The 144,179-nt window shown below is 45.6% G+C and overlaps 2 protein-coding genes and 1 long non-coding RNA gene across 5 annotated transcripts; 2 read left to right on the forward strand and 1 right to left on the reverse strand.

The window, feature by feature from the left end:
- The first annotated feature begins 12,946 nt into the window (after positions 1–12,946).
- LOC115132538 (guanine nucleotide-binding protein G(i) subunit alpha-3-like) lies at positions 12,947–112,055 on the forward strand. 2 transcript variants are annotated; one of them, XM_029665284.2, is made up of 9 exons: positions 12,955–13,520; positions 30,183–30,225; positions 38,380–38,521; positions 72,504–72,661; positions 97,746–97,874; positions 101,378–101,507; positions 102,151–102,304; positions 108,759–108,967; positions 111,123–112,055. In XM_029665284.2, the coding sequence occupies exons 1-8, from the start codon at positions 13,403–13,405 to the stop codon at positions 108,947–108,949; spliced, it is 1,065 nt and encodes a 354-aa protein (XP_029521144.1). In that variant the 5' UTR covers positions 12,955–13,402; the 3' UTR covers positions 108,950–108,967; positions 111,123–112,055. The 2 variants fall into 2 exon arrangements, with proteins under 2 accessions (XP_064877021.1, XP_029521144.1); XM_065020949.1 differs by lacking the exons at positions 108,759–108,967; positions 111,123–112,055 and adding an exon at positions 108,500–108,750 and having other exon boundaries at positions 12,947–13,520.
- A 1,907-nt stretch (positions 112,056–113,962) lies between these two features.
- LOC135572600 (uncharacterized) lies at positions 113,963–115,576 on the forward strand. The gene is made up of 2 exons (XR_010464441.1): positions 113,963–114,443; positions 114,973–115,576. It is a non-coding gene; the product is annotated as an uncharacterized LOC135572600 (long non-coding RNA).
- Positions 115,577–115,824: 248 nt separating this feature from the next.
- Positions 115,825–132,910, reverse strand: LOC115132540 (guanine nucleotide-binding protein G(t) subunit alpha-2-like). Of its 2 annotated transcripts, XM_029665286.2 has the most exons (9): positions 129,623–132,906; positions 122,151–122,193; positions 121,825–121,966; positions 121,531–121,691; positions 121,134–121,262; positions 119,833–119,962; positions 119,259–119,412; positions 117,081–117,286; positions 115,825–116,408 (listed from the first exon to the last, which is right to left on the reverse strand). In XM_029665286.2, the coding sequence occupies exons 1-8, from the start codon at positions 129,732–129,734 to the stop codon at positions 117,099–117,101; spliced, it is 1,059 nt and encodes a 352-aa protein (XP_029521146.1). In that variant the 5' UTR covers positions 129,735–132,906; the 3' UTR covers positions 115,825–116,408; positions 117,081–117,098. The 2 variants fall into 2 exon arrangements, with proteins under 2 accessions (XP_029521146.1, XP_064877022.1); XM_065020950.1 differs by lacking the exons at positions 115,825–116,408; positions 117,081–117,286 and adding an exon at positions 117,305–117,560 and having other exon boundaries at positions 129,623–132,910.
- Positions 132,911–144,179: the final 11,269 nt, after the last annotated feature.

A 144,179-nucleotide genomic window follows, 5' to 3' on the forward strand; every position in this document is an offset into this window, starting at 1 on the left:
CCAGGTCATCTACAAGTCCATGCTAGGTAAAGCTCCACCTTATCTCAGTTCACTGGTCACGATGGCAACACCCATCCGTAGCACGCGCTCCAGCAGGTGTATCTCACTGATCATCCCTAAAGCCAACACCTCATTTGGCCGCCTTTCGTTCCAGTACTCTGCTGCCTGTGACTGGAACGAACTGCAAAAATCGCTGAAGTTGGAGACTTTTATCTCCCTCACCAACTTCAAACATCAGCTATCCGAGCAGCTAACCGATCGCTGCAGCTGTACATAGTCTATTGGTAAATAGCCCACCCATTTTCACCTACCTCATTCCCATACTGTTTTTATACTGTTTTTTAAATTTTTTATTTATTTACTTTTCTGCTCTTTTGCACACCAATATCTCTACCTGTACATGACCATCTGATCATTTATCACTCCAGTGTTAATCTGCAAAATTGTATTATTCGCCTACCTCATGCCTTTTGCACATATTGTATATAGACTGCCCATTTTTTTTCTACTGTGTTATTGACTTGTTAATTGTTTACTCCATGTGTAACTCTGTGTTGTCTGTTCACACTGCTATGCTTTATCTTGGCCAGGTCGCAGTTGCAAATGAGAACTTGTTCTCAACTAGCCTACCTGGTTAAATAAAGGTGAAATAAAAAATAAAAAAATAAATATCTGTCTCTCCCCTTGGTTCTTTCCTCAGGTGTTATTGACTCTGTCTCATGACACTCACCTGGACTCCATCACCTCCTTGATGATCTTCCCTATATCTGTCCCTCCCCTTGGTTCTTTCCTCAGGTGTTATTGACTCTGTCTCATGACACTCACCTGGGCTCCATCACCTCCTTGATTATCTTCCCTATATCTGTCTCTCCCCTTGGTTCTTTCCTCAGGTGTTATTGACTCTGTCTCATGACACTCACCTGGACTCCATCACCTCCTTGATGATCTTCCCTATATCTGTCTCTCCCCTTGGTTCTTTCCTCAGGTGTTATTGACTCTGTCTCATGACACTCACCTGGACTCCATCACTTCCTTGATGATCTTCCCTATATCTGTCTCTCCCCTTGGTTCTTTCCTCAGGTGTTATTGACTCTGTCTCATGACACTCACCTGGACTCCATCACCTCCTTGATGATCTTCCCTATATCTGTCTCTCCCCTTGGTTCTTTCCTCAGGTGTTATTGACTCTGTCTCATGACACTCACCTGGACTCCATCACCTCCTTGATTATCTTCCCTATATCTGTCACTCCCCTTGGTTCTTTCCTCAGGTGTTATTGACTCTGTCTCATGACACTCACCTGGACTCCATCACCTCCTTGATTATCTTCCCTAAATCTGTCTCTCCCCTTGGTTCTTTCCTCAGGTGTTATTGACTCTGTCTCATGACACTCACCTGGGCTCCATCACCTCCTTGATTATCTTCCCTATATCTGTCTCTCCCCTTGGTTCTTTCCTCAGGTGTTATTGACTCTGTTTTCATGTCGGTGCGTTGTTGTTGTTTGTGTTTCTTGTTTTGTTTATTTTATTAAAACACTCACTGCCTGTACTTGCTTCCCGACTCTCAGCGCACATCGTTACAAAAGCAGTATTTAAACAGTATTTAAACATTATTAAAGTGACCAGTGTTCCATTATTAAAGTGGCCAGTGACTCCAAGTCGATGTATATAGGGCAGCAGCCTCTAAGGTGCAGGGTTGCGTAACTGGGTGGAAGCCGGCAAATGATGGCTATTTAACAGTCTGATGGCCTTGAGATAGAAGTTGTTTTTCAGTCTCTCAGTCCCCGCTTTGATGCACCTGTACTGAACTCGCCTTCTGGATAATAGCGTGGTGAACAGGCAGTGGCTCGGGTGGTTGATGTTCTTGATGATCTTTTTAGCCTTCCTGTGACATCGGGTGCGGTAGGTGTCCTGGAGGGCAGGTAGTTTGACCCCGGTGATGCATTGGGAAAACCGCACCACCCTCTGGAGAGCCCTGTTGTTGAGGGCAGTGCAGTTGCCGTACCAGGCAGTGATACAGCCCGACAGGATATTCTCAATTTTACATTTGTAAAAGTTTGTGAGGGTTTTAGGGGACAAGACAAATTTCTTCAGCCTCCTGAGGTTGAAGAGGCTCTGTTACGCCTTCTTCACCACACTGTCTATGAGGATGGACCACTTCAGATCGTCAGTGATGTGTACGCCGAGGAACTTGAAGCACAAAAAAAAATTCTGGGCTAATAATGGAAGAAATAACACACACAACAACAACAAAAAAATACTGCAAAGTTGATCTAGAAGCATATCTGTCGGCCCCATCTTTTTGGGGGCTCCCGAGTGGCGCAGCAATCTCAGTGCCCTGGTTTGATTCCAGGTTGTATCACAACCGTCTGTGATTGGGAGTCCCAAGGGGTGGCGCTCAATTGACCCAGCGTCATCTGGGTTAGGGTTTGGCCGGGGTAGGCCGTCATTGTAAATAAGAATTTGTTTTTAAACCTTTTTTTTTTTACCCAACCCCTCTGCATCAGAGGACAAATACTTCAAAACCTTTCCACTTCTAATTTAAAAAAGTGACTCTCTCTTTTGCCATTTATGAATGTGTTATTCACTGCATTTCTATGGCCTATATTCAATATTTTAACATGTAAAGGGGTCCTAAAGTCCAAATAAATTACCTAAATGATCCATGGCATGACCATCTTAAAACAATTCCATGTGTTAGCCTAGTATCCTCCCCCCCTCCCCAAATGGACATGGAAGAAAAAAAAACTATATTTTTGCTATTCAAATGATAACAAATGATAACGGTGACCGCAGTCATTTGGCTGACCAATAGCCATCATCCAAAATTCCATGACCGTCACAGCCCAAACTCTGACCAATGGCTGATCGCTCGCTCGGAACCTATAGGAACCCAGTTGACTACTTTAAATGGTGGAAGCCCTCAATGGCATTGTCCGTGTTAAAAACGGGTTATATCTATCTAGAACCCTCTCTCTACCTCTATGAACCTATAACCTTCACCCTCACTGACCTTAACCATTTGGTCCTGTCAACATACAGCGGTTGTATCTCTTAGGTGTAGTTCTCCTCTCCCTTTTTCCCTGTCTAGTTTCTCTCTCTCTCTCTTGTGCTGCAGCTTAATAAAAGGGCCAATCTGTGACATGTACAGCTGTTTTTGATCGTCAGCTTCATAGCAAACCAAGTTGGGCGGCTGCCGTTTTGTGTTCCTTTCAAATTATGGATGGATTCTTTATCAACAAGTGACTCAGTGCTTTAATGTTGGGCTGGAGGGAGGGAGGGAGAGAGAGAGAGAGAGAGAGAGAGAGAGAGAGCCTCCTGAAGGTTGGTGCAGCAGTTCAAACGCTCTCTGACCTTTCAACTGCAGTGGGATCAAAAAGCTGTGAAGTGACTTCTGTCTCCATTTAGGGGTCTGTTGAATAGAAGGAGGCGGAGTCCCATTATACCTGGTTATCAGGTAAGGAATGATGTCAGTGTGGCTGATACCTGGTTATCAGGTAAGGAATGATGTCAGTATGGCTGATACCTGGTTATCAGGTAAGGAATGATGTCAGTGTGGCTGATACCTGGTTATCAGGTAAGGAATGATGTCAGTATGGCTTATACCTGGTTATCAGGTAAGGAATGATGTCAGTGTGGCTGATACCTGGTTGTCAGGTAAGGAAGTATATCAGTATGGCTGATACCTGGTTATCAGGTAAGGAATGATGTCAGTGTGGCTGATACCTGGTTATCAGGTAAGGAATGATGTCAGTATGGCTTATACCTGGTTTCCAGGTAAGTATTTGCAAGCAATACAAATGTTTCCTATTGTAGTTGCTTGTGAGACCCAAGGTCCAAACGAGGTCATGATCTGCAGAAGGTTCTATTTCAAGTTCTAGGATGGAGGAGGGACATTTACCTGACCTCTGACTGTCTTACTCTGTATATAACTGACCTCTGACTGTCTTTCTCTGTATATAACTGACCTCTGACTGTCTTACTCTGTATATAACTGACCTCTGACTGTCTTACTCTGTATATAACTGACCTCTGACTGTCTTTCTCTGTATATAACTGACCTCTGACTGTCTTACTCTGTACATAACTGACCTCTGACTGTCTTACTCTGTATGTGCATAGTAGTAGGACAATGTTGTATCTTGTACTGTAGGCTGAGTTTACCTCACTGGTTGGGTGAATCCAGTCCTCACTGACTGGGGTGAATCCAGTCCTCACTGGCTGGGGTGAATCTAGTCCTCACTGGTTGGGTGAATCCAGTCCTCACTGGCTGGGGTGAATCCAGTCCTCACTGGCTGGGGTGAATCTTGTCCTCACTGGTTGGGTGAATCCAGTCCTCACTGGCTGGGGTGAATCTAGTCCTCACTGGTTGGGTGAATCCAGTCCTCACTGGCTGGGGTGAATCCAGTCCTCACTGGCTGGGGTGAATCTAGTCCTCACTGGTTGGGTGAATCCAGTCCTCACTGGCTGGGGTGAATCCAGTCCTCACTGGCTGGGGTGAATCCAGTCCTCACTGGCTGGGGTGAATCTAGTCCTCACTGGTTGGGTGAATCCAGTCCTCACTGGTTGGGTGAATCCAGTCCTCACTGGCTGGGGTGAATCCAGTCCTCACTGGCTGGGGTGAATCTAGTCCTCACTGGCTGGGTGAATCCAGTCCTCACTGGTTGGGTGAATCCGGTCCTCACTGGCTGGGGTGAATCCAGTCCTCACTGGCTGGGGTGAATCTAGTCCTCACTGGTTGGGTGAATCCAGTCCTCACTGGTTGGGTGAATCCAGTCCTCACTGGCTGGAGTGAATCCAGTCCTCACTGGCTGGGGTGAATCTAGTCCTCACTGGTTGGGTGAATCCAGTCCTCACTGGCTGGGGTGAATCCAGTCCTCACTGGCTGGGGTGAATCTCACTGGTTGGGTGAATCCAGTCCTCACTGGCTGGGGTGAATCCAGTCCTCACTGGTTGGGGTGAATCTAGTCCTCACTGGTTGGGGTGAATCTAGTCCTCACTGGCTGGGGTGAATCCAGTCCTCACTGGTTGGGGTGAATCTAGTCCTCACTGGTTGGGGTGAATCTAGTCCTCACTGGCTGGGGTGAATCTCGTCCTCACTGGCTGGGGTGAATCCAGTCAACATGGGCTTCCTCACTTAATTTTTGACTTCTTTGCACATATCCACCCACTGTTTCCATGGCAACCTGTCACCAATGACAGCTCAGAGGGAGCGGGTAGGAGGAGCAAGAGGACGAGAGGACGAGAGGATCCTGATATGCTCTCTCTCTCCTCTCTCATCCCATCAGTTCATCCCACCACCCCACTCTACAGAGGATCAATTGAGTCAGCCTCTCTTATTCTCAATAGACATCTACAGCTCATCTACAGTCTTTGTAGATAGGTTATAACATCTACAGCTCATCTACAGTCTATGTAGACATGTTATAACATCTACAGCTCAGGTCTGTGTAGACATGATATAACATCTTCTAAAAAATGACAATACATAGGAATTAATTTCTTATTTTTGTAAGGACATAGTAATTTTTGTTCATTTCAAATTAAATGTTTATTTTTATGTTTTATTTTAGAAGGGAGCCCTGCACACAATCGTACGAATTCACAATATTTAAAATTCAAACGGAATAAAAACATACAATATTTACAAGGAATTTAAGAAAAATGTAAGAAAAAGTAACTTATAGTACAAAACACAATCATGAAAAACAAACAGATTATTTTTGTTCTGGAGATAATTCCACAAGTAAGGTGCAAATAAACTAAACACAGATGTAGCTATCTCTAGGTGCCCTTCTCTGTGTGTTACACCCTGATCTGTTTCACCTGTCTTTCTGATTGTCTCCACCCCCCTCCAGGTGTCGCACGTCTTCCCCATTATCCCCTGTGTATTTATACCTATGTTCTCTGTTTGTCTGTTTTCAGTTTGTCAGATGACGCAATCTCAATCGCACTCCACACTGCCCTTTCTGACCTGGACAAAAGGAACACCTATGTGAGAATGCTGTTCATTGACTACAGCTCAGCATTCAACACCATAGTGCCCACAAAGCACACCACTAAGCTAAGGACTCTGGGACTAAACACTTCCCTCTGCAACAGGATCCTGGACTTCCTGACGGGCCACCCCAGGTGGTAAGAGTAGGTAACAACACATCTGCCACGCTGATCCTTAACACTGGGGACCCTCAGGTGTGTGTACTTAGTCCTCTCTTGTATTTCCTGTTCACCCACGACTGCGTGGCCAAACACGACTCCAACACAATCATTAAGTTTGCTGACGAAACAACAGTGGTAGGCCTGATCACTGACAATGATGAGACGGCATACAGGGAGGAGGTCAGAGAACTAGCAGTGTGGTGCCAGGACAACAACCTCTCCCTCAATGTGAGCAAGACAAAGGAGCTGATCGTGGACTACAGGAAAAGGTGGGCAGAACAGGTCCCCATTAACCTCGACGGGGCTGTAGTGGAGCGGTTCGAGAGTTTCAAGTTCCTTGGTGTCCACATCACCAACGAACTATCATGGTCCAAACATACCAAGACAGTCGCGAAGAGGGCACAACAACACCTTTTCCCCCTCAGGAGACTGAAAAGATTTGACATGGGTCCCCAGATCCTCAAAAGGTTCTACAGCTGCACCATCGAGAACATCCTGACTGGTTGCATCACCACCTGGTATGGCAAGTGCTCGGCATCTGACTGTAAGGTTCTACAGAGGGCAGTGCGAATGGCCCAGTACATCACTGAGGCCAAGCTTCCTGCAATCCAGGGCCTCTATACCAGGCGGTGTTAGAGGAAAGCCCATACAATTGTCAGAGACTCTGTCTAGTCTATGACCAAAAGGCTCCTCAACAGCTTCTACCCCCCAAGCCATAAGACTGCTGAACAATTCATCAAATGGCCACCGGACTATTTACATTGACCCCCCTCCCTTTTGTACACTGCTGCTACTCGCTGTTTGTTACCTATGCATAGTCCCTTCGCCCCCACCTACATGTACAGATTACCTCAACTAGCCTGTACACTGCTGCTACTCGCTGTTTGTTACCTATGCATAGTCACTTCGCCCCCACCTACATGTACAGATTACCTCAACTAGCCTGTACACTGCTGCTACTCGCTGTTTGTTACCTATGCATAGTCCCTTCGCCCCCACCTACATGTACAGATTACCTCAACTAGCCTGTACACTGCTGCTACTCGCTGTTTGTTACCTAGGCATAGTCACTTCGCCCCCACCTACATGTACAGATTACCTCAACTAGCCTGTACACTGCTGCTACTCGCTGTTTGTTACCTATGCATAGTCCCTTCGCCCCCACCTACATGTACAGATTACCTCAACTAGCCTGTACACTGCTGCTACTCGCTGTTTGTTACCTATGCATAGTCCCTTCGCCCCCACCTACATGTACAGATTACCTCAACTAGCCTGTACCCCTGCACACTGACTCGGTACCGGTGCTCACTGTATGAAGCCTCGTTATTGTTATTCTTATTGTGTTACTTTATATTATTACTTTTTATTTTAGTCTACTTAGTAAATATTTTCTTCTTATTGAACTGCACTGTTGGTTAAGGGCTTGTAAGAAGCATTTCACTGTGAGGTCTACACTGTTGGTTAAGGGCTTGTAAGAAGCATTTCACGGTAAAGTCTACACTGTTGGTTAAGGGCCTGTAAGAAGCATTTCACGGTAAAGTCTACACTTGTATTCGGAACATGCAACAAATACATTTTTATTTGATTTGATTTGTTTGTTCAAGTCAACCAGCGTTTTGTGTCTCAGCTCTTGCTTTTTCCAGTCTCTCTTTTCTCGCCCTACCGGTTTTGACCCTTTCCTGTCCTGACTCCGAGCCTGCCTGCCTAACCACTCTGCCTGCCCCTGACCCTGCCTGCCTGCCTAACCACTCTGCCTGCCCCTGACCCTGAGCCTGCCTGCCTGCCTGACCACTCTGCCTGCCCCTGACCCTGCCTGCCTACTCTGCCTGCCCCTGAGCCTGCCTGCCTGCCTGACCAATCTGCCTGCCCCTGAGCCTGCCTGCCTGACCACTCTGCCTGCCCCTGACCCTGCCTGCCTACTCTGCCTGCCCCTGACCCTGAGCCTGCCTGCCTGCCTAACCACTCTGCCTGCCCCTGACCCTGAGCATGCCTGACTGCCTGACCACTCTGCCTGCCCCTGACCCTGAGCCTTGCTGCCAACCTGTACCTTTGCCCTACCTCTGGTTTACTGACCCCTGCCTGCCTTGACCTGTCTATTGCCTGCCCCTGTTTTAATATTAAACTATTGTTTATTTAACGTGGTCTGCATCTGGGTCTTACCTTCAAACCTGATACTGTGAGTCTTTGGAAAACCTCGCTGGTCTTTGTGGTTGAATCTGTATTTGAAATGTACTGCTTGACTGAGGGACATTACAGATAATTGAATGTGTGGGGTACAGAGTTGCTGCCTAAGTATGATTCCCAATCCGAGACAACGATAGACAGCTGTCCCTGATTGAGAACCATACCCGGCCAAAACATAGAAACACAAAACATAGAAATCAGAACATAGAATGCCCACCCAAATCACACCCTGACCAAACCCAGACATAAAAAGACTCTAAGGTCAGGGTGTGACAATTATTAAGATTCGACATTTCTACAAATTAATTTTCAGCTTTTCATTTATAATTCATTTGTAAAAAAAATAAAATAAATAAAAAACATAATTCCACGTTGCATTTTACAATGTCATTTAATACCAAAAAAGCACAGGGGCAGCCTTCCAGACCCTGGGGATGGCACCCCAGTTAATTGTCAGGTTAAAAATATGTGTCAGTGATTCCACAATTAGGATAGCAGAAAGCTGAAGCAAGAGAGGATCAAGCAAATCAGTCCCAGTGGACTTTTTTCTACATCAATCTTAAGCAGGGCATCTAGCACATCACAAGTAGAAAGTTGTTGAAGTGAAAACAAAGATTCACTAGAAATTGACTGATCAGTAGTGCTGAGCGATTAATCATCATTTTGTTATTTCCTCGGTTGCACCTTGTCTATTCTACTATTCTAACTTGCAACAGTAAGTTGAGACCCCGACTGAGTAAAAAAACAACATAATAATTAACAACAATTACTCATCCATGCTCGAGAAATCAAGTCAGGAACTATGTGGGACTCTGGGCTGAAGGGAGTTGTAGTTTTCATTCAGCAAATATTCCACCTAGTTCAGCGCAGAAACGTGGTAAATAACTGAAAGAAAGAATGTGTGGTATCGGTGGAGAGGGTTGTGTGTGTTGTGGGGATGATCATGGGGCTGTAGATGGGAGGTGTCTGGTGAGAGAAAGGCAGATTGAGGTTGCCGGGGTTACAGTAGTACAGAAAGCGTTGTATGCCGAAGCAGTGAAGAGAGTGATAGAGGAAGATGGGTACAGGGTGAGGGATCCTGAGAGGATTCCTGTGAGTAGCAGAGACCAAGAGAGAGTGATGGGAAGAATGTGTGCTTCAGTAAGGCGGACTTTGTAACATTCATAGCCATGGTTGTCAATTGTACTGTAGAAATGGATAGAAAGTCACAGAAACTAGAGGTTGTGGAGGCAGCGGCAGAGAAATACTTGGAATTGCGAGGCTTTACTGCAGAACAGCCTCAGGTGGTGTTGAGTGGTAATGATATGTCCTCTCAGAATGTTGATCTGGAATAGGACTAGGTAGGGTTAAATAGTGGACTGGGTGGAGGTTTATAGAGGGCTAATAGGTGGTAGGGTTAAATAGTGGACTGGGTGGAGGTTTATAGAGGGCTAATAGGTGGTAGGGTTAAATAGTGGACTGGGTGGAGGTTTATAGAGGGCTAATGGGTGGTTGGGTTAAATAGTGGAATGGGTGGAGGTTTATAGAGGGCTAATAGGTGGTAGGGTTAAATCGTGGGCTGGGTGGAGGTTTATAGAGGGCTAATAGGTGGTAGGGTTAAATTGTGGACTGGGTGGAGGTTTATAGAGGGCTAATGGGTGGTAGGGTTAAATAGTGGAATGGGTGGAGGTTTATAGAGGGCTAGTAGGTGGTTGGGTTAAATAGTGGAATGGGTGGTGGGTTTATAGAAGGCTAATAGGTCGTAGGGTTAAATAGTGGAATGGGTGGAGGTTTATAGAGGGCTAGTAGGTGGTTGGGTTAAATAGTGGAATGGGTGGTGGGTTTATAGAGGGCTAATATGTGGTAAATTTAAGTAAGGGAATGAAGAAGATTTTCTCGGCTCAGACCCAGATCTCTGGACAGATACACCTGCTATCTTCGATTAGATACACATACACAGACCGCATGAGAGAGGAATGTGCACATCACAACGACAAGAGGGACAGAGACAGTTCGTGAAAGTTTGCCTTATCTATTTTGAAGAACTAGTAAAATGATTTAGTCAAACAGCTCTGCAGCATATTCAGGCAGGCTAGTATCATGACTCTCCTGGTCGAGGATCCAAGGGCCTCAAATCAGCTTGGCAAATGGCTGACAGATATCCAGACCCCCCTCTCTAACCACAGGAGAAGAGAGTGGGGCCTTGGCTGGTTTTATGACACCTCACGCCTATCGTAAATATTATGCAGCAGAGAACCCTCTCTTCCTCTTCAGTACCAACCAAAGGAATGCCTTTGTCCTCCAGGAAACCTTTGCCGCCAAAACTATAACGTTCAAAAAAGTGAATATTGGAACAATATTTGTAAGATAGGAATGGTCAGTGGGGATCTAAAGAATAATCATGTCATATTGCTTTCAATTTTGTGATATTAGAATCTGTATGAACAAAAACTGTAACTTGTTAAGTTTCCATCCAATACAATGTTAATACAATATGAAGAACAATGAAACTATTTTTGTTAAGATAAGAATATATTTTTTGTTTTCTAACAAGATCATAGTTTTCATGTCCTTTGCACATTAACTAAGTGCGATGGACCCACCCTTTTTTTTACCAGAGTGCTTAAAAGGACTTGCTAAGAATGACCATGCAGATCAGCAGACGTGAAGCCGTGGCTACACATCGAAATGGTTGGAAACTCTGAAACTCAACATGAAGTGAAGAAAAACTCACTAGACCAAAACATTGACAGTCTGCAGCCGTGCATGTAAAGGGATCTAGAACTTTGACTAAAGACACAAGGTGGGAAGGAAGGAATTCCCATCTCAGACATTCACAGAGTATCTGTTCTATTTGAACAATCCACTACAAGACCAAAATTAAGAAGGACATTGTGACCTCTGGTGGACAACTAGAGCCTTACACCCATCGAGACATTCCCCAGAGAAGGATCGATTGGTTTCAACAGAGACACGACAGATACAGAAATGGCATTTCTTTCCCCACCCCCTTCTCCATCTCTATCTCTGTGTAATAAGCCGTCAGTCCACTAGGGACTTTTGTCTCACGTAAGTGTGTATGTATGTTAGGTGTAATTATTTAGTTAGTTGGTAAATAATTCAATACATTTGTGTAAATGACCAGAAAAGGCTGGGGTTCTTGCGGATTCAAGAGGTCTGCAATGTTCAGAATGAGACTGATATGCAGTAATGATTAGTAAGGGAAAGGGGGATGCACACTTGGCATTTTATGGTAGAAATTGATTGCAGTGTCTTTCAGTGCTAAACCACACTTGGTTTGTTGGCATGAGTTTACCAGCATCCCTGTCTGTTTGTTGTCGAGACAAGAGGAGCGCCAACGCCTTTTTCTGTCTTTCTGCCTGGGCGAAAATGATCTTGAAAGCACCCGAACGTTTTTTCCCCCCCAATTTGGACTCATCAGACCAAAGGAAAAATGTCCACCTGTCTAACGTCCATTGCTTGTGTTTCTTCTTCTTATTGGTGTTTTTTAGTAGTGGTTTAGTAGTACATTTCTGCACTGACTGACCTTCATGTCTTAAAGTAATGATGGACTGTCGTTTCTCTTTGCTTATTTGAGCTGTTCTTGTCATAATATGGACTTGGTCTTTTACCAAATAGGGCTATCTTCTGTATACCAACCCTACCTTGACACAACACAACTGATTGGCTCAAATGTAACAGTATAACTTTAGACCGTCCCCTCGCCCATACCCGGGCGCGAACCAGGGACCCTCTGCACACATCAACAACAGTCACCCACGAAGCGTCGTTACCCATCGCTCCACAAAAGCCACGGTCCTTGCAGAGCAAGGGGAACTACTACTTCAAGATCTCAGAGCAAGTGACGTCACCGATTGTAACGCTATTTAGCGCGCATCGCTAACTAAGCTAGCCGTTTCACATCCGTTACACAAACGCATTAAGAAATTCCACAAATGACCTTTTATCAAGGCACACCTGTTAATTGACATCCATTCCAGGTGGATACATCATGAAGCTGGTTGAGAAAATGCCAAGTGTGCAAAACTGTGGCTGCTTTGAAGAATCTCATGTGTAAAATATATTTTGATTTGTTTAACACTTTTTGGTTACTACATGATTCCAAATGTGTTATTTCATAGTTTTGATGTCTTCACTATTATTCTACAATGTAGATAATAGTACAAATAAAGAAAACCCCCGGATTGAGTCGGTGTGTCCAAACTTTTGACTGGTAACGTATGTATGAAAATACCTGTCATCATGTTTACGGCATGCAGATGTGATCTCTCATAAATCTGAGCTGCCTCTGATATAATTCCACTGGTGGGCGCTCATTCCAAAGAAAAAGTTCCTCTGACCCCCAAAACTAAATTATTTTTAGTATTCTCTCAAATAGAGGCTTCCGGATTGCTGCAAAAAATATTTGTCAAAAGTGAGCATTAAGCTCTTCTGAGCATATGCTAATGGGGGTTGAACAATTTAGGCCGATGTTATTTACATTTCAGAGAAGCAAGAGCAAATGTACTGTGCGTTTAGACTACATTTCCCATCCATCCACAAAATATAGATTTCATTTTTTCTTTGCGTTCCAGCGTGTGGTGACGTGAATGACAGTTCAGATGCGTATTTTACACGTGTCTTCATGCAACAACAAGCAAAATCAAGACGAATTGCCCCAATTCCTCGGTAGCTTTGAGTTTTAATAAGAGATAGTGAATTGCTTTTTTTTTTTTTTTTTTTTTTTAATTGGAGGACTGCGACAACATTTATAATAGAAAAGTAATATTGTGTAGCTACTTTCTTTGCAAGCTAGCCTAGCTCGACTCGAGTTTTTTTTGGGGGGGTAGAAATTGATTGCAGTGTCTTTCAGTGCTAAACCACACTTGGTTTGTTGGCGTGAGTTTACCAGCATCTCTGTCTGTTTGTTGTCGAGACAAGAGGAGTGCCAACGCCTTTTTCTGTCTTTCTGCCTGGGCGAAAATTATCTTGAAAGCACCCCCCCCCCCCAAACAACTTATGAACGGTAGCTGCCATTCAAACCAGATCTTGAAGAAACCTCAAGTAAGTGGTTAAAAATGGGTTGCACGATCAGCCAAGAGGACAAAGCGGCGATGGAAAGGAGTAAAATGATTGATCGGAACCTACGAGAAGACAGAGACAAAGCGTCCAGGGAAGTGAAACTTCTGCTACTTGGTAAGTCATAGCTGTTGTTACATTATTGGAAAACTTTTATTTTCTCCTACTAAAAAGGAGTGACAATATAGCATCAGAATCTACAGGGAGAAAATGCTTTGTTTGCTCTTTCACAAGTGTTGCAATTGTAACTAGACATCACTTGTTGCTACGTTGGTTAATTTGATCTTTCTTTGCTTGCTTTTGTTTGATCGGATCTCTGTTGATTACTTCCTACAACATTATTTATTTTAGGTAACATCTGAATTAGATGTAGCTGAGGATATTTATCCACTTGTTCAATAAACTCTCTTATGTAGCCCTATATTAACTTGTTTTCTATTGATTAGGCATTAGTCTTTATTGGCATTGCTAATCCTATAACTAACACACACACTGTTAAATACAGATGTTGTATTATGATCATTGCCTAAGCTTAGACATGCTGCTGTGTTTGTATCAATCGTAAAATAACGCTCTTGGCAGTTTCCGTTGGCACAACGTGTGGGTCTTTGCGTGTCAAAAAAATATACACTTAAAACAAAAAAACATTATTTGACCCGTTAAATAAGCTTGTAATTTGACGCGTCAAATAACACAATTATATTAAAGAATGGTGTGTGTGCTGGATTTAAATGTCCAAGCCAAGCGCCACCACTACGACCAATAGCACTGTCAAAGTTGTACAACAAAAATAAAGCGCAAACACTGGCCATAATCTGTTTACAATACTGCGTTGGTAATAAGGTATTATTTGTTCGACCGAATGGGAAAACGTCTATGTGAGGATTTGAAATAAAAGCAGGATCAAAAATGTTTGCAAATATCGTTGATACAGATGTTTATTAGAAACTTCTGGGGTATCTAGCGTGGTACGGTCCTAGCACCAAAGCAAGCAGCCTGAAAACAAATACCAGTATTAACTGCAGGCATTTTCAATATTCTTAGTAAATATTTAGGAATACATGTGAGTAAGTATTAGCTAGGTAGCCACTTGTTGTTCTCCTATGGAAATCGAACTTAAGTTTAATGAAAATACCTATTTAGCCACCATTTAGCTACTAAAACCCTGTTGCCCAAAGCTAACGTTATAAGCAGCCAGATGGCTTCAGTGACGCTTGACCGGACCGGGTTATGTGCTGTGAAGGCAGCCACAAGAGTATCATTTCCTGTTCGCCTTCAAAATAGAGGTCCTTATTTGAAAGTGACGAAAATGGTTACTATTGGTGGAATCAAATCAAATGTTATTTGTCACATGCGCCGAATTCAACCGGGGTAGACCTTACCGTGAAATGCTTACAAGCCCTTAACCAACATTGCAGTTCAAGAAACAAGAGTTTAAAAAACATTGACTAAATAAACGGAAGTAAAAAGTAACAATAAAATAACAATACCGCAGCTTTATACAGGGGGGTCCTGGTACTGAGTCAATGTGTGGGGGTACAGGTTAGTTGAGGTAATTTGTACATGTAGGTAGGGGTGAAGGTACTATGCATAGATAATAAACAGCGGGTAGCAGCAGTGTAAAAACAAAGGGCGGGGTCAATGTAAATAGTCTGGGTGGCCATTTGATTAATTGTTCAGCAGTCTTATGGCTTGAGGATAGAAGCTGTTAAGGAGCCTTTTGGACCTAGACTTGGCGCTCCGGTACTGCTTGCCGTACGGTAGCAGAGAGAACAGTCTATGACTTGGTTGTCTTTGACAATTTTTTGGGTCCTTCGCCTGATATAGAGGTCCTGGATGTCAGGAAGCTTTACCCCAGTGATGTACTGGGCCATACGCACTACCCTCTGTAGCGCCTTACGGTCGGATGCCGAGCAGTTGCCATGCCAGGTGGTTATGCAACCTGTCAGGATGCTCTCGATGGTGCATCTGTATAACTTTTTTAGGATCTGGACACCCATGCCAGTCTCCTGAGGGGGAAAAGGTGTTGCCGTGCCCTGTTCACGATTGTCTTGGTGTGTATGGACTATGATAGTTGTTGGTGATGTGGACAACAAGGAACTTGAAACTTTTGATCCGCGCCACTACAGCCCCGTCAATGTGAATGGGAGTGTGTTTGGCCCTCCTTTTCCTGTAGTCCACGATCGGCTCCTTTGTCTTGCTCACTTTGAGGGAGAGGTTGTTGTCCTGGCACCACACTGCCAGGTCTCTGACCTCCTCCCTATAAGCTATCTCATCGTTGTCGGTGATCAGGCCTACCACTCTTGTATCGTCAACAAACTTAATGATGGTGTTGGCGTTGTACTTGGCCATGGAGTCGTGGGTGAACAGAGAGTACAGGAGGGGACTGAGCACGCACAGCGGCCCCTGTGTTGAGGATCAGCGTGGCAGATGTGTTGTTTCCTACCCTTACCACCTGGGAAAGTGGAGATACCTACTCAGTTGTACAACGGAATGCCTTCAACTAAAAGGTGTCTTCCACATTTAACCCAACCCCTCTGAATCAGAGGCAGAAGGACATATGTTTACCTTGTCAGCTGGGCTACCTGCCGCCCCTCCTGACAGGGGCGACCCCGTATCCAGTTGCAGAGGGAGGTATTTAGTCCCAGGGTCCTTAGCTTAGTGATGAGCTTTGTGGGCACTAAGATATTGAACGTTGAGCAGTATTCAGTGAACAGCATTCTCACATAGGTGTTCCTTTTGTCCAGGTGGAAAAGGGCAGTGTGGAGTGTTATTGCGTCGTCTGTGGATCTGTTGGGGTGGTATGCAAATTGGAGTGGGTTTAGGGTTTCCGGGAGGATGGTGTTGTTGTGACCAGCCTTTCAAAGCACTTCATGGCTACCCACGTGAGAGCTACGGGGCGGTAGTCATTTAGGCAGGTTACCTTCGCTTTCTTGGGCACAGGGACTACGGTGGTCTGCTTGAAACATGTAGATATTACGGACTCGGTCAGGGAGAGGTAAAAAATCTCAATGAAGAAACTTTTTTTTATTTTATTTTATTTTTATTTCACCTTTATTTAACCAGGTAGGCTAGTTGAGAACAGGTTCTCATTTGCAACTGCGACCTGGCCAAGATAAAGCATAGCAGTGTGAACAGACAACACAGAGTTACACATGGAGTAAACAATTAACAAGTCAATAACACAGTAGAGAAAAAAGGGGAGTCTATATACAATGTGTGCAAAAGGCATGAGGAGGTAGGCGAATAATTACAATATTGCAGATTAACACTGGAGTGATAAATGATCAGATGGTCATGTACAGGTAGAGATATTGGTGTGCAAAAGAGCAGAAAAGTAAATAAATAAAAACTGTGGGGATGAGGTAGGTGAAAATGGGTGGGCTATTTACCAATAGATTATGTACAGCTGCAGCGATCGGTTAGCTGCTCAGATAGCTGATGTTTGAAGTTGATGAGGGAGATAATAGTCTCCAACTTCAGCGATTTTTGCAATTCGTTCCAGTCACAGGCAGCAGAGTACTGGAACGAAAGGCGGCCGAATGAGGTGTTGGCTTTAGGGATGATCAATGAGATACACCTGCTGGAGCGCGTGCTACGGATGGGTGTTGCCATCGTGACCAGTGAGCTGAGATAAGGCGGAGCTTTGCCTAGCATGGCCTTGTAGATGACCTGGAGCCAGTGGGTCTGGCGACGAATATGTAGCGAGGGCCAGCCGACTAGAGCATACAAGTCGCAGTGGTGGGTAGTATAAGGTGCTTTAGTGACAAAACGGATGGCACTGTGATAAACTGCATCCAGTTTGCTGAGAAGAGTGTTGGAAGCAATTTTGTAGATGACATCGCCGAAGTCGAGGATCGGTAGGATAGTCAGTTTTACTAGGTAAGCTTGGCAGCGTGAGTGAAGGAGGCTTTGTTGCGGAATAGAAAGCCGACTCTTGATTTGATTTTCGATTGGAGATGTTTGATATGGGTCTGGAAGGAGAGTTTGCAGTCTAGCCAGACACCTAGGTACTTATAGGTGTCCACATATTCAAGGTCGGAACCATCCAGTGTGGTGATGCTAGTCGGGCAAGCGGGTGCAGGCAGCGATCGGTTGAAAAGCATGCATTTGGTTTTACTAGCGTTTAAGAGCAGTTGGAGGCCACGGAAGGAGTGTTGTATGGCATTGAAGCTCGATTGAGGTTAGATAGCACAGTGTCCAATGACGGGCCGAAAGTGTATAGAATGGTGTCGTCTGCGTAGAGGTGGATCAGGGAATCGCCCACAGCAAGAGCAACATCATTGATATACACAGAGAAAAGAGTCGGCCCGAGAATTGAACCCTGTGGCACCCCCATAGAGACTGCCAGAGGACCGGACAACATGCCCTCCGATTTGACACACTGAACTCTGTCTGCAAAGTAATTGGTGAACCAGGCAAGGCAGTCATCCGAAAAACCGAGGCTACTGAGTCTGCCGATAAGAATATGGTGATTGACAGAGTCGAAAGCCTTGGCAATGTCGATGAAGACGGCTGCACAGTACTGTCTTTTATCGATGGCGGTTATGATGTCGTTTAGTACCTTGAGTGTGGCTGAGGTGCACCCGTGACCGGCTCGGAAACCAGATTGCATAGCGGAGAAGGTACGGTGGGATTCGAGATGGTCAGTGACCTGTTTGTTGACTTGGCTTTCGAAGACCTTAGATAGGCAGGGCAGAATGGATATAGGTCTGTAACAGTTTGGGTCCAGGGTGTTTGGGTCCAGGGTGTCCAGGGTGTCTCCCCCTTTGAAGAGGGGGATGACTGCGGCAGCTTTCCAATCCTTGGGGATTTCAGACGATATTTCAGACGATATGAAAGAGAGGTTGAACAGGCTGACCAACTTGCCAGTTGGTCAGCGCATGCTCGGAGTACACATCCTGGTAATCCGTCTGGCCCTGCGGCCTTGTGAATGTTGACCTATTTAAAGGTCTTACTCACATCGGCTGTGGAGAGCATGATCACACAGTCATCCGGAACAGTTGGTGTTCTCATGCGTGTTTCAGTGTTACTTGCCTCGAAGCGAGCATAGAAGTTATTTAGCTCATCTGGTAGGCTTGTGTCATTGGGCAGCTCTTGGCTGTGCTTCCCTTTGTAGTCTATAATAGTTTGCAAGCACTGCCACATCCGACGAGCATCAGAGCCGGTGTAGTACGATTCAATCTTAACCTTGGATTGACACTTTGCCTATTTGATGGTTCGTCGGAGGGCATAGCGGGATTTCTTATAAGCTTCCGGGTTCGCTCCTTGAAAGCGGCATCTCTACCCTTTAGCTCAGTGCAAATTATGCCTGTAATCCATGGCTTCTGGTTGAGGTATGTACGTACAGTCACTGTGGGGACGACGTCGTCTATGCACTTATTGACGAAGCCAGTGACTGATGTGGTGTACTCCTCAATACCATTGGAATAATCCCGGAACATGTTCCAGTCTGTGCTAGTAAACAGTCCTGTAGTTTAGCATCTGTTTCATCTGACCACATTTTTATAGACCGAGTCACTGGAGCTTCCTGCTTTAATTTTAGCTTGTAAGCAGGAATCAGGAGGACAGAGTTAAGGTCAGATTTGCCAAATGGAGGGCGAGGGAGAGCATTGTACGCGTCTCTGTGTGTGGAGTAAAGGTGGTCTAGAGGTTTTTCCCCCTCTGGTTGCACATTTAACATGTTGATAGAAATTTGGTAAAACTGATTTAAGTTTCCCTGCACTAAAGTCCCTGGCCACTAGGAGCGCCGCCTCTGGATGAGCGTTTTCCTGTTTGCTTACAGCTCATTGAGTGCGGTTTTAGTTCCAACCTCGCTCTGTGGTGGTATATAGACAGCTACAAAAAATACAGATCATCTCTCCGGGTAAATATTGTGGTCTACAGCTTATCATAAGATACTCAACCTCAGGCGAGCAAAACTTTGAGACTTCCTTAGATATCTTGCACCAGCTGTTGTCTACATAAATGCATAGGCCCCGCCCCGTGTCTTACCAGAGGCTGCTGTTCTGTCTTGCCGATAGAGCTGGCGGGTTATACACTATGTTCTTAATGTCGTTGTTCATCCATGACTCGGTGAAGCATAAAATATGACAGTTTTTAATGTCCCGTTGGTTGAAAAATACGCGCTTTCAGTTCGTCCTATTTATTTTCTGGCGATTGAGCATTAGCTAGCAGAACGGAGGGCAATGGCAGATTAGCCACTCATCGCCTGGTCCTCACAAGGCACCCTGATCTCTTGCCTTGAAATCACAGTTTCCTTCTCCAGCGAATCACGGGGATCGGGGCCTGGATATCCCTCGTGTCCGACTCATAGAAGAAAATCTCTTCGTCCAGTTTGAGGTGAGCAATCCCAGTTCTGATGTTTAGAAGCTCCTTTTCGGGTCGTAGGAGATATTAACATTATTTACAAAACAAGTTACAAACAACGCGACAAAACAAACAAAATAGCATGATTGGTGAAGGGCCAATAAAACGGCAGCACAGCTGAACGGCTGTACAGTGAAAATAAGTATGCCCCCATTGCAATTATAAAGTCTAATATGTCAATTTAACATTGTCTTTTTAAAATTTCTATAACAACATCCCAAACTCGTTTAGCGTGATCTATTCCCATCGTGGCACTATTTGTATTAATTTGCATCACGTTCAATGAGACTTTTATTTTGAAGGCGAACCGCAAATTCCGCTATTGTGGCTAATCCTTATTGTGTCTAGCTTCACATAGGTGAGTCCGATTCATGAAATAAGAACTGTTTTTATAAATTAGGGGTATTTTAGATTATAGTTAACTATAACAGATTATGTCGTTTTGCTATGTTTTTTGGGAAGAACATTATTTGCATGCATCAGCTCACCATTTTGAATTTTATTTTACTAGGCAAGTCAGTTAAGAACAAATTCTTATTTTCAATGACGGCCTAGGAACAGTGGGTTAACTGCCTGTTCAGGGGCAGAACGACAGATTTGTACCTTGTCAGCTCGGGGATTTGAACTTGCAACCTTCCGGTTACTAGTCCAACGCTCTAACCACTAGGCTACCCTGCCGCCTCTACACTCTATCCACTAGGATACCCTGCCGCCTCTACACTCTAACCACTAGGCCACCCTGCCGCCATCCCAGAGTTTGGGGAAGTGTGGTAGGTGAGCGAGACAACTCTATCAGCATCGTAGCATACATATCGGTGAATCACTGTGACCAATGAAATACGAGTGATGTGGTAAACACTACGTACAAAATGTATGAACGTGTTTAAATTATTATGCGATGTACTGTCATATTCGGGTGGTCAACAAGTTTATTTGACACACATCAAATAACCCTGTTTGAAGCATCTTTCTTTTTGACACGCAAATGATCGAAATGGCGTCCCGTAGTTTCATCCCCTGACTCCCCTCACTGCTGTTGAACCTCTTAGCGATACCACTTGAGAATGTAAACAAACACCTCCACTCAATGGAAGTGGATTAATGTAGTAGACTACAGGGTGTACAATATGGTGACAGATTAAAGACAACTCCATTCATTGTGATGGAGTTGTGGTAAGGATAAACAAATTCCTACCATGAATCAGGTGTTTCATTGTTTTGCGGTCGAGTGAGATTTTGAATTGAATGTGTCAGGACAGTGTGGGGAGAGGGGGAGCAGTTATGTTATACCTTTACGGTCTGCCGTGGATCAGGTAAACAGATGACAGGTTTTTACTTTAATCTTCAAAACATAATACCTGCTAAGGAAGACATGATGTCAAGAAGAAACATGTTGTTGCCAATTGGAGCCATTATAGTAGAAATACAGCTAGGATATCACACTAGATCCCATATGAGAGAACGAGTTGCCAATTGGAGCCATTATAGTAGAAATACAGCTAGGATATCACACTAGATCCCATATGAGAGAACGAGTTGCCAATTGGAGCCATTATAGTAGAAATACAGCTAGGATATCACACTAGATCCCATATGAGAGAACGAGTTGCCAATTGGAGCCATTATAGTAGAAATACAGCTAGGATATCACACTAGATCCCATATGAGAGAACGAGTTGCCAATTGGAGCCATTATAGTAGAAATACAGCTAGGATATCACACTAGATCCCATATGAGAGAACGACTTCTCTGTTTATTAACTAGTGTGAAACGTTATACAGTACAGTCTATGGTTACAGTCTAGGCACAATGCAGTTAGGGGTTAAATAGGCCTGCTACACATCTAGTGTAAAGGTTTAGCATTTTATTTGGAGCTCTTTCTACTGACCAACCACACAGCTACTCTCTACCAACCAACCGCACAGCTCTCTCTACTGACCAACCACACAGCTCTCTCTACTGACCAACCACACAGCTCTCTCTACTGACCAACCACACAGCTCTCTCTACTGACCAACCACACAGCTCTCTCTACTGACCAACCACACAGCTCTCTCTACTGACCAACCACACAGCTACTCTCTACTAACCAACCGCACAGCTCTCTCTACTAACCAACCGCACAGCTCTCTCTACTAACCAACCACACAGCTCTCTCTACTGACCAACCACACAGCTCTCTCTACTGACCAACCACACAGCTCTCTCTACTGACCAACCACACAGCTCTCTCTACTGACCAACCACACAGCTCTCTCTACTGACCAACCACACAGCTCTCTCTACTGACCAACCACACAGCTCTCTCTACTGACCAACCACACAGCTCTCTCTACTGACCAACCACACAGCTCTCTCTACTGACCAACCACACAGCTCTCTCTGCCGACCAACCACACAGAAAAGTGGTTGTCCATGTCCAGACTCAGCCCTCATTTCTCTCTCCCAGGCCTGGAATGGAACAAAGGGAATTGTTAGGCTGTTAGAATTTATAGCCTGGTCCCAGATCTGTTTGTGCTATCTTGCCAAACGACCATGGAAGTTGGCTATACAGTATTAGGCCTTGGCTAATAACTGATCTGGGACCAGGCAATTAGGATTATAGTGCACTGCATCCCTAGGGTGCCATTTTGGTGTCCAGTTAAATTCATTCTTGTATATACCACATGAATGTGAGTCATGCATAACTTCCTCCGTTCAAAAGTCCTACTAACTGAGTCTCAGGCCTACAAGTGAAATGATGTTGCATGTGAAAAGTCTCTTAGATTCTGTAGGTTTGGATGTAGTGCACTGCATCCCTAGGGAGCCATTTTGGTTTGGATTGTGAAGGCTACAACTTCTCTGCGTTGGAACCCTTTTTTATTTTTTTATTTTTTTTAATGTCATCTTGTTATTGCACGTTGAAAACTCCTAACTGAGGCTTGTTCTGAGACTGAGGTTTTACTTGGGAACATGTGAAAGGTCCCCTAGAGACTGTGTAAGTATAGATGGTGAAGTCTGAAATGCACTGGAGAATCCATACATTTTAATGTGATCACGTAGTCCTGACAGCGGAAGCACTTTGCAGTCCAAATAGAATTCTGTCAAACACACACACGCACACGCGCGCACACACACACACATACACACACACACACGCCATGTCTAATCTGGCGAATGTTGCTATTTCAAGGGAAGCCATTTTGTTTGGAGGCAAAATTTGTTATACTATTAGAAGGTTAGTGAATGAGAAAGTTTCGGAAAAGAGGATTCATCAAAACCAAGCGTCCATCTTTTCCTGTCTAATAATCTCCGTGACTAAAATGGTTTTTCTGTGTTGGTTTACATCCACCGTCAGTTGTCCTGACAACCTGACTCGCATCAAAGATGTCCTCAGTAGCTGGTATAAGACCTTCATTCTTTAAACTGTTTTGGAAGGAAACATAAACAGATTATTTAGATGTTGATTCCTCAGCTGAAAGACAAGCGGTTGTTATTATTATTATTATATTGATTTCCCAGTCCCAACCTTTTTTAAATGGTAGCCAGTCTAACCACTGTAGTTCTGTCTACTTCCATTGTGCCGTGCCTCCCTGTCTAAGGAAAGCTACTCTAATTAGTGTCGTTCTCTAGTAGAAACGCTTTCAAACTATGCTGTACCCGCACTGATTTAACCCTCCATGCATGTTTATGGAAATTAATGTCTCCCTGTGGTGATTTGTGCTCTGTTTAGGAGTCGCGTGTGGTCATGTTCTTCTATCCTCATGGGAACCTAAAACTTATTTCCATTCAAAATCCTATTTTCCCTAACCCCTAAACCTAATCTTAACACTAACCCTAACCCCTAAACCTAATCTTAACACTAACCATAAACCGAACCACTAATGCTAACCCTAATTCTAACCCTAACCACTAAGCTTAAAATAGCCTTTTTTCGTTAACCCGTAACCCTAACACACCACCTAAACCCTAACCCACCACCCGAACCCTAACCCACCACCCGAACCCTAACCCACCACCCGAACCCTAACCCACCACCCGAACCCTAACCTTTAACCCTGACACACAACCTGTATCCCTAACCCTAATTTTAACCCAAAACCCTAAGATTAAAATAGCCTTTGTCCTCGTGGGGACAAGTGAAATGTCCCCACCATGGATAATTTCTTATTTGACTATCCTTGAAGGGATTCTGGGGGATTTTAGGTCCTTAAGAGCATCGAAGAACAAGATCATACACACAAGCGCTCACACGCAACACACACACGTTTTGTTAACAATATAGTTAGTTCTACAGTAGTGGGCTCGGACAGCTAATCCTCGTGTCAGTATAGTTCTACAGTAGTGGGCTCGGACAGCTAATCCTCGTGTCAGTATAGTTCTACAGTAGTGGGCTCGGACAGCTAATCCTCGTGTCAGTATAGTTCTACAGTAGTGGGCTCGGACAGCTAATCCTCATTTCAATATAGTTAGTTCTGCGGTAAGAGACTCGGACAGCTAATCCTCATGTCAATATAGTTAGTTCTACAGTAGTGGCCTCGGACAGTTAATCCTCATGTCAATATAGTTAGTTCTACAGTAGTGGCCTCGGACAGCTAATCCTCGTGTCAATATAGTTCTACAGTAGTGGGACGGACAGCTAATCCTCGTATCAATATAGTTCTACAGTAGTGGGCTCGGACAGCTAATCCTCGTGTCAATATAGTTAGTTCTACAGTAGTGGGCTCGGACAGCTAATCCTCGTGTCAATATAGTTAGTTCTACAGTAGTGGACTCGGACAGCTAATCCTCGTGTCAATATAGTTCTACAGTATTGGACTCGGACAGCTAATCCTCATGTCAGTATAGTTCTACAGTAGTGGGCTCGGACAGCTAATCCTCGTGTCAATATAGTTAGTTCTACAGTAGTGAACTCGGACAGCTAATCCTCGTGTCAATGTAGTTCTACAGTAGTGGCCTCGGACAGCTAATCCTCGTGTCAACATAGTTAGTTCTACAGTAGTGGCCTCGGACAGCTAATCCTCGTGTCAACATAGTTAGTTCTACAGTAGTGGCCTCGGACAGCTAATCCTCATGTCAATATAGTTAGTTCTACAGTAGTGGACTCGGACAGCTAATCCTCGTGTCAATATAGTTCTACAGTAGTGGCCTCGGACAGCTAATCCTCGTGTCAATATAGTTAGTTCTACAGTAGTGGACTCGGACAGCTAATCCTCGTGTCAATATAGTTAGTTCTACAGTAGGAGACTTGGACAGCTAAATCCTCGTGTCAATATAGTTCTACTGTATGTTTCCTCTATCAGGGTTTGTTTACATTTCAAACAGATCAATAATATGGTCGAGTTGTTTTTGTGTCCTCTGTACTTTGTAATTCCCATACAGTACAACATGACATCTGGGATTGTCTCTTGTGTGGCAATGAATGGAGAAAAAAAATCATTTCCTTTTCATAAATAATATTCTTGGCTAGTTATTTTACTGTTGTTCATGGAAGGAATAAAATATTGGAGTACTCAACTAATGTTGTTTTTCTTGTCGTGATGTGTGTTTTGTTCTGTATTTTTAATTAATTATTTTAAATGTTTTAATCCCAGCCCCCGTCCCTCCAAATAGGCCTTTTGGTAGGCCGTCATTGTAAATAAGAATTTGTTCTTAACGGACTTGCCTAGTTTTTAAATAAAGGTTCAATAAAATAAACCTGACATGTACAGTATTGTTATGTCCTATGGCAAAAATGAAAACACAAAGCAGACCAAACTCTTTGGTCCTTTTTCAAAACCTGCTGTGTGTAAAACATTGCTTATAGCTTGGAAAATAAATACGTGACTCTGAATGACAACATAATGATGGGTTGTTTCCAACATTAAGGTTGTATTCTTAAAGAAGTTAAATCATCTTTGTGTTTTGTTTCCTTGCTGCGATACTGGTATGGTCCTTGCCCTAGTGTACAGAAAGGCTCCCCTTCTGACTCCTCTTTTAAGGGATGTTTCCGTTGATATCTGACTGACACTACCCAACCTTTCCCTTAGTGCCTGGCAACTTTTACTGCAGTGTCCCATCCCAGGCTGCATCATACTATAGTACTGTCTATGAGGATTCTTCCATATGATACTTAGTAGCCCGTGTCTTTTCTTATAGCCCACACACACTGCGCTATAAATATGGGCCAATGAGAGAGAGTCTGATTTCACAGGCAGAATATAGCTAGCTACCTTCTCCTCCTAGCAGCACACATCTCTGCCCAGCTGGTGGCATCAAATACACCATCCGTATCTCTGCTAGATGATACACCCTCATTCTGCTTTAACACAAACAACTGCAAAAATACATTTCACGGGCCTCCCGGGTGGCGTAGTGGTCTACGGCACTGCATCGCAGTGCTAGCTGTGCCACCAGAGACTCTGGGCTCTGTCGCAGTCGGCCGCGACCGGGAGGTCCATGGGGCGACGCACAATTGGCCTAGCGTCGTCCGGGTTAGGGAGGGTTTGGCCGGTAGGAAATCCTTGTCTCATCGCGCGCTAGCGACTCCTGTGGCGGGTCGGGCGCTGGGTAGTTTACGGTATTTCCTCCGACACATTTGGTGTGGCTGCCTTCCGGGTTGGATGCGCGCTGTGTTAAGAAGCAGTGCGGCTTGGTTGGGTTGTGTTTCGGAGGACGCATGGCTCTCGACCTTCGTCTCTCCCGAGCCTGTACGGGATTTATAGCGATGAGACAAGATAGTAACTACTAAAAACAATTGGATACTACGAAATCTGGGCAAAATAAATAAATAAAAAATTTCACCATCAAGCAGTTGTTTAATATACATTTCTTTGTCATATAAACACCAGCTCAGTGTCCAGATATGAAAATGTAGATTAGCCTAAAACATTATTCTTGGACTATTGCTATTTTTCTGTCCAATAGAAAGTTTGACTATGCTAAAACATCATCACATTGAGCTCATTGGCTGTGCTTCACAAGACCCTCCCTCCTCCCATTCACCATCACCTTGGCTGTGCAGAACCATATAATTAAGAATTAGAATGTCATTTTAATAGGATCTCCATGTACAGAGCACCCAGACAGGTTGATGACAGCATCATCTTTCATTTGTATTTAATCTCTCTTCAGAAGTCTTAAAATAGACACACAGCACGCTCCAATCAGAGATGGAGAGAATCACTCCCTCCTATCAGAGAGGCAGACAGACAGCACGCTCCAATCAGAGATGGAGAGAATCACTCCCTCCTATCAGAGAGGCAGACAGACAGACAGACAGACAGCACGCTCCAATCAGAGATGGAGAGAATCACTCCCTCCTATCAGAGGCAGACACAGACAGACAGCACGCTCCAATCAGAGATGGAGAGAATCACTCCCTCCTATCAGAGAGACAGACAGACAGACAGCACGCTCCAATCAGAGATGGAGAGAATCACTCCCTCCTATCAGAGAGGCAGACAGACAGACAGACAGCACGCTCCAATCAGAGATGGAGAGAATCACTCCCTCCTATCAGAGAGGCAGACAGACAGACAGCACGCTCCAATCAGAGATGGAGAGAATCACTCCCTCCTATCAGAGAGACAGACAGACAGACAGACAGACAGCACACTCCAATCAGAGATGGAGAGAATCACTCCCTCCTATCAGAGGCAGACAGACAGACAGCACGCTCCAATCAGAGATGGAGAGAATCACTCCCTCCTATCAGAGAGGCAGACAGACAGACAGCACTCTCCAATCAGAGATGGAGAGAATCACTCCCTCCTATCAGAGAGGCAGACAGACAGCACGCTCCAATCAGAGATGGAGAGAATCACTCCCTCCTATCAGAGAGGCAGACAGACAGACAGCACGCTCCAATCAGAGATGGAGAGAATCACTCCCTCCTATCAGAGAGGCAGACAGACAGACAGCACGCTCTTGTCAGAGATGGAGAGAATCACTCCCTCCTATCAGAGAGACAGACAGACAGACAGACAGCACACTCCAATCAGAGATGGAGAGAATCACTCCCTCCTATCAGAGAGGCAGACAGACAGACAGCACACTCTTGTCAGAGATGGAGAGAATCACTCCCTCCTATCAGAGAGACAGACAGACAGACAGCACGCTCCAATCAGAGATGGAGAGAATCACTCCCTCCTATCAGAGAGGCAGACAGACAGACAGCACGCTCTTGTCAGAGAGAGCGAGAGACATGAGGTGGAAACTGAGCTGTACTTCCTAACCTCCTGCCAAATGTATGACCATATAAGAGACACATATTTACCTCAGATTACACAGATCCACAAAGAATTCGAAAACAAAAAAACTCCCATATCTACTGGGTGAAATACCAGTGTGGCGTCACAGCAGCAAGATGTGTGACCTGTTGCCACAAGAAAAGGGCAACCAGTGAAGAACAAACACCATTGTAAATATAACCCATATTTGTTTATTTATTTTTGTACATATGACATTTGAAATGTCTTTATTCTTTTGGAACTTTTGTGAGTGTAATGTTTAACGTTCATTTTTATTGTTTAGTTCTCTTTTGTTTATTATCTACGTCACTTGCAAATTTAACACATGTTTGCCATGCCAAGAATCAAATCAAGTTGTATTGGTCACATACACGTGATTAGCAGATGTTATTGCGGGTGTAGCGAAATGCTTGTGTTTCTAGCTCCGACAGTGCAGTAATATCTAACAAATTACACAACATATACCCAGGGTTGCACATTTTGGGGAATATTTAAGAGGTGGAAACTTTCCGTGGGAATATATGGGAATTAACGGGAATATATGGGAATTAACGGGAATATATGGGAATTAACTGGAATATATGGGAATTAACGGGAATATATGGGAATTAACTGGAATATATGGGAATTAACGGGAATATATGGGAATTAACTGGAATATATGGGAATTAACTGGAATATATGGGAATTAACCGGAATATATGGGAATTAACTGGAATATATGGGAATTAACGGGAATATATGGGAATTAACTGGAATATATGGGAATTAACGGAATATATGGGAATTAACGGAATATATGGGAATTAACTGGAATATATGGGAATTAACTGGAATATATGGGAATTAACTGGAATATATGGGAATTAACTGGAATATATGGGAATTAACTGGAATATATGGGAATTAACGGGAATATATGGGAATTTTTATGGAAATATATGCAAATGAATAATAATACCATTTAAATGTAATGTTTTTTGCATTGGATATATTTACCACATCATATGGAGACAGAAACATAAACCTTTTTACCTTATCATAAGTAGACATATTTACAAATGATTAAATCCTTCCAATAGAAATACAAAATAAAACATTTTAGTTACGAATTGACTCTCCACATGGGAGGATTTCACTGAAAAACAAAATAAATTAAATGATCCTCAATGATCCATCGCATCTCCCAAAAACATTTTCAACATACATCTGTAAAATGATAGTCTAGAAACTAAAGCTTTGGTTGTCTTCCTCTCAGGCTTCCATGTCTTCTCCCTGGACCTCCTCAATGTCCACCTCTTGAACATCAGACTCTGAGGCCTCATCTTCACTGTCACTTTCCAACCTTGTTGAGGATGGCTTTGTTTGGCTCAAAAAGCCTCAAATTTTCCCGGATGGCCACCAATGTTTCAACCTTTTGTATTGGTCAGCCTGTTGCGTGCTTTGGTGTGTGTGTTCCCAAACAAGGACCAGTTGCGTTCTGAGGCAGCTGATGTTGATGGGATTTGGAGGATGATTTAGGCAACAAGGGAAAGAGCTTCCACAAAGTCCCTTCCACCAGATGGCTGATGAGATATGTTGGCACGACTGCCTTATTGCATCTTCATCCCAATGCCCTCGCCTTTAGCTCTTGAAGTTGAAGAGGCGCCAGAAGTCCACATTCATCTCCTTTGTTTTGTTGACGTTGAGTGAGAGGTTGTTTTCCAGGCACCACACTCCCAGAGCCCTCACCTCCTCCATGTAGGCTGTCTCGTCATTGTTGGTAATCAAGCCTACTACTGTTGTATCGTCTGCAAAGTTGATGATTGAGTTGGAGGCGTGCTTGGCCACGCAGTCATAGGTGAACAGGGAGTACAGGAGGGGGCTGAGAGTGAGTGAGAGAGAGAACCAACTGTTGTAGGCGTGCTTGGCCACGCAGTCATAGGTGAACAGGGAGTACAGGAGGGGGCTGAGAGTGAGTGAGAGAGAGAACCAACTGTTGTAGGCGTGCTTGGCCACGCAGTCATAGGTGAACAGGGAGTACAGGAGGGGGCTGAGAGTGAGTGAGAGAGAACCAACTGTTGTAGGCGTGCTTGGCCACGCAGTCATAGGTGAACAGGGAGTACAGCTGAGAGTGAGTGAGAGAGAGAACCAACTGTTGTAGGCTAACAAATATAGGCCTAGTTCTCCTGTAATTGATGTCTCTTTTCCTCTTTTCAGGTGCTGGGGAGTCTGGGAAAAGTACAATAGTGAAGCAGATGAAGTAAGTTCAACCACTTCACGATGTGAGCACTTTGCAGTCCAAACTGCATTCTATGAAACGCTCACTCTCTTTGATGGAAGCAGCACAGAACTAGAATGAGATGGTGATGAGATTCCAAGCCTGTTCTATTCATTATGTTTTCATGGGTAGAATGTTGTAGCGATTAGTGCTTAGCGATTTAAAAAAAAAAACAATTTTGTTTAATGATCACGTTTTATTTTACTAGATGGGCGTTAGGAAATATGACCTTGAAATTATTTTAGAGCTTTTTAATTGAGATCCCAAAGCCAAATATTGCTAACAATCAGCTGGCAAAACATTGAAAACATTCCATTGTCTCTATCCACAAAGAATAAAGAGCCCCATGACGGTAGTGACTGCTCATTACTGGTTATCACTTATTAACCATCATTTATTCGCTTTACTTTGCTTAAATAAAATATTTCAGTTGTGTGTGTGTGTGTGTGTGTGTGTGTATACACTGGCCAGTTTATTAGGTACACCACCCCTTTCATGAAAATGGATTGCTCTTAGAGACAGTGAGTCATGTGGCCGTGTCTTGCCACAGTTGAAGTCGGAAGTTTACAAACACTTAGGTTGGAGTCATTAAAACTCGTTTTTCAACCACTTCACAAATTTCTTGTTAACAAACTATAGTTAGTGGCAAGTCGGTTAGGACATCTACTTTGTGCATGACACAAGTAATTTTTCCAACAATTGTTTACAGACAGATTATTTCACTTATAATTCACTGTATCACAATTCCAGTGGGTCAGAAGTTTGCATACACTAAGTTGACTGCCTTTAAACAGATTGGAAAATTCCAGAAAATGATGTCATGGCTTTAGAAGTTTCTGATAGGCTAATTAACATAAATTGGAGGTGTACCTGTGGATGTATTTCAAGGCCTACCTTCAAACTCCCTGCCTCTTTGCTTAACATCCTGGGAAAATCAAAAGAAATCAGCGAAGACCTCAGGAAAAGAATTGTAGACCTCCACAAGTCTGGTTCATCCTTGGGAGCAATTCCCACATGCCTGAAGGTACCACGTTCTGAAGGTACCACGTTCTGAAGGTACCACGTTCTGAAGGTACCACGTTCATCTGTGCAAACAAAAGTACCCAAGTATAAACACCATGGGACCACGCAGTTGTCATACCGCTCAGGAAGGAGGATGCTGCAAGCTGAAGAACACCATCCCAAACGTGAAGCACGGGGGTGCCAGCATCATGTTGTGGGGGTGCTTTGCTGCAGGAGGGACTGGTGCACTTCACAAAATAGATGGCATCATGAGGAGGGAAAATTATGTGGATATATTGAAGCAACATCTCAAGACATCAGTCAGGAAGTTAAAGCTTGGTCGGAAATGGGTCTTCCAAATGGACAATGACCCCAAGCATACTTCTAAAGTTGTGGCAAAATGGCTTAAGGACAAGAAAGTCAAGGTATTGGAGTGGCCATCACAGCCCTGACCTCAATCCTGTCAAATTTGTGGGCAGAACCGAAGAAGTGTGTGCGAGCAAGGAGGCCTACAAACCTGACTCAGATACACCAGCTCTGTCAGGAGGAATAGGCCAAAATTCACCCAACTTCTTGTGGGAAGCTTATGGAAGGCTACACGAAACGTTTGACCCAAGTTAAACAATTTAAAGGCAATGCTACCAAATATTAATTGAGTGTATATAAACTTCTGACCCACTGGGAATGTGATGATAGAAATTAAAGCCTAAATAAATCATTCTCTCTACTATTATTCAGACATTTCACATTCTTAAAATAGTGGTGATCCTAACTGACCTGAGACAGGGAATTTTTATTTAGATTAAATGTCAGGAATTGTGAAAAATGTAATTGAAATGTTTTTTGGCTACGCTGTATGTAAACTTCCGACTTCAACTGTATATAAATCAGGCAGACAGGCATCGAGGCATTCAGTTACTGTTCGTTTGAACATTAGAATGGGCAAAACTAGTGACCTAAGCGTCTTTGAGCGTGGAATGATCGTTGGTGGCAGTATTTTAGATATATCCGGCCTCCTGGGCTCTTCATGCATGACTGTGTCTAGGGTGAATGTGTGAATGGTGCAACAAACAAAAAAACATCCATTCAGCGGCAGTCCTGTGGGCGAAAACAGCTCGTTGATTGGAGGTCGAAGGAGAATGGCAAGAATCGTACAAGCTAACAGGCGGGCCCACAAATAACGGCGCAGTGCCACAGTGGTGTGCAGAACGGCATTTCGGAAGCCACAACTAGTCGATCCTTGTCATGGATGGGCTTTTGCAGCAGACGGCCACACCGGGTTCCACTCCTATCAGCTAAAAACAAGAAGAAGAAGAAGCAGCAGTTCCAGTGGGCACACGAGTGGGAAAAACATTGCCTTGTTTGATGAATTCCAGTTCCTGTTGTGTCATGCTGATGATAGGATTTGGAATAAACAGCATGAGTCCATGGCCCCATCCTGTCTAGTGTCTGCGGTACAGGCTGTTTGTGTAATGGTGTGGGGAATGTTTTCCTGGCACACGAGCGGTCCCTTGATTCAAATTGAGCAACGTTTCCATGCTGTTCTGGAGGTTAAAGTTGGGGTCCGACCTGTTACTGGATGGATGTACCTAATATATTCGCCACTGAGTGTGTATATTTTGTTTGACTTTATTATTCAATATCTTAGACAACCATCTAATACAGTGGTATTCAAACATTTTCAGCGATGACCCCATTTATTTTTCCCGCCAGAATTTCTTGGGACCCCATTTTGTTTCTACCCCTTAAATGTCTTGCGATCCCATCCCAAATCTAATGACACAAACCTTAAAATTGCTACATTTTAAGATATTTACATAAACAAATGAACTTTAATTCATCAGTTTCTCAACAGAATGTTATGTTTAAAAATATCTTTCTCAAAAACGTTTGTGCGCTAGGAACATCTCTGTCCTACTGTATAGTGAACAAAAATATAAATATAAACACAACATGCAACAATTTCAAATATGAATTTAAATACATTCATTAGGTGTAATCTATGGATTTCACATGACTGGGAATACAGATATGTGTCTGTTGGTCACAGATACCTGTTAAAAAAAAGTAGGGGATTGGATCAGAAAACCAGTCCGTATCTGGTGTGGATCAGAAAACCAGTCCGTATCTGGTGTGGATCTTGAAAACCAGTCAGTATCTGGTGTGGATCTTGAAAACCAGTCAGTATCTGGTGTGGATCAGAAAACCAGTCAGTATCTGGTGTGGATCAGAAAACCAGTCCGTATCTGGTGTGGATCTTGAAAACCAGTCAGTATCTGGTGTGGATCAGAAAACCAGTCCGTATCTGGTGTGGATCTTGAAAACCAGTCAGTATCTGGTGTGGATCAGAAAACCAGTCAGTATCTGGTGTGGATCAGAAAACCAGTCAGTATCTGGTGTGGATCAGAAAACCAGTCAGTATCTGGTGTGGATCAGAAAACCAGTCAGTATCTGGTGTGGATCAGAAAACCAGTCAGTATCTGGTGTGGATCAGAAAACCAGTCAGTATCTGGTGTGGATCAGAAAACCAGTCAGTATCTGGTGTGACCACCATTTGCCTCGTGTCACGCTGCATATCTCCTTCACATAGAGTTGATCAGCCTGTTGATTTGTGGCCTGTGGAATGTTGCCCCACTCCTCACATGTCTGGTGAGTATGCAGGCCATGGAAGAACTGTGACATTTTCAGCTTCCAGGAATTGGGGCTGTGCATTATCATGCTGAAACATGAGGTGATGGCGGCGTATGAATGGCACGACAATGGGCCTCAGGATCTTGTCACTGCATATCTGTGCATTCAAATAGCCATCGATAAAATTCAATTGTGTTTGTTGTTCGTAGCTTATGCCTGCCCATACCATAACCCCACCACCACCATGGGGCACTCTGTTCACAACGTTAACATTAGCAAACCGTTCACCCACACGACATCATACATGCCATCTGCCCGGTACAGTTGAAACCCAGATTCATCCATGAAGAGCACACTTCTACAGCGTGCCAGCCAGTGGCCATCTAAGGTGAGCATTTGCCCACTGAAGTCGGTTAAGCCCTTGCGAGGACGACGAGCATGCAGATGAGCTTCCCTTAGACTGTTTCTAATAGTTTGCAGCAATTATTCAGTTGTGCAAACCCACAGTTTCATCAGCTGTCCAGGTGGTTTCAGACGATCCCGAAGGTGAAGAAACCGGATGTGGAGGTCCTGGGCTGGTGTTGTTACACGTGGTCTGTGGTTGTGGAGGTTCTGGGCTGGTGTTGTACACGTGGTCTGTGGTTGTGGAGGTTCTGGGCTGGTGTTGTTACACGTGGTCTGTGGTTGTGGAGGTCCTGGGCTGGTGTTGTTACACGTGGTCTGTGGTTGTGGAGGTCCTGGGCTGGTGTGGTTACACGTGGTCTGTGGTTGTGGAGGTCCTGGGCTGGTGTGGTTACACGTGGTCTGTGTGGTCTGTGGTGTCCAGGGCACAGCTGTGGGCTGAAGGGGGTCTATAACAAGCGGCAACAGTGAGAGACTTGTTTCTGGAAAGTAGTTTTAAAAAAGTAGAAGCTCGAATTGTTTGGGCACAAAACTGGATAGTGTGACAGAACTCTGCACGCTATCTCTGCAGTAGATTGCAACTCCGCCCCCTTTGGCAGTTCTATCTTGTCGAAGAAGTTGTATTTGGGGATGGACTTAGGGAGGAGGCTTCTGATGTTGACATGCATGAAACCAAGGCTTTTATGGTTACAGAAGTCAACAAATGAGAGCGTCTGGGGAATGGGAGTGGTGCTGGGGGCTGCAAGGCCTGGATTCACCTCTACATCACCAGAGGAACAGAGGAGGAGTAGGGTAAGGGTATGGCTAAAGGCTATAAGAACTGGTCGTCTTGTGCGTTCGGAACAGAGTAAAGGAGCAGATTTCTGGGCGCGGAAGAATAGATTCAAGGCATAATGTACAAACAAGGGTATGGTAGGATGTGAGTACAGTGGAGGTAAACCTAGGCATTGAGTGACGATGAGAAGTTTTGTCTCTAGAGGCACCGGTTAAGCCAGGTGAGGTCACCGTGTAGGTGTGTCCACATTTTTGACTGGTACTGTACTTTGGGTGGTAAACCATTCTTGATACATTCTTGATACACACAGGAATCTGTTGAGTGTGAAAAAACCCAGTAGCGTTGCAGTTCTTGACTCAAACCCCTGTGCCTGGCACCTACATACTACCATTCCCCATTCAAAGGCAACTTAAAAAAAAATTTGTCTTGCCCATTTACTCTCTTAATAGTATTTACCTGGATTCACCTGGTCAGTCTGTCACGGAAGTAGTAGATGATGGTCAGTCTGTCATGGAAGTAGTAGATGATGGTCAGTCTGTCATGGAAGTAGTAGATAATGGCCAGTCTGTCACGGAAGTAGTAGATGATGGTCAGTCTGTCACGGAAGTAGTAGATGATGGTCCGTCTGTCACGGAAGTAGTAGATGATGGTCAGTCTGTCACGGAAGTAGTAGATGATGGTCAGTCTGTCACGGAAGTAGTAGATGATGGTCAGTCTGTCACGGAAGTAGTAGATGATGGTCCGTCTGTCACGGAAGTAGTAGATGATGGCCAGTCTGTCACGGAAGTAGTAGATGATGGTCCGTCTGTCACGGAAGTGTTCTTAATGTTTTTCCCCATTCAATAATCTGTTCTCATAATGTTTAATACTGGTCTAACTTTCTCTGTGGTCCCCAACTATTCAAGCTCATCTTGGCTAGTGAAAAGGCTGGGCCTGTGATCATTGGGTTGTCACGGCTGCACGTGATCATTGGGTTGTCACGGCTGCACGTGATCATTGGGTTGTAAGTCGCTCTGGATAAGAGCGTCTGCTAAATGACTTAAATGTAATGTAAATGTCACGGCGGCCCGTGCTGCAGACCTGTTTGATAAAATCACCATTTTAATAGTTCTTCAAAGTAGGTAAGACATGGTTTCAAGACTGCTACAACTATCAATCGGTTAGTAGAGCTATACCTCCTGAATGGTCTCTATCCCTCTCGTTTGCTGGGTTGTGTACATTCCTCTCTCATGTGGTCTTTGTGCTCTGCCGGGAAGAATAAGCGCAATGGATCCTGCTCATTGTTGTTAATTACAATGTTTTCTGCGCTGAACTAGGTTTGAGTATTTTGCCTATTGAAAACTACAACTCCCTACAGCGTCCCACAGTTCATTCTTGATGTGATGTCTCTCGTGCTTGATAGGATTTGCCTTTAGAGAAACGGTGCGTTGAGCTCACACAAAAATGAACTAAACGGAATTCAACTAATTGAATCGGTCACTTAGTTGTTTAATTATCAGAGGGGGGGGGGTGTATAAATATCAGGGGGGGGGTTGTTAATCGTTCAGCTCTAGTTGCAGCCCAAATGGAATTCTATCAAACTCACATACACCAGGATGGATGGTGGCATGTTTCAGTCCAAACTGGATTCTGACAAACTCACATACACCAGGATGGATGGTGGCATGTTTCAGTCCAAACTGGATTCTGACAAACTCACATACACCAGGATGGATGGTGGCATGTTTCAGTCCAAATGGAATTCTATCAAACTCACATACACCAGGATGGATGGTGGCATTTTCAGTCAGGTGGCATGTTTCAAAATGGAATTCTATCAAACTCACATACACCAGGATGGATGGTGGCATGTTTCAGTCCAAATGGAATTCTATCAAACTCACATACACCAGGATGGATGGTGGCATGTTTCAGTCCAAATGGAATTCTATCAAACTCACATACACCAGGATGGATGGTGGCATGTTTCAGTCCAAATGGAATTCTATCAAACTCACATACACCAGGATGGATGGTGGCATGTTTCAGTCCAAATGGAATTCTATCAAACTCACATACACCAGGATGGATGGTGGCATGTTTCAGTCCAAATGGAATTCTATCAAACTCACATACACCAGGATGGATGGTGGCATGTTTCAGTCCAAACTGGATTCTGACAAACTTCTATGAACAAAATCAAAGGTTACTGTTACCATTTCTGGTGATGACATTTTAATAAGTTGTGTAACTGATCATTTTAACTTATCAAACAGTTGACTGATTAAAAAAATGGCATTCGGAATATGTACAGTATTTTCTGAGGGCTTAATGGTTCAGGGAGAATCGGTATCGACAGCTGAGTTCAGCTCTGTCAGTCTGTGTGTGTCTTCTGTGTGTGCGTGTTTGTGCGTGCGTGTGACCGTGTTCTGTGTATGCATATAGAGACGCTAGCCTCATTTAGCATGGCACTGCTCAGGCAGAGCGAGGATGGAGGAAGCACCCATTACATAACAAACTGAACAATGGCCACAGATGCTGGCCTGGAATGGCCTGAATAGACTCCCAACCCTGGATTCCCACATTAAGAAAGCCCACGCCTCGTCACTCATGCACAATTCACCATGCTATTAAAAGATGATTGGTTTTTGAAATGTCTTGTCCTACATGTCCACACATCCAGGAGCATTTCAGTCAGCCCTTAGACTAGAGACTTCTGTGAAGCCAAATCATGTAACTTTATTTCCAGAAACCTTCCCTAAAATGACTAGGTTTATTTCCAGAAACCTTCCCTAAAATGACTAGGTTTATTTCCAGAAACCTTCCCTAAAATGACTAGCTTTATTTCCAGAAACCTTCCTTAAAACGACTAGGTTTATTTCCAGAAACATTCCCCAAAATGACTAGGTTTATTTCCAGAAACCTTCCTAAAATGACTAGGTTTATTTCCAGAAACCTTTCCTAAAATGACTAGGTTTATTTCCAGAAACCTTCTCTAAAATGACTAGGTTTATTTGCAGAAACCTTCCCTAAAATGACTAGGTTTATTTCCAGAAACCTTCCCTAAAATGACTAGGTTTACTTCCAGAAACCTTCCCTAAAATGACTAGGTTTACTTCCAGAAACCTTCCCTAAAATGACTAGGTTTATTTCCAGATATCCCAGTTGAAGAATTACTGGAATAAGAAGAGAATTCACCAACCAAGATTTCCGCAAACCAGGAACTTTGTAAAAGTCGCTACCCTACTTGGGGGAGTATTTAAAAAAATATATATATTTCATGTTTTAGAAACCCGGGTCTGATCTGAAAATGTAAAAAAGATCAACCTCTATGTCCTCCCATTCAGGATCATCCATGAGGCCGGCTACTCTGAGGAGGAGTGTAAACAGTACAGAGTGGTGGTGTACAGCAACACAATCCAGTCTATCATCGCCATCATCAGAGCCATGGGACGCCTAAAGATAGACTTTGGGGACGCCACACGAGCGGTAGGCATATTGTTCTATGTTCTATGTATTCTAGACTAGCTGATAGAACTAATCAAGGGGTTGGGTTGTTCACTGGACATGGGTGAGCTGGTGCTAGCATAAGAACTGGGCAGGTCTGCGTCTGAGCTCGTGCTAGGCAGGGCTGGAATGGTGCCGGTGCCTGGCAGGGCTGGAATGGTGCTGGAGCCTGGCAGGGTTGGAATGGTGCTGGCAGGGTTGGAATGGTGCTGGCAGGGTTGGAATGGTGCTGGCAGGGTTGGAATGGTGCTGGCAGGGTTGGAATGGTGCCTGGCAGGGTTGGAATGGTGCTGGAGCCTGGCAGGGTTGGAATGGTGCTGGCAGGGTTGGAATGGTGCTGGAACCTGGCAGGGTTGGAATGGTGCTGGCAGGGTTGGAATGGTGCTGGCAGGGTTGGAATGGTGCTGGCAGGGTTGGAATGGTGCTGGAGCCTGGCAGGGTTGGAATGGTGCTGGCAGGGTTGGAATGGTGCTGGCAGGGCTGGAATGGTGCTGGTGCCTGGCAGGGCTGGAATGGTGCTGGCAGGGTTGGAATTGTGCTGGCAGGGCTGGAATGGTGCCTGGCAGGGCTGGAATGGTGCCTGGCAGCGCTGGAATGGTGCTGGTGCCTGGCAGCGCTGGAATGGTGCTGGTGCCTGGCAGCGCTGGAATGGTGCTGGTGCCTGGCAGGGCTGGAATGGTGCTGGGGTTGAAGGGTTGAAGCCGATGAGAGCAATGTGGTGGGAATGACAGCATAATTACGCCATTTTCTTTGGCATAATTGAGTCCATCAATGGACAGATGAGACTTGTGGTTTTGTCCAAAAGGAGTAAACAAACGGGGCTTCTCCTTTCAGTACTTTGTACGCTCGACAAAATGTTTCAGGAAGTCAACAAAGTGCACATCTTTCATCCACCCGGAGGGATTTTCCCTTCCTTTTTGGGCCAGGTGTCCCGTTGATCAGGAAATGATTGTGAATGTTGACACGGGAGGGGGGGATATAAAATATGGAGGTATACTTTTCCTTGTGGCTGAGACGGAACTGTGACGAGGGTTCCCCTTTCAGCGGAGGTCAGTGACCCTGCTTGTTTCAATCCACGTCTGCCCACCACTCTGTCAGGTTTATGTACAGTGGTCACCCCAGTTTCACCGACATTCCGTATGTCTCCTGGTCCAAAATGTATATCTCTGTATCACTTATGCCACATTGTCGAAGAAGCTACTTGTCCTGCCAAGGCTAGTTGCCTCCTTCTTTCTCAGCGACAGCATTGGGTAGTGCTTTAAGAAGCCTGTAAGCCACTCCGAGCTGGCCTTTTTCTGCCCACATTGGCGCTAACTACAGCTGCTGTGCCACAGCAAACTGGTAGGCAAGTCTTCTGAACTCACTTGGCAACAGACCAAAGTAAATGTCAGCTGACCTAGTCATATACAAGCTGCATCTCTATATCAGGTGGAAGAAACCTGCCGTGGTTTTGTATAGCCAAATATTGTTGTTGGCTTGGCTGTCTGACTTTCAACTGCTTCTCTGGTAACCGTTTGACAATACTGAGTCAGAGTACGGTAATGTATGTCAAAATCCTTTGCTGTAATTCTGATTTTGTTCTGTACCTTCACCTGCATCACTGCTTTTAACATTATGCCAAGTGGTGACCTGCCATACTGTCTTTATTTGATCATTTCTCATTTCTATCTTTCTTTCTTTCTTTCTCATTGCAACACATTTCCTAAACACATTTCCTCATTGCAATTACATATTTATTACAGGCTTATTACTCCCACCTCACTGTCTACTATCCTTGTTGTGCAGTTCATAACACCACACTAAATTCATGACACTGTATGAAGTAGCGTGTGTGTGGATATACCGTCTCATACAGTCGGCATGTAGTTTGTTAGTACACACACACGCCAGAGCCTGTCTTATGTAGTCCAGGGATATGTCTGCTGCTCTAATCTATACGTGTATATATATCAAATTCTTATTTTACCTTTATTTAACTAGGCAAGTCAGTACATTTCTACCTCCATCACTCCAGTATCCCTGTCCCCTTCCCCCCATACATATCTACCTCCATCACTCCAGTATCCCTGTCCCCTTCCCCCTATACATATCTACCTCCATCACTCCAGTATCCCTGTCCCTTCCCCTATACATATCTACCTCCATCACTCCAGTATCCCTGTCCCCTTCCCCCTATACATATCTACCTCCATCACTCCAGTATCCCTGTCCCCTTCCCCTATACATTTCTACCTCCATCACTCCAGTATCCCTGTCCCCTTCCCCCATACATATCTACCTCCATCACTCCAGTATCCCTGTCCCCTTCCCCTAGACATATCTACCTCCATCACTCCAGTATCCCTGTCCCCTTCCCCTATACATATCTACCTCCATCACTCCAGTATCCCTGTCCCCTTCCCCTAGACATTTCTACCTCCATCACTCCAGTATCCCTGTCCCCTTCCCCTAAACATATCTACCTCCATCACTCCAATATCCCTGTTACCTTCCCCTATACATATCTACCTTATCACTCCAGTATCCCTGTCCCCTTCCCCTAGACATTTCTACCTCCATCACTCCAGTATCCCTGTCCCCTTCCCCTATACATATCTACCTCCATCACTCCAGTATCCCTGTCCCCTTCCCCCTATACATATCTACCTCCATCACTCCACTATCCCTGTCCCCTTCCCCCTATAGATATCACCTCCATCACTCCAGTATCCCTGTCCCCTTCCCCCATACATATCTACCTCCATCACTCCAGTATCCCTGCCCCTTCCCCTATACATTTCTACCTCCATCACTCCAGTATCCCTGTCCCCTTCCCCCATACATATCTACCTCCATCACTCCAGTATCCCTGTCCCCTTCCCCCTAGACATTTCTACCTCCATCACTCCAGTATCCCTGTCCCCTTCCCCCATACATATCTACCTCCATCACTCCAGTATCCCTGTCCCCTTCCCCCTATACATATCTACCTCCATCACTCCAGTATCCCTGTCCCCTTCCCTAGACATTTCTACCTCCATCACTCCAGTATCCCTGTCCCCTTCCCCTAAACATATCTACCTCCATCACTCCAGTATCCCTGTTACCTTCCCTATACATATCTACCTTATCACTCCAGTATCCCTGTCCCCTTCCCCTATAGATATCACCTCCATCACTCCAGTATCCCTGTCCCCTTCCCCCATACATATCTACCTCCATCACTCCAGTATCCCTGTCCCCTTCCCCCTATACATATCTACCTCCATCACTCCAGTATCCCTGTCCCCTTCCCCTATACATATCTACCTCCATCACTCCAGTATCCCTGTCCCCTTCCCCTAGACATTTCTACCTCCATCACTCCAGTATCCCTGTCCCCTTCCCCCTATACATATCTACCTCCATCACTCCAGTATCCCTGTCCCCTTCCCCCTATACATATCTACCTCCATCACTCCAGTATCCCTGTCCCTTCCCCTAGACATTTCTACCTCCATCACTCCAGTATCCCTGTCCCCTTCCCCTAGACATTTCTACCTCCATCACTCCAGTATCCCTGTCCCCTTCCCCCTATACATATCTACCTCCATCACTCCAGTATCCCTGTCCCCTTCCCTATACATATCTACCTCCATCACTCCAGTATCCCTGTCCCCTTCCCCTAGACATTTCTACCTCCATCACTCCAGTATCCCTGTCCCCTTCCCCCTAAACATATCTACCTCCATCACTCCAGTATCCCTGTTACCTTCCCCTATACATATCTACCTTATCACTCCAGTATCCCTGTCCCCTTCCCCCATACATATCTACCTCCATCACTCCAGTATCCCTGTCCCCTTCCCTATACATATCTACCTCATCACCCAGTATCCCTGTCCCCTTCCCCCAGACATTTCTACCTCCATCACTCCAGTATCCCTGTCCCCTTCCCCTATACATATCTACCTCCATCACTCCAGTATCCCTGTCCCCTTCCCCCTATACATATCTACCTCCATCACTCCAGTATCCCTGTCCCCTTCCCCTAGACATTTCTACCTCCATCACTCCAGTATCCCTGTCCCCTTCCCCTAAACATATCTACCTCCATCACTCCAGTATCCCTGTCCCTTCCCCATACATATCTACCTTATCACTCCAGTATCCCTGTCCCCTTCCCCTAGACATTTCTACCTCCATCACTCCAGTATCCCTGTCCCCTTCCCCCTATACATATCTACCTCCATCACTCCAGTATCCCTGTCCCCTTCCCCTATACATATCTACCTCCATCACTCCACTATCCCTGTCCCCTTCCCCTATAGATATCACCTCCATCACTCCAGTATCCCTGTCCCCTTCCCCCATACATATCTACCTCCATCACTCCAGTATCCCTGTCCCCTTCCCCTATACATTTCTACCTCCATCACTCCAGTATCCCTGTCCCCTTCCCCCCATACATATCTACCTCCATCACTCCAGTATCCCTGTCCCCTTCCCCCATACATATCTACCTCCATCACTCCAGTATCCCTGTCCCCTTCCCTAGACATTTCTACCTCCATCACTCCAGTATCCCTGTCCCCTTCCCCTATACATATCTACCTCCATCACTCCAGTATCCCTGTCCCCTTCCCCCTATACATATCTACCTCCATCACTCCAGTATCCCTGTCCCTTCCCCTATACATTTCTACCTCCATCACTCCAGTATCCCTGTCCCCTTCCCCCTATACATATCTACCTCCATCACTCCAGTATCCCTGTCCCCTTCCCCCATACATATCTACCTCCATCACTCCAGTATCCCTGTCCCCTTCCCCTAGACATTTCTACCTCCATCACTCCAGTATCCCTGTCCCCTTCCCCCTATACATATCTACCTCCATCACTCCAGTATCCCTGTCCCCTTCCCCTATACATATCTACCTCCATCACTCCAGTATCCCTGTCCCCTTCCCCTAGACATTTCTACCTCCATCACTCCAGTATCCCTGTCCCCTTCCCCCTATACATATCTACCTCCATCACTCCAGTATCCCTGTCCCCTTCCCCTATACATATCTACCTCCATCACTCCAGTATCCCTGTCCCCTTCCCCCTATACATATCTACCTCCTTCACCCAGTATCCCTGTCCCCTTCCCCCTATACATATCTATCTCCATCACTCCAGTATCCCTGTCCCCTTCCCCCCATACATATCTACCTCCATCACTCCAGTATCCCTGTCCCCTTCCCTATACATATCTACCTCCATCACTCCAGTATCCCTGTCCCTTCCCCCAGACATTTCTACCTCCATCACTCCAGTATCCCTGTCCCCTTCCCCTAAACATATCTACCTCCATCACTCCAGTATCCCTGTTACCTTCCCCTATACATATCTACCTTATCACTCCAGTATCCCTGTCCCCTTCCCCTATACATATCTACCTCCATCACTCCAGTATCCCTGTCCCCTTCCCCCTATACATATCTACCTCCATCACTCCAGTATCCCTGTCCCCTTCCCCTATACATATCTACCTCCATCACTCCAGTATCCCTGTCCCCTTCCCCTATACATATCACCTCCATCACTCCAGTATCCCTGTCCCCTTCCCCCATACATATCTACCTCCATCACTCCAGTATCCCTGTCCCTTCCCCCTATACATTTCTACCTCCATCACTCCAGTATCCCTGTCCCCTTCCCCCATACATATCTACCTCCATCACTCCAGTATTCCTGTCCCCTTCCCTATACATATCTACCTCCATCACTCCAGTATCCCTGTTCCCTTCCCCTAGACATTTCTACCTCCATCACTCCAGTATCCCTGTCCCCTTCCCCCTATACATATCTACCTCCATCACTCCAGTATCCCTGTCCCCTTCCCCCATACATATCTACCTCCATCACTCCAGTATCCCTGTCCCCTTCCCCTATACATTTCTACCTCCATCACTCCAGTATCCCTGTCCCCTTCCCCCATACATATCTACCTCCATCACTCCAGTATTCCTGTCCCCTTCCCCTATACATATCTACCTCCATCACCCAGTATCCCTGTCCCCTTCCCCTAGACATTTCTACCTCCATCACTCCAGTATCCCTGTCCCCTTCCCCCATACATATCTACCTCCATCACTCCAGTATCCCTGTCCCCTTCCCCCTATACATATCTACCTCCATCACTCCAGTATCCCTGTCCCCTTCCCCCTATACATATCTACCTCCATCACTCCAGTATCCCTGTCCCCTTCCCCTAAACATATCTACCTCCATCACTCCAGTATCCCTGTTACCTTCCCCTATACATATCTACCTTATCACTCCAGTATCCCTGTCCCCTTCCCCTAGACATTTCTACCTCCATCACTCCAGTATCCCTGTCCCCTTCCCCTAAACATATCTACCTCCATCACTCCAGTATCCCTGTCCCCTTCCCCTAGACATTTCTACCTCCATCACTCCAGTATCCCTGTCCCCTTCCCCCTAAACATATCTACCTCCATCACTCCAGTATCCCTGTCCCCTTCCCCCTATACATATCTACCTCCATCACTCCAGTATCCCTGTCCCCTTCCCCCTATACATATCTACCTCATCACTCCAGTATCCCTGTCCCCTTCCCTAGACATTTCTACCTCCATCACTCCAGTATCCCTGTCCCCTTCCCCCTATACATATCTACCTCCATCACTCCAGTATCCCTGTCCCCTTCCCCCTATACATATCTACCTCCATCACTCCACTATCCCTGTCCCCTTCCCCCATACATATCTACCTCCATCACTCCAGTATCCCTGTCCCCTTCCCTATACATTTCTACTTCCATCACTCCAGTATCCCTGTCCCCTTCCCCCATACATATCTACCTCCATCACTCCAGTATCCCTGTCCCCTTCCCCTATACATATCTACCTCCATCACTCCAGTATCCCTGTCCCCTTCCCCCTATACATATCTACCTCCATCACTCCAGTATCCCTGTCCCTTCCCCCTATAGATATCACCTCCATCACTCCAGTATCCCTGTCCCCTTCCCCCATACATATCTACCTCCATCACTCCAGTATCCCTGTCCCCTTCCCCCTATAAATATCTACCTCCATCACTCCAGTATCCCTGTCCCCTTCCCCCTAGACATTTCTACCTCCATCACTCCAGTATCCCTGTCCCCTTCCCCCTATACATATCTACCTCCATCACTCCAGTATCCCTGTCCCCTTCCCCTAGACATTTCTACCTCCATCACTCCAGTATCCCTGTCCCCTTCCCCTAAACATATCTACCTCCATCACTCCAGTATCCCTGTCCCCTTCCCTATACATATCTACCTCCATCACTCCAGTATCCCTGTCCCCTTCCCCTAGACATTTCTACCTCCATCACTCCAGTATCCCTGTCCCCTTCCCCTAGACATTTCTACCTCCATCACCCAGTATCCCTGTCCCCTTCCCCCTATACATATCTACCTCCATCACTCCAGTATCCCTGTCCCCTTCCCCTATACATATCTACCTCCATCACTCCAGTATCCCTGTCCCCTTCCCCTAGACATTTCTACCTCCATCACTCCAGTATCCCTGTTACCTTCCCCTATACATATCTACCTCCATCACTCCAGTATCCCTGTCCCCTTCCCCCTATACATATCTACCTCCATCACTCCAGTATCCCTGTCCCCTTCCCCTAGACATTTCTACCTCCATCACTCCAGTATCCCTGTCCCCTTCCCCAAACATATCTACCTCCATCACTCCAATATCCCTGTTACCTTCCCCTATACATATCTACCTTATCACCCAGTATCCCTGTCCCCTTCCCCAGACATTTCTACCTCCATCACTCCAGTATCCCTGTCCCCTTCCCCCTATACATATCTACCTCCATCACTCCAGTATCCCTGTCCCCTTCCCCCTATACATATCTACCTCCATCACTCCACTATCCCTGTCCCCTTCCCCCTATAGATATCACCTCCATCACTCCAGTATCCCTGTCCCCTTCCCCCATACATATCTACCTCCATCACTCCAGTATCCCTGCCCCCTTCCCCTATACATTCTACCTCCATCACTCCAGTATCCCTGTCCCCTTCCCCCATACATATCTACCTCCATCACTCCAGTATCCCTGTCCCTTCCCTAGACATTTCTACCTCCATCACTCCAGTATCCCTGTCCCCTTCCCCCTATACATATCTACCTCCATCACTCCAGTATCCCTGTCCCCTTCCCCCTATACATATCTACCTCCATCACTCCAGTATCCCTGTCCCCTTCCCCTAGACATTTCTACCTCCATCACTCCAGTATCCCTGTCCCTTCCCCCTATACATATCTACCTCCATCACTCCAGTATCCCTGTCCCCTTCCCCTATACATATCTACCTCCATCACTCCAGTATCCCTGTCCCTTCCCCTAGACATTTCTACCTCCATCACTCCAGTATCCCTGTCCCCTTCCCCTAAACATATCTACCTCCATCACTCCAGTATCCCTGTTACCTTCCCCTATACATATCTACCTTATCACTCCACTATCCCTGTCCCCTTCCCCTATAGATATCACCTCCATCACTCCAGTATCCCTGTCCCCTTCCCCATACATATCTACCTCCATCACTCCAGTATCCCTGTCCCCTTCCCCCTATACATATCTACCTCCATCACTCCAGTATCCCTGTCCCCTTCCCCTATACATATCTACCTCCATCACTCCAGTATCCCTGTCCCCTTCCCCTAGACATTTCTACCTCCATCACTCCAGTATCCCTGTCCCCTTCCCCCTATACATATCTACCTTATCACTCCAGATCCCTGTCCCCTTCCCTATACATATCTACCTCCATCACTCCAGTATCCCTGTCCCCTTCCCCTAGACATTTCTACCTCCATCACCCAGTATCCCTGTCCCTTCCCCTAGACATTTCTACCTCCATCACTCCAGTATCCCTGTCCCCTTCCCCTATACATATCTACCTCCATCACTCCAGTATCCCTGTCCCCTTCCCCCTATACATATCTACCTCCATCACTCCAGTATCCCTGTCCCCTTCCCCTAGACATTTCTACCTCCATCACTCCAGTATCCCTGTCCCCTTCCCCCTAAACATATCTACCTCCATCACTCCAGTATCCCTGTTACCTTCCCCTATACATATCTACCTTATCACTCCAGTATCCCTGTCCCCTTCCCCCCATACATATCTACCTCCATCACTCCAGTATCCCTGTCCCCTTCCCCTATACATATCTACCTCATCACTCCAGTATCCCTGTCCCCTTCCCCTAGACATTTCTACCTCCATCACTCCAGTATCCCTGTCCCCTTCCCCCTATACATATCTACCTCCATCACTCCAGTATCCCTGTCCCCTTCCCCCTATACATATCTACCTCCATCACTCCAGTATCCCTGTCCCCTTCCCCCCTAGACATTTCTACCTCCATCACTCCAGTATCCCTGTCCCCTTCCCCCTAAACATATCTACCTCCATCACTCCAGTATCCCTGTCCTTCCCCCTATACATATCTACCTCCATCACTCCAGTATCCCTGTCCCCTTCCCCTAGACATTTCTACCTCCATCACTCCAGTATCCCTGTCCCCTTCCCCTATACATATCTACCTCCATCACTCCAGTATCCCTGTCCCCTTCCCCCTATACATATCTACCTCCATCACTCCACTATCCCTGTCCCCTTCCCCCCCTATAGATATCACCTCCATCACTCCACTATCCCTGTCCCTTCCCCCATACATATCTACCTCCATCACTCCAGTATCCCTGTCCCCTTCCCCCTATACATTTCTACCTCCATCACTCCAGTATCCCTGTCCCCTTCCCCCATACATATCTACCTCCATCACTCCAGTATCCCTGTCCCCTTCCCTATACATTTCTACCTCCATCACTCCAGTATCCCTGTCCCCTTCCCCCTATAGATATCTACCTCCATCACTCCACTATCCCTGTCCCCTTCCCCCCATACATATCTACCTCCATCACTCCAGTATCCCTGTCCCCTTCCCCCAGACATTTCTACCTCCATCACTCCAGTATCCCTGTCCCCTTCCCCTATACATATCTACCTCCATCACTCCAGTATCCCTGTCCCTTCCCCTATACATATCTACCTCCATCACTCCAGTATCCCTGTCCCCTTCCCCCTATACATATCTACCTCCATCACTCCACTATCCCTGTCCCCTTCCCCCTATAGATATCACCTCCATCACTCCAGTATCCCTGTCCCCTTCCCCCCATACATATCTACCTCCATCACTCCAGTATCCCTGTCCCCTTCCCCCTATACATTTCTACCTCCATCACTCCAGTATCCCTGCCCCCTTCCCCCTATACATATCTACCTCCATCACTCCAGTATCCCTGTACCCTTCCCCTAGACATTTCTACCTCCATCACTCCAGTATCCCTGTCCCCTTCCCCTAAACATATCTACCTCCATCACTCCAGTATCCCTGTTACCTTCCCCTATACATATCTACCTTATCACTCCAGTATCCCTGTCCCCTTCCCCTAGACATTTCTACCTCCATCACTCCAGTATCCCTGTCCCCTTCCCCCTATACATATCTACCTCCATCACTCCAGTATCCCTGTCCCCTTCCCCTATACATATCTACCTCCATCACTCCAGTATCCCTGTCCCCTTCCCCCTATACATATCTACCTCCATCACTCCAGTATCCCTGTCCCCTTCCCCTAAACATATCTACCTCCATCACTCCAGTATCCCTGTTACCTTCCCCTATACATATCTACCTTATCACTCCACTATCCCTGTCCCCTTCCCCTATAGATATCACCTCCATCACTCCAGTATCCCTGTCCCCTTCCCCCATACATATCTACCTCCATCACTCCAGTATCCCTGTCCCCTTCCCCATACATATCTACCTCCATCACTCCAGTATCCCTGTCCCCTTCCCCCTATACATATCTACCTCCATCACTCCAGTATCCCTGTCCCCTTCCCCAGACATTTCTACCTCCATCACTCCAGTATCCCTGTCCCCTTCCCCTATACATATCTACCTTATCACTCCACTATCCCTGTCCCCTTCCCCCTATACATATCTACCTCCATCACTCCAGTATCCCTGTCCCCTTCCCCTAGACATTTCTACCTCCATCACTCCAGTATCCCTGTCCCCTTCCCCTAGACATTTCTACCTCCATCACTCCAGTATCCCTGTCCCCTTCCCCCTATACATATCTACCTCCATCACTCCAGTATCCCTGTCCCCTTCCCCTATACATATCTACCTCCATCACTCCAGTATCCCTGTCCCCTTCCCTAGACATTTCTACCTCCATCACTCCAGTATCCCTGTCCCCTTCCCCTAAACATATCTACCTCCATCACTCCAGTATCCCTGTTACCTTCCCTATACATATCTACCTTATCACTCCAGTATCCCTGTCCCCTTCCCCCATACATATCTACCTCCATCACTCCAGTATCCCTGTCCCTTCCCCTATACATATCTACCTCATCACTCCAGTATCCCTGTCCCCTTCCCCTAGACATTTCTACCTCCATCACCCAGTATCCCTGTCCCCTTCCCCTATACATATCTACCTCCATCACTCCAGTATCCCTGTCCCCTTCCCCTATACATATCTACCTCCATCACTCCAGTATCCCTGTCCCCTTCCCCTAGACATTTCTACCTCCATCACTCCAGTATCCCTGTCCCTTCCCCTAAACATATCTACCTCCATCACTCCAGTATCCCTGTTACCTTCCCCTATACATATCTACCTTATCACTCCAGTATCCCTGTCCCCTTCCCCTAGACATTTCTACCTCCATCACTCCAGTATCCCTGTCCCTTCCCCTATACATATCTACCTCCATCACTCCAGTATCCCTGTCCCCTTCCCCTATACATATCTACCTCCATCACTCCACTATCCCTGTCCCCTTCCCCCTATAGATATCACCTCCATCACTCCACTATCCCTGTCCCCTTCCCCCCATACATATCTACCTCCATCACTCCAGTATCCCTGTCCCCTTCCCCCTATACATTTCTACCTCCATCACTCCAGTATCCCTGTCCCCTTCCCCCCATACATATCTACCTCCATCACTCCAGTATCCCTGTCCCCTTCCCCTATACATATCTACCTCATCACTCCAGTATCCCTGTCCCCTTCCCCTAGACATTTCTACCTCCATCACTCCAGTATCCCTGTCCCCTTCCCCTATACATATCTACCTCCATCACTCCAGTATCCCTGTCCCCTTCCCCCTATACATATCTACCTCCATCACTCCAGTATCCCTGTCCCCTTCCCCCTATACATATCTACCTCCATCACTCCACTATCCCTGTCCCCTTCCCCTATAGATATCACCTCCATCACTCCAGTATCCCTGTCCCCTTCCCCCATACATATCTACCTCCATCACTCCAGTATCCCTGTCCCCTTCCCCTATACATTTCTACCTCCATCACTCCAGTATCCCTGCCCTTCCCCCTATACATATCTACCTCCATCACTCCAGTATCCCTGTACCCTTCCCCCTAGACATTTCTACCTCCATCACTCCAGTATCCCTGTCCCCTTCCCCTAAACATATCTACCTCCATCACTCCAGTATCCCTGTTACCTTCCCCTATACATATCTACCTTATCACTCCAGTATCCCTGTCCCCTTCCCCTAGACATTTCTACCTCCATCACTCCAGTATCCCTGTCCCCTTCCCCCTATACATATCTACCTCCATCACTCCAGTATCCCTGTCCCCTTCCCCCTATACATATCTACCTCCATCACTCCAGTATCCCTGTCCCCTTCCCCTAGACATTTCTACCTCCATCACTCCAGTATCCCTGTCCCCTTCCCCTAAACATATCTACCTCCATCACTCCAGTATCCCTGTTACCTTCCCCTATACATATCTACCTTATCACTCCACTATCCCTGTCCCCTTCCCCCTATAGATATCACCTCCATCACTCCAGTATCCCTGTCCCCTTCCCCCATACATATCTACCTCCATCACTCCAGTATCCCTGTCCCCTTCCCCCTATACATATCTACCTCCATCACTCCAGTATCCCTGTCCCCTTCCCCCTATACATATCTACCTCCATCACTCCAGTATCCCTGTCCCCTTCCCCTAGACATTTCTACCTCCATCACTCCAGTATCCCTGTCCCCTTCCCCCTATACATATCTACCTTATCACTCCACTATCCCTGTCCCCTTCCCCCTATACATATCTACCTCCATCACTCCAGTATCCCTGTCCCCTTCCCCTAGACATTTCTACCTCCATCACTCCAGTATCCCTGTCCCCTTCCCCTAGACATTTCTACCTCCATCACTCCAGTATCCCTGTCCCCTTCCCCCTATACATATCTACCTCCATCACTCCAGTATCCCTGTCCCCTTCCCCCTATACATATCTACCTCCATCACTCCAGTATCCCTGTCCCTTCCCCAGACATTTCTACCTCCATCACTCCAGTATCCCTGTCCCCTTCCCTAAACATATCTACCTCCATCACTCCAGTATCCCTGTCCCTTTCCCCCCTACATATCTACCTTATCACCCAGTATCCCTGTCCCCTTCCCCCATACATATCTACCTCCATCACTCCAGTATCCCTGTCCCCTTCCCCCATACATATCTACCTCATCACTCCAGTATCCCTGTCCCCTTCCCTAGACATTTCTACCTCCATCACTCCAGTATCCCTGTCCCCTTCCCCTATACATATCTACCTCCATCACTCCAGTATCCCTGTCCCCTTCCCCAGACATTTCTACCTCCATCACTCCAGTATCCCTGTCCCCTTCCCCTAGACATTTCTACCTCCATCACTCCAGTATCCCTGTCCCCTTCCCCCTAAACATATCTACCTCCATCACTCCAGTATCCCTGTCCCTTCCCCTAGACATTTCTACCTTATCACTCCAGTATCCCTGTCCCCTTCCCCTAGACATTTCTACCTCCATCACTCCAGTATCCCTGTCCCTTCCCCTATACATATCTACCTCCATCACCCAGTATCCCTGTCCCCTTCCCTATACATATCTACCTCCATCACTCCACTATCCCTGTCCCCTTCCCCTATAGATATCACCTCCATCACCCACTATCCCTGTCCCCTTCCCCCATACATATCTACCTCCATCACTCCAGTATCCCTGTCCCCTTCCCCTATACATTTCTACCTCCATCACTCCAGTATCCCTGTCCCCTTCCCCCATACATATCTACCTCCATCACTCCAGTATCCCTGTCCCCTTCCCTATACATATCTACCTCATCACTCCAGTATCCCTGTCCCTTCCCCTAGACATTTCTACCTCCATCACTCCAGTATCCCTGTCCCCTTCCCCCTATACATATCTACCTCCATCACTCCAGTATCCCTGTCCCTTCCCCCCCTATACATATCTACCTCCATCACTCCAGTATCCCTGTCCCCTTCCCCTATACATATCTACCTCCATCACTCCACTATCCCTGTCCCCTTCCCCTATAGATATCACCTCCATCACTCCAGTATCCCTGTCCCTTCCCCCATACATATCTACCTCCATCACTCCAGTATCCCTGTCCCCTTCCCCCTATACATTTCTACCTCCATCACTCCAGTATCCCTGTCCCCTTCCCCTATACATATCTACCTCCATCACTCCAGTATCCCTGTACCCTTCCCCTAGACATTTCTACCTCCATCACTCCAGTATCCCTGTCCCTTCCCCTAGACATTTCTACCTCCATCACTCCAGTATCCCTGTCCCTTCCCCTAAACATATCTACCTCCATCACTCCAGTATCCCTGTTACCTTCCCTATACATATCTACCTTATCACTCCAGTATCCCTGTCCCCTTCCCCTAGACATTTCTACCTCCATCACTCCAGTATCCCTGTCCCCTTCCCCCTATACATATCTACCTCCATCACTCCAGTATCCCTGTCCCCTTCCCCTATACATATCTACCTCCATCACTCCAGTATCCCTGTCCCCTTCCCCCTATACATATCTACCTCCATCACTCCAGTATCCCTGTCCCCTTCCCCCTATACATATCTACCTCCATCACTCCAGTATCCCTGTCCCCTTCCCCCATACATATCTACCGCCATCACTCCAGTATCCCTGTCCCCTTCCCCTAGACATTTCTACCTCCATCACTCCAGTATCCCTGTCCCCTTCCCCCCCTATACATATCTACCTCCATCACTCCAGTATCCCTGTCCCCTTCCCTATACATATCTACCTCATCACTCCAGTATCCCTGTCCCCTTCCCCTAGACATTTCTACCTCCATCACTCCAGTATCCCTGTCCCCTTCCCCCTATACATATCTACCTCCATCACCCAGTATCCCTGTCCCCTTCCCCCCTATACATATCTACCTCCATCACTCCAGTATCCCTGTCCCCTTCCCCCCTATACATATCTACCTCCATCACCCAGTATCCCTGTCCCCTTCCCCTATACATATCTACCTCCATCACTCCACTATCCCTGTCCCCTTCCCCCATAGATATCACCTCCATCACTCCAGTATCCCTGTCCCCTTCCCCCCATACATATCTACCTCCATCACTCCAGTATCCCTGTCCCCTTCCCCCTATACATTTCTACCTCCATCACTCCAGTATCCCTGTCCCCTTCCCCCCATACATATCTACCTCCATCACTCCAGTATTCCTGTCCCCTTCCCCTATACATATCTACCTCCATCACCCAGTATCCCTGTCCCCTTCCCCAGACATTTCTACCTCCATCACTCCAGTATCCCTGTCCCCTTCCCTCTATACATATCTACCTCCATCACTCCAGTATCCCTGTCCCCTTCCCCTATACATATCTACCTCCATCACTCCAGTATCCCTGTCCCCTTCCCCTATACATTTCTACCTCCATCACTCCAGTATCCCTGTCCCCTTCCCCCATACATATCTACCTCCATCACTCCAGTATTCCTGTCCCTTCCCCTATACATATCTACCTTTGTCACTCCAGTATCCCTGTCCCTTCCCCTAGACATTTCTACCTCCATCACTCCAGTATCCCTGTCCCCTTCCCCCTATACATATCTACCTCCATCACTCCAGTATCCCTGTCCCCTTCCCCCTATACATATCTACCTCCATCACTCCAGTATCCCTGTCCCCTTCCCCTAAACATATCTACCTCCATCACTCCAGTATCCCTGTCCCCTTCCCCCTATACATATCTACCTCCATCACTCCAGTATCCCTGTCCCTTCCCCTATACATATCTACCTCCATCACTCCAGTATCCCTGTCCCCTTCCCCTAAACATATCTACCTCCATCACTCCAGTATCCCTGTTACCTTCCCTATACATATCTACCTTATCACTCCAGTATCCCTGTCCCTTCCCCTAGACATTTCTACCTCCATCACTCCAGTATCCCTGTCCCCTTCCCTAAACATATCTACCTCCATCACTCCAGTATCCCTGTCCCCTTCCCCCTATACATATCTACCTCCATCACTCCAGTATCCCTGTCCCCTTCCCCTATACATATCTACCTCATCACTCCAGTATCCCTGTCCCCTTCCCCTAGACATTTCTACCTCCATCACTCCAGTATCCCTGTCCCCTTCCCCTAAACATATCTACCTCCATCACTCCAGTATCCCTGTCCCCTTCCCTATACATATCTACCTCATCACTCCAGTATCCCTGTCCCTTCCCTAGACATTTCTACCTCCATCACTCCAGTATCCCTGTCCCCTTCCCCTATACATATCTACCTCCATCACTCCAGTATCCCTGACCCCTTCCCCCTATACATATCTACCTCCATCACTCCAGTATCCCTGTCCCCTTCCCCCATACATATCTACCTCCATCACTCCAGTATCCCTGTCCCTTCCCCTATACATTTCTACTTCCATCACTCCAGTATCCCTGTCCCCTTCCCCCATACATATCTACCTCCATCACTCCAGTATCCCTGTCCCCTTCCCCTATACATATCTACCTCCATCACTCCAGTATCCCTGTCCCCGTCCCCTATACATATCTACCTCCATCACTCCACTATCCCTGTCCCCTTCCCCCTATAGATATCACCTCCATCACTCCAGTATCCCTGTCCCCTTCCCCCATACATATCTACCTCCATCACTCCAGTATCCCTGTCCCTTCCCCTATAAATATCTACCTCCATCACTCCAGTATCCCTGTCCCCTTCCCCCTAGACATTTCTACCTCCATCACTCCAGTATCCCTGTCCCCTTCCCCTATACATATCTACCTCCATCACTCCAGTATCCCTGTCCCCTTCCCCTAGACATTTCTACCTCCATCACTCCAGTATCCCTGTCCCCTTCCCCTAAACATATCTACCTCCATCACTCCAGTATCCCTGTTACCTTCCCCATACATATCTACCTCCATCACTCCAGTATCCCTGTCCCTTCCCCTAGACATTTCTACCTCCATCACTCCGGTACCCCTGTCCCCTTCCCCTATACATATCTACCTCCATCACTCCAGTATCCCTGTCCCCTTCCCCTATACATATCTACCTCATCACTCCAGTATCCCTGTCCCCTTCCCCCCTAGACATTTCTACCTCCATCACTCCAGTATCCCTGTCCCCTTCCCCCTATACATATCTACCTCCATCACTCCAGTATCCCTGTCCCCTTCCCCCATACATATCTACCTCCATCACTCCAGTATCCCTGTCCCCTTCCCCCATACATATCTACCTCCATCACTCCAGTATCCCTGTCCCCTTCCCCCTATACATTTCTACTTCCATCACTCCAGTATCCCTGTCCCCTTCCCCCCATACATATCTACCTCCATCACTCCAGTATCCCTGTCCCCTTCCCCCTATACATATCTACCTCCATCACTCCAGTATCCCTGTCCCCTTCCCCTAGACATTTCTACCTCCATCACTCCAGTATCCCTGTCCCCTTCCCCTAAACATATCTACCTCCATCACTCCAGTATCCCTGTTACCTTCCCCTATACATATCTACCTCCATCACTCCAGTATCCCTGTCCCCTTCCCCTAGACATTTCTACCTCCATCACTCCAGTATCCCTGTCCCCTTCCCCTAAACATATCTACCTCCATCACTCCAGTATCCCTGTTACCTTCCCCTATACATATCTACCTTATCACTCCAGTATCCCTGTCCCCTTCCCCTAGACATTTCTACCTCCATCACTCCGGTATCCCTGTCCCCTTCCCCCTATACATATCTACCTCCATCACTCCAGTATCCCTGTCCCCTTCCCCTATACATATCTACCTCATCACTCCAGTATCCCTGACCCCTTCCCCTAGACATTTCTACCTCCATCACTCCAGTATCCCTGTCCCCTTCCCCCTATACATATCTACCTCCATCACTCCAGTATCCCTGTCCCCTTCCCCCTATACATATCTACCTCCATCACTCCACTATCCCTGTCCCCTTCCCCCATACATATCTACCTCCATCACTCCAGTATCCCTGTCCCCTTCCCCCTATACATTTCTACTTCCATCACTCCAGTATCCCTGTCCCCTTCCCCCCATACATATCTACCTCCATCACTCCAGTATCCCTGTCCCCTTCCCCTATACATATCTACCTCCATCACTCCAGTATCCCTGTCCCCTTCCCCTATACATATCTACCTCCATCACTCCAGTATCCCTGTCCCCTTCCCCCTATACATATCTACCTCCATCACTCCACTATCCCTGTCCCCTTCCCCTATAGATATCACCTCCATCACTCCAGTATCCCTGTCCCCTTCCCCCATACATTCTACCTCCATCACTCCAGTATCCCTGTCCCCTTCCCCCTATAAATATCTACCTCCATCACTCCAGTATCCCTGTCCCCTTCCCCTAGACATTTCTACCTCCATCACTCCAGTATCCCTGTCCCCTTCCCCTAACATATCTACCTCCATCACTCCAGTATCCCTGTCCCCTTCCCCTAGACATTTCTACCTCCATCACTCCAGTATCCCTGTCCCCTTCCCCCTAACATATCTACCTCCATCACTCCAGTATCCCTGTCACCTTCCCTATACATATCTACCTTATCACTCCAGTATCCCTGTCCCCTTCCCCTATACATATCTACCTCCATCACTCCGGTATCCCTGTCCCCTTCCCCCTATACATATCTACCTCCATCACTCCAGTATCCCTCTCCCTTCCCCCTATACATATCCACCTCCATCACTCCACTATCCCTGTCCCCTTCCCCCTATAGATATCACCTCCATCACTCCACTATCCCTGCCCCTTCCCCCATACATATCTACCTCCATCACTCCAGTATCCCTGTCCCCTTCCCCCTATACATTTCTACCTCCATCACTCCAGTATCCCTGTCCCCTTCCCCCCATACATATCTACCTCCATCACTCCAGTATCCCTGTCCCCTTCCCCCTACATTTCTACCTCCATCACTCCAGTATCCCTGGCCCTTCCCCTATACATATCTACCTCCATCACTCCAGTATCCCTGTCCCCTTCCCCCTATACATATCTACCTCCATCACTCCACTATCCCTGTCCCCTTCCCCCCCTATAGATATCACCTCCATCACTCCACTATCCCTGTCCCCTTCCCCTATACATATCTACCTCCATCACTCCAGTATCCCTGTCCCCTTCCCACTATACATATCTACCTCCATCACTCCAGTATCCCTGTCCCCTTCCCCTATACATATCTACCTCCATCACTCCAGTATCCCTGTCCCCTTCCCCTATACATATCTACCTCCATCACGCCAGTATCCCTGTTACCTTCCCCCTATACATATCTACCTCCATCACTCAGTATCCCTGTCCCCTTCCCCTAGACATTTCTACCTCCATCACTCCAGTATCCCTGTCCCCTTCCCCTATACATATCTACCTCCATCACTCCAGTATCCCTGTCCCCTTCCCCTATACCTATCTACCTCATCACTCCAGTATCCCTGTCCCCTTCCCCAGACATTTCTACCTCCATCACTCCAGTATCCCTGTCCCCTTCCCCCTATACATATCTACCTCCATCACTCCGGTATCCCTGTCCCCTTCCCCCTATACATATCTACCTCCATCACTCCGGTATCCCTGTCCCCTTCCCCCTATACATATCTACCTCCATCACTCCAGTATCCCTCCCTTCCCCCTATACATATCCACCTCCATCACTCCACTATCCCTGTCCCCTTCCCCTATAGATATCACCTCCATCACTCCACTATCCCTGTCCCCTTCCCCTATACATATCTACCTCCATCACTCCGGTATCCCTGTCCCCTTCCCCCTATACATATCTACCTCCATCACTCCAGTATCCCTCCCCTTCCCCCTATACATATCCACCTCCATCACTCCACTATCCCTGTCCCTTCCCCTATAGATATCACCTCCATCACTCCACTATCCCTGCCCCCTTCCCCCCATACATATCTACCTCCATCACTCCAGTATCCCTGTCCCTTCCCCCTATACATTTCTACCTCCATCACTCCAGTATCCCTGTCCCCTTCCCCCATACATATCTACCTCCATCACTCCAGTATCCCTGTCCCCTTCCCCTATACATTTCTACCTCCATCACTCCAGTATCCCTGTCCCCTTCCCCCCCTATACATATCTACCTCCATCACTCCAGTATCCCTGTCCCCTTCCCCTATACATATCTACCTCCATCACTCCAGTATCCCTGTCCCCTTCCCCTAGACATTTCTACCTCCATCACTCCAGTATCCCTGTCCCCTTCCCCTAAACATATCTACCTCCATCACTCCAGTATCCATGTCACCTTCCCCTATACATATCTACCTTATCACTCCAGTATCTCTGTCCCCTTCCCCTAGACATTTCTACCTCCATCACTCCAGTATCCCTGTCCCCTTCCCCCTATACATATCTACCTCCATCACTCCACTATCCCTGTCCCCTTCCCCCTATAGATATCACCTCCATCACTCCACTATCCCTGTCCCCTTCCCCTATACATATCTACCTCCATCACTCCAGTATCCCTGTCCCCTTCCCACTATACATATCTACCTCCATCACTCCAGTATCCCTGTCCCCTTCCCCCTATACATATCTACCTCCATCACTCCAGTATCCCTGTCCCCTTCCCCTATACATATCTACCTCCATCACTCCAGTATCCCTGTTACCTTCCCCCTATACATATCTACCTCCATCACTCAGTATCCCTGTCCCCTTCCCCTAGACATTTCTACCTCCATCACTCCAGTATCCCTGTCCCCTTCCCCCTATACATATCTACCTCCATCACTCCAGTATCCCTGTCCCCTTCCCCCTATATATATCTACCTCCATCACTCCAGTATCCCTGTCCCCTTCCCCCTATACCTATCTACCTCATCACTCCAGTATCCCTGTCCCCTTCCCTAGACATTTCTACCTCCATCACTCCAGTATCCCTGTCCCTTCCCCCTATACATATCTACCTTCCTCACTCCGTATCCCTGTCCCCTTCCCCCTATACATATCCACCTCCATCACTCCACTATCCCTGTCCCCTTCCCCCTATAGATATCACCTCCATCACTCCACTATCCCTGTCCCCTTCCCCTATACATATCTACCTCCATCACTCCAGTATCCCTGTCCCCTTCCCCCTATACATATCTACCTCCATCACTCCAGTATCCCTGTCCCCTTCCCTATACATATCTACCTCCATCACTCCAGTATCCCTGTTACCTTCCCCCTATACATATCTACCTCATCACTCCAGTATCCCTGTCCCTTCCCACTATACATATCTACCTCCATCACTCCAGTATCCCTGTCACCTTCCCACTATACATATCTACCTCCATCACTCCAGTATCCCTGTTACCTTCCCACTATACATATCTACCTCATCACTCCAGTATCCCTGTCCCTTCCCCTATACATATCTACCTCCATCACTCCAGTATCCCTGTCCCCTTCCCCTATACATATCTACCTCCATCACTCCAGTATCCCTGTCCCCTTCCCCCTATACATATCTACCTCCATCACTCCAGTATCCCTGTCCCCTTCCCCTATACATATCTACCTCCATCACTCCAGTATCCCTGTTACCTTCCCCCTATACATATCTACCTCATCACTCCAGTATCCCTGTTACCTTCCCCCTATACATATCTACCTCATCACTCCAGTATCCCTGTCACCTTCCCACTATACATATCTACCTCCATCACTCCAGTATCCCTGTTACCTTCCCCCTATACATATCTACCTCATCACTCCAGTATCCCTGTCCCTTCCCCTAGACATTTCTACCTCCATCACTCCAGTATCCCTGACCCCTTCCCCTATACATATCTACCACCATCACTCGAGTATCCCTGTCCCCTTCCCCCTATACATATCTACCTCCATCACTCCAGTATCCCTGGCCCCTTCCCCCTAGACATTTCTACCTCCATCTCTCCAGTATCCCTGTCCCCTTCCCCATATACATATCTACCTCCATCACTCCAGTATCCCTGTCCCCTTCCCCTATACATTTCTACCTCCATCACTCCAGTATCCCTGTCCCCTTCCCCTATACATATCTACCTCATCACCCAGTATCCCTGTCCCCTTCCCCCTAAACATATCTACCTCCATCACTCCAGTATCCCTGTCCCCTTCCCCTATACATATCTACCTCCATCACTCCAGTATCCCTGTCCCCTTCCCTAGACATTTCTACCTCCATCACTCCACTATCCCTGCCCCTTCCCTATACATATCTACCTCCATCACTCCAGTATCCCTGTCCCCTTCCCCATACATATCTACCTCATCACTCCAGTATCCCTGTCCCCTTCCCTAGACATTTCTACCTCCATCACTCTAGTATCCCTGTCCCCTTCCCCCTATACATATCTACCTCCATCACTCCAGTATCCCTGTTACCTTCCCCTATACATATCTACCTCATCACTCCAGTATCCCTGTTACCTTCCCCCTATACATATCTACCTCATCACCCAGTATCCCTGTCACCTTCCCACTATACATATCTACCTCCATCACTCCAGTATCCATGTTACCTTCCCCCTATACATATCTACCTCATCACTCCAGTATCCCTGTCCCCTTCCCCTAGACATTTCTACCTCCATCACTCCAGTATCCCTGACCCCTTCCCCTATACATATCTACCACCATCACTCGAGTATCCCTGTCCCCTTCCCCCTATACATATCTACCTCCATCACTCCAGTATCCCTGGCCCCTTCCCCTAGACATTTCTACCTCCATCACTCCAGTATCCCTGTCCCCTTCCCCTATACATATCTACCTCCATCACTCCAGTATCCCTGTCCCCTTCCCCTAGACATTTCTACCTCCATCACTCCACTATCCCTGCCCCTTCCCCTATACATATCTACCTCCATCACTCCAGTATCCCTGTCCCCTTCCCCTATACATATCTACCTCCATCACTCCAGTATCCCTGTCCCTTCCCCTAGACATTTCTACCTCCATCACTCCACTATCCCTGCCCCTTCCCCTATACATATCTACCTCCATCACTCCAGTATCCCTGTCCCCTTCCCCATACATATCTACCTCATCACTCCAGTATCCCTGTCCCCTTCCCCTAGACATTTCTACCTCCATCACTCTAGTATCCCTGTCCCCTTCCCCCTATACATATCTACCTCCATCACTCCAGTATCCCTGTTACCTTCCCCCTATACATATCTACCTCATCACTCCAGTATCCCTGTTACCTTCCCCCTATACATATCTACCTCATCACTCCAGTGTCCCTGTCACCTTCCCACTATACATATCTACCTCCATCACTCCAGTATCCATGTTACCTTCCCCCTATACATATCTACCTCATCACTCCAGTATCCCTGTCCCCTTCCCCTAGACATTTCTACCTCCATCACTCCAGTATCCCTGACCCCTTCCCCCCTATACATATCTACCACCATCACTCGAGTATCCCTGTCCCCTTCCCCTATACATATCTACCTCCATCACTCCAGTATCCCTGGCCCCTTCCCCTAGACATTTCTACCTCCATCACTCCAGTATCCCTGTCCCCTTCCCCTATACATATCTACCTCCATCACTCCAGTATCCCTGTCCCCTTCCCCTATACATTTCTACCTCCATCACTCCAGTATCCCTGTCCCCTTCCCCTATACATATCTACCTCATCACTCCAGTATCCCTGTCCCCTTCCCTAAACATATCTACCTCCATCACTCCAGTATCCCTGTCCCCTTCCCTATACATATCTACCTCCATCACTCCAGTATCCCTGTCCCCTTCCCCTATACATATCTACCTCCATCACTCCAGTATCCCTGTCCCCTTCCCCTAGACATATCTACCTCCATCACTCCAGTATCCCTGTCCCCTTCCCCATACATATCTACCTCATCACTCCAGTATCCCTGTCCCCTTCCCCTAGACATTTCTACCTCCATCACTCCAGTATCCCTGTCCCCTTCCCCCTATACATATCTACCTCCATCACTCCAGTATCCCTGTCCCCTTCCCCTAAACATATCTACCTCCATCACTCCAGTATCCCTGTCCCCTTCCCCTATACATATCTACCTCCATCACTCCAGTATCCCTGTCCCCTTCCCCTATACATATCTACCTCCATCACTCCAGTATCCCTGTCCCCTTCCCCTAGACATTTCTACCTCCATCACTCCACTATCCCTGCCCCTTCCCCATACATATCTACCTCATCACTCCAGTATCCCTGTCCCCTTCCCCTAGACATTTCTACCTCCATCACTCTAGTATCCCTGTCCCCTTCCCCCTATACATATCTACCTCCATCACTCCAGTATCCCTGTTACCTTCCCCCTATACATATCTACCTCATCACTCCAGTATCCCTGTTACCTTCCCCCTATACATATCTACCTCATCACTCCAGTATCCCTGTCACCTTCCCACTATACATATCTACCTCCATCACTCCAGTATCCATGTTACCTTCCCCCTATACATATCTACCTCATCACTCCAGTATCCCTGTCCCCTTCCCCTAGACATTTCTACCTCCATCACTCCAGTATCCCTGACCCCTTCCCCCTATACATATCTACCACCATCACTCGAGTATCCCTGTCCCCTTCCCCCTATACATATCTACCTCCATCACTCCAGTATCCCTGGCCCCTTCCCCTAGACATTTCTACCTCCATCACTCCAGTATCCCTGTCCCCTTCCCCCTATACATATCTACCTCCATCACTCCAGTATCCCTGTCCCCTTCCCCCTATACATTTCTACCTCCATCACTCCAGTATCCCTGTCCCCTTCCCCCTATACATATCTACCTCATCACTCCAGTATCCCTGTCCCCTTCCCCTAAACATATCTACCTCCATCACTCCAGTATCCCTGTCCCCTTCCCTATACATATCTACCTCCATCACTCCAGTATCCCTGTCCCCTTCCCCAATACATATCTACCTCCATCACTCCAGTATCCCTGTCCCTTCCCCTAGACATATCTACCTCCATCACTCCAGTATCCCTGTCCCCTTCCCCATACATATCTACCTCATCACTCCAGTATCCCTGTCCCCTTCCCCTAGACATTTCTACCTCCATCACTCCAGTATCCCTGTCCCCTTCCCCTATACATATCTACCTCCATCACTCCAGTATCCCTGTCCCCTTCCCCCTATACATTTCTACCTCCATCACTCCAGTATCCCTGTCCCCTTCCCCCTATACATATCTACCTCATCACTCCAGTTTCCGTGTCCCCTTCCCTAGACATTTCTACCTCCATCACTCCAGTATCCCTGTCCCCTTCCCTAAACATATCTACCTCCATCACTCCAGTATCCCTGTCCCTTCCCCTATACATATCTACCTCCATCACTCCAGTATCCCTGTCCCCTTCCCCCTATACATATCTACCTCCATCACTCCAGTATCCCTGTCCCCTTCCCTAGACATTTCTACCTCCATCACTCCACTATCCCTGTCCCCTTCCCTATACATATCTACCTCCATCACTCCAGTATCCCTGTCCCCTTCCCCATACATATCTACCTCCATCACTCCAGTATCCCTGTCCCCTTCCCCCTATACATATCTACCTCCATCACTCCAGTATCCCTGTCCCCTTCCCCATACATATCTACCTCCATCACTCCAGTATCCCTGGCCCCTTCCCCCTATACATATCACCTCCATCACTCCACTATCCCTGTCCCTTCCCCTAGACATTTCTACCTCCATCACTCCAGTATCCCTGTCCCCTTCCCCCTATACATATCTACCTCCATCACTCCAGTATCCCTGTCCCCTTCCCCTATACATATCTACCTCCATCACTCCAGTATCCCTGTCCCCTTCCCTATACATATCTACCTCCATCACTCCAGTATCCCTGTTACCTTCCCCCTATACATATCTACCTCCATCACTCCAGTATCCCTGTCACCTTCCCACTATACATATCTACCTCCATCACTCCAGTATCCCTGTTACCTTCCCCCTATACATATCTACCTCATCACCCAGTATCCCTGTCCCTTCCCCTAGACATTTCTACCTCCATCACTCCAGTATCCCTGACCCCTTCCCCTATACATATCTACCTCCATCACTCGAGTATCCCTGTCCCCTTCCCCCTATACATATCTACCTCCATCACTCCAGTATCCCTGTCCCCTTCCCCCTATACATATCTACCTCATCACTCCAGTATCCCTGTCCCCTTCCCCAAACATATCTACCTCCATCACTCCAGTATCCCTGTCCCCTTCCCCTATACATATCTACCTCCATCACTCCAGTATCCCTGTCCCCTTCCCCTATACATATCTACCTCCATCACTCCAGTATCCCTGTCCCCTTCCCCTAGACATTTCTACCTCCATCACTCCACTATCCCTGCCCCTTCCCCTATACATATCTACCTCCATCACTCCAGTATCCCTGTCCCCTTCCCCATACATATCTACCTCATCACTCCAGTATCCCTGTCCCCTTCCCTAGACATTTCTACCTCCATCACTCTAGTATCCCTGTCCCCTTCCCCTATACATATCTACCTCCATCACTCCAGTATCCCTGTTACCTTCCCCCCTATACATATCTACCTCATCACCCAGTATCCCTGTTACCTTCCCCCTATACATATCTACCTCATCACTCCAGTATCCCTGTCACCTTCCCACTATACATATCTACCTCCATCACTCCAGTATCCATGTTACCTTCCCCTATACATATCTACCTCATCACTCCAGTATCCCTGTCCCTTCCCTAGACATTTCTACCTCCATCACTCCAGTATCCCTGACCCCTTCCCCCTATACATATCTACCACCATCACTCCAGTATCCCTGTCCCCTTCCCCCTATACATATCTACCTCCATCACTCCAGTATCCCTGGCCCCTTCCCCTAGACATTTCTACCTCCATCACTCCAGTATCCCTGTCCCCTTCCCCCTATACATATTTACCTCCATCACTCCAGTATCCCTGTCCCCTTCCCCCTATACATTTCTACCTCCATCACTCCAGTATCCCTGTCCCCTTCCCCCTATACATATCTACCTCATCACTCCAGTATCCCTGTCCCCTTCCCCTAAACATATCTACCTCCATCACTCCAGTATCCCTGTCCCCTTCCCCTATACATATCTACCTCCATCACTCCAGTATCCCTGTCCCCTTCCCCTATACATATCTACCTCCATCACTCCAGTATCCCTGTCCCCTTCCCCTAGACATATCTACCTCCATCACTCCAGTATCCCTGTCCCCTTCCCCATACATATCTACCTCATCACTCCAGTATCCCTGTCCCCTTCCCCTAGACATTTCTACCTCCATCACTCCAGTATCCCTGTCCCCTTCCCCCTATACATATCTACCTCCATCACTCCAGTATCCCTGTCCCCTTCCCCCTATACATTTCTACCTCCATCACTCCAGTATCCCTGTCCCCTTCCCCCTATACATATCTACCTCATCACTCCAGTTTCCGTGTCCCCTTCCCCTAGACATTTCTACCTCCATCACTCCAGTATCCCTGTCCCCTTCCCCTAAACATATCTACCTCCATCACTCCAGTATCCCTGTCCCCTTCCCCTATACATATCTACCTCCATCACTCCAGTATCCCTGTCCCCTTCCCCTATACATATCTACCTCCATCACTCCAGTATCCCTGTCCCCTTCCCCTAGACATTTCTACCTCCATCACTCCACTATCCCTGTCCCCTTCCCCTATACATATCTACCTCCATCACTCCAGTATCCCTGTCCCCTTCCCCATACATATCTACCTCCATCACTCCAGTATCCCTGTCCCCTTCCCCCTATACATATCTACCTCCATCACTCCAGTATCCCTGTCCCCTTCCCCATACATATCTACCTCCATCACTCCAGTATCCCTGGCCCCTTCCCCCTATACATATCACCTCCATCACTCCACTATCCCTGTCCCCTTCCCCTAGACATTTCTACCTCCATCACTCCAGTATCCCTGTCCCCTTCCCCCTATACATATCTACCTCCATCACTCCAGTATCCCTGTCCCCTTCCCCTATACATATCTACCTCCATCACTCCAGTATCCCTGTCCCTTCCCCTATACATATCTACCTCCATCACTCCAGTATCCCTGTTACCTTCCCCCTATACATATCTTCCTCCATCACTCCAGTATCCCTGTTACCTTCCCCCTATACATATCTACCTCATCACTCCAGTATCCCTGTCCCCTTCCCCTAGACATTTCTACCTCCATCACTCCAGTATCCCTGACCCCTTCCCCCTATACATATCTACCTCCATCACTCGAGTATCCCTGTCCCCTTCCCCCTATACATATCTACCTCCATCACTCCAGTATCCCTGGCCCCTTCCCCTAGACATTTCTACCTCCATCACTCCAGTATCCCTGGCCCCTTCCCCCTATACATTTCTACCTCCATCACTCCAGTATCCCTGTTACCTTCCCCCTATACATATCTACCTCATCACTCCAGTATCCCTGTCCCCTTCCCCTATACATATCTACCTCCATCACTCCAGTATCCCTGTCCCCTTCCCCATACATATCTACCTCCATCACTCCAGTATCCCTGTCCCCTTCCCCCTATACATATCTACCTCCATCACTCCAGTATCCCTGTCCCCTTCCCCATACATATCTACCTCCATCACTCCAGTATCCCTGGCCCCTTCCCCCTATACATATCACCTCCATCACTCCACTATCCCTGTCCCCTTCCCCTAGACATTTCTACCTCCATCACTCCAGTATCCCTGTCCCTTCCCCTATACATATCTACCTCCATCACTCCAGTATCCCTGTCCCCTTCCCCCTATACATATCTACCTCCATCACTCCAGTATCCCTGTCCCCTTCCCCTATACATATCTACCTCCATCACTCCAGTATCCCTGTTACCTTCCCCCTATACATATCTTCCTCCATCACTCCAGTATCCCTGTTACCTTCCCCTATACATATCTACCTCATCACTCCAGTATCCCTGTCCCTTCCCCTAGACATTTCTACCTCCATCACTCCAGTATCCCTGACCCCTTCCCCTATACATATCTACCTCCATCACTCGAGTATCCCTGTCCCCTTCCCCCTATACATATCTACCTCCATCACTCCAGTATCCCTGGCCCCTTCCCCTAGACATTTCTACCTCCATCACTCCAGTATCCCTGGCCCCTTCCCCCTATACATTTCTACCTCCATCACTCCAGTATCCCTGTTACCTTCCCCCTATACATATCTACCTCATCACTCCAGTATCCCTGTCCCCTTCCCCTAAACATATCTACCTCCATCACTCCAGTATCCCTGTCCCCTTCCCCCTATACATATCTACCTCCATCACTCCAGTATCCCTGTCGCCTTCCCCTAGACATTTCTACCTCCATCACTCCAGTATCCCTGTCCCCTTCCCCTAAACATATCTACCTCCATCACTCCAGTATCCCTGTCCCCTTCCCCTATACATATCTACCTCCATCACTCCAGTATCCCTGACCCCTTCCCCTAGACATTTCTACCTCCATCACTCCAGTATCCCTGTCCCCTTCCCCCTATACATATCTACCTTCATCACTCCAGTATCCCTGTCCCCTTCCCCTATACATATCTACCTCCATCACTCCAGTATCCCTGTTACCTTCCCCCTATACATATCTACCTCCATCACTCCAGTATCCCTGTTACCTTCCCCCTATACATATCTACCTCATCACTCCAGTATCCCTGTCCCCTTCCCCTAGACATTTCTACCTCCATCACTCCAGTATCCCTGACCCCTTCCCCTATACATATCTACCTCCATCACTCAGTATCCCTGTCCCCTTCCCCTATACATATCTACCTCCATCACTCCAGTATCCCTGTCCCCTTCCCTAAACATATCTACCTCCATCACTCCAGTATCCCTGTCCCCTTCCCCTATACATATCTACCTCCATCACTCCAGTATCCCTGTCCCCTTCCCCTATACATATCTACCTCCATCACTCCAGTATCCCTGTCCCTTCCCTAGACATTTCTACCTCCATCACTCCAGTATCCCTGTCCCCTTCCCCCTATACATATCTACCTCCATCACTCCAGTATCCCTGTCCCCTTCCCCTATACATATCTACCTCCATCACTCCAGTATCCCTGTCCCCTTCCCTATACATATCTACCTCCATCACTCCAGTATCCCTGTTACCTTCCCCCTATACATATCTACCTCCATCACTCCAGTATCCCTGTTACCTTCCCCCATACATATCTACCTCATCACTCCAGTATCCCTGTCCCCTTCCCTAAACATATCTACCTCCATCACTCCAGTATCCCTGTCCCCTTCCCCCCCCTATACATATCTACCTCCCTCACTCCAGTATCCCTGTCGCCTTCCCCTAGACATTTCTACCTCCATCACTCCAGTATCCCTGTCCCTTCCCTAAACATATCTACCTCCATCACTCCAGTATCCCTGTCCCCTTCCCTATACATATCTACCTCCATCACTCCAGTATCCCTGTCCCCTTCCCTAGACATTTCTACCTCCATCACTCCAGTATCCCTGTCCCCTTCCCCCTATACATATCTACCTTCATCACTCCAGTATCCCTGTCCCCTTCCCCTATACATATCTACCTCCATCACTCCAGTATCCCTGTCCCCTTCCCCTAAACATATCTACCTCCATCACTCCAGTATCCCTGTCCCCTTCCCCTAAACATATCTACCTCCATCACTCCAGTATCCCTGTCCCCTTCCCCTATACATATCTACCTCCATCACTCCACTATCCCTGTCCCCTTCCCCTATACATATCTACCTCCATCACTCCAGTATCCCTGTCCCCTTCCCCATACATATCTACCTCCATCACTCCAGTATCCCTGTCCCCTTCCCCCTATACATATCACCTCCATCACTCCACTATCCCTGTCCCCTTCCCCTATACATATCCACCTCCATCACTCCAGTATCCCTGTCCCCTTCCCCATACATATCTACCTCCATCACTCCAGTATCCCTGTCCCCTTCCCCATACATATCTACCTCATCACTCCAGTATCCCTGTCCCCTTCCCCTATACATATCTACCTCCATCACTCCAGTATCCCTGTCCCCTTCCCCCTATACATATCTACCTCCATCACTCCAGTATCCCTGTCCCCTTCCCCCTATACATATCTACCTCCATCACTCCAGTATCCCTGTTACCTTCCCCCTATACATATCTACCTCATCACTCCAGTATCCCTGTCCCCTTCCCCTAGACATATCTACCTCCATCACTCCAGTATCCCTGTCCCCTTCCCCCTATACATATCTACCTCCATCACTCCAGTATCCCTGTTACCTTCCCCCTATACATATCTACCTCATCACTCCAGTATCCCTGTCCCCTTCCCCTAGACATATCTACCTCCATCACTCCAGTATCCCTGTCCCCTTCCCCTAGACATTTCTACCTCCATCACTCCAGTATCCCTGTCCCCTTCCCCTATACATATCTACCTCCATCACTCCAGTATCCCTGTCCCCTTCCCCCTATACATATCTACCTCTATCCTTCCCACTATACATATCTACCTCCATCACTCCAGTGTCCCTGTCCCTTTCCCACTATACATATCTACCTCCATCACTCCAGTATCCCTGTCCCCTTCCCCCTATACATTTCTACCTCCATCACTCCAGTATCCCTGTCCCCTTCCCCCTATACATATCTACCTCCATCACTCCAGTATCCCTGTCCCCTTCCCCTAGACATTTCTACTTCCATCACTCCAGTATCCCTGTCCCCTTCCCCCTATACATATCTACCTCCATCACTCCACTATCCCTGTCCCCTTCCCCTAGACATTTCTACCTCCATCACTCCAGTATCCCTGTCCCCTTCCCCCTATACATATCTACCTCCATCACTCCAGTATCCCTGTCCCCTTCCCCCTATACATATCTACCTCCATCACTCCAGTATCCCTGTCCCCTTCCCCTATACATATCTACCTCCATCACTCCAGTATCCCTGTTACCTTCCCCCTATACATATCTACCTCATCACTCCAGTATCCCTGTTACCTTCCCCCTATACATATCTACCTCATCACTCCAGTATCCCTGTCACCTTCCCACTATACATATCTACCTCCATCACTCCAGTATCCCTGTTACCTTCCCCCTATACATATCTACCTCATCACTCCAGGATCCCTGTCCCCTTCCCCTAGACATTTCTACCTCCATCACTCCAGTATCCCTGGCCCCTTCCCCCTATACATTTCTACCTCCATCACTCCAGTATCCCTGTTACCTTCCCCCTATACATATCTACCTCCATCACTCCAGTATCCCTGTCCCCTTCCCCCTATACATATCTACCTCCATCACTCCAGTATCCCTGTCGCCTTCCCCTAGACATTTCTACCTCCATCACTCCAGTATCCCTGTCCCCTTCCCCTAAACATATCTACCTCCATCACTCCAGTATCCCTTTCCCCTTCCTCTATACATATCTACCTCCATCACTCCAGTATCCCTGTCCCCTTCCCCTATACATATCTACCTCCATCACTCCAGTATCCCTGTCCCCTTCCCCTAGACATTTCTACCTCCATCACTCCAGTATCCCTGTCCCCTTCCCCCTATACATATCTACCTTCATCACTCCAGTATCCCTGTCCCCTTCCCCTATACATATCTACCTCCATCACTCCAGTATCCCTGTTACCTTCCCCCTATACATATCTACCTCCATCACTCCTGTATCCCTGTCCCCTTCCCCTATACATATCTACCTCCATCACTCCAGTATCCCTGTCCCCTTCCCCTAGACATTTCTACCTCCATCACTCCAGTATCCCTGTCCCCTTCCCCCTATACATATCACCTCCATCACTCCAGTATCCCTGTCCCCTTCCCCTAGACATTTCTACCTCCATCACTCCAGTATCCCTGTCCCCTTCCCCCTATACATATCTACCTCCATCACTCCAGTATCCCTGTCCCCTTCCCCCTATACATATCTACCTCCATCACTCCAGTATCCCTGTCCCCTTCCCCTAGACATTTCTACCTCCATCACTCCAGTATCCCTGTCCCCTTCCCCTAGACATTTCTACCTCCATCACTCCAGTATCCCTGTCCCCTTCCCCCTATACATATCTACCTCCATCACTCCAGTATCCCTGTCCCCTTCCCCTATACATATCTACCTCCATCACTCCAGTATCCCTGCTCATGTAAATATGGTGTTGGAACTGACTTTTTAAATATATCCTTACTTACTTTGTGTATTTCATATTTCCTATTCTTATTTCTCGTGTGTTTGTTTTTAGTAGTACATTGTTATTGATTAATGAATGTTTTAGTTTGCAGGAGGCATTTCACTGTACTTGTGCACGTGACATTAAAACTTAATCAACCAATCTGTGTTCTAATGGGGATGTCTCTGTTGCCAGGACGATGCCCGTCAGCTGTTTGTATTGGCTGGTACAACGGCAGAGGGTGTGATCTCATCAGATCTGACCGGTGTGATACGGAGACTGTGGATGGACAGCGGTGTCCAGACCTGCTTCCTGCGTTCCAGAGAGTACCAGCTCAACGACTCTGCCTCCTAGTAAGACACACACACACGGACAGACAGACAGACAGACAGACAGACAAAGTACACACACATAAAAAAAAAAAAAACATTTTAGTCAATTAGCAGACACTCTTATCCGGAGTGCATTTATTAGTGCATTTATCGTAACATAGCTGTGTGAGACAAGCAATCGTATGATGTACATTTTCCCTCAACAAAGGTATTTATCAGCAAAGTCACTTCTTGTAGAGAGTCGAGGTGACGTGAGAGTTATTTTCAGAATCTCTTCAAAGTGGTAGGGGTTTGAGACGTTTTTCGAAAGCTGGGTCAAGGGACTCCGCTGTTCCGACTTTAGGGGGAAACTTGTTCCACCAACATTGGGGTGGCAGGACAGAGAAGAGCTTTGGCTGGGCTAAGCGGGATGCTGCCTTACCGTAGGGGTGGCAGGACAGAGAAGAGCTTTGGCTGGGCTAAGCGGGATGCTGCCTTACCGTAGGGGTGTCAGGACAGAGAAGAGCTTTGGCTGGGCTAAGCGGGATGCTGCCTTACCGTAGGGGTGGCAGGACAGAGAAGAGCTTTGGCTGGGCTAAGCGGGATGCTGCCTTACCGTAGGGGTGGAAGGGCCAAGAGACCAGATGTGGTGGAAAGGAATGCTAATGTTGGGATGTAGGGTTTTAGCACACACACACACACACACACACACACACACACACCTATTCCACTTGTCATGCATATAAACTGGTTTAATGTACACATAATCAAAGATACACACTGGCAGTTTACAATGCAGGAAGTAGGATCTGAATTGCAGCTTGTTCTTTACACAGAGGGAGAGAGTGAGCATGATGCTGGTGAATTTGCACGTCCCATGTAATATAAGTGGTAACGATGAGTCAAATCCACTTAGCCAAATTGTTTTCTGGGACATTAATTTATTTTCTCTCACGTGTTTCACATAGCCAGCCACGTGGAGTCGTAGCGCATAGGCTATTTACTTTGATTGACAACTGAACAGCAAGTGTTGACTACTTTTATAAAATGTGTCGAACTGACTGAATAATGTCGATCTCCTGTATCCCTTTACCATTCGTAAATCATGCAACGTGGGTATCAGTCCATGGTTTCCAATGGATTTCCTCGGTTTTCTTTCCTAGGATGCCGGGGCTTGCTAGACAGTGACTCTAAAGTGGGTGTGTCCTCATCTCGTCAGTCAGTGTAGTCTACCGAATCGCACCGGTGAGAGTAGTTCAATTGGCTCCCTCAATTTCATAGGCTTCTGGTTGGCCTACGCTTTTTGACGATTATCTGCAGATAAACGAAAACATTCGAGGTAGATGGTAGTGGATAATATTATAATTAGGGACCTCGGAATTCAGGCATTAAAACGGAATTCAACAATATAAGAAAATGTATTGACCTTTTTTTTTCGTAGGGAATCAACTAAATGAATTTGTTCAAGTTCATGACAAGTGATTCGTACGTCCTGCAACTTTTCTGAAGAGGCAACGAGAATGTGTGTGTGTGTGTGTGTGTGTGTGTGTATGTGTGTGTGTACCACTTTGTGTAGCTGTTAGCATTGATGCTAATGAAGACCGGCTTCTAGTAGATGGAAAGGCTTTCCGAAAAACCTTCTCAATTAAATGTTAACTACAAAGTAGCCTATGCTTACCTGGAGAATGAAATCAAGATCATTTTAGTCAATGCATTATTATTTATGTATTTATTTATTATATCACTATTATCTTTAGCAAAAAAACAAACACATGCACTGAACAACGGTCTCTCTCACTATAATAAAAAATAAAAAAAACACCTAAAAATCTAAATTTGGCAATTCCCCCCCCCCCCCCAGACCTCAAATGTGGTCTCTAATGTGTTTTTAAGCATTGTTGTGGACTTACAACATCCAATTAAGATGTTTTTCAATGATAAAAAAAAAACAAGGTGGTTTTTGAGTGTGATAACCTGAAATAGATGGGATAAACGGAAACCTGGAAAATCTAAAAGGAATTTGGGAAAGAACAAAATAACAGATGTTATACGGCTCTGGCTGGGCCACTCAACAACATTCAGACACTTGTCCCAGAACCACTCCTGTGTTGTCTTGGCTGTGTGCTTAGGGTTGTTGTCCTGTTGGAAGATGAACCTTCGCCCCAGTCTGAAGTCCTGAGCACTCTGGAGCAGGTTTTCATCAAGGATTTCTCTGTACTTTTCTCTGTTCATCTTTCCCTCGATCCTGACTAGTCTCCCAATCACTGTTGCTGAAAAACATCCCCATAGCATGATGCTGCTACCTCCATGCTTCACCGTAAGGATGGTGCCAGGTTTCCTCCAGACGTGACGATTGGCATTCAGGCCAAAGAGTTCAATCTTGGTTTAATCAGCCCAATCCAAGTGGGCTGTCGTGTGTATTTTACTGAGGAGTGGCTTCCATCTGGCCACTCTTATCATAAAGGCCTGATTTGTGGAGTGTTGCAGAGATGGTTGTCCTTCTGGAAGGTTCTCCCCTCTCCACAGAGGAGCTCTGTCAGAGTGACCATTGGGTTCTTTGCCCTTCTCCCCTGATTGCTCAGTTTGGCCGGGTGGCCAGCTCTAGGAAGAGTCTTGGTGGTTCCAAACTTCTTCCATTTAAAAATGGAGGCCACTGTGTTCTTGGGGACCTTCATTGCTGCAGACATTTTTTGCTGCCCTACCCCAGATTTGTGCCTCGACACAATCCTGTCTCTGAGCTCTACAGACAATTCCTTCGACCTCATGGCTTGTTTTGCTCTGACATGCACTGTCAACTGTGACCTTATACAGGCTGGTGTGTTGCCTTTCCAAATCATGTCCAATCAACCTGTTTTCTTTGTCATTATGGGGTATTGTGTGTAAATAGATGAGGGGGAAAATATTGTTTTTTAATACATTTTAGAATAAGGCTGTAACGTGTAACTGTGGAAAAAGTCAAGGGGTCTGAATACTTTCCCTTTGTAATTTGAAGAACAAACATTCCACAATGCAATGGGAGATAAACAATGATAAACAATAAACAATGACATTACTCAGCTGTTATCATTTCAGTTATGAAATATTAGTTGGTCTATTGTGTAAATTTAATTTATTACACTGTGGATTGACGAGTAAGGTATTGTAATTTATACACCGAGTCGGTATTCATATCATAAGAAGAAATTCCCCTCGACCACTCCCACAAATCGGGGAAACCAAACTTTATTTTCCATTGACCCCCATTGTAAAATAGCCAACTTTGTTGTTATACAAAACATGCCTAAAAGCTGCTGTGTTTTTCAATGAAAGTATTCACACCCCTTGACTTTTCCCACATTTTGTTGTTACAGCCTCAATTTAAAATGTATTAAATTGAGTTTTTTTTTTTTACTGGTCTACACATAATGCATATCGAATTTTTCGTAAATAATGAAAAGCTGGAATGTCTTCAGTTGATAAGTAGTTAACCTAAATAAATTCAGGAGTAAAAAAAAAATGTGCTTAAGTCACACACAATAAGTTGCATGGACTCACTCTGCAATAATAATGTTTAATATGATTTTTGAATGACTATCTCGTCTCTGTACCCCACACATATACAAATATCTGTAAGGTCCCTCAGTTGAGCAGTTCATTTCAAACACATATTCAACCACAAAGACCAGGGAGGTTTTCCAATGGTTTGCAGAGAAAGGAACCTATTGGTAGATGGGTAAATATAAAAAGCTGGCATTGAATATCCCTTTGAGCATGGTGAAGTTATTTATTACACTTTGGATGGTGTATCAATACACCCAGTCACTACAAAGATACAGGCGTCCATCCTAACTGAGTTGCCGGAGAGGAAGGAAACCACTCAGGTATTTCACCATGAGGCCAATGGTGACTTTAAAACAGTTACAGAGTTTAATGGCTGTGAAAGGAGAAAAGTGAGGATGGATCAACAACATTGTAGTTACTCTACAGTACTAACCTAAATGACAGAGTGATAAGAAGGAAGTACATTTTATAAAAAATATTCCAAAACATGCATCCTGTTACACTGTTACAGCTATTTACACTTTGTATTGGGGAAAAGACAAAACATTACGGAGTACCACTCAACATAGTGATGGCTGTACCATTTTTAATTTTTAATTTAACCAGGTAGGCTAGTTGAGAACAACTTCTCATTTGCTACTGCCACCTGGCCAAGATAAAGCAAAGCAGTGTGACACAGACAACAACACAGAGTTACACATGGAGTAAACAATAAACAAGTCAATGACACAGTAGAAAAAATCAAGTATATATACACAGTGTGTGCAAAAGGCATGAGGAGGTAAGGCAATAAATAGGCCATAGGAGTGAATAATTACAATTTAGCAGATTAACACTGGAGTGATAAATGAGCAGCTGATGATGTGCAAGTAGTGATACGGGTGTGCAAAAGAGCAGAAAAGTATATAAAAACATTATGGGGATGAGTCGGTACATTGGGTAGATTGTGTGGGCTATTTACAGATGGACTATGTACAGCTGCAGCGATCGGTTAGCTGCTCAGTCAGCTGATGTTTAAAGTTGGTGAGGGAAATAAGTCTCCAACTTCAGTGATTTTTGCAATTCATTCCAGTCACTGGCAGCAGAGAACTGGAAAGAAAGGTGGCCAAATCAGGTGTTGGCTTTGGGGATGACCAGTGAGATATACCTGCTGGAACGTGTGCTACGGGTGGGTGTTGTTATCGTGACTAGTGAACTGAGATAAGGTGGAGCTTTACCTAGCATAGACTTATAGATGACCTGGAGCCAGTGAGTCTGGCGACGAATATGTAGCGAGGGCCAGCCGACTAGAGCATACAAGTCGCAGTGGTGGGTGGTATAAGGTAATTTGGTAACAAAACAGATGGCACTGTGATAGACTGCATTCAGTTTGCTGAGTAGAGTGTTGGAAGCTATTTTGTAGATGACATCGCCGAAGTCGAGGATCGGTAGGATAGTCAGTTTTACTAGGGTAAGTTTGGCGGCGTGAGTGAAGGAGGCTTTGTTGCGAAATAGAAAGCCAATTCTAGATTTGATTTTGGATTGGAGATGTTTAATGTGAGTCTGGAAGGAGAGTTTACAGTCTAGCCAGACACCTAGGTATTTATAGTTGTCCACATATTCTAGGTCGGAACTGTCCAGGGTGGTGATGCTAGTCGGGCGGGCGGGTGTGGGCAGCGAACGGTTGAAAAGCATGCATTTGGTTTTACTAGCGTTTAAGAGCAGTTGGAGGCCATGAAAGGAGTGTTATATGGCATTGAAGCTCGTTTGGAGGTTAGTTAGCACAGTGTCCAAGGACGGGCCGGAAGTATACAGAATGGTGTCGTCTGCGTAGAGGTGGATCAGGGAATCGCCCGCAGCAAGAGCGACATCATTGATATATACAGAGAAAAGAGTCGGCCCAAGAATTGAACCCTGTGGTACCCCCATAGAGACTGCCAGTGGTCCGGACAACATGCCCTCCGATTTGACACACTGAACTCTGTCTGCAAAGTAGTTGGTGTGCAGCTGCAGCGATTGGTAAGCTGCTCTGACAGCTGATGCTTAAAGTTAGTTAGGGCGATTTTAAGTCTCCAGCTTCAGTGAAGTTGTACAGTGGGGCAAAAAAGTATTTAGTCAGCCACCAATTGTGCAAGTTCTCCCACTTAAAAATATGAGAGAGGCCTGTAATTTTCATCATAGGTACACTTCAACTATGACAGACAAAATGAGAAAAAAAACAACAGAAAATCACATTGTAGGAATTTAATGAATTTATTTGCAAATTAGGCAGGTAGCCTAGTGGTTAGAGTATAGGGGCAGCAGGTAGCCTAGTGGTTAGAGTATAGGGGCAGCAGGTAGCCTATTGGTTAGAGTATAGGGGCAGCAGGTAGCTTAGTGGTTAGTGTGTAGGGGCAGCAGGTAGCCTAGTGGTATTGAGTGAATTTATTCTTAACTGACTTGCCTAGTTAAAGGTAAAATAAATAAATAAATAAGATGGAAACTTTCAAAGTGTCTGAAGTTGAGGGACCTAAAAGGAGTCGTGTGGAATAAGAGGTAGCTAGAGATGGTTGGCTGTGGAATAAACATTCAAATGGGTTTGATGCTGGTTTGCTTCTGCATCCCTTTTTAAGTCGTTGTCACAAATATCTGGCCCATGTCCAGTCATACTCGGGGTCTCCACGTGTGTCCTTCGATGTCATTCTGTCTCAGTTGCATCAGTCACATTGTGGTCATTGTGTGTCTATCAATCACATCATTAAAGTGAACACAGCATTTCCACAAATTGAGCCATAGACAAAACAACTTCAGCGTTGAGGACTGTTTTGTTGACAACATGGTGGTTTATTCTATGTCTATTGTGTGTGAATGATGGAAGAATCGAATATATATATCTAACATTTTTATTTAACCTAGCCAAGTCAGTTAAAAAATTATTATTTACAATGACGGCCTACACCGGCCATACCCGGACGACGCTGGGCCTATTGTGCGCCCCCACCCCCCATTGGACTCCCAATCACGGCCGGGTTGTGATACAGCCTGGATTCGAACCAGGGTGTCACCTGGACACCTCAAGCACTAAGATGCAGTGCCTTAGACCGCTGCTCCACTTGGGAGGTCCAATCTTACCTCAGCTGTAGGTCCATTTGAGTGTGTGGTCACTTAGGCCTGCACATGAACCAGTACTGGGACCATTGGAGACATGGGATACTAGCTCTCAAAGAGCTGCTTGAATGTCTTCTGATCTGTGTCTAGAGATATAAGCTGTTTTTCAATCTCAAGGCCATCAGATTGCTTAACAACAATCACTAACTCAGAGAGGCTGCTGCCTACATTGAGACCCAATCACTAACTCAGAGAGGCTGCTGCCTACATTGAGACCCAATCACTAACTCAGAGAGGCTGCTGCCTACATTGAGACCCAATCACTGGACACTTTAATAAATGTATCACTCGTCACTTTAAACAATTCCATTTTTAAATAATACCACTTTAATAATGTTTACATATCTTACATTACTCATATCATCTGTCTATACTGTATTTTATACCATCTACTGCACCTTGTCTATGCCTCTCGGCCATCGCTCATCCATATACTTACATGTACATATTCTCATTCACCCCTTTAGATTTGTGTGTATTAGGTAGTTGGGGAATTGTTAGATATTACTGCACTGTCGGAACTAGAAGCACAAGCATTTCCATGTGTATGTGACCAATAAAATTTGATTTGATTAGATTTTTATAAAGGTCAATTACAAAATCGAGGAAATTAATCTGTGGTTTAGATCGAATTCAAAGTTGGCACAAATGATAAACTAAGCAATACGATACAACAAACTACTACACATATGAAAGACTGTACCACACAAGCCAGTACAATAGCTTATGTATGGAGAGGAACCTAAAGGCACATACATAACCAACCAATACTACTCACCTGACAGACAGGGCAGGTGTTGACCAGTGCTGCCTTCTGCTTCTCAGCTTGGCCCTTCTTCTTAGCAGCCGCCACCATGGCATCAGCCAACAACTTCAATTTGAGAGTGGAGCATTGCGTTCTATATCAAAGCGTAGCCTATCGCCGTGATTCAGTATGTTGATTATTTAAGTCAGGTGTTCGAGCTGGGCTCTTCTGGACACACCTTCTCTTCCGGGTTGAACCAGCTGACCTAGTTGAGAGGTGATGAGACTCAGAATAGTGTTCCAGGTTGAACCAGCTGACCTAGTTGAGAGGTGATGAGTCTCAGAATAGTGTTCCAGGTTGAACCAGCTGACCTAGTTGAGAGGTGATGAGACTCAGAATAGTGTTCCAGGTTGAACCAGCTGACCTAGTTGAGAGGTGATGAGTCTCAGAATAGTGTTCCAGGTTGAACCAGCTGACCTAGTTGAGAGGTGATGAGACTCAGAATAGTGTTCCAGGTTGAACCAGCTGACCTAGTTGAGAGGTGATGAGACTCAGAATAGTGTTCCAGGTTGAACCAGCTGACCTAGTTGAGAGGTGATGAGTCTCAGGCACGTCCATTGGTTCTGGAATAGAGAGTCCAATTTTGGCATCAACAACATGACAGTAGTTCTACCTCAAAAACAAATGTGTGAATACCAATTAATTTAAAACATAGCAGGTATGACTAAATGAGGTTACATAACCTTACCTACTAGCTATAAACTCGGCAAAAAAGAAACGTCCCTTTTTCAGGACCCTGTCTTTCAAAGAAAATTGGTAAAAAGCCAAATAACTTCACAGATCTTCATTGTAAAGGGTTTAAACACTGTTTCCCATGCTTGTTCAATGAACCATAAACAATTAATGAACATGCACCTGTGGAATGGTCATTAAGTGTCACGAATCCCGCTTCCTGAGTCTGTGTTTGCCTGTGTTTCTGTCCTGGAGTGTGTTTCCGGTGTCCTGGAACGCACCCTGTCTGGTTGCCGGGCGAATTAGCTTGTTGGGAGATCGATGTTCACCCGCACCTGTATCCCATCAGTAATCTGCACACCTGTCCTGATCATCACCTCCCCTTCAAAAGCTCCGACCTGACATCCGTTCCCTGCCGGATCGTTAGCCATGAACAGTATGTTGTGCCATAGTATCAGCCTCAAGTTGGATAGAATTTGTTTTGTTGTTTTTTACGTATTGCTTGCCTTAAACTTACCTCCGTTTGTTCTGTCTTCAGTTACTCACCCGGATCATTTACCCCATTCCCGCCTGGTCGGAGGAGTATTCCGCTACCCCATTGGATCCACCTATTTACTCCCATCACCTTACCACCGCTGCCCGCTACGCCACCTGGATATATCTACCCATTCACATTCACTTGTAAATAAATACTCACCTTCTTCCTACTCTCCTTGTCCTGGTCTTCTTCTGGGTTCGATTTTGAAAGATCGTGACAGAACGATCCGGCCAAGGATGAACCCACCGGACCTGGACTCCGTTTGCCATGCCATTACCCAGCAGGGGAAGACATTGGGACAACACAAGACGGCGCTACAGGAGATAGCGGGTTCAATCCAGAATTTATCTGCTAGCTTGACACAAATTCAGGATCAGCTCAGTTTGCCGGCGATTCATTCACCACCTGTTTCACCCATCTCACCTGCCGTGTCTGGTGCGGTTTCCTTCCGTGAGCCCAAGGTTCCGACACCGGAGAAGTACGAGGGAGATCTGGGAGGATGCCGTTCATTTCTTTTACAGTGTGGGTTAGTTTTTGATCTGCAGCCCTACTCTTACGCCACAGGTAAGGCTAGGATAGCTTTTGTTATTGAGCTGCTGCGTGGTAGAGCTCTGGAATGGGCTTCAGCTGTTTGGGAACGACGGGACACATGCATGACGTCATACCAGGGTTTCACGGCAGAGATGAGAAAGCTTTTTGACCATCCAGTCCGAGGTAAGAACGCAGCTAAACGTTTGTTCTCTCTTCGCCAAGGAGCTCGCAGTGTGGCAGACTTTGTGATAGAATTCAGGACATTGGCTGTGGAGAGTGGTTGGAATGAGGAATCATTACAAGCGTTTTTTTACCAGGGGTTGTCGGAGCAACTCAAGGACGAGCTGATCTCCTATCCAGAGCCTAGTGACCTAGATAGTTTGGTCACCTTAGCTATTCGGGTAGATAATAGAGTACGAGAGAGAAGGAGGGAGAAGCAGTGGGGTCCATCTAATCAATCTGAGACTCGGTTACCATTTGGGTCAGGAAGTGGACCAGAACGGGTTGATCATTTTCCCTCACACGGGATTAGTGGAGGAGTCCTGCCGCCAGATCCTGAACCTATGCAAGTGGGGCGGCACGGGTTAACTAAGGACGAGCGCCAACGTAGACGTGAGACCAACAGCTGCCTCTACTGTGGTAGCTTGGGCCATTACATCTCCGTTTGTCCTCAGCGCCCGTTAAACTGCTCGGCTCGTTAAGTTTGGGAGGTTTGTTAGCGAGCCAGTTTCAACCTCTCAAGAGCCCTGTCAGACCTCGTTTTCCTGCTACCCTCATAAATAAGAATCAGAGTTTAGCGATTAACGCTTTCATCGATTCAGGTGCCGATGATAGCTTCATTGATGCCGACTTAGTGGAACAGCTGCGGCTTTCCAAGGAGCAATTACCGGAAGCCATTGAAGCAACCACTCTGAACGGCAGTAGTCTGGCACGGATCACTATGAGGACTGAACCGGTTAAGATGTTGTTGTCGGGGAATCATTCAGAGGTTATTTCTTTTTTCATTTTGCCTTCCCCCCATGTTCCTCTGGTTCTTGGATACCCCTGGCTAAGAGAACACAATCCTTCGTTCGATTGGGTGACTGATAAGGTAACTAGTTGGAGCATTGAGTGTCATGCTAACTGCCTCTGGACTGCCTGTTCTCATGCTGTCCCCAGTCGGGTCAGTGAGTCTGCTCCTCCTGATTTGTTCCTGAAACATATCACGAGTTGGGTGAGGTGTTCAGAAAGCTCAGTCACTTCCTCCCCACCGACCTTATGATTGTACAATTAAGCTGTTCCCTGGAGCTGCCTTTCCCAAGTGACGGTTATACAGTATTTCTCGACCTGAGCGGGAAGCCCTGGAGACCTACATAAAGGAGTCTCTTGCTGCAGGTCTCATTCGTCCCTCGTCATCACCCCTGGGAGCTGGATTTTCTTTTGTGAGTAAGAAGGATGGCTCTCTTCGACCGTGTATTGATTATCGGGGGTTGAATGATGTTACGGTCAAGAACAAGTACCCCTTGCCCTTGATGAGCTCCGCTTTCGATTCTTTACAGGGTGCTACTGTGTTTACGAAGCTTGATCTACGCAATGCGTATCATCTGGTTCGGATCAAAGAGGGGGACGAGTGGTTGACTGGATTCAATACACCTATGGGACATTTCGAGTACCAGGTGATGCCGTTTGGACTTTCCAACGCTCCAGCAGTGTTCCAAAGTTTGGTGAATGACGTGCTGAGGGATATGATCGGTCTGTTTGTGTTCGTTTACCTGGATGACATCCTGATTTTCTCCAAGGTGCTTTCCAGCCACATCCAGCATGTTAAGCAGGTCCTGCAGCGGTTATTGGAGAACAGTCTGTTTGTGAAGGCAGAGAAGTGTGATTTTCACGCCCACACTACATCCTTCCTCGGGTACATCATCTCCAGGGGTGAGATCAAGATGGACCAAGAGAAGGTTCGGGATTGGGCCCGGCCCGGTACGAGATTGCAACTCCAGAGATTCCTGGGATTTGCGAACTTCTATCGGAGGTTTATCTGTGATTACAGCCGGGTGGCCGCCCCTTTAACTGCTCTGACGTCTTGCACCAGAATTTTCTGTTGGACTCCTGAGGCAGACCGAGCATTTCTGAACTTGAAGAGCCGATTCACCAACGCGCCGATTCTCTCTCAACCTGACACTTCCCGTCAGTTTGTTGTTGAGGTGGACGCGTCTGATGTGGGAGTGGGCGCCATCCTGTCCCAGCGTAGCTCCACTGACGGTAAACTCCATCCCTGCGCCTTCTACTCTTGTCGTCTTTCACCAGCTGAGAGAAACTACGATGTGGGTAACCGGGAGCTTCTCGCTGTGAAGCTTGCCTTGGAGGAGTGGCGTCACTGGTTGGAGGGAGCGGAGCAACAGTTTGTGGTCTGGACTGACCACAAGAATCTGGCTTACGTGCAATCGGCTAAACGTCTCAACTCCCGCCAGGCCAGGTGGGCTTTGTTTTTTGGACGCTTCAATTTTTCCCTGACGTTCCGACCTGGGTCGAAGAACGGCAAAGCGGACGCCTTGTCCCGGATGTTCTCCAAGACGGATGAGAGTGGGGCCAAGACTGAGACTATTCTTCCCCAGAACCTTGTCGTGGGAGCCGTTACATGGAGGATTGAGGAGGATGTGATGGCGGCCCTTCGGACGCAGCCCGGCCCCGGTAACGGTCCACCCGGTCGGTTGTTCGTGCCTGAGTCGGTCCGTTCTGCTGTTCTTCAGTGGTCCCGCGCCAGCAAGATAGCTTGTAACCCTGGCGTTGCTCGGACTATGGCGCTACTGCGCAGACGATTTTGGTGGCCTGCCATGGGAGAAGATACCCGGAGGTTTGTTGCCGCATGTCCTGTTTGTGCTCAGAACAAAAGTACCAATCGGCCCAGCTCTGGGCTTCTTCACCCCCTACCTATTCCTCGGCAACCTTGGTCGCATCTGGCCCTGGATTTTGTCACGGGATTGCCCCCTCCTGTTGGGAACACGGTCATTCTGACCATTGTGGACAGATTCAGCAAGTTTGCTCATTTTGTCCCTCTCTCCAAGCTTGCATCTGCCACGGAGACGTCCGAGATCCTGGTTAGGGAGGTTTTCAGGGTCCACGGATTGCCCAGTGACATTGTTTCTGACCGTGGTCCTCAGTTTACCTCTGCTGTCTGGAGATCCTTCTGTTTGGCCATTGGAGCTACAGTCAGTCTCACTTCTGGATTTCACCCACAATCTAATGGTCAGGCGGAGAGAGCCAACCAGAAGATGGAGTCCACGCTGCGTTGTCTTGTCTCCTCTGATCCCACCTCTTGGTCATCTCAATTATCCCGGGTCGAGTATGCCCATAATACCCTTCCTTCATCTGCCACTGGGATGTCCCCCTTCCAATGCCTGTACGGATACCAACCTCCCTTGTTTCCTTCTCAGGAGAGGGATCTTTCGGTTCCTTCTGTCCAGGCCCACATTCGTCGTTGCCACCGGACCTGGCATCGGGCCAGGAAGGTCCTCCTTAGAGTTTCTGACCGGTATCAGATCCAGGCGAATCGTCGCCGTATTCCTGCTCCCGCTTATACCATCGGAGATAAGGTTTGGTTGGCTACACGGGATCTTCCTCTACGGACTGAGTCGAGGAAACTGTCACCAAAGTTCATTGGTCCGTTTGTGGTGGAGAGAATCATTAACCCTGTTGTGGTCCGACTCAAATTGCCGGCAACGCTTCGAGTACACCCCACCTTTCATGTCTCCTGCCTCAAGCCGGTTCTCCTCAGTCCTCTGTTGCCCCCTCCTCCTCGTCCTCCTCCTCCTCGGATGATCGGAGGTGGTCCTGCCTACACGGTGCGCCGCATAATGGATTCCAGACGGCGGGGTCGAGGTTTCCAATATCTCGTGGATTGGGAAGGATATGGTCCAGAGGAGAGGAGTTGGATTCCTCGGGGTCAGATCCTTGATGACGACCTGCTTCGTGACTTCTACCGCCTCCACCCTGGCGCTCCAGGTAGTCCGCCCGGTGGCGTTCGTCGGAAGGGGGGTACTGTCACGAATCCCGCTTCCTGAGTCTGTGTTTGCCTGTGTTTCTGTCCTGGAGTGTGTTTCCGGTGTCCTGGAACGCACCCTGTCTGGTTGCCGGGCGAATTAGCTTGTTGGGAGATCGATGTTCACCCGCACCTGTATCCCATCAGTAATCTGCACACCTGTCCTGATCATCACCTCTCCCCTTCAAAAGCTCTGACCTGACATCCATTCCCTGCCGGATCGTTAGCCATGAACAGTATGTTGTGCCATAGTATCAGCCTCAAGTTGGATAGAATTTGTTTTGTTGTTTTTTACGTATTGCTTGCCTTAAACTTACCTCCGTTTGTTCTGTCTTCAGTTACTCAGCCGGATCATTTACCCCATTCCCGCCTGGTCGTCGGAGGATTCCGCTACCCCATTGGATCCACCTATTTACTCCCATCAACTTCCCACCGCTGCCCGCTACGCCACCTGGATATATCTACCCATTCACATTCACTTGTAAATAAATACTCACCTTCTTCCTACTCTCCTTGTCCTAGTCTGCTTCTGGGTTCGATTTTGAAAGAACGTGACATTAAGACACTAACAGCTTACAGACATTAGGCAATTAAGGTCACAGTTATGAAAACTAAAGAGGCCTTTCTACTGACTCTGCAAAACACCAACAGAAGATGCCCAGGGCAACTAAAAACCCTGGAATTGTAGATTTGCAGTTGGTGAATGTGCAAAGTAGAAATACTGGGGTGCAAGGGAGCATAAATAAATAAATACAGTAGGGGATGAGGTAATTGTTTGGGCTATTTATAGATGGGCTATGTACAGGTGCTACGGGTGGGTGCTGCTATGGTGACCAGTGAGCTGAGATAAGGCGGGGCTTTATCTAGCAGAGACTTGTAGATGACCTGTAACCAGTGGGTTTTGCGACGAGTATGAAGCGAAGGCGAACCAATGAGAGCGTACAGGTCGCAGTGGTGGGTAGTATATGGGGCTTTGGTGACAAAACGGATGGCACTGTGATAGACTGCATCAAATTTGTTAAGTAGGGTGTTGGAGGCTATTTTGTAAATGACATCGCCGAAGTCGAGGATCGGTAGGATGGTCAGTTTTACGAGGGTATGTTTGGCAGCATGAGTGAACAGATGCTTTGTTGTGAAATAGGAAGCCAATTCTAGATTTAACTTTGGATTGGAGATGCTTAATGTGAGTCTGTAAGGAGAGTTTAAGGCCTAACCAGACACCTAGATATTTGTAGTTGTCCACATATTCTAAGTCAGAACCGTCCAGAGTAGTGATGTTGGACGAGCGGGCAGGTGTAGGCAGCGATCGGTTGAAGAGCATGCATTTAGTTTAACTTGTATTTAAGAGCAATTGGAGGCCACGGAGGGAGAGTTGTATGACATTGAAGCTCGTCTGGAGGGTAGTGTCCACAGTGTCCAAAGAAGGGCCAGAAGTATACAAAATCGTGTCGTCTGCGTGGAGGTGGATCAGAGACTCACCAGCAGCAAGAGCGACATCATTGATGTATACAGAGAAAAGAGTTGGCCCAAGAATTTAACCCGGTGGCAAATAGAGCCAAATATGTTGATAAAAGTCACCTTGTCCGAGACAGATTTACACGATTATCAACACGTCACGTCAGGGTAAACCTCCATAAAACAGCCCTTATTTGAAGTGTTTCTAAAATACACAATGGATAAAATAAATGGTGGAAAAACGATTGGAACCATTTCCGTGTTTTGACCTGCTAGGTTTTATGGGTATTATGACTCATAAACCACAGTGGTTAGAGCATTGGACTAGTAACCAAAAGGTTGCAAGTTCAAATCCCCGAGCTGACAAGGTACAAATCTGTCGTTCTGCCCTTGAACAGGCAGTTAATCCACTGTTCCTAGGCCGTCATTGAAAATAAGAATTGGTTCTTAACTGACTTGCCTAGTTAAATAAAGGTAAAAATATATATTTAAAAAATCTGTGGCAGACTATGGCAATGAAGTTCATTCCAACATATTCCATGTTTGAGCAGCATTTGAACGCAAAAGAGCAATTGAAAACATTATTGGCATTGTTGAATTTGATTTTTATATTAGCAAGCTACTGTAAGAGAACTGATGTTTTGGCTATCTAAACTGTTTGTTTGGTTACCAAGGCAACTACTGTAGATATCTAGTAAAGGTGCTAGCTACTTCAATGAATGTTGAACACATTTCTAGTTTCAAATTAACACATTTCTTAGAGGCAAAAATAGCCTTGGTATAAGCGGCATTATCAATTTTTCAGAGTACGCAGAGCGTAATGTAGCCTACACACAGTGAATTACACTGTGCTGTAGTGTAAGTAACTTATATATACTGTAATTGTACACCAGTAGCTAAATGAGGGGACTATCTATACATGTACTGAATATTTAGACAATGTTTACAATAGGAGAAAGTTCACTAAGACCAAAAACAATGGTGTATTATTTTGTCCCAGTGAGTTTATTTACAGTTATGATAGATGGGAAGTTATGGCTACTTTTGGCATCTATATCCCACACACCCTAGGCTAGGGTAAGGTAGGTTAGTGTGAAGGATACTTCGACTTTGTTTTGGAAACAGGAAGTGTAGTGGTTGTTGGAGGTCGGAGCTGTCTGTCCACATAAGACCTGGGTTCAAATAGTATTTAAATACGTTATCTGTGCTTGATTGAGCTTGCCTGGCTTAATGGACTAATATAATTGTCCCGGAAGTTCAAAAATACACCCTCCTGGGACTACAGGCAGGCTAGAGAAAAGGCTCAAAGTATTTGAAAGATTTTAAATATTTTTTGAACCCAGGTCTGGTTGTATCTAGGTGCTCTGTCTGCGTAGCTGCTTGGCTGGAGAGACTAGCAGTGAGTCAGTCTATCCCTAGCCTACCCTCTCTGTTTTCACTCAAACCTCTAGCAACCAATGTTTATCATTTATCAACATATGAAACCGTATTCAGCCTGAATTCACATGGATCACATAGATTTTACAGACCTCGGCTGTCTTTGTCTGTTTCTGTCTCTGTCCAGAGAATGTGTCCTTCAGTCCAGTTCACTAGACTTTTGTTCTACTGTTGTTTAGTTTAAAAAAAAGGGCTTTACATAAATGGTTCTGGCCAACTACTCCAATATTGACACCATCGTCAGTCACGTAGGATTTAACGACCTTCGCTTTAGGTGATCTGAGGGAGGACAACAAAACGTTTTCCCTAAACGAGTACATGAAGAAACTTTGCAACGACAGGAATGTCTCCTTTTGTGACAACTTTGATTTGCTGTGGGAGCAACGAGCAGGATTCACACTAACCGCATGGAGTTCCTGGATTATTTCCAGCGACATCAAACTGTTTTTAGAGACTGACGACAGACGGGGTCTGGTAGTGCTCCAGTTCTCCCTGTCAGAATAAGCAACCGGAGGACTTGGAAAGCATATCGACTCCTGTAGAAATGGCACTTTGGTTATTGTGAGTAACCTAGTTTAGGTTCCTCTAACTCTAGTGAGTTTATACAAACTCATCTCCTACCATTCTAAAAGATTGGAGACTGTCAGAAAATGTGGTTGTAACTTTCATTATTTGATTGGTATTCCATTGGTTACCTCGAGGCAGTGGCCCACACTCATTTGAATGTGGTGCTTTTTAAATGTTAGAGGAATCACAAGTAAAAAAAAAAAACTTTGGTTATTGTGAGTAAACTACTGTATGTTCCTTTAACTCTGCCTTCTATTGAGTTTATATAAACTGTCATCTCCTACCATTTTCCCCAGACTACAGCTTTTCATACTCTGAAAAGGGGAAACGGGTGGGGGGACAGCCTCTATTTTTACTAATGCTCTCAGCCCTAAGTACATTTTGTCTGGCAACTTGGGGTATTTTGAGCATCATGTTATACTGTTTAAATGTCAGCTACCAGTGCTGGCTATAACCCTGTATAGGACAACAAAGCGCTGCCCCACTTTCTTTACTGGTTTCTCTGAACTATTGTCTGTTGTCCTTGAGAACTATGATAAAATCATTGTGTAGGGTGATTTTAATATTCATGTTGACAGACTGACTCCAAGGCCATTGAATTTATGTTTTGTTTTTTTGGCTCTATGGACTTTATCCAAAATGTTACTGGGCCCAGCCATAACCACAGCCATACTCTGGACCTGGTTATTACCAAGGGGTTTTCTACTGGGCCTGGTTATTACCAAGGGGCTTTCTACTGGGCCCAGCCATAACTACAGCCATACTCTGGACCTGGTTATTACCAAGGGGCTTTCTACTGGGCCCAGCCATAACTACAGTCATACTCTGGACCTGGTTATTACCAAGGGGATTTCTACTGGGCCCAGCGATAACTACAGCCATACTCTGGACCTGGTTATTACCAAGGGTCTTTCTACTGGGCCCAGCCATAACTACAGTCATACTCTGGACCTGGTTATTACCAAGGGTCTTTCTACTGGGCCCAGCCATAACTACAGTCATACTCTGGACCTGGTTATTACCAAGGGGCTTTCCACTGGGCCCAGCCATAACTACAGTCATACTCTGGACCTGGTTACTACCAAGGGGCTTTCTACTGGGCCCAGCCATAACTACAGTCATACTCTGGACCTGGTTATTACCAAGGGGCTTTCTACTGGGCCCAGCCATAACCACAGCCATACTCTGGACCTGGTTATTACCAAGGGACTTTCTACTGGGCCCAGCCATAACTACAGCCATACTCTGGACCTGGTTATTACCAAGGGGCTTTCTACTGGGCCCAGCCATGACTACAGCCATATTCTGGACCTGGTTATTACCAAGGGGCTTTCTACTGGGCCCAGCCATAACTACAGTCATACTCTGGACCTGGTTATTACCAAGGGGCTTTCTACTGGGCCCAGCCATAACCACAGCCATACTCTGGACCTGGTTATTACCAAGGGACTTTCTACTGGGCCCAGCCATAACTACAGCCATACTCTGGACCTGGTTATTACCAAGGGGCTTTCTACTGGGCCCAGCCATAACTACAGTCATACTCTGGACCTGGTTATTACCAAGGGGTTTTCTACTGGGCCTGGTTATTACCAAGAGGCGTTCTACTGGGCCTAGCCATAACTACAGCTATACTCTGGACCTGGTTATTACCAAGAGGCTTTCTACTGGGCCCAGCCATAACTACAGCCATACTCTGGACCTGGTTATTACCAAGGGGCTTTCTACTGGGCCCAGCCATAACTACAGTCATACTCTGGACCTGGTTATTACCAAGGGGCTTTCTACTGGGCCCAGCCATAACTACAGTCATACTCTGGACCTGGTTTTTACCAAGGGGTTTTCTACTGGGCCCGGTTATTACCAAGAGGCTTTCTACTGGGCCCAGCCATAACTACAGCCATACTCTGGACCTGGTTATTACCAAGGGGCTTTCTACTGGGCCCAGCCATAACTACAGCCATACTCTGGACCTGGTTATTACCAAGGGGCTTTCTACTGGGCCCAGCCATAACTACAGTCATACTCTGGACCTGGTTTTTACCAAGGGGTTTTCTACTGGGCCCGGTTATTACCAAGGGGCTTTCTACTGGGCCCAGCCATAACTACAGTCATACTCTGGACCTGGTTATTACCAAGGGGCTTTCTACTGGGCCCAGCCATAAATACAGTCATACTCTGGACCTGGTTTTTACCAAGGGGTTTTCTACTGGGCCCGGTTATTACCAAGGGGCTTTCTACTGGGCCCAGCCATAACTACAGTCATACTCTGGACCTGGTTTTTACCAAGGGGTTTTCTACTGGGCCCGGTTATATTCTGGACTTGGTTATTACCAAGGGGCTTTCTACTGGGCCTGGTTATTACCAAGAGGCTTTCTATTGGGCCCAGCCATAACTACAGCCATACTCTGGACCTGGTTATTACCAAGGGGCTTTCTATTGGGCCCAGCCATAACTACAGTCATACTCTGGACCTGGTTATTACCAAGAGTCTTTCTACTGGGCCCAGCCATAACTACAGTCATACTCTGGACCTGGTTATTACCAAGGGTCTTTCTACTGGGCCTAGCCATAACTACAGCTATACTCTGGGCCTGGTTATTACCAAGGGGCTTTCTACTGGGCCCAGCCATAACTACAGCCATACTCTGGACCTGGTTATTACCAAGGGGCTTTCTACTGGGCCCAGCCATAACTACAGTCATACTCTGGACCTGGTTATTACCAAGGGGATTTCTACTGGGCCCAGCCATAACTACAGCCATACTCTGGACCTGGTTATTACCAAGGGTCTTTCTACTGGGCCCAGCCATAACTACAGTCATACTCTGGACCTGGTTATTACCAAGGGTCTTTCTACTGGGCCCAGCCATAACTACAGTCATACTCTGGACCTGGTTATTACCAAGGGGCTTTCCACTGGGCCCAGCCATAACTACAGTCATACTCTGGACCTGGTTACTACCAAGGGGCTTTCTACTGGGCCCAGCCATAACTACAGTCATACTCTGGACCTGGTTATTACCAAGGGGCTTTCTACTGGGCCCAGCCATAACCACAGCCATACTCTGGACCTGGTTATTACCAAGGGACTTTCTACTGGGCCCAGCCATAACCACAGCCATACTCTGGACCTGGTTATTACCAAGGGGCTTTCTACTGGGCCCAGCCATGACTACAGCCATACTCTGGACCTGGTTATTACCAAGGGGCTTTCTACTGGGCCCAGCCATAACTACAGTCATACTCTGGACCTGGTTATTACCAAGGGTCTTTCTACTGGGCCCAGCCATAACTACAGTCATACTCTGGACCTGGTTATTACCAAGGGGTTTTCTACTGGGCCTGGTTATTACCAAGAGGCGTTCTACTGGGCCTAGCCATAACTACAGCTATAGTCTGGACCTGGTTATTACCAAGAGGCTTTCTACTGGGCCCAGCCATAACTACAGCCATACTCTGGACCTGGTTATTACCAAGGGGCTTTCTACTGGGCCCAGCCATAACTACAGTCATACTCTGGACCTGGTTATTACCAAGGGGCTTTCTACTGGGCCCAGCCATAACTACAGTCATACTCTGGACCTGGTTATTACCAAGGGGCTTTCTACTGGGCCCAGCCATAACTACAGTCATACTCTGGTTTTTACCTGGTTTTTACCAAGGGGTTTTCTACTGGGCCCGGTTATTGGACCTGGTTAAGGGGCTTTCTACTGGGCCCAGCCATAACTACAGTCATACTCTGGACCTGGTTATTACCAAGGGGCTTTCTACTGGGCCCAGCCATAAATACAGTCATACTCTGGACCTGGTTTTTACCAAGGGGTTTTCTACTGGGCCCGGTTATTACCAAGGGGCTTTCTACTGGGCCCAGCCATAACTACAGTCATACTCTGGACCTGGTTTTTACCAAGGGGTTTTCTACTGGGCCCGGTTATATTCTGGACTTGGTTATTACTAAGGGGCTTTCTACTGGGCCTGGTTATTACCAAGAGGCTTTCTATTGGGCCCAGCCATAACTACAGCCATACTCTGGACCTGGTTATTACCAAGGGGCTTTCTATTGGGCCCAGCCATAACTACAGTCATACTCTGGACCTGGTTATTACCAAGAGTCTTTCTACTGGGCCCAGCCATAACTACAGTCATACTCTGGACCTGGTTATTACCAAGGGTCTTTCTACTGGGCCTAGCCATAACTACAGCTATACTCTGGACCTGGTTATTACCAAGGGGCTTTCTACTGGGCCCAGCCATAACTACAGCCATACTCTGGACCTGGTTATTACCAAGGGGCTTTCTACTGGGCCCAGCCATGACTACAGCCATACTCTGGACCTGGTTATTACCAAGGGGCTTTCTACTGGGCCCAGCCATGACTACAGCCATACTCTGGACCTGGTTATTACCAAGGGGCTTTCTACTGGGCCCAGCCATAACTACAGCCATACTCTGGACCTGGTTATTACCAAGGGGCTTTCTACTGGGCCCAGCCATAACCACAGCCATACTCTGGACCTGGTTATTACCAAGGGGCTTTCTACTGGGCCCAGCCATGACTACAGCCATACTCTGGACCTGGTTATTACCAAGGGGCTTTCTACTGGGCCCAGCCATAACTACAGCCATACTCTGGACCTGGTTATTACCAAGGGGCTTTCTACTGGGCCCAGCCATGACTACAGCCATACTCTGGACCTGGTTATTACCAAGGGGCTTTCTACTGGGCCCAGCCATGACTACAGCCATACTCTGGACCTGGTTATTACCAAGGGTCTTTCTATTGACATATCCTCTATTGTTGATGTTGCTTTATCTGATCAACACTGTATTTGTTACTACCTTTTTTACGTACCTGAACACATTATGAAGAAGCACTATCTTACCTCTGAAGTTGCTACATATTTTATTATTGTGTCTGAACAATACACCATCACCTATTCTGCCTTCCTCTTGTGAGGATTTAGTTGATAACTTTTAATAACAAATGAAGGGAAACCACCGATGCCAGATCTCCAGTAAGGTTGAAAATGGCCACATCCAAACAGACCACCGACGCCAGATCTCCAGTAAGGTTGAAAATGGCCACATCCAAACAGACCACCGATGCCAGATCTCCAGTAAGGTTGAAAATGGCCATATCCAAACAGACCACCGATGCCAGATCTCCAGTAAGGTTGAAAATGGCCACATCCAAACAGAGAGCCCGTTGTATTTGTTTCCTCACCTCATCCATTAAAGAGAAATTGTAGAGCGGAATTGGAGAAAGTCAAAGTTGCAGGTCCATTAATTCTCATCATAGGGACACTTCAACTATGACAGACAAAATGAGGGGGAAAAAATTCCATAAAATCACATTGTAGCATTTTTTTAATGAATTTATTTGCCAATTATGGTGGAAAACTTTTGTTATTGACCAAATACTCATTTATCTCAATACTTTGTTATATAACCTTTGTTGGAAATGACAGAGGTCAAACATTTTCTGCAAGTCTTCACAAGCTTTTCACACACTGTTGCTGGTATTTTGGACCATTCCTCCATGCAGATCTCCTCTAGAGCAGTGATGTTTGGGGGTGTTGATGGGCAACACGGACTTTCAACTCCCTCCAGAGATGTTCTATGGGGTTGAGACCTGGAGACTGGCTAGGGATTCATCCATTGATTAGCTAGAAAAGGCTACTTGACCAAGAAAAGACAAAAGACCCCACTTCACCAGATGATTACATGACCCATCAAGTTAGACAGATGTGTCTGGGGGTGATTACGTGTATTTCATGAACATGTGTACGTGTCTAGACAATAGTAACCCATCCACTTAGCTAGATGTGGTTATAGTTTTCTTTCACATGATCCATCAATTTAGACAAGTGCGTCGGGTAAGCGTAGTCTAATAATTGTAAAAATATTTATGTTTTGGATATTGCTACTATTCAAGTAATAATTTCACTGTCCCGTTTACACCTTCTGTATCCTGTGCATGTGACAGAGACGGTAATGTGAAGAACATGGTCTGCACCAAAGTCAGATTAGGATATGGGCCAAGGACTAGATCAAATGTATTTTTAACTAGAGCTTTTCCTTATTGAAGGCTACTACTTTTACCACTTTTAGTCTTGAAATCTTTGGTTGTTTACTAAACTACTCCCTCTGTTTAGCACATGGCCTCATGTGAATCCTTAAAGAGATGGGTGGGGCTAAAGCTTAAGATGGTGTGAACGATGCTAAATGGGTGTAGACAATGAAGAGCTTTCCAGTGGGTGTATCAAAACATTCAAGGGACATTTTCTCAAATGTCGAAAAATCGAGACTGTAATCGCGGCCAAAGGTGCTTCAACAAAGTACTGATTAAAGGGTCTGAATACTTATGTAAATGTTATATTTCAGTTTTTTTTTATATATATATACATTTGCAAAAATGTCTAAAATTGATGAGGATAAATAACGACTTAATCAATTTTAGAATAAGGCTGCAACGTAACAAAATGTGGAAAAAGTCAAGGGGTCTGAATACTTTCCGAAGGCACTGTATGTTACACCTTGGCATGGTTATGAGAAAGCACGGCATTGATTTTCACTGTTACACAGAAGATACACAGATAAATTATTAGACTGTATTAGTGATTTATATACTTGGATGACTCACAACTTCCTCCAGCTAAATCAAAACAAGAATGAGGTACTTATTATTGGAGCCAAAGCACAGATCGAGAATATGGCCGCGAATTTGAATTCACAGGCAATAAAGATAAAACACCAGGTATAAAAAAAACAATGTGTAATTTAAAATTATCAACTCAATTTCGATTCACACATTAGGAATATGACCAAAATGGCTTTTTAACACCTGAGAAACAGGTTTCTATCTCAGGCAGATACAGAGAGACTCATCCATGGTTTTACCACAATCAGGATTGACTACCTTTAATGCTCCCCTGTCTGGTTACCCAAGAAAGCCGGTTGGTCAACTGTAAAACGTACAGAATGCTGCAGCACGGGTACTGACCAAGACCAGACGGAGAGCACACTGGTTTTAAGGTCTCTGCACTGGCTGCCTGTCTGAGTCTTTAGAATTCATTTTAAGATTATTCTATTGGTTTTTAAATCAATCCACGATTGTGCACCCCAATAAATATAAGCTTTTTGGGTTATGTACCCAGTAGGTCCCTCAGGTCCTCTGGCACTGGTCTTTTAAATATGCCAAAGGGGCATGGAGAGGCAGCCTTGAGTCGCTCTGGATAAGAGCGTCTGCTAAATGACTTAAATGTAAATGTATTATTCCTCCTTTCCCTTGAATACCCTCCCAGGGGTCAAAAACTGGACTGTAAAGAAATAAATAGTGAATATGTGGTAAATATTTAGTTTTTCATTGTTTATTATAATTTTTCTTGTAAAATGCATTGTGTTGCACTCATGTCTGAAATGTGCTATATAAATAAAGTTTGATTTGACATGCTGTCTATGGTGATGCTTGAAAGCTGGTCTAGACATGCCGTCTATGGTGGTGCTTGAAGCTAGTCTAGACATGCTGTCTATGGTGATGCTTGAAAGCTGGTCTAGACATGCCGTCTATGGTGGTGCTTGAAGCTAGTCTAGACATGCTGTCTATGGTGGTACTTGAAGCTAGTCTAGACATGCTGTCTATGGTGGTGCTTGAAGCTAGTCTAGACATGCTGTCTATGGTGGTACTTGAAGCTAGTCTAGACATGCTGTCTATGGTGGTGCTTGAAGCTGGTCTAGACATGCCGTCTATGGTGGTGCTTGAAGCTGGTCTAGACATGCTGTCTATGGTGGTGCTTGAAGCTGGTCTAGACATGCCGTCTATGGTGGTGCTTGAAGCTGGTCTAGACATGCTGTCTATGGTGATGCTTGAAGCTGGTCTAGACATGCCGTCTATGGTGGTGCTTGAAGCTGGTCTAGACATGCCGTCTATGGTGGTGCTTGAAGCTGGTCTAGATATGCTGTCTATGGTGGTGCTTGAAGCTGGTCTAGACATGCCGTCTATGGTGGTGCTTGAAGCTGGTCTAGACATGCTGTCTATGGTGGTGCTTGAAGCTGGTCTAGACATGCCGTCTATGGTGGTGCTTGAAGCTGGTCTAGACATGCTGTCTATGGTGATGCTTGAAGCTGGTCTAGACATGCCGTCTATGGTGATGCTTGAAGCTGGTCTAGACATGCCGTCTATGGTGGTGCTTGAAGCTGGTCTAGACATGCTGTCTATGGCGGTGCTTGAAGCTGGTCTAGACATGTGGTCTATGGCGGTGCTTGAAGCTAGTCAATGGTATGTATGTTTTGTCTGTGAACAGTTGTGGGACGGTTATTGATTCATTAAATCAATGATTAAGTGTTAATTGTGTATTGATCTGTATCAGATTACATGTATGAAAGAATTATGTATGCAATTGTTTTTTTTCATTGATTTCTCTCTCTCCCTCAGTTATCTGAATGACCTGGACCGTATCACCCAACAGAGTTATGTCCCCACCCAGCAAGACGTGCTGAGGACCAGAGTCAAGACTACTGGCATCGTGGAGACACACTTTACCTTCAAAGAACTTTACTTCAAGTCAGTATACCCACTGCTAGCTACACACACTTTTAATTGAGACAGATCTTGGTCGTTTGAGAATAATCAGCTCAGTGCCAAGCCAGAGCCTTAATGAGGCTGTTTCACAATGTCAACATGATGAATGAATTAGATCACTTTATTAATCTGACTTAATTAATTAGTTTAGACAAACATAAACCCATTAGTTGTTAATTAATTGCCACCCAGGTAACGGCTAGCAAATATATATAGTCGTATAATCAGTCAGCCCTTATACGCCAGCTGGTTTACAGTAAGCAGACAGTCAAAGAGTAGGCAAAGCATATTCCCTATTATATAAGTCATTTCTGTATTTGTATTTATTATGGAGGAAAATGAAGGCATTATTATATGTTTGTGTTGCTTCACAGTCCTCGCTGTTCCCTATAAGGTGTATTTTTACCTGCTTTTTAAATCTGATTCTACTGTTTGTATCAGTTACCTGATGTGGAATAGAGTTCCATGTAGTCGTGGCTCTATGTCGTAATGTGCGCCTCCCATAGTCTGTTCTGGACTTGGGGACTGTGAAGAGACCTCTGGTGGTAAGCCATGAGAGATTGACATGCATGTCATTAATGTTAACTCTCTGTGTACTTTTAAGAGCCAGCCGTGCTGCCCTGTTCTGAGACAACTGCAATTTTCCTAAGTCCCTCTTTGTGGCACCTGGCCACACTACTGAACAGTAATCTTGGTGTGACAAGACCAGGGCCTCTAGGACCTGCCTTGTTGATAGTGTTGTTAAGAAGGTAGAAACTAGGGCCTGTAGGACCTGCCTTGTTGATAGTGTTGTTGAGAAGGTAGAAACTAGGGCCTGTAGGACCTGCCTTGTTGATAGTATTGTTGAGAAGGTAGAAACTAGGGCCTGTAGGACCTGCCTTGTTGATAGTGTTGTTGAGAAGGTAGAAACTAGGGCCTGTAGGACCTGCCTTGTTGATAGTTTTGTTGAGAAGGTAGAAACTAGGGCCTGTAGGACCTGCCTTGTTGATAGTGTTGTTAAGAAGGTAGAAACTAGGGCCTGTAGGACCTGCCTTGTTGATAGTGTTGTTGAGAAGGTAGAAATTAGGGCCTGTAGGACCTGCCTTGTTCATAATGCTGTTAAGAAGGTAGAAACTAGGGCCTGTAGGACCTGCCTTGTTCATAGTGTTGTTAAGAAGGTAGAAACTAGGGTCTGTAGGACCTGCCTTGTTGACAGTAGTGTTGTTAAGGTAGAAAACGGGGCCTGTAGGACCTGCCTTGTTGATAGTAGTGTTGTTAAGGTAGAAACTAGGATCTGTAGGACCTGCCTTGTTGACAGTAGTGTTGTTAAGGTAGAAAACAGGGCCTGTAGGACCTGCCTTGTTGATAGTGTTGTTTAGAAGGCAGAGCTGCGCTTTATTATGGACAGACCTCTCCCCATCTTAGCTACTGTTGTATCAATATGTTTTGACCATGACAGTTTACAATCCAGGGTTACTCCAAGCAATTTAGTCACCGCAACTTGATGAATGTCCACATTGTTCATTACGAGAATTAGTTGAGGTTTAGGGATTAGCGAATGATTTGTCCCAAATACAATGCTTTTAGTTTTGGAAATATTTAGGGCTAACTTATTCCTTGCTAACCATTCTGAAAGTAACTGCAGCTCTATGTTAAGTGTTGCAGTCATTTCAGTCGCTGTAGTAGCTGACGTGTAGAGTCATCCGCATACATAGACGAAAAAGTCATTAAAGTAGTTGGCCATATCAGCGGGTTTTGTTATGAATGAACCATCTCATTCAATAAATGATGGTGCCGATTTGGCTTTTTCATGCAAAATTTAATTTAAGGTGCTCCAAAGCTTTTTACTATCATTCTTTATATAATTTATCTTTGTTTCATTTACATTTTACATTTAAGTCATTTAGCAGACGCTCTTATCCAGAGCGACTTACAAATTGGTGCATTCACCTTATGACATCCAGTGGAACAGTAGTGCATCTAAATCTTTTAAGGGGGGGGGGGGTGAGAGGGATTACTTTATCCTATCCTAGGTATTCCTGAAAGAGGTGGGGTTTCAGGTGTCTCCGGAAGGTGGTGATTGACTCCGCTGTCCTGGCGTCGTGAGGGAGTTTGTTCCACCATTGGGGGGCCAGAGCAGCGAACAGTTTTGACTGGGCTGAGCGGGAACTGTACTTCCTCAGTGGTAGGGAGGCGAGCAGGCCAGAGGTGGATGAACGCAGTGCCCTTGTTTGGGTGTAGGGCCTGATCAGAGCCTGGAGGTACTGAGGTGCCGTTCCCCTCACAGCTCCGTAGGCAAGCACCATGGTCTTGTAGCGGATGCGAGCTTCAACTGGAAGCCAGTGGAGAGAGCGGAGGAGCGGGGTGACGTGAGAGAACTTGGGAAGGTTGAACACCAGACGGGCTGCGGCGTTCTGGATGAGTTGTAGGGGTTTAATGGCACAGGCAGGGAGCCCAGCCAACAGCGAGTTGCAGTAATCCAGACGGGAGATGACGAGTGCCTGGATTAGGACCTGCGCCGCTTCCTGTGTGAGGCAGGGTCGTACTCTGCGGATGTTGTAGAGCATGAACCTACAGGAACGGGCCACCGCCTTGATGTTAGTTGAGAACGACAGGGTGTTGTCCAGGATCACGCCAAGGTTCTTAGCGCTCTGGGAGGAGGACACAATGGAGTTGTCAACCGTGATGGCGAGATCATGGAACGGGCAGTCCTTCCCCGGGAGGAAGAGCAGCTCCGTCTTGCCGAGGTTCAGCTTGAGGTGGTGATCCGTCATCCACACTGATATGTCTGCCAGACATGCAGAGATGCGATTCGCCACCTGATCATCAGAAGGGGGAAAGGAGAAGATTAATTGTGTGTCGTCTGCATAGCAATGATAGGAGAGACCATGTGAGGTTATGACATTGTCTAGTTTATTTTTATTTTTTATTTAGCTTCGTCACATGATTTCTTAATTTGCAGTACGTTTGCCAATCAGTTGTGCTGCCAGTTACAAAGTGGTGAGGAAAAAGTCTGTTCATGCGGATGATATGTTCAGCAACGTTTTATTTCCTAGAAATGTCTGGGACGACTGCATTGTCTGGGCTAATGCAGGCAGGGGCATATGTTGTCTGTCGGTCTGTGTGTTATTTCAGTTGAGTTGCTCAGTGTAAACTTGTCCTCTACTGTCTGGGACCATGGTGGGGTGCAGGTGCAGAAGTTAGCCTGAATGAGCTAAACTGACTGTCTGGGACCGTGGTGGGGTACAGGTGCAAAAGTTAGCCTGAATGAGCTAAACACACTGTCTGGGACCGTGGTGCATGGTGGGGTACAGGCGCAGATGTTAGCCTGAATTAGTTCAAGTGAAACCAGTGAAAAGTGCATGCAATCTTGGTCATCCAATCCAATCTTGTCAAATCTATCAATTGTTATACTGCATGTTTCCCTTCACACTGCGGAACCTCCCCTCCTGAAACCTTACGTTGACCTGATCCTGCTGGGTGTCTTTGTCACTGTTTCACCCCAGAATGTTTGACGTTGGCGGCCAGCGGTCGGAGAGGAAGAAGTGGATCCACTGCTTTGAGGGAGTGACCTCCATCATCTTCTGTGTGGCGCTCAGCGACTATGACCTGGTTTTGGCAGAGGACGAAGAGATGGTAAGGAGAGAAGAGGTGGAGAGGGGTGAGAGAGTGAGGGGTGAGGAGGGAGGGTGTGATGGACATAATCTTCTGTATGGCGCTCAGCGACTATGACCTGGTGTTGGCAGAGGACGAAGAGATGGTAAGGAGAGAAGGGGTGAGAGAGTGAGGGGTGAGGAGGGAGGGTGTGATGGACATAATATTCTGTGTGGCTCTCAGCGACTATGACCTGGTTTTGGCAGAGGACGAAGAGATGGTAAGGAGAGAAGAGGTGGAGAGGGGTGGGAGAGCGGGGAGAGAGTGAGGGGTGAGGAGGGAGGGTGTGATGGACATAATATTCTGTGTGGCTCTCAGCGACTATGACCTGGTGTTGGCAGAGGACGAAGAGGGGTGAGGAAGGGTGACTGGGTTCAATTCACACAGAAGAAGGTGGTAAAGGGGGAGGTAGAGGAGGAGATGGGGATGGGCGGTGTCAGTTCAGTCTCCAGAGGAAGTGTGAGGGAGCTGTCCCTTACTCAAATCTCTCACCTCCTTTTCAAAACGTCTCGGTGCTACCCGGCTCAGGATGCGTAGCATTTTCATTAGTTTATAGCATTAGCATTTACGTTACTTACCACCCGGCCCGGGTCTTATTAATGAACCGTCCTGTCCTCCCCTACAGAACCGTATGCATGAGAGCATGAAGCTGTTTGACTCCATCTGCAACAACAAGTGGTTCACAGACACCTCAGTCATCCTGTTCCTCAACAAGAAGGATCTGTTTGAGGAGAAGATCGGCAGGAGTCCACTCACCATCTGTTACCCCGAGTACGCAGGTGAGGATCAGACACGTTGAGTAGTACACACACACACACACACACACACACACACACACCAAATACATGATGTAAAATATTTGGAAGTGTTGTAGGGGTTGCTGATTTAAATAGGCGTTTGTGTACTTTTTTAAAAGCCAAAGGCATTGTTTTTTTTAAGATATTTTGGGGTCATTCCATTAGCAACCTAAATAAAGCATATTTAGATAGCCACTGTTAGCTTTTTTCTGAACTTTGCTTTGGCTTGCGTTTCTACTACCGATATATAGGGAACTGCCTAAATAAAGCATATTTAGATAGCCACTGTTAGCTTTTTTCTGAACTTTGCTTTGGCTTGCGTTTCTACTACCGATATATAGGGAACTGCCTAAATAAAGCATATTTAGATAGCCACTGTTAGCTTTTTCTGAACTTTGCTTTGGCTTGCGTTTCTACTACCGATATATAGGGAACTGCCTAAATAAAGCATATTTAGATAGCCACTGTTAGCTTTTTTCTGAACTTTGCTTTGGCTTGCGTTTCTACTACCGATATATAGGGAACTGCCTAAATAAAGCATATTTAGATAGCCACTGTTAGCTTTTTTTCTGAACTTTGCTTTGGCTTGCGTTTCTACTACCGATATATAGGTAACTGCCTAAATAAAGCATATTTAGATAGCCACCGTTAGCTTTTTTTCTGAACTTTGCTTTGGCTTGCGTTTCTAATACCGGCGGCAGGGTAGCCTAGTGGTTAAGAGCATTGGACTAGTAACCGGAAGGTTGCATGTTCAAACCCCCGAGCTGACAAGGTACACATCTGTCGTTCTGCCCCTGAACAGACAGTTAACCCACTGTTCCTAGGCCGTCATTGAAAATAAGAATTTGTTCTTAACTGACTTGCCTAGTTAAATAAAGGTAAAATTAAATTTTTTAATTAAATATAGGTAACTGCCTAAATAAAGGAAACGGCAACATAAAGTGTCTTAATGGGGCGTTGGGTTCATCACGAGCCAGAACAGCTTCAACGCACCTTGGCATGGATTCTACAAGCGTCTGGAAATCTATTGGAGTGGGGCGACACCCATTCTCCACAAGAAATTTGGTGTTTTGTTGATGGTGGTGGAAAACGCTGTCTCAGACACCACTCCAGAATCTCCCCTAAGTGTTCAATCGGGTTGAGATCTGGCGACTGAGAGACGGCCACGGCATATGGTTTACATCGTTTTCATGCTCATCAAACCATTCAGTGATCACTCGTGCCCTGTAGATGGGGGCGTTGTCATTCTATGGGGGCATAGCCATATTAGCAAAAATAATGTCCCTAAGCATGATGGGATGTTAATTACTTCATTAACTCAGGAACCACATCTGTGTGGAAGCACCTGCTTTCAAAATATACTGAACAAAAAATATAAACGCAACATGTAAAGTGTTGGTTTCATGATTTGAAATAAAATCTACCAGAAATGTTCCATACTAGAGGTCGACCAGCGGCATGGCCGATTAATTAGGGCAGATTTAGGGGCCTCCCGGGTGGGAGCAGCACCAGCTGTGCCATCAGAGACTCTGGGTTCGCGCCCAGGCTCTGTCGTAACCGGCCGCGACCGGGAGGTCCGTGGGGCGACGCATAATTGGCCTAGCGTCGTCCGGGTTAGGGAGGGTTTGGCAGGTAAGGATGTCCTTGTTTCATCGCGCACCAGCGACTCCTGTGGCGGGCCGGGCACAGTGCGCGCTAACCAAGGTTGCCAGGTGCACGGTGTTTCCTCCGACACATTGGTGCGGCTGGCTTCCGGGTTGGATGCGCGCTGTGTAAAGAAGCAGTGCGGCTTGGTTGGGTATCGGAGGACGCATGACTTTCAACCTTCGTCTCTCCCGAGCCCGTACGGGAGTTGTAGCAATGAGACAAGATAGTAGCTACTACAACAATTGGATACCACGAAATTCGGGAGAAAAAGGGAGAAAAAAAAAAGAGGGCCGATTTCAAGTTTTCGGGAATCGGCATTTTTGGATGCCAATTGCATTGCATTCCACGAGGAGACTGCGTGGCAGGCTGACCATCTGTTACACGAGTGCAGCAAGGAGCCAAGGTAAGTTGGTAGCTAGCATTACATTTATCTTATAAAAAACAATCAATCTTTACATAATCACTAGTCACACAATGGTTGATGATATTACTAGTTTAGTTTGTCCTGCGTTGCAAATAATCAATGCGGAGCCTGTTAAATTATCGTCCAATCAAATCAAATCAATTGTATTTATATAGCCCTTCGTACATCAGCTGATATCTCAAAGTGCTGTACAGAAACCCAGCCTAAAACCCCAAACAGCAAACAATGCAGGTGTAAAAGCACGGCCTAGTTCGACAAAAGGGTGATGATTTAACAAGCACATTCACGAAAAAAGCACGGTCTTAGCACCAATGAACATCAATGCCTTTCTTAAAATCAATACATAAGCTAAAATAAATTCATGTTAGCAGGTAATACTAACTAGGGAAATTGTGTCACTTCTCTTGCGTTCCAGTGCAAACAGAGTCAGTGTATATGCAGCAGTTTGGGCCGCCTGGCTCGTTGCGAACTGTGTGAAGACCATTTCTTCCTAACAAAGCCCGTAATTAATTTGCCAGAATTTTACATAATTATGACATAACATTGAAGGTTGTGCAATGTAACAGCAATATTTAGACTTATGGATGCCACCCGTTCGATAAAATACGTAACAGTTCCGTATTTCACTGAAAGAATAAACGTTTTGTTTTTGAAAATGACAGTTTCCGGATTTGACCATATTAATGTCCTAAGACTCGTATTTCTGTGTGTTATTATATTATAATTAAGTCTATGATTTGATATGTGATAGAGCAGTCTGACTGAGCGGTGGTAGGCAGCAGCAGGCTCGTAAGCATTCATTCAAACATCACTTTCCTGCATTTGCCAGCAGCTCTCCACAATGCTTGAAGCACAGCGCTGTTTATGACTTCAAGCCTATCAACACCCGAGATTAGGCTGGCAACATTATAGTGCCTATAAGAACATCCAATAGTCAAAGGTCAATGAAATGCAAATGGTATAGAGGGAAATAGTGCTGTAATAACTACAACCTAAAACTTCTTACCTGGGAATATTGAAGACTCATGTTAAAAGGAACCAGCAGTTTTCATATGTTCTCATGTTCTGTGCAAGGAACTTAAACGTTAACTTTCTTACATGGCACATATTGTACTTTTACTTTCTTCTCCATCACTGTTTTTGCATTATTGAAACCAAATTGAACATGTTTCATTATTTATTTGAGACTACATTTATGTTTTATGTATGTATTATATGAAGTTAAAATAAGTGTAATATTCAGTGTTGTATTTGTCATTATTACAAATATATATAATATAAAAATTGGCCGATTTTTAAATCAGTATCGGCTTTTTTTGGTCCTCCAATAATCAGTATCGAAAAATCATAATCGGTCGACCTCTATTCCATACGCACAAAAAGCTTATTTTTCTCAAATGTTGTGCACCAATGTGTGTACACATGATTTATTTAATTTGCAGTACGTTTGCCAATCAGTTGGGCTTGCCAGTTACATCCGGCTTCTTCACCTGCGGGATCGTCTGAGGGGGGGGGGGGATTCATTCAGATTGGCTGCGCCCCTGCCCAGTCATGTGAAATCCATAGATTAGGTCCTAATGAATTTATTTAAATTGATGTCCTTCTATGAACTGTAACTCAGTAAAATCTTTGAAATTGTTGCATGTTGCGTTTATATTTTTTTGTTCAATGTACTTTTTAAAATAATTTACTCAAGTGTTTCTATTATGTTGGCAGATACCTGTATTTTTGTTGACATTGGCTCAGTGACAGTCTTCAAATACCCTTTTTATGGTCTATATATAAGGCGTTTTTTCTTACCTTTCATATAGTATGTGTTCATTTTTGGATGTCAATCAAAAATAATATATGTTACGAATTACAGTTCGTATTATATGTTACGAATTTGCAAAACGTAGCTGGCTAGCGTTAGTTAGGTTAGGGTTAGGGGTTAAGGTTTCGTTTGGGAGTTAGGTTAAAAGGTTAAGGGAAAGGTTAGCTACAAGGGTTAGGGAAGGGTTAGCTAACATGCTAAGTAGTTGAAAAGTTGCTAATTGGCTAAAATGCTAAAGTTGTCTGTGATGAGATTCAAACTCACAACCTTTGGGTTGTGGGTTATAGCTAAAACTAGTTGAAAAGTTGTTAATTAGTTATAATGCTACAGTTGTCCGTTTAGTATGTTACTTGTAGTCTGAGACCAGGCTGCTAATACTAACCATACAGACGGATACAGAGCTTAATACCTCTAATACTAACCAGACAAACATACCATACCGACAGATTTTTTTTTCAGCAATTGCACAGATTTAGAGGCTACCCTCTCTTTTTATTTTTTATTTTACCTTTATTTAACTAGGCAAGTCAGTTAAGAACCAATTCTTATTTTCAATGATGGCCTAGTGGGTTAACTGCCTGTTCAGGGACAGAACGACCTTGTCAGCTCGGGGGTTTGAACTTGCAACCTTCCGGTTACTAGTCCAACGCTCTAACCACTAGGCTACCCTGCCGCCCCTTGGCTGCAGAAACTAAATTTGGCTGTTTTAGAGCTAATTTCCTGCAATTCTACACATTTGTCATGGTGCTGACAGAAAAATTGCAGTTTCAAACACAGAGACACAGACCCAGAGTTTATTACCTCTAATACTAACCAGACAGACCAATAGAGTTTAATGCCTCTAATACTAACCAGACAGACCAATACAGAGATTAATGCCTCTAATACTAACCAGACAGACCAATAGAGTTTAATGCCTCTAATACTAACCAGACAGACCAATAGAGTTTAATGCCTCTAATACTAACCAGACAGACCAATAGAGAGATTAATGCCTCTAATACTAACCAGACAGACCAATAGAGTTTAATGCCTCTAATACTAACCAGACAGACCAATAGAGTTTAATGCCTCTAATACTAACCAGACAGACCAATAGAGAGATTAATGCCTCTAATACTAACCAGACAGACCAATACAGAGTTTATTACCTCTAATACTAACCAGACAGAACAATACAGAGTTTATTACCTCTAATACTAACCAGACAGACCAATACAGAGATTAATTCCTCTAATACTAACCAGACAGACCAATACAGAGTTTAATGCCTCTAATACTAACCAGACAGACCAATACAGAGATTAATGCCTCTAATACTAACCAGACAGACCAATACAGAGATTAATGCCTCTAATACTAACCAGACAGACCAATACAGAGATTAATGCCTCTAATACTAACCAGACAGACCAATAGAGTTTAATGCCTCTAATACTAACCAGACAGACCAATACAGAGATTAATGCCTCTAATACTAACCAGACAGACCAATACAGAGATTAATGCCTCTAATACTAACCAGACAGACCAATAGAGTTTAATACTAACCAGACAGACCAATAGAGTTTAATGCCTCTAATACTAACCAGACAGACCAATACAGAGATTAATGCCTCTAATACTAACCAGACAGACCAATAGAGTTTAATGCCTCTAATACTAACCAGACAGACCAATACAGAGATTAATGCCTCTAATACTAACCAGACAGACCAATACAGAGATTAATGCCTCTAATACTAACCAGACAGACCAATACAGAGTTTAATGCCTCTAATACTAACCAGACAGACCAATACAGAGATTAATGCCTCTAATACTAACCAGATATGGATATAACCCTTAGTCTCTGAATAATTTAATCCAACTCTATTAGATCACTTCAGAATAGGTGTTTTAAATATGTATGTATCCCTCCTTTCTGAGGCGTGTCAGTTTGGATAAGCCAGACCTCTCTCTTAGTCCTTATTCACTCTGACGAGTCGTCCTGTTTATAGGATTTAAGGAGACAGGGGAATGCGCTGTAGAATAGAGTAGGTTGATTAGTTAGGGAGATGTACTGAATGAGGTTTCTCCTCGGTATTAGTTGTAGAGTAGTAGTAAACGTTTAAAATATAATGCACAGAATTGGTAACTATTGTTATGTCTTAGTTTTTTTTGTTTATGTTGATTTAGAGGTTCATGGTGTCCCATTTCCTCACCACAGCTTCCTGGTGCCAGTACATATGAGGAGGGTGGCAGCCTACATCCAGTGCACTGCAGTACCCATAATGCACTGTTATTATTACAGGTGCCAGTACATATGAGAGGGTAGCCTACATCCAGTGTAGTACATTACCCATAATGCTCTTGTTCTGATATGTCTCCTCACCAACCCAAGTACCAGTACATATGAGGAGGCTGCAGCCTTTATCTAGTGTACTACAGTACCCATAATGCATTATTATTGTTGTTGTTATTATTATTATTACAGGTACCAGTACATATGAGGAGGCAGCAGCCTATATCTAGTGTACTACACTACCCATAATGCATTATTATTATTACAGGTGCCAGTACATATGAGGAGGCAGCAGCCTATATCCAGTGTCAGTTTGAGGATCTCAACAGGAGGAAGGGCACTAAAGAGATCTACACCCACTTCACCTGCGCCACCGACACCAAGAACGTCCAGTTCGTGTTTGACGCCGTCACAGACGTCATCATCAAGATCAACCTCAAGGAGTGTGGACTCTACTGAGGTGACAGGGATCTTCAAGTCAGTGACCTTTTGATCTTTGTCGTTACTGAATCCCTGTAAAAAATATCCTAGACTTGGTATTGGTTAAAGGTGCAGATCCTAGACCTGGTATTCAAATAAAATAAAATATAACTTTGTCACATGCGCCGAATACAACAACTGTAGACCTTACCGGGAAATGCGTACTTACAAGCCCTTAACCAAAAATGCAGTAAAAGAAATGGAGTTAAGAAAATATTTACCAAATAAACTAATGTCAAAAATAATAAAAAGTAACACAACAAAATAACAATAACGAGGCTATATACAGGGGGTACCGGTTCCCGAGTCAGTGTGCAGGGGTACCGGTTCCCGAGTCAGTGTGCTGGGGTACAGGTTAGTTGAGGTTAAAGCTGTTGGTCCTAGACCTGGTATTGGTTGAAGGTGCAGGTCCTAGACCTGGTATTGGTTGAAGTTGCAGGTCCTAGACCTGGTATTGGTTGAAGTTGCAGGTCCTAGACCTGGTATTGGTTGAAGGTGCAGGTCCTAGACCTGGTATTGGTTGAAGGTGCAGGTCCTAGACCTGGTATTGGTTGAAGGTGCAGGTCCTAGACCTGGTATTGGTTGAAGGTGCAGGTCCTAGACCTGGTATTGGTTGGAGGTGCAGGTCCTAGACCTGGTATTGGTTGAAGGTGCAGGTCCTAGACCTGGTATTGGTTGAAGGTGCAGGTCCTAGACCTGGTATTGGTTGAAGGTGCAGGTCCTAGACCTGGTATTGGTTGAAGGTGCAGGTCCTAGACCTGGTATTGGTTGAAGGTGCAGGTCCTAGACCTGGTATTGGTTGAAGGTGCAGGTCCTAGACCTGGTATTGGTTGGAGGTGCAGGTCCTAGACCTGGTATTGGTTGGAGGTGCAGGTCCTAGACCTGGTATTGGTTGAAGGTGCAGGTCCTAGACCTGGTATTGGTTGAAGGTGCAGGTCCTAGACCTGGTATTGGTTGAAGGTGCAGGTCCTAGACCTGGTATTGGTTGAAGGTGCAGGTCCTAGACCTGGTATTGGTTGGAGGTGCAGGTCCTAGACCTGGTATTGGTTGAAGGTGCAGGTCCTAGACCTGGTATTGGTTGAAGGTGCAGGTCCTAGACCTGGTGTTGGTTGAAGGTGCAGGTCCTAGACCTGGTGTTGGTTGAAGGTGCAGGTCCTAGACCTGGTGTTGGTTGAAGGTGCAGGTCCTAGACCTGGTGTTGGTTGAAGGTGCAGGTCCTAGACCTGGGATTGGTTGAAGGTGCAGGTCCTAGACCTGGTGTTGGTGGAAGGTGCAGGTCCTAGACCTGGTGTTGGTTGAAGGTGCAGGTCCTAGACCTGGTGTTGGTTGAAGGTGCAGGTCCTAGACCTGGTATTGGTTGATTATAAACCCTCTTAGGCTTCACTCCCCTCTCTCTGAGATATCTTAGGCCTCACTCACCCCTATCTGAGATATCTTAGGCCTCACTCACCCCTATCTGAGATATCTTAGGCCTCACTCACCCCTATCTGAGATAACTTAGGCCTCACTCACCCCTATCTGAGATATCTACCGCAGCCCTCATCCTCCACATACAACACCCGTTCTGCCAGTCACATTCTGTTAAAAGTCCCCAAAGCACACACATCCCTGGGTCGCTCGTCTTTTCAGTTTGCTGCAGCTAGAGACTGGAACGAGCTGCAACAAACACTCAACACTTGACAGTTTTATCGCTCTTAATTCAAAGACTCAATCATGGACCCTCTTACTGACAGTTGTGGCTGCTTTGTGTGATTGTTGTTGTTGTCTCTACCTTCTTGCCCTTTGTGCTGTTGTCTGTGTCCAACAATGTTTGTACCCTGTTTTGTGCTGTGACTATGTTGTGCTGCTACCATGTTGTTGTCATGTTGTGTTGCTAACTTACTGTGATGTTGTCTTAGATATCTCTCTATGTAGTGTTGTCTCTTGCCGTGATGTGTGTTTTGTCCTATATCTTTTATTTTATTTTATTTATTTTTAATCCCAGCCCCCGTCCCCGCAGGAGGCCTTATGTTAGGCCGTCATTATAAATAAGAATTTGTTCTTCACTGAGGTTCGAGAATTTAGCAGAGTTTTATAATGGGGCTTTGGCAGAGTTTTATAATGGGGCTTTGGCAGAGTTTTTATCCTGTTCCTCTCTCTTCATCCTTTGTAGGTGTCTGGTGATTCTCATGGGAGGGGATGATGACTTGGGATGTTTGCATGAGATGATCGTAGAAGATTCTAGAAAGTAGAACCGGAGACTGAGACTGTTCGTTACCACACTGCATGCAGCACCTGATGAATGCTGCATTTTGGGATTTGGTTCCTGTTTTTTTTTTCTCCGAGAGGATTTTCCTCCATGTTCAACACTCTGATGCACACCGAGGAGCAGGACAGAACTGAACTGTGGATAAAATCTTCACTAGTGAAACACTCCCTGTGACGTCTATGGGAACTGCCAAGTCCGACTACAGAGCACTTCTGTTTTTAAGTTCCAGATCATGTATATGGAGTGAAGTGATGTTTTTATGACATTTAGTTGGTGATTAACCAACAAATCCCACAGATAATCCTTGGCTAGTTCCCAAATGGCAACCTAATTCCTTATGTAGTGCACTATTTTTGACATTCCCTTCTCTTCATTCCAGTGCTCACATCTATAGATTGACACACTACTGGTATATATGAAACAAAAAGGACCCAATCATCAAGCTGAATATCTCTCATCGTAATATTTCACAATTCCTTATGTTTATTTTTTTCACCAATCTGTTTTGCATTCGTTCACTGAGTCATATGCCTCATTTAATTTCCAATTTAAAAGTAAAAACATGTATTTTATAGCATGTTATTTGTATACAGTAGTTGAAATAGTTTATTTTTCATTTTGGTATTTCTTTAGATTATCAGATAGAAATAAATGCGATCTATGAGTATGGTTAATGGTCTGAAGTTGGCGTATGGATCAGGAATTCATGTGATAGATTTGACCTGCACCTACTCCATGAATTTAATAGTCTTGTGTCGACTTTAACATGAGGTTTCACTTAGGCTACAATCCTTATTTCTGATTCTTCAAAATAAAATAAAAAATGGAGAAAATGGACCACTTTGTATTGAACAATATTTTTTTATATTTAGGACTCTTGTTCACTACCGCACATTATTGTACATGTATTGATTATTGTTAAGTGAGATTAATAATTGTATCACAACACTTTATAAGACAATAAGTATTGATTACCTGCATGAAAGAGAATTTTGGAATTCACAGCTTGATATTTTATGGCCTTTTATAATTAATTCTGATATATATATTTTTTAATTCAAAGTGATTCTTAAAATCCTGTGAATTTCAGTGAATTTCAGTGAAAGAATGAACTGACCGAGGATCAAGATGTGTGACAAAATGTCTTGTTACAGAGGGGGAAGATACGCCTCTAATACTTGACTGACTGGAGTTTGATGCCTCTAATACTTGACTGACTGGAGTTTAATGCCTCTAATACTTGACTGACTGGAGTTTAATGCCTCTAATACTTGACTGACTGGAGTTTAATGCCTCTAATACTTGACTGACTGGAGTTTAATGCCTTTAATACTTGACTGACTGGAGTTTAATGCCTCTAATACTTGACTGACTGGAGTTTAATGCCTCTAATACTTGACTGACTGGAGTTTACTGCCTCTAATAGTTGACTGACTGACTGATTGACTGACTGGAGTTTAATGCCTCTAATACTTGACTGACTGGAGTTTGATGCCTCTAATACTTGACTGACTGGAGTTTGATGCCTCTAATACTTGACTGACTGGAGTTTGATGCCTCTAATACTTGACTGGAGTTTAATGCCTCTAATACTTGACTGACTGGAGTTTAATGCCTCTAATACTTGACTGGCTGGAGTTTGATGCCTCTAATACTTGACTGACTGGAGTTTAATGCCTCTAATACTTGACTGACTGGAGTTTGATGCCTCTAATACTTGACTGACTGGAGTTTAATGACTCTAATACTTGACTGACTGGAGTTTAATGCCTCTAATACTTGACTGACTGGAGTTTAATGCCTCTAATACTTGACTGACTGGAGTTTGATGCCTCTAATACTTGACTGACTGGAGTTTAATGCCTCTAATACTTGACTGACTGGAGTTTAATGCCTCTAATAGTTGACTGACTGACTGAAGTTTAATGCCTCTAATACTTGACTGACTGGAGTTTAATGCCTCTAATACTTGACTGACTGACTGGAGTTTAATGCCTCTAATACTTGACTGACTGGAGTTTAATGCCTCTAATACTTGACTGACTGGAGTTTAATGCCTCTAATACTTGACTGACTGGAGTTTAATGCCTCTAATAGTTGACTGACTGACTGAAGTTTAATGCCTCTAATACTTGACTGACTGACTGGAGTTTAATGCCTCTAATACTTGACTGACTGGAGTTTAATGCCTCTAATACTTGACTGACTGGAGTTTAATGCCTCTAATACTTGACTGACTGGAGTTTAATGCCTCTTTTTTAATTTTTTAAATTTTACCTTTATTTTACTAGGCAAGTCAGTTAAGAACAAATTCTTATTTTCAATGACGGCCTAGGAACAGTGGGTTAACTGCCTGTTCAGGGGCAGAACGACAGATTTGTACCTTGTCAGCTCGGGGATTTGAACTTGCAACCTTTCAGTTACTAGTCCAACGCTCTAACCACTAGGCTACCCTGCCGCCCCCTGACTGGCTGGAGTTTAATGCCTCTAATACTTGACTGACTGGAGTTTGATGCCTCTAATACTTGACTGTATGGCTGGAGTTTAATGCCTCTAATACTTATTTTCCACCATAATTTGCAAATAAATTCATTAAAAATCCTACAATGTGATTTTCTGGATTTCTTTCTTCTCATTTTGTCTGTCATAGTTGAAGTGTACCTAATGATGAAAATTACAGACGTCTCATCTTTTTAAGTGGGAGAACTTGCACAATTGGTGGCTGACTAAATACTTTTTTGCCCCACTGTATGTATCCCTCCTTTCTGAGGCGTGTCAGTTTGGATAAGCCAGTTTGGACTCTCTTAGTCCTTATCCACTCTGATGAGTCATCCTGACGAGCACATAATGGAGGGTGGTAGCCTACATCCAGTGTACTACATTACCCATAATGCTCTTGTTCTGATATCTGTCTCCTCACCAACCCAAGTGCCAGTACATATGAGGAGGCTGCAGCCTATATCTAGTGTACTACACTACCCATAATGCATTATTATTGTTGTTGTTGTTATTATTATTATTACAGGTGCCAGTACATATGAGGAGGCAGCAGCCTATATCCAGTGTCAGTTTGAGGATCTCAACAGGAGGAAGGGCACTAAAGAGATCTACACCCACTTCACCTGCGCCACCGACACCAAGAACGTCCAGTTCGTGTTTGACGCCGTCATCATCAAGATCAACCTAATAGAGTGTAAACTCTGCTGAGGTGACAGGGATCTTCAAGTCAGTGACCTTTTGATCTTTGTCGTTACTGAATCCCTGTAAAAAATATCCTAGACTTGGTATTGGTTAAAGGTGCAGGTCCTAGACCTGGTATTGGTTGAAGGTGCAGGTCCTAGACCTGGTATTGGTTGAAGGTGCAGGTCCTAGACCTGGTATTGGTTGAAGGTGCAGGTCCTAGACCTGGTATTGGTTGAAGGTGCAGGTCCTAGACCTGGTATTGGTTGAAGGTGCAGGTCCTAGACCTGGTATTGGTTGAAGGTGCAGGTCCTAGACCTGGTATTGGTTGAAGGTACAATATTTTTTTATATTTAGGACTCTTGTTCACTACCGCACATTATTGTACAAGTATTGATTATTGTTAAGTGAGATTAATAATTGTATCACAACACTTTATAAGACAATAATTATTGATTACCTGCATGAAAGAGAATTTTGGAATTCACAGCTTGATATTTTATGGCCTTTTCTAATTCATTCTGATATATATTTTTTAATTCAAAGTGATTTTTCTTAATCCTGTGAATTTCAGTGAAAGAATGAACTGACCGAGGATCAAGATCAAGTGTGTAACAAAATGTCTTGTTACCGAGGGGGAAGATACGCTCAGACCCCACTTGCAGAATGGAGTTTTCCTTGTTCTAATGGCAACTCTGCCTCCGAGGGCAGAAACAAATGTGATTTGGTTAAGTTTAGGCAAGAAGTGAGACACTAAGTATGTAATTCCACGTAATAAAAAGTTATGGGTTGGGTTAAGTTTAAGTAAGAAATATGATTGGTTCGAAACCAAAAAAAACTCCACTGAGCGTTAATTCTGTCCAGAAAACGGTTGCCAAATAGCCACTACCTACTGTATCTGGGATAGACTGTCACCACTTCCCCAAACAATACTATACATTCCAGGGTCATATTCACCATTAGGCCCCCAAACAGAAGAAAATACACTGAAACAGGGAGGGAAGTCCAATAAGACTTTAATAAGAACATTTTTGCTTCATTTTGAAACGGTGTGCACTAATGAATATGACCCTGGAGACTGATCAGATGTGGTAACTACATTATGTTTCTGGTTCAGTTTGACTTTGTACAGATTATGTTGTTGATCTTAACACCATTAAATTATGGCACTAAAGCTCTCTGCTCATCTCCATATTTGTCTTTTTGTATTTCGCAATCCAGCCAATGGCAAAGCAGTGCTTGAAGTGGGCTGGTGTTATAATATCAGTCATTTTCTACTACTTGAGTACTGGCACCTCATAGAATATTTCCTCTAAAATATTATGAGTACCGGGATCCAAAATGTGTACCGGCACTGTGGGAAAGGGTTAATGTTCCCTACTATGTCATAATAGTATTGTGTAACCTTCAACGATCAGAAACCGAACAGGGAAGTATATGCATCTTTATTTTATGTGTCCACACATCACAAAAAGACAAGATCCCTTCTTTCTCACAGTACTTCAGATGTCTTTCTTAAAATAAAGATTGGTCTAATTATTTACAAAGTGTAAGATTATTATTCTATTAAAATAGATTAAAATAGACTTTTGAAATATTGAAATTTCAACTGTTTACTTTATAACTTTTTTTTAACAATAAAATGGAGACCACAGGAGACTACTGAAGGTAAGACAAAAACACTAGCTTCAGGGATTTAAAGGTACATTCCACAATTTAAGTCCTGTCCAATGCCTCACTCATAGAAGAGCTTATGGCCTGCTGCTGCCTTATGTCATTTTCCTTTTTTTAAATTTAATTTTTGTACAAATGTTTTGATACTCTTTCAATCCAATGGCCTTGATGTTAAGGCTTTGATGCTGTCGATGTAGAGGAAGCGTCCGAGGAACCAGGGTTCGGAGGTGGTGATGGTGACAGCCGATAAGCAGTTGTCCATCGACTGTCCACCTCCTTCAGCACAGTGGCCAAATAAAACCAAGGGGTTGGCTGATGGATGGAAGGAAGGAAGTTCTGGAGAAGGGAAGAAAATAGGAATTTCAATTGAATGCATGTTTTTACATTTATACGTAATCTTTCTGAGAATCTGTTGTGCCGATGTGAATGCTACTTGTGTCATAGATCATGCCTGCAAATTCAGCTCGTTTTGGTCACCCAAATTGGAACAAAAGCCTACACTCTCGCTCCAAGACTACAGCTTCAATGCCCACCCCTGCTCTAATGTATATTTGACCACATTTATTTAGAGAAAAGTATAGTTTAATTAGGTCTGTCTAATGGCCCTTTTGGAGACTGTAATAGTGTTGGGATAGTGTTGAGGCGATGTGAGAGGGAGGGAGAGTGTCGAGGGAGGGACAGAGATAGTATTGAGTCAATGTTCGCTTTATGACTCATCCATCCTCACCTTCATCCGTCCCAAACGGTCTGAACCATAGAAACAAAATGTACTAGGGGACAAAGCGCCTCAGACCATTGCAATATTAATGGCATGTCAAGGCAAATACAGGTTGTCATCGTGTGTTATAAGTGAATTGCCGATAGTTTGGCCACAGCTGGCCCTTATTACAGTGTGTCAGTGAGGCGACAGGACTGATGTCGGTTCTCAGACAGGGATTTCCTGCTGGGCACTGAGGTGTGTGTGTGTGTGTGTGTGCATGCATCAGGCAGTAATATAGACGGTCATACCTTCAATCAGGAGCTGCCTCAGAACAGCCCGGCGTCTTTTAGATTGATTTTGATGATGTCTGTGATTGTGTCGAAGGCCTGGTTCACGTCCTGTGTGTCTACAGCGCAGGTGACGTGGGTATAGATGGGTTTCTCCGCCTGCTTCAAGTTCAGAGACTCAAACTGCATCTTCACGTGGTTACTGGCGTCTTCGTATGTATTTGGCCCTATAAGGGAGAGAAGAGTTTAGATGTTGAAAATTGAGGAATTGCTGTTCTCTTTGTATGGGTCTGGCCCTACAGAGGGAATACGAGGGGTTTTATACTTCATTCAGATACTTTTTCATTCAAAGTGATTTTTCTTAATCCTGTGAATTTCAGTGAAAGAATGAACTGACCGAGGATCAAGATCAAGTGTGTAACAAAATGTCTTGTTACCGTGGGGGAAGATGCGCTCAGACCCCACTTGCAGAATGGAGTTTTCCTTGTTCTAATGGCAACTCTGCCTCCGAGGGCAGAAACAAATGTGATTTGGTTAAGTTTAGGCAAGAAATGAGACACTAAGTATGTAATTACACGTGGTAAAGGGATATGGGTTGGGTTAGGTTTAAGTAAGAAATGTGATTGGTTCGGAACCAAGGAGAACTACAGTTGAAGTCAGAAGTTTGGATACACTAAGGTTAGAGTCATTAAAACATGTTTTTCAACCACTCCATACATTTATTGTAAACAAACTATAGTTTTGGCAAGTCAGTTAGAACATCTACTTTGTGCATGACAAGTAATTTTTCCAACAATTGTTTGCAGAGAGATTATTTAACTTATAATTCACTGTATCACAATTCCAGTGGGTCAGAAGTTTACATACACTAAAGTTGACTGTGCCTTTAAACAGCTTGGAAAATTCCAGAAAATTATGTCATGGCTTTAGAAGCTTCTGATAGGCTAATTGACATCATTTGAGTCAATTGGATGTGTACCTGTGGATGTATTTTAAGGCCTACCTTCAAACTCAGTGCCTCTTTGCTTGACATCATGGGAAAATCTAAATAAATCCTCAGAAAACAAATTGTAGACCTCCACAAGTCTGGTTCATCCTTGGGAGCAATTTCCAAATGCCTGAGGCTAGCGCGTTTATCTGTACAAACAATAGTATGCAAGTATAAACACCATGGGACCACGCAGCCGTCATACCGCTCAGGAAGGAGATGCGTTCGGTCTCCAAGAGATGAACGTACTTTGGTGCGAAGAGTGCAAATCAATCCCAGAACAACAACAAAGGACCTTGTGAAGATGCTGGAAGAAACCGGTACAAAAGCATCTATATCCACAGTAAAACGAGTCCTATATAGACATAACCTGAAAGGCTGCTCAGCAAGGAAGAAGCCACTGCTCCAAAACCGCCATTAAAAAGCCAGACTACGGTTTGCAACTACACCTGGGGACAAAGATCGTACTTTTGGGGGAAATGTCCTTTGGTCTGATGAAACGAAAATAGAACTGTTTAGCCATAATGACCATCGTTATATTTGGAGGAAAAAGAGGGAGGATTGCAAGCCAAAGAACACCATCCCAACCGAGAAGCACGGGGGTGGCAGCATCATGTTGTGGGGGTGCTTTGCTGCAGGAGGGACTGGTGCACTTCACAAAATAGATGGCATCATGAGGGGGGAAAATTATGTGGATATATTGAAGCAACATCTCAAGACATCAGTCAGGAAGTTAAAGCTTGGTCGCAAATGGGTCTTCCAAATGGACAATGACCCCAAGCATACTTCCAAAGTTGTAAGGACAACAAAGTCAAGGTATTGGAGTGGCCATTGATGTCGTCACTATTATTATACAATGTAGGAAATATTAAAAATAAAGAAAAACCCTTGAATGAGTAGGAATATCCAAACTTTTGACTGGTACATTCTCGCGTTCTTCTTATTTCTGTTTCTCGTGTGTTTTTGTTCTACTTGACTTTTTTTGTGAATGTTTTTTTTGTACTACTGATATTGATAGCTACATTGTTGGGGAAAAGCAGGCAAGAAAGGCATTTCGCTGTTCTTGTGCATGTGACAATAACTTGAAACTAATCAGTGAGAGATTTACGATATTTTCATTCATTCGCCGCATGGTAAATAAACTCCAAACGAAAGGCCAAAAGCTCAGGGAAAACAACGTTTTGCCATTAGGGACTCAGAGTAGGACTCACCATCGTAGTCGGGGAAGCAGACATTGAGGTGGACATGCTTGATCTTCTCTTGGAAGACGTCCTTCTTGTTGAGGAAGAGCACGTGGATGGTGTCCTCGAAGAACCTGTGGTTGCAGATACTGTTGAATAGGTGGAGAGACTCGTGCATGCGGTTCTGAAAACAGGAGAGGAGGGTATAGGAATGATGTATCATTATCATCATGATCATCGTTGGGCTACAAAACCGTCAACAACCTTAGCTGGCTGCAGTCACTAGCCATGTGAGGTTTGGTTGATTCATATCAACATCTCCTGTGGTGTGGTTGATTCATATCGGCATCTCCTGTGGTGTGGTTGATTCATATCAACATCTCCTGTGGTGTGGTTGATTCATATCGGCATCTCCTGTGGTGTGGTTGATTCATATCAACATCTCCTGTGGTGTGGTTGATTCATATCAACATCTCCTGTGGTGTGGTTGATTCATATCAGCATCTCCTGTGGTATGGTTGAATCATCTCCTGTAGTTTCACTTTGAAGTGTGTGTGTGTGTGTGTGTGTGTGTGTGTGTGTGTGTGTGTGTATAATCACTCGCCATTTCCTCGTCCTCCAGCAGCACCAGGTCATATGCGCTGAGGGCACTACAGAACAGGACGCAATGGACGCCCTGGAAACAGTGGATCCACTTCTTCCTCTCTTCTCTTCTACCGCTCATATCAAACATCCTGTCCGTCAGAGAGACACAACAATCACATCAATTAACCCAATCAATTATAAAGCCCTTGTTTCTTTTTACAGGAGAGGAGCGTTCAACAACTACAGTACTTAATCATCATGAGTGTGTGTTAGGAAAACATCCCAGCTCCTCCAGTGTGTACTTAGTTGGTGTATATGGTGAGAGCGTGGCACTTGCTAAGGTTGGTGGTTCAATTCTAGCAGCGATCACATACAAATACAAAAAATATATATTTCATGCTCTATAAGTTGCTGGTGTAATAGAGGTGATTTGAAATCACACTCTCATTGAAACATAGCCCTTACTGGCTACGTTTACACAGGCAGCCCAATTCTGATCTTTTGCCGAGTTATTGGCAATGGCAAAAGAGCTTATTTGATTGGTCAAAATACCAATTGGTGAGGGGGAAAAAAAGGTCAGAATTGGGCTGTCTGTGTAAACCCAAATGCTGCTCTCAGATCACAAGGATTCTCTTTACTGATTAAGACGTTCGGTTGTTGTGCAAGAGGTCTATGGTTCGATCGCATCAATTATACTACCTTACCTGAATTTGACCTCTTTGCAGGTGTACTATACTGTACTGTGACAAGGCAGTCCGGTAGTTAGCTACTGTAGCATCACCTGAATTTGACCTCTTTGCAGGTGTACTATACTGTACTGTGACAAGGCAGTCCGGTAGTTAGCTACTGTAGCATCACCTGAATTTGACCTCTTTGCAGGTGTACTATACTGTACTGTGACAAGGCAGTCCGGTAGTTAGCTACTGTAGCATCACCTGAATTTGACCTCTTTGCAGGTGTACTATACTGTACTGTGACAAGGCAGTCCGGTAGTTAGCTACTGTAGCATCACCTGAAGTTGACCTCTTTGCAGGTGTACTATACTGTACTGTGACAAGGCAGTCCGGTAGTTAGCTACTGTAGCATCACCTGAATTTGACCTCTTTGCAGGTGTACTATACTGTACTGTGACAAGGCAGTCCGGTAGTTAGCTACTGTAGCATCACCTGAATTTGACCTCTTTGCAGGTGTACTATACTGTACTGTGACAAGGCAGTCCGGTAGTTAGCTACTGTAGCATCACCTGAATTTGACCTCTTTGCAGGTGTACTATACTGTACTGTGACAAGGCAGTCCGGTAGTTAGCTACTGTAGCATCACCTGAATTGGATGTCTCTGCAGATGAACCTCTCCTCGTTAACCCCGCCGGTCGTGATCCTGCACCGTAGGATGTCTTGGTCACTGGGGGTCAAGTCAGCCACGGTGATGCGGTCAAGGTCACTGAGGAAGCTGTCGGCGAATGGCACAATCAATCAATCCAAGAATCAGATCACTAAGGTAGGCTGTAAATGTCAGAGCTGTTTGTATTCATCAAGCGTCTCCAAGTAGAAGTGCTAATCTAGGATCAGTTTAGCCTTTTAGATCATAATGAGTAAGATTACATGGACAGCACCCTACTCTGAGGCAATTCATGGATACAGGCTCTGATCCTAGATCAGCACTCTGAAACGCTAGTGAATACGGGTCCTGAGTAATAACGGCAGACAGATTAACCCACTAGTGAGCGGAGTCGAGGAGCTGGTAGCCTTCAGCTGCTCTCTCAAAACACTCCTGGATGCCAGGGTCCAGCCACAACTTCTTGATGCACTCAGCCAGCTCAGGAGGCATGGTGCCCTCTTCAGTAGAGTTGGAAAGGTTCTCCAGCTTCTTGCCCTCATCCTGGCCACATAGAAAACAACACATATATGTCAGTATAGTTTAGTATAACAGGTTCATACAGTGTAATATAATATATTGTAGTATGGTATATTATAGTATAGTTCTACACACACACCCAACCTGCAGTACCCACCTCTGCGGCTGGTGATCCGTACTTGATCCCCAGGATGCCCATGCCTCTGACGATGGACAGAGCTGACTGCAGGATGTTACCAAAGATCACCTCTCTGTACATCACCTTCTCCTCCTTATTAAAACCACCCAGGTGGAGGATTCTGTGAAGAAGAAGAAGAAGGGGTTGGTGTTGCTCACTTATCCAAACTGCCACCTAGTGGTATATTTGTAACACTGCGGCTCACTTTCTCTCAGCTGCCCCTAGTGGTATAGATTTGACACTGCGGCTCATTTCTCTCAGCTGCCCCACATTCAGTGAGAGGCTTCAGTTTTAAATTAACTCACTTCATTTGTTTTACGATGGTGCTTTTCCCCGACTCCTCAGCACCTGAAAGAAAACAAAAAAATACACCATTTATTGACAGTTAAATGTCATCCATTTAACGTTTCGTTACATGGCTTTCATCAGTGACACAGACAGATAATGTATTAGAAGAAAAGTATGTCCTGCTTGTGGTAAAATGGCAAAACAAAAGCCTTGTCATTACATATCTGTTGACCTTTATCAGTCACATAATATGTAACATAATTACAGTTCAGTAGAAGTCCCTCAGGCCAAGAATACTCTTGGACCTTGTGGCCAGAGAAACATATGCTACTTCCCAAACTGCATCCTATTCCCAATACAGTCCACTACTGAAACATAACAAACACCACTTACTAATGTGACCCAGTTAGATTATGAGGAAGAGTGACAATAGAGCAAGAGGACAGTCTGTGAGGAGATCACTGACGTCTCTGGGCCTCAGTGGGCCTCACTGTGGCTCAATGGGACTCACTGAGTATCAGACTCTTCAGCACAAAGGACTTGAAGTCATTTAAAATCTTTATTCAAAACATGTATTTGAAAACCTTTAAAACCCAAATACTATGGCACCGACCCCAACCTGTAATCTGGACCGGTGGTGTACGGCTCAAATAGCACCCTATTCCCTATATAGTGCAGGACGGCTCAAATAGCACCCTATTCCCTATATAGTGCAGGACGGCTCAAATAGCACCCTATTCCCTATATAGTGCAGGACGGCTCAAATAGCATCCTATTCCCTATATAGTGCAGTACAGTTCAAATAGCACCCTATTCCCTATATAGTGCAGTACAGTTCAAATAGCACCCTATTCCCTATATAGTGCAGTACGGCTCAAATAGCACCCTATTCCCTATATAGTGCAGTACGGCTCAAATACCACCCTATTCCCTATATAGTGCTGTACGGTTCAAATAGCACCCTATTCCCTATATAGTGCAGTACAGTTCAAATAGCACCCTATTCCCTATATAGTGTAGGACGGCTCAAATAGCACCCTATTCCCTATATAGTGGCATGTTCATTTACATAGATAGGAGTTCGCTATTCAACTAAAACAATCTCAGCTTAGTTTAGTAGTTAAATGGGTAATTGTAGTGAAGTTGATTAGATTATTCAACAACACAGCAGTTATAAAGACCATAGACAGACATCATCCAATAGATGCCTCTTGTGGAGAAGTGTTCTCCATTTAATCTACTCTAATTGGTTGAGCCCTGCGCCACTCATAGCCACAGACTCATAGCCACAGACAGGACCAGGTTACATAATGCATGCTGTGTTTAAGACACAGGACCAGGTTACATAATGACACCCATTGGCTCAGTGCCCTTCCACATTAAGGTTGGCCGATCCTCCTCTTCACGTACCCCCTTGCTGAGTGTTATGGATGGGCTTCATGTCTCCTGTGTCTTAACACAACAAGCATTATGTAACCTGGTCCTGTGTTTTAACACAACAAGCATTATGTAACCTGGTCCTGTGTCTTAACACAACAAGCATTATGTAACCTGGTCCTGTGTCTTAACACAACAAGCATTATATAACCTGGTCCTGTGTCTTAACACAACAAGCATTATGTAACCTGGTCCTGTGTCTTAACACATCAAGCATTATGTAACCTGGTCCTGTGTCTTAACACAACAAGCATTATGTAACCTGGTCCTGTGTCTTAACACAACAAGCATTATGTAACCTGGTCCTGTGTTTTAACACAACAAGCATTATGTAACCTGGTCCTGTGTCTTAACACAACAAGCATTATGTAACCTGGTCCTGTGTCTTAACACATCAATCATTATGTAACTTGGTCCTGTGTCTTAACACATCAAGCATTATGTAACCTGGTCCTGTGTCTTAACACAACAAGCATTATGTAACCTGGTCCTGTGTCTTAACACAACAAGCATTATGTAACCTGGTCCTGTGTCTTAACACAACAAGCATTATGTAACCTGGTCCTGTGTCTTAACACAACAAGCATTATGTAACCTGGTCCTGTGTCTTAACACAACAAGCATTATGTAACCTGGTCCTGTGTCTTAACACAACAAGCATTATGTAACCTGGAAACAGGTCATCTTACCACTTTGTATCAAGACAAGAGCTAAAGTAACAGAAGTCGTTCATTGAACAACGCTTGCCTGCTCCAGCCACCTGAGACCTTAAAACTTGTGTTTGCTCACCATCAAAGGGATAACACAGGATTCGAACCCCTGTCAGTCGGTCACACTAACACTGTCTGCTAAAGAACACAAATCAAATCAAATCAAATGTATTTATATAGCCCTTCGTACATCAGCTGATATCTCAAAGTGTTGTACAGAAACCCAGCCTAAAACCCCAAACAGCAAGCAATGCAGGTGTAAAAGCACGGTGGCTAGGAAAAACTCCCTAGAAAGGCCAAAACCTAGGAAGAAACCTAGAGAGGAACCAGGCTATGAGGGGTGGCCAGTCCACAACACTATTTATACGGTACCACTGGTAGGAGTGAGAACACTGTGTCTCACACACACACCTTTCCAACAGGTCAAATCAGAAGTACAGCTCAGCTTTACTCAGTAGTGTGAAAAGGGTACCGGATGCTAAAACAGTTTGTGGAGACCTCAGCGTTAGCTATTTGGCCTGGTTAGGCATATGGAAATAGATCTGTCTATTCCACTATCTGGATATATACCTAGACCTGTTTTTTTGGATTTGATCATTAGCATTGACTGAGACTTTAAGTGGCCACACGCAGAGAGGCCAAGTGTATTACCCTTTTCACACTACTAAGCCTCAGCCCAACTAAATCCTGCTGAGCCCAGAACCAATCTGAACCCACACATCATAGGTTCTGGAAGAGTGTTGTTTTGTAAATGGGACTATGTAAAAAAAGATACTTTAAGTCTGAGCCAGCACAGTACAGTTTGAATTGGGTCGTCACGGAAGTGTGAAAGGGTGAATGCAGTCAGAGGAGAGAATGGGTACACATTTCTTGACTGGACCTGGAGTATGAGCTAAACTCGTCAGTGTAATCGGCTTGGCATCTCATCGGCAGGGTTCCATAATTCACTTGGACCTTTTAGTAGTGATTATTTAAACACCTCACTGTGTCCTGCCTTTCCACTGGACTGGACTCACTGGGAGGGAGCAATGAACCTCAGGGAGCGATGGAACTCAGGGAGCGATGGAACTCAGGGAGCGATGGAACTCAGGGAGCGATGAAACTCAGGAAGCGATGGAGCTCAGGGAGCGATGGAGCTCAGGGAGCGATGGAGCCCAGGGAGCGATGGAACTCAGGGAGCGATGGAACTCAGGGAGCGATGGACCTCAGGGAGCGATGGAGCTCAGGGAGCGATGGACCTCAGGGAGCGATGGAGCCCAGGGAGCGATGGAACTCAGGGAGCGATGGAGCCCAGGGAGCGATGGAGCCCAGGGAGCGATGGAACTCAGGGAGCGATGGAACTCAGGGAGCGATGGAACTCAGGGAGCGATGGAACTCAGGGAGCGATGGAACTCAGGGAGCGATGGAACTCAGGGAGCGATGGAACTCAGGGAGCGATGGAACTCAGGGAGCGATGGAGCTCAGGGAGCGATGGAACTCAGGGAGCGATGGAGCCCAGGGAGCGATGGAGCCCAGGGAGCGAACTGGAACTCAGGGAGCGATGGAACTCAGGGAGCGATGGAACTCAGGAGCGATGGAACTCAGGGAGCGATGGAACTCAGGGAGCGATGGAGCTCAGGGGAGCGATGGAGCTCAGGGAGCGATGGAGCTCAGGGAGCGATGGAGCTCAGGGAGCGATGGAACTCAGGGAGCGATGGAACTCAGGGAGCGATGGAACTCAGGGAGCGATGGAACTCAGGGAGCGATGGAACTCAGGGAGCGATGGAGCTCAGGGAGCGATGGAGCTCAGGGAGCGATGGAACTCAGGGAGCGATGGAACTCAGGGAGCGATGGAACTCAGGGAGCGATGGAGCTCAGGGAGCGATGGAGCTCAGGGAGCGATGGAACTCAGGGAGCGATGGAGCTCAGGGAGCGATGGAGCTCAGGGAGCGATGGAGCTCAGGGAGCGATGGAGCTCAGGGAGCGATGGACCTCAGGGAGCGATGGAGCCCAGGGAGCGATGGAGCCCAGGGAGCGATGGAACCCAGGGAGCGATGGAACCCAGGGAGCGATGGAACCCAGGGAGCGATGGAACCCAGGGAGCGATGGAACTCAGGGAGCGATGGAACTCAGGGAGCGATGGAACTCAGGGAGCGATGGAGCTCGGGGAGCGATGGAACTCGGGTAGCGATGGAGCTCGGGGAGCGATGGAACTCGGGAAGCGATGGAGCCCGGGGAGCGATGGACCTCGGGGAGCGATGGAACTCGGGGAGCGATGGAACTCAGGGAGCGATGGAGCTCAGGGAGCGATGGAACTCAGGGAGCGATGGAGCCCAGGGAGCGATGGAGCCCAGGGAGCGATGGACCTCAGGGAGCGATGGAACTCAGGGAGCGATGGAACTCAGGGAGCGATGGAACTCAGGGAGCGATGGAACTCAGGGAGCGATGGAACTCAGGGAGCGATGGAGCTCAGGGAGCGATGGAACTCAGGGAGCGATGGAACTCAGGGAGCGATGGAACTCAGGGAGCGATGGAGCTCAGGGAGCGATGGAACTCGGGTAGCGATGGAGCTCGGGGAGCGATGGAACTCGGGAAGCGATGGAGCCCGGGGAGCGATGGACCTCGGGGAGCGATGGAACTCGGGGAGCGATGGAGCTCGGGGAGCGATGGAGCTCGGGGAGCGATGGAACTCGGGGAGCGATGGAACTCGGGGAGCGATGGAGCTCAATGTACCTCAAGGTCTGAATCTGTACTTTAACAAACCACAAAAATCTCTTCCTTCTTTTCTAGGTTCAGTTACATATAGCTGAAACATTCTGAGAGAAATAATATTATGCCTTGATCTTTGTGTGTTGGTTCTTAACTGTCAATGTTCAGACAACGTGCATATTCAATTCACAGACAGAATCAGTACTCGGGGCCTGTTTCAATCAGATCAGTTTCTGCCAACATCCGCATAGCGGTTGTTTTGATGGTGTCTGAGGTGGAACTGAGCAGTCAAATCCACATGCAGCTCCGTTGTGGTAATATTGAGGATTTGTTTACATAGCAATTAATGTGGCATGTTAGGATAATTAATGTGGCAGGTTAGGATAATTCATGTGGCAGGTTAGGATAATTAATGTAGCAGGTTAGGATAATTAATGTGGCAGTTTAGGATAATTCATGTAGCAGGTTAGGATAATTAATGTAGCAGGTTAGGATAATTAATGTAGCAGGTTAGGATAGTTAATGTTGCAGGTTAGGATAACTAATGCAGCAGGTTAGGTGAATTAATGCAGCAAATTAGGAGAATGAGGTAAAGGTTAGGAAAGGGATTAGGGTTAGGCTTAGCTACAACGCTAGTTGTCAACAACTGTTGTCTCCGGCACGACCATTAAGTCGCAATAATAGAAATTCCATGCAGACTTGTTTACAAGTCATCTACTCTTTGATTAGGCTGATAGAAGTCCTCGTTATTTAGCCTGATAGAAGTCCTCATTATTAAGCCTGATAGAAGTCCTCATTATTTAGCCTGATAGAAGTCCTCGTTATTTAGCCTGATAGAAGTCCTCATTATTTAGCCTGATAGAAGTCCTCATTATTTAGCCTGATAGAAGTCCTCATTATTTAGCCTGATAGAAGTCCTCGTTATTTAGCCTGATAGAAGTCCTCATTATTTAGCCTGATAGAAGTCCTCATTATTTAGCCTCATAGAAGTCCTCATTATTTAGGCTGATAAAGTCCTCATTATTTTCCTGATAGAAGTCCTCATTATTTTGCCTGATAGAAGTCCTCATTATTTAGCCTGATAGAAGTCCTCATTATTTAGCCTGATAGAAGTCCTCATTATTTAGCCTGATAGAAGTCCTCATTATTTAGCCTGATAGAAGTCCTCATTATTAAGCCTGATAGAAGTCCTCATTATTTAGCCTGATAGAAGTCCTCGTTATTTAGCCTGATAGAAGTCCTCGTTATTTAGGCTGATAGAAGTCCTCATTATTTAGGCTGATAGAAGTCCTCATTATTTAGCCTGATAGAAGTCCTCATTATTTAGCCTGATAGAAGTTCTCATTATTTAGCCTGATAGAAGTCCTCATTATTTAGCCTGATAGAAGTCCTCATTATTTAGTTGAATGATTTTCAATTTGAGTGTCCTTATTTCTATATAGCGTACACTTTCTCGTCCTGAACTTCTATAATGCGAGTGGGAGCGAGTGATCAATCAGATCAAGCATTAAGCGATAGCCGACAACCGAATAGCTGATGTTCTGGCGGTGTCAAAGGTGGAACTGCGTTGGAGCTGCTCACCGATTTGACAACTCCGACGCAGTTCCACCTCTGACACAGTCAAAACATCAGCTATGCGGGTGTGGGCTATCGCCGGTTGACGCTTTATCTGATCGAATCTAGGCCTTATTGTCTGTGTTTGATTAAAATGGGACCAGAGAAAGAGTATGATATCATTTGATGGAATATATTCAACACCAGAAAGATTAAATGTGAAAATTACAGATGTTATCTCAATTTCATTTGAAATATTTTTTGTCCTATCTTGAGGCCAGGTTTTCAGAGGAACCAATCATGTCGTATTAAATGATGCCCCCCCCTTTCCGATGTGGTCCGTCCTTGCTTCTGGATGGCAGTTTAATACAAACCTCAACCAGTGGTGTAAAGTACTCAAGTAAAAATACTTTAAAGTACTATTTATTAAGTAAAAATACTTTAAAGTACTACATAAGTTGTTTTTTGGTTATCTGTACTTTACATTACTATTTATATTTATGAAAACTTTTACTTCACTACATTCCTAAAGAAAATAATGTACTTTTTACTCTATACATTTTCCCTGACACACAAAAGTACTCATTACATGTTTAATGATTAGCAGGACAGGAATATTGTACAATTTACACACTTATCCCTACTGCCTCTGATCTGGTGGACTCACTAAATACAACATGCTTCCTTTGTAAATCATGTGTTAGTGTTAGAATGTGCCCCCTGGCTAAAACCAAATACTTTTAGACTTTTATTCAAGTATTTTACTGGGAGACTTTCACTTTTACTTTAGTCATTTTCTATTAAGGTATCTTTACTTTTAATCAAGTATGACAATTGGGTACTTTTTCCACCACTGACCTCAACCAAATCAATGATATCACGTCATATGTCACAACAAATATCCTGTTTATGATTCCACGTTAATTTAGCTGAAATATTGCCTTTCAGTTCCTTTATGAAGAGGAAACCAAAACTCATGGGGGATTCCAACGTTTCAGCCAAAAACGACCTTACGAGTTCCAGACAGGGCTACCTCATCACAAGAGCATATTTCCTGAAGCATCTCCGATACATTCACACCAATGGGTTGATTCACTTACCCAGCATCAGCACTTTAACTGCCTTGGACTCAGCCAGCTCCTTCTTCAGCTCCTTGGCGTCTATCCCCTCCTCTCCCTCCATCTCCAGATCCTCAGGCTCGTCCATCGACATCTTGGTGGTTCGTTGTCCTGGGTACCTCGCTACACAGAAACAGGTTTGTAGTCACTAAACGTGCTACAACAAAACAAGAAAATCTCCTACAGGACGATTGATTGACAGGTCGTTGAGGTGATTGAAGACCCGTTAGATTATCAATAGATGTCCTGATAGAAAGACAATGAGTTGTTAGGTAGTAGGTAGACTACTGTTCAAGAGACACTAAGTCAAAGTGTTGCTCCTCTGCAGCTTCAGAGGCTAAATATCTCTGTGGTTTAAATCGCATGTCTTACAACATGGAAACACCAGAAGCCAAATCCTATTAACACAGCTAATTAGGAGTGAAAAGACCAACGCAGGCCCAGTTTGGTTCCACTAGGGTTGGTTGGGGATTTGGGATGGAGAGATCTTCTGACTGTTGATACATTGGAGCCAGGAAAGTAGTTTACGTTTTCTGTAACTTGGACACCAGAGAATGGCTCTTCAGGACTTATGTTTAAGATTTATTAAAGGGGACTTGTACCTCCATTTGAGGACTTTAAAATGCATTATATATAGCCATTGAATCTTGAAGAGTATAACTTAATGCCTCATGAGCTTGTTGTTTAACTCCATTGATTGTTATCAATGTAATTGTAAACAAATACAGTAGCTTCAAAACATGGCTCATCTCCTGGATGGTCAGTCCCATGCATCCATAGATGTGTCCATGATTTTAAGAGTGGTTACAATTCTCCAGCCCCATCCCTCAGCTGTTTACCCTGCAAAAGTGGGCGTTAATTGATTTTGTATTGTTAGAACTGCAGATTTCCCCTTTAATATGATTTTTAAAAAGTGCAAACCCCTACTATGCTGATGCTTCCAGTACTGTAGTTTATATACACAAACCTAAAGAATCATGACTGAAATAGGTCAGAAAAAAGGTTGACCAAAAAAACAAAAGTATGTTCATGGGCTTTAATATGGAGATGGTCCCCCCTCTGCTGCTATAACAGCCTCCACTCTTCTGGGAAGGCTTCAGATGTTGGAACATCGCTGTGGGGACTTGCTTCCATTCAGCCACAAGAGCATTAGTGAAGTCGGACACGGATGTTGGGCGATTAGACCTGGCTTTCAGTATGCGTTCCAATTCATCCCAAAGGTGTTCGATGGGGGTTGAGGTCAGGGCCCTGTGCAGGCCAGTCAAGTTATTCCACACCGATCTCGACAAACCATTTCTGTATGGATCTCGCTTTGTGCACGGGGCAGCAGGTAGCCTAGTGGTTAGCCTCTACGGGATCAGTCCCCCCCCCACGGGACGGTTAAGATAACGTATGCTAATGTGATTAGCATGAGGTTTTAAGTAACCAAAAAAAATCCCAGGACATAGACATATCTGATATGGGCAGAAAGCTTAAATTATTGTTAATCTAACTGCACTGTCCAATTTACAGTAGCTATTATAGTGAAATAATACCATGCCATTGTTTGAGGAGAATGCACAATTATGAACTTCAAAATGTATTAATAAACCAATTAAGCACATTTGGGCAGTCTTGATACAATATTTTGATCAGAAATGCAATGGTTAATTGAATCAGTCTAAAACTTTGTGCATATGCTGCTGCCATCTAGTGGCCAAAATCTATGTTGCGCCTAGATTCCTAAGTCATATATTGGCCTTTCTCTTGCATTTCAAAGATGATTCAAAATACATATTTTAAAAACGCATGGGGTCCAATCCTTAAGAAGTTTTTAACTGTTGTGGTGCTGACAGACCTGGCAGTCTGTTGGAGTTGGAGTTATGGAGGTCAGAGGGTCTCAGTACTATTTTTGTGTTTGTCTGTGTTGATCTCAAAGCATCCATCATGGTTGCTGGAACCGTCACCACTCCATCACAACTGTAGACCAGGGTTAATCTACCTCACCATGACTTTAGACCAGGGTTAATCTACCTCATCACAACCTTAGACCAGTGTTAATCTAACTCATCATCGTTGCTGGTAAGGACAATGTGAAAGGAACATCTCCGCGCTAGCACAGTACGGTTCGGGTCGGCACAATAGTGTGAGAAGGGTAAGTGTATGGGGGTGTGCAGGCTTTTGATCCAGCCCTGGTTTATTCTACCTCATCACGACCTTAGACCAGGGGTAACCTACCTCATCATGACCTTAGACCATTAGAACAGGGTTAACCTACCTCATCATGACCTTAGACCATTAGAACAGGGTTAACATACCTCATCACGACCTTAGACCAGGGTTAACCTACCTCATCATGACCTTAGACCATTAGAACAGGGTTAACGTACCTCATCACGACCTTAGACCAGGGTTAACCTACCTCATCATGACCTTAGACCATTAGAACAGGGTTAACGTACCTCATCACGAACTTAGACCAGGATTAACCTACCTCATCACGAACTTAGACCAGGATTAACCTACCTCATCATGACCTTAGACCATTAGAACAGGGTTAACGTACCTCATCACGACCTTAGACCAGGGTTAACCTACCTCATCAGAACCTTAGACCATGGTTAACCTACCTCATCAGAACATTATACCAGGGTTAACATACCTCATCATGACCTTAGACCATTGGAACAGGGTTAACGTACCTCATCATGACCTTAGACCATGGTTAACAACCTCTCCAATTCCTGTCCTGGAAAGCTAGTGGGTGTGCAGGGTTTTGATACAGCCCTGCAGTAACACACCTGATTCATCTAATCGTCATGGTCCAGATAGAGACAGTGATTAGTCGATTATTTGTATCGGGTGTGTTAAGTCCATGGTTTCGTGAGCGTGAGACCAAGGTTCTGATCTTTTGAGGAGATTACCCCCACAGAGCCCATGTTCCACCCAGGGAAGGACAGGCTGGGCAGATGGCCATATGTGTGGGTGGAGTGTGGCTTGTTTTGGGCAACTGGGTCACCCTGCTCAGCCATGTAACAACCCCAAAGCTTTGCATGTCAAGAGTTTAATACCAAGCGGGTGACCCAGTCCCAGACTTCCAGAGCCAATCCCAAGCGTGTTGCACCTTTTTAGGGTACTGTTGATTGTCACGTATGATCAAATGGTCTTTGAACCCGGGCCATCTGCGCACCACAACACCGCGAGTTTCCCCAATGAGTTACACCCGTCCCACTGAGTTACACTCTTCCCCGCCGAGTTACACCCTTCCCGGCTGAGTTACACCCTTCCCTCTGAGTTACACCCGTACCGCTGAGTTACACCCGTCCCCGCTGAGTAACTCCCATCCCCGCTGAGTAACTCCCATCCCGGCTGAGTTACACCCTTCCCGGCTGAGTTACACCCTGTTACACCCTTCCCCGCTGAGTTACACCCTTCCCTGCTGAGTTACACCCTTCTCCGCTGAGTTACACCCTTCTCCGGTAAGTTACACCCTTCCCCGCTGAGTTACACCCTTCCCGCTGAGTTACACCCTTCCCGCTGAGTTACACCCCTTCCCGCTGAGTTACACCCCCTTCCCCGCTGAGTTACACCCCCTTCCCGCTGAGTTACACCCTTCCCGCTGAGTTACACCCTTCCCGCTGAGTTACACCCCCTTCCCGCTGAGTTACACCCTTCCCCGCTGAGTTATACCCTTCCCCTTCCCCGCTGAGTTACACCCTTCTCCGCTGAGTTACACCCTTCCCCCTTTCGCTGAGTTACACCCCCTTCCCGCTGAGTTACACCCCTTTCCCGCTGAGTTACACCCCCTTTCCCGCTGAGTTACACCCCCTTCCCGCTGAGTTACACCCCTTTCCCGCTGAGTTACACCCTTTCCCGCTGAGTTACACCCCTTCCCCGCTGAGTTACACCCCTTCCCCGCTGAGTTACACCCCCTTCCCCGCTGAGTTACACCCCTTCCCGCTGAGTTACACCCCTTTCCCGCTGAGTTACACCCCTTCCCCGGCTGAGTTACACCCCTTCCCGGCTGAGTTACACCCTTTCCCGCTGAGTTACACCCCCTTCCCCGGCTGAGTTACACCCCCTTCCCGGCTGAGTTACACCCCTTCCCGGCTGAGTTACACCCCCTTCCCGGCTGAGTTACACCCCTTCCCCGCTGAGTTACACCCCCTTCCCCGCTGAGTTACACCCCTTCCCCGCTGAGTTACACCCCTTTCCCGCTGAGTTACACCCCTTTCCCGCTGAGTTACACCCCTTTCCCGCTGAGTTACACCCCTTTCCCGCTGAGTTACACCCTTTTCCCGCTGAGTTACACCCCTTCCCCGCTGAGTTACACCCCCTTCCCCGCTGAGTTACACCCCCTTTCCCGCTGAGTTACACCCCTTTCCCGCTGAGTTACACCCCTTCCCCCCGCTGAGTTACACCCCCTTTCCCGCTGAGTTACACCCCTTCCCCGCTGAGTAACACCCCTTCCCCGCTGAGTAACACCCCTTCCCCCGCTGAGTTACACCCCTTCCCGGCTGAGTTACACCCTTCCCGGCTGAGTTACACCCTTCCCGGCTGAGTTACACCCTTCCCGCTGAGTAACACCCCTTTCCCGCTGAGTTACACCCCTTCCCGGCTGAGTTACACCCCTTCCCGGCTGAGTTACACCCCTTCCCGGCTGAGTTACACCCCCTTCCCGGCTGAGTTACACCCCTTCCCGGCTGAGTTACACCCCCTACCCCGGCTGAGTTAAACCCCCTTCCCCGCTGTTACACCCCCTTCCCCGCTGAGTTACATACCCTTCCCTGCTGAGTTCCTCATCACGCAAGCAACCAGATCACATATTTTACACATGTTCCATACTTAGATCATGTTTATGGTCATTGAAGAACACTAACATGATCCTCCATACCTCCATGTATACAGTATAAGGACCATAAGAGAGTTTTCTATACCTATCCCACTGTTATTCTACTAGCACTACCTGAACCTTGTGAAAAGCTCCAAACGTTTGCATGTCAAGAGGTTAACTGTTAAATACGGAGCATGTGGCCCTGACTAAGATAAGGGAATGAGAGGCCTCCACTGCACCCAAATACACGCAAAAAGACTCCCAGCAGGGCCAATCCTATTGCCTCCTGGACCTTTTTGGATCTTGTTAGTTCACGCAACTATTTACAGAGTCAGTGCCATGTGTAACCAACTGGTCTTTGACCCCGTGTCGTCTGCCCAATCACCGCAAACCGCCTCCAACCAATTTAGTAATTTGTTAAATAACAATAGGTTGTTTTTGGAACACTGCCTTTAGCCGTAGCAAGGGCTTGTGAGGTAGAGGTCAGAAACAGTCTGGCCATAGGGTAGTGTAATCAAACGCACGTGATAATTATTTTGGCTAACAACGGGAGTGTGTTAGAAATGTCAAATCAATTCAAATGTTATTTGCCACATGCGCCAAATACAACAGGTGTAGTAGACCTTACCATGTAATGCTTACTTAACCAACAAGTAAGTAAGACAATGTTTGCAAAAAAAAAAAGGTACTAATTAATTAAGTCTCATAGCAAAGGGACTGAATATGCCTAAAATGTTTTAAAAAAACAGTTTTTCTGCTTTGCATTATGGGGTAAATTGATGAGAAAAAATAATAATATTTAATCCATTTTAGAATGAGGCTGTAATGTAAAAAAATGTTTAAAAGTAAAGGGGTCAGCAAGTAGCAGCGGCGTAAAAAAAAGGGTCCCACTCTCTGTCTCTCTCTGTCTCTCTCTGTCTCTCTGTCTCTCTCTCTCTCTGTCTCTCTGTCTCTCTCTCTCTGTCTCTGTCGTTCTGTCTCTCTCTGTCTCTCTCTCTCTCTCTCTGTCTCTCTATCTCTCTGTCTCTCTCTCTCTGTCTCTCTATCTCTCTCAAATTCAAATTCAAGCTGCTTTATTGGCATGAAAAACATTGTGTCAATATTGCCAAAGCAACAATGTATACAATATACATTGTAACAAAATTATAAATGATAGCAAATAATAATATAAAATGGTAGTAAATAATAATACAAAATTAAATACAAAAATAATAACAATAAAATGGTAACAGTCAATAGTAGAAATGTAATAAATATAATTATGGAAAATGAAACTTTAACTAACTTATAACTAAATAACGGTCATCTTCTTCTTTATATCAATACTACAACTACAATCATCATTACTACGACTACTACTACCATCACTAAACTGTTATCACTACAATTACCAACCATATTTGGAATGATAAACATTAATAATTATAGTAATAACAATAATAGTAATAATAAGTAAGTTACTGTTTACTATGCAGATGTTATTATTCAGTGTCCCTCAGGCTATGGCAGGAAAAAACGTATTTGGCTGCAAGAGGAGCCATTGCTCCTTTGCCCATGAGTATTCTTCGTTTTTCCTCTGGGTTCAATTTGTAAAAATGTGGAATATATGTAGTCATTTCTGTGAATAATGAATCTCTTTGTGAGGAATATTTATCACAGTAAAGGAGAAAGTGCATCTCTGTCTCTACCTCCCCTGTCATGCAGTGACCACATACACACTCCTCTTTGGGTAGCCATGTCTTTTTATGTCTGCCGGTTTCTATTGCCAATCGGTGGTCACTCAGCCTGTACTTGGTAAGGATCTGTCTCTGCTTCGTATCTCTGACAGAGTAGAGATAATCAGCCAATTCATATTCTCTGTTTAGGGTCAGATAGCAATTTAGTCGGCTTTGGGATTTTGTTTCGTTTTTCCAGTATTGTAAATATGATTCCTTTGATTGGTTCATGATTTTGCTTATTGGAATTCTTTCTTTTGAAGCAGTGCTGGTGTCTGCTTGGTTGGTGAGGTCAACACCAGCTGACTGAGAGGACTCGTTTCTGGGCTCAGCTCTTGGGCTTGAAGTGCTTTAAATTGCAGACTCGAATTTGGACTTGAATTTAGATGTAGCCAAAATTTTAATGATCTTTTCTGTATCTTCATTATTACTGGAAAACGGCCCAATTCTGCCCTACATGCATTAGTTGGTGTATTTCTCTGGACTTGTAGGATTTTCCGACAGAATTCTGCATGTAGGGCTTCAATTGGATGTTTGTCCCACATTTTAAAATCCATTTTATTGAGTGGCCCCCAAACCTCACTTCCATAAAGTGCTATTGGTAGGATTACACTGTCAAATATTTTAGTCCAAATTTTAATTGGGATGTTGATTTTGAATAATTTCATTTTTATTGCATACATTGCTCTGCGGGCTTGTTTATTAATTAGTGTGTGTAAGGTGTATATATGGTCAGTAGTGCGATGGTTAGGAAGAAAGCCAATTTGACATTTACTTATTACATTTTTTTCTTGAAGAAAGGTTTGAATTCTTGAATTCAAATGCTACAGAAAATCTTTCCCAAGTTACTGTTGAGTAAATTCCCTGTAATTATTGGGGTCTGATTTGTCTCCACTTTTTGTGGATAGGGAGATGAGCCCCTGGTTCCAGACATCAGGGATGCAGCCAGAAGTTAAAACAATGTTGAACAATTTAAGCACAGCATTTTGCAACTCAGGTGTGCTGTTTTTCAGCATTTCATTTCTGATGTTGTCTACACCTAAGCCTTTTTTGATTTAATAGATTTGAGCTTTTCATTTAGTTCTTGTTGGGTTATTGGGTAATCTAATGGATTTTGGTTGTTTTTAATGACTGATTCAAGGATGTTCAATTTTTCTTTAATTTCTAATTGGTTCTGTTGTAAGTCGTTTTGTGGGATGTTTTTGTATAGATTATCAAAATATGTTTTCCAAATTCCTACATCTTGTATGACTAATTCTTGTGGCTTTGTTGTGCTTAAATTGTTCCACATGTCCCAGAACTGATTTTGGTCAATTGCGTTTTCAATTTCATCAAGTGTCTTGTTGGTATAATTCAATTTCTTGCATTTCAGTGTTTGTTTATAGTGTTTCAGAGTTTCAAAGTATTCATATCGTAGCTCTGGGTTGTTTTGCTTCTTATGTTTTTTGTTTGACATTTGTCTTAGGTGTTTTCTAATTGTTTTACATTCATTATCAAACCATTTGTCAGAAACATTTTGATTTTTGCTTCTGATGTTGCATTGCTTTGGTTTTCTCAAATTTGCTTTCGATGCTGCTTTTTGGAATATGCAATTGATGTTTTGGGTAGCTGAATTGACACCATCTTTATTGTTTTGGTACTGTGAGTTATTGAAAAACTGTATAGAGTTCATCATTTCATTTGAGTTCAATGTTTCAATGAATGTCTCTGCACTGTTTGGAGCCCATCTGTATGATTGGTTTATGTTGTAAAGTTTATTGGGCTGTTTTTTTTGAATGAATATTGCCGGTTAATTTCTTCAGAAACACGTTGATCTGACTGTGATCTGACAATGGTGTCTGTGGTCTGACAGTGAATGCACTAATGGAGGAGGGGTCAATGTCAGTGATGGCATAATCGACTACACTTGTCCCAAGAGCTGAGCAGTAAGTAAACTGACCTAAAGAGTCCCCTCTGATTCTACCATTAAGCATGTACAGGCCTAAGGCTCGACAGAGATGTACTAACTCTTTTCCATTTTTGTTCAGTATTTGGTCAGGACTGTATCTATTATTTATAATAGGGCTACTGTACAAGGAGGGGTGTCCAAATATGTGGTGGTTACCTCCCGCATCAGTGTAGTCAGGCTCAGAACCTGTTCTTGCATTGAAATCTCCACAAAGAAGCACTTTACCCTGCGCCTGAAATGTAATGATTTCTGTCTGGAGATTGTCAAAAAACTGATCATCATAATATGATGAATCTGAAGGAGGAGCATAAGCTGCACATATGTATACATCATTGTCACAATAGATTGTACCTTTGTTAAGTTTTAGCCAAATGTGAGTGGTACCTTTTTTCATTTCATTCAGTGCTATGTCCTGCTTATGCCAAATGATGATTCCACCTGAGTCTCTGCCCCGTTTAACATTTTTATGTTTGATTGATGGTAGTAATCTTTCTCTATAGCCTGAGGGACACTGAGTATCTATGTCTCCACGACACCATGTTTCCAGTAGGATTATGATGTCCTGTCCCTTGATGTTTTTAATCAATTCTGGATTTGTTGTTTTATAACCAAAATGTGAAGAGTATAGGCCCTGGATATTCCAAGAGCTGATAGTTAATGATCTCATTTATAATAAGTGATATTCACTGGTTTGAGTAAAGTACATCGGAAAAAAAAGAGAAAAAAACTATATATATATATATATATATATATATACATACATACACACACACATATATATATATACATACATATATATATATATATATATACACACATATATACATACACACACACACACACATACATACAATATACATACACACACTTACACATACATATATATATATATATACATACATGCACATACACATATACACACATACATACATACACACACACGCGCACACACACACACACCATTACATATAATAATGGTGTCAATACATTTAGGAATATTTGTAAACAAATTAATAAGAATGGAATAAGATTGCACATAAAATAAGTACAATGCAATCTGCAACCCTGTGTGTTTGTGTGTGTGTGTGTGTGTGTGTGCGTGCCCGTGTGTGAATTAAAGGGACGGTCTAGCTCAGTAGTCTGCATATTAGTTGCAGTAGTTGGCGCACCTCTCCTATCTCTGATTGTTCTAGGGGTCTTCTGCCAGAGGTTACCTCAGCATATGTAGGCTGACGATCTGACTGATACATGGTGTGGACTGCATCATGTGGTCTACTTCCCTGAAGGGCAGTGTTCTGACCGACCCTGGAGTAGTGGTCAGAGCTGTGTTGTGATGGGCTGGGTCTAGTAGAGCTGTGTTGTGATGGGCCGGGTCTAGTAGAGCTGTGTTGTGATGGGCTGGGTCTAGTAGCTCTTATCCAGAGCGACTTACAAATGGGTGCTTTCACCTTATGACATCCAGTGGAACAGCCACTTTACAATAGTGCATCTAGGTCTTTTAAGGGGAGGGAGGGGGGGTGAGAAGGATTACTTTATCCTATCCTAGGTATTCCTTAAAGAGGTGGGGTTTCAGGTGTCTCCGGAAGGTGGTGATTGACTCCGCTGTCCTGGCGTCGTGAGGGAGTTTGTTCCACCATTGGGGGGGCCAGAGCAGCGAACAGTTTGACTGGGCTGAGCGGGGAACTGTACTTCCTCAGTGGTAGGGAGGCGAGCAGGCCAGAGGTGGATGAACGCAGTGCCCTTGTTTGGGTGTAGGGCTTGATCAGAGCCTGGGGTACTGAGGTGCCGTTCCCCTCACAGCTCCGTAGGCAAGCACCATGGTCTTGTAGCGGATGCGAGCTTCAACTGGAAGCCAGTGGAGAGAGCGGAGGAGCGGGAGTGACGTGAGAGGGCAGGAAGGTTGAACACCAGACGGGCTGCGGCGTTCTGGATGAGTTGTAGGGTTTTAATGGCACAGGCAGGGCCCAGCCAACAGCGAGTTGCAGTAATCCAGACGGGAGATGACAAGTGCCTGGATTAGGACCTGCGCCGCTTCCTGTGTGAGGCAGGGTAGTACTCTGCGGATGTTGTAGAGCATGAACCTACAGGAACGGGCCACCGCCTTGATGTTAGTTGAGAACGACAGGGTGTTGTCCAGGATCACGCCAAGGTTCTTAGCGCTCTGGGAGGAGGACACGATGGAGTTGTCAACCGTGATGGCGAGATCATGGAACGGGCAGTCCTTCCCGGGAGGAAGAGCAGCTCCGTCTTGCCGAGGTTCAGCTTGAGGTGGTGATCCGTCATCCACACTGATATGTCTGCCAGACATGCAGAGATGCGATTCGCCACCTGGTCATCAGAGGGGGGAAAGGAGAAGATTAATTGTGTGTCGTCTGCATAGCAATGATAGGAGAGACCATGTGAGGTTATGACAGAGCCAAGTGACTTGGTGTATAGCGAGAATAGGAGAGGGCCTAGAACAGAGCCCTGGGGACACCAGTGGTGAGAGGCGCGTGGTGAGGAGACAGATTCTCGCCACGCCACCTGGTCAAGGGACCTGTCAGGGTAGGACGCAATCCAAGCATGGGCCGCGCCGGAGATGCCCAACTCGGAGAGGGTGGAGAGGAGGATCTGATGGTTCACAGTATCGAAGGCAGCCGATAGGTCTAGAAGGATGAGAGCAGAGGAGAGAGAGTTAGCTTTAGCAGTGCGGAGTGCCTCCGTGATACAGAGAAGAGCAGTCTCAGTTGAATGACTAGTCTTGAAACCTGACTGATTTGGATCAAGAAGGTCATTCTGAGAGAGAGAGAGCTGGCCAAGGACGGCACGTTCAAGAGTTTTGGAGAGAAAAGAAAGAAGGGATACTGGTCTGTAGTTGTTGACATCGGAGGGATCGAGTGTAGGTTTTTTCAGAAGGGGTGCAACTCTCGCTCTCTTGAAGACGGGAGGGACGTAGCCAGCGGTCAGGGATGAGTTGATGAGCGAGGTGAGGTAGGGAGAAGGTCACCGGAGATGGTCTGGAGAAGAGAGGAGGGGATAGGGTCAGCGGGCAGGTTGTTGGGCGGGCGGCCGGCCGTCACAAGATGCGAGATGTCATCTGGAGAGAGGGGGAGAAAGAGGTCAGAGCACAGGGTAGGGCAGTGTGAGGCAGAACCAGCGGTGTCGTTTGACTTAGCAAACGAGGATCGGATGTCGTCGACCTTCTTTTCAAAATGGTTGACGAAGTCATCTGCAGAGAGGGAGGAGGTGGGGGGGGAGGAGGATTCAAGAGGGAGGAGAAGGTGGCAAAGAGCTTCCCTAGGGTTAGAGGCAGATGCTTGGAATTTAGAGTGGTAGAAAGTGGCTTTAGCAGCAGAGACAGAGGAGGAAAATGTAGAGAGGAGGGAGTGAAAGAATGCCAGGTCCGCAGGAGGAAGCGAAGTTTTTCCTCCATTTCCGCTCGGCTGCCCGGAGCCCTGTTCTGTGAGCTCGCAATGAGTCGTCGAGCCACGGAGGCGGAGGGGAGGACCGAGCCGGCCTGGAGGATAGGGGACATAGAGAGTCAAAGGATGCAGAAAGGGAGGAGAGGAGGGTTGAGGAGGCAGAATCAGGAGATAGGTTGGAGAAGGTTTGAGCAGAGGGAAGAGATGATAGGATGGAAGAGGAGAGAGAGCGGGGGAGAGAGCGAGAAGGTTGGGACGGCGCGATACCATCCGAGTAGGGGCAGTGTGGGAAGTGTTGGATGAGGAGCGAGAGGAAAAGGATACAAGGTAGTGGTCGGAGACTTGGAGGAGTTGCAATGAGGTTAGTGGAAGAACAGCATCTAGTAAAGATGAGGTCGGGCGTATTGCCTGCCTTGTGAGTAGGGGGAAGGTGAGAGGGTGAGGTCAAAAGGAGAGGAGTGGAAAGAAGGAGGCAGAGAGGGAATGAGTCAAAGGTAGACATGGGGAGGTTAAAGTCGCCCAGAACTGTGAGAGGTGAGCCGTCCTCAGGAAAGGAGCTTATCAAGGCATCAAGCTCATTGATGAACTCTCGAGGAACCTGGAGGGCGATAAATGATAGGATGTTAAGCTTGAAAGGGCTGGTAACTGTGACAGCATGGAATTCAAAGGAGGCGATAGACAGATGGGTAAGGAGAAAGAGAAATGACCACTTGGGAGAGATGAGGATCCCGGTGCCACCACCCCGCTGACCAGAAGCTCTCGGGGTGTGCGAGCACGTGGGGCGGACGAAGAGAGAGCAGTAGGGTAGCGTGTTGTCTGTGGTGATCCATGTTTCGTCAGTGCCAGAAGTCGAGGACTGGAGGAGGAAAGGCTGAGATGAACTCTGCCTTGTTGGCCGAGATCGGCAGTTCCAGAGGCTACCGGAGACCTGGAACTCCACGTGGTCGTGCTTGCGCTGGGACCACCAGATTAGGTGGCCACGGCCATGCGGTGTGGAGCGTTTGTATGGTCTGTGCAGAGGGAGAGAACAGGGATAGACAGACACATAGTTGACAGGCTAGAGAAGAGGCTACGCTAATGCAGAGGAGATTGGAATGACAGTGGACTACACGTCTCGAATGTTCAGAAAGTTAAGCTACGTAGCAAGAATCTAATTGACTAAAATGATTAAAATGATACAGTACTGCTGAGGTAGGCTAGCTGCGTTATTGACACTACCCTAATCAAGTCGTTCCGTTGAGTGTGAAGTTTCTACAATGCTGCTATTCAAGGGCTAGCTGGCTAGCTAGCAGTGTTGGTTACGTTACGTTGCGTTAGGAGAACGACAATAGCTGGCTAGCTAACCTAGAAAATCGCTCTAGACTACACAATTATCTTTGAAACAAAGACGGCTATGTAGCTAGCTATGTAGCTAGCTACGATCAAACAAATCACACCGTTGGGACTGTAATGAAATGAAATGAAAATGTGATACTACCTGTGGAGCGAGCGGAATGCGAAAGTTCTATTCAGTAGGCGTTGGCTGGCTGTTGGCTAGCTAGGAGTGTCTCCTACGTTAAGGACGACAAAATAGCTGGCTAGCTAACCTCGGTAAATTAAGATAATCACTCTAAGACTACACACTCTAAACTACACAATTATCTTGGATACGAAGACAGCAAAGACAACTATGTAGCTAGCTAATACTACACTAATCAAGTCGTTCAGTCGAGTGTGATAGTTACTACAGTGCTACGGTAGCCGGTGAACGTATGCTGGCTGGCTAGCTGCTAGGCAGATAGGAGGGACGACGAAATACGATAATAGCATAATTATCACTCTAAGACTCCACACTCTAAACTACACAATTATCTTGGATACGAAGACAGCAAAGAACAACTATGTAGCTAGCTAACACTACACTAATCAAGTCGTTCAGTTGAGTGTGATAGTTACTACAGTGCTACGGTAGACGGTGAACGTGTTGGGCAGATAGGAGGACGACGAAATACGATAATTACGCAATTATCTTTGATACAACGACGGCTATGTAGCTAGCTAAGAAGAAATTGCTAGATTAGACAAATCAGACCGTTGTACTATAATGAAATGTAATGAAAAAGTTATACAACCTGCAGACCGAAGGAGACCCGAGCTCTAGTAGAGCTGTGATGTGATGGGCGGGTCTAGTAGAGCTATGTTGTGATGGGCGGGTCTAGTAGAGCTATGTTGTATGGGCCGGGTCTAGTAGAGCTGTGTTGTGATGGGCGGGTCTAGTAGAGCTGTATTGTGATGGGCGGGTCTAGTAGAGCTGTGTTGTGATGGGCGGGTCTAGTAGAGCTGTGTTGTGATGGGCCGGGTCTAGTAGGCTGTGTTGTGATGGGACGGGTCTAGTAGCTGTGTTGTGATGGGACGGGTCTGGTTGTGCTGTCCTGAGGCGGGTCTGGTCTGGTAAATATGTGCTGTGTTGGGCCTGGTCTAGTAGAGCTGTGCTGTAATAAGCCATGTCTGGCTCTTTTCTCCTCGGGATGGTGGAGGTACTGTTGTTTCAGAAGGTGGGCGGGGGACCTTTGTTGCTGGGGTGATGGGTGTGTGGGTCCCTGCCAAGTGTTGCATCTTTTAGGTCCTTGGCAAGGTTCTGATACTGTCCTGATCAAGATGTATATTATCATATAAGTGTTGA

Source organism: Oncorhynchus nerka, linkage group LG7, assembly GCF_034236695.1.
Source record: "Oncorhynchus nerka isolate Pitt River linkage group LG7, Oner_Uvic_2.0, whole genome shotgun sequence".
Lineage (NCBI taxonomy): Eukaryota > Metazoa > Chordata > Actinopteri > Salmoniformes > Salmonidae > Oncorhynchus > Oncorhynchus nerka.

Excerpts from the sequence above, each read along its gene's own strand:
- LOC115132540 (XM_029665286.2), bottom strand. The coding sequence starts at position 129,734 with ATGTCGATGGACGAGCCTGAGGATCTGGAGATGGAGGGAGAGGAGGGG. Across the intron at positions 121,263-121,530 it reads CTCCTCGACTCCGCTCACTA|CTTCCTCAGTGACCTTGACC; the intron begins GTGGGTTAATCT and ends ATTCGCCGACAG. Across the intron at positions 117,287-119,258 it reads CTGCTTCCCCGACTACGATG|GGCCAAATACATACGAAGAC; the intron begins GTGAGTCCTACT and ends TCTCCCTTATAG.
- LOC115132538 (XM_029665284.2), top strand. The coding sequence starts at position 13,403 with ATGGGTTGCACGATCAGCCAAGAGGACAAAGCGGCGATGGAAAGGAGT. Across the intron at positions 72,662-97,745 it reads CTCAACGACTCTGCCTCCTA|TTATCTGAATGACCTGGACC; the intron begins GTAAGACACACA and ends TCTCTCCCTCAG. Across the intron at positions 101,508-102,150 it reads TGGCAGAGGACGAAGAGATG|AACCGTATGCATGAGAGCAT; the intron begins GTAAGGAGAGAA and ends CCTCCCCTACAG.